Source organism: Ursus arctos, unplaced genomic scaffold, assembly GCF_023065955.2.
Source record: "Ursus arctos isolate Adak ecotype North America unplaced genomic scaffold, UrsArc2.0 scaffold_2, whole genome shotgun sequence".
NCBI lineage: Eukaryota > Metazoa > Chordata > Mammalia > Carnivora > Ursidae > Ursus > Ursus arctos.
In genome coordinates, this window is record NW_026622874.1 from 6,315,701 (window position 1) to 6,419,409 (window position 103,709).

The following is a 103,709-nucleotide window of genomic DNA, read 5'->3' on the forward strand; positions in this document are numbered from 1 at the left end:
GTTTTGCTCACTGGAACAGTATTGTTCCATAAACAAGCAAGAGATGCATTTGCTAAAAACAAAGTCAAAATTTCCATCTAAATTTTAGCTAATAGAAATATAAGGCCCGATTCAGGCTTTAGGTTTCTAAATCTCCTGAGCCTGGCAGCTGTGTTTTCACTCTTTCTACTAAACGCTGCAGTTTAGGATTTAGGGAATTACGAAAAACATCCTGGTGACCCCACAGCTCACATGGGGTAGGCTATGCTGCCCCAGACTATTGACTGACGTACCTGCCCCCCCCCCTTTTTGTTGTTGATGGTGGGGGGAAAAGGCTCTTGAAAATGATCCAGCTACAAGAGACTGAGCAAAGGGTCTCAGGCTTTCTTAGCCTCAGGACAATCCTTTTTCTTAAAATAACTGAGCATGAAGTGCAAACTATGCCAATGTCACGTTTGCTGTGCCCGTTTAGTAACAGATAAGCGTGCAAGGTCCAGGCATGTTTACACAACTAGGAATTGCCCTGCAAAACCATCAACAGCTCACAGCCCAACAATCTTCCAAAATACTATGCGATGCATTGAAGATCTGCAGCTTTGCAAGGAGGAGCCCACAAACTCCCTTCTTCTAATTTGCATATTTGGGTACTACAACACACACCACACCGTTGATATAGGATTTGAGCTAGGCTTAAATGCTAAAAAGGTCCCCACGATTTGCTTTGCTTAAATGCACACTCAAAACTTTATTAAAAACATTTTTCAAAAATAAGCAAGACATCAGCAAGGCTCAGCGGAGGGGTGGAAAATGGATCGTATATCTTTAACCCGCAGAAGTTAAAAGGCTTTTTTTTGTTGTTAGCTAACAATGGAAACTTTTTTTTTTTTAAGTGTTTCCCTCCCTCGGTCTTGCCAAGCAATAGAAAAAAAAAAAAAAAGAAGAAGAAGAAAAGAAAAACTTGTTCCGCTGAGTTCAACCCCAGACGGGCTCACAACTTCCTTCCTGCTTTCCTCCCCCAAGCCCCCGCCTTTCTCCCTCCTCCCGCCTCCCTCCTCCCACCCCCCCCAACATTTTTTTTAAATCGCACATTGAACAAACACTGAAGTAGCCGGAGCAGACACTGACAGGGGTAGTGTCTGCACAGCCCAGAAGGGCGTGCGGGGCCGGCCCGGCGGAGCCTCGGCGCGATCGCCGGCCCCAGCCCGGGAGCTCTCCCCAAGCTTGCGCGCTCCCCTTTTTGTCTTCCATAGCTCGCTGGGGAGGTCGACCCTGAGCTTTTTCACTTTTCAAGCCATCTTGTTCCTACGGGGTCTGCGTCCCTGGGCCATATAGTCTGCACGGGCCCGGGCAGCTGGGAAATTGCAGGTAAGTTTGGCGGCTTTTTCACGGCTCTCGCCTCCGAGCCCTCCCTCCCCTCCCCTGCGCCGGAGCCAACCTGGGCGTTCCGGGTTCTGGAAAGGCTCAGAGGTGGGCGGCGGGGACGCGGACGGGGTGTGAGCCGGGAGGGTGGCGGGAGCCGGGGCGCGGGGAGGGAAGGAGGGACGGGTTCGGGGCTTCCCTCCGGCTCGCCTTCCGGGCCGCCGGCCCCCGCCGCCTTCCCCGCGCGCTTCGGGCGTCCCCGGCTCGGGCGGCCGGGCCGCTGGGGTGGCGCCGGGAGAGGCTGCCCAGGATGCGGACAAGCCCGGCCCTCGGCCGCGCCGCCCGGCGTTCAGAGCGCGGAACCCGGCTGCAGCCGCGCGGGCCCCCGGGTGCCTCCGAGTGGGCGCGGGTCCCGGAGACGCAGGGGCAGCCGCGTCCTCGGGCACAGGGCGTGCAGAGGGCTGACTCCCTGTGCGCGCGCGTACACACACACACACACACACACACACACACACACACGCCTCCGCGGGGGGCGACGACAGGGGGCGGCGAGTATTGGTTCCGGTACAGGGGACGTGCTGCGCCTCGGCCCCGGGCGCGCGCAGGCGCGCCCACACTCACAAAACATACTTGTTTGGGGACAGGCGACAAGACCAGTGCTGAAAAATGCCTCGGCTGCGGCCCCGCCGCGCGCCCAGGCCTTTTTCGTAGGCCGAGGGACCCAGCCCCGAGCTGGGGTCGGGGAGGTAAACGGCCACCGCGCAGGCGTCCCGGCGCAGGTAGCGGCTGGGGAGGCAGGTCCCGCTCGTGTTCCCGCCGAGTGGGTCCCTGAGGCCAGAGAGGGTGGAGCGGCAGATGCTGCGGCCCAGGGGCGGGCTTCCCTTCCTCCGGCTTAGAGCAGGGTTTGCCCGGCCCGAGGAGACCCGCAGACGGTGGATGGGGTGTCCGCACCCTCGGAGAGATCCGAGTCAGCTGCGCCCGCACACAGCACACTTAGGAACCAAGTGGCCGTACGTGGGCCCCCTCCCGTCCGCGTGGCCTGGGGAGGAATCTTAGAATGTGGACTTTGCAGGGACCTCCAAGCGCATCACACCCTGGGGTGTGGGGTGGGAGAGCACTCGGGAAACGCACACCCACAGCCGGGCTCGTGTCCGCGCCGAGCCGCGCACTCCCGGTGGCTGAGACGTCCAATGGCACCGGACCCCCAACAGACCGGGCTTCCGGGGGCCGGCCGCCCCCACCCCCACCCCCCATTGCCCCCCGCCCCCGCCCTCCGGGGTCCTGACTCTCCTTCTTGTGTCTCCACAGAGGCGCAGTCGTTTATGGAGTTTTGGGCGGGGGCTGAGCCCTCGGTGTTGCCCCCCCGCCCGCAGCCCAGGCCATGCCACCTCCTCGGCGCGCCCAGCCGCGGCCGCCGGGCCTCCGGGGCTGAGCCGGGAGCCGAGCGAGGAGGAGGCGCCGGCGGTGGAGCCCGCTCGGGAGCCGCGGCGGCGGGCAGCGCGGCGGACCCAGTACTATGGCTGTGTACTGCTATGCACTCAACAGCCTGGTGATCATGAATAGCGCCGAGCAGGTGAAGAGCGGCGGCCCCCGGCCCAGCAGCAGCGAGACGCCCCCGCCGCCGGGGAGGGCCGTGCTGAGCCCCGGCAGCGTTTTCAGCCCTGGGAGAGGCGCCTCTTTCCTCTTCCCCCCCGCCGAGTCGTTGTCGCCCGAGGAGCCCGGGAGCCCCGGGGGCTGGCGGAGCGGCCGGCGCAGGCTGAGCAGCGGCAGCGGCAGCAGCGTGGGCAGCCCGAGTTGGGCGGGCCGCCCGCGAGGGGACGGGCAGCAGGTGGTGACCGCCGGTTGCCTCTCCCCTCCCGGGCCGGAGGAGGCCCAGAGGAAGCTGCGAATCCTGCAGCGCGAGTTGCAGAATGTGCAGGTGAACCAGAAAGTGGGCATGTTCGAGGCGCACATCCAGGCGCAGAGCTCCGCCGTCCAAGCGCCCCGCAGCCCGCGTCTGGGCAGGGCTCGCTCGCCCTCTCCCTGCCCCCTCCGCAGCAGCAGTCAGCCCCCAGGGAGGGCCCTGGCTCAGAGCGAGGAACGGAGGACAAAGTCGTGGGGGGAGCAATGTCCAGAGACTGCAGAGACCGGCTCCAACGGCTGGAGAGGAAGGGCGCCGGGCCTGTGCCTCTCAGAGGGCGACGAGGAGGTGGCACCTTTCCCCAGCCCGGCCGCCCCTTCAGGACCAGGGGCTCAGGGCGCAGTAGCTTCTGCAAGAATGGAGAAGGGGACCCCGGCCAGACCCCACTGTGGCTCACCCAGAACTTTGGAAATTGACAAGAGGGTCTCTCCGCCTTTGGGAACACGCAGCTGCCAAGCTCCCCCATTGGGGCTGGTCCCTGGGATGGCCGCAGAGGGGACAACGAGAGCCACATCCAGTGGGCCACACCATCCACACGACACTGGCCTCATTGAGCGGCCCGAGCAGGCCCGAGAGCTAGGGGGTGTGCACCCCCAGGAGTCCCTGGTGCAGAGCCAGGGGCAGCCTCTGGGCATTGAGACAAGCCCAGCCCCAGAGAGGGGCAGGCCCGGCAGCGGAGAGCCCCCAGGGAAGGTGGGGAAAGGAGATCTGCTGGATGGCAAGCGGGGCCCCTGGGCACCTGGAGCCAGAAGGCCAGAAGACAAGACTGTGAATGTGCAAAGCTCGGAATGTTCTGAGGCTCTGAGCAGGGTCAAGCCACCCCCAGACCTGGGCTCAGTAGGCCCCGAGGTGACCCAGTGTGGGGTCCCAGTGGTCGGGGAGCTTCTGCAGCGCTCCAGGGGAGTGGACGAAGGGTCTCCCAAGTCGACGCGGGGCTTGCTTGGGGGCAGCTGCTCTGCACAGCCAGGGAGCCGGGAGGTGGAAGCAGGAATTCCCTCTGGAGGAATGCTGGAGATTTTGCCCTCCTGGGAAGCCTCGAAAGATCTGAAAGAACCTCCTTGCCTCCCTGGGGACAGGCTGGAGGTGCGGCCTGAGAGCTCCAGGGCTTGGCTGGGCCCCATGGAGGCAGCCCAACTGGCCTGGACGTGTGGCACAGGGGTACAGTCGGAAGGCACTTTGGGAAGCCCCCGGCAGGACAGAGCCTCCCACCCCAGCCTGGAGCTGCTCTCCCCAGATCAGAAGGACAAGCCTTCCCCAAGAGAGGCCTGCAGCCCCAGCAGTATACCAGCGGTCATCATCACAGACATGGGTGCCCAGGAAGACGGGACCTTGGAGGAGGCACAGGGAAGCCCTCGGGGTAGCCTGCCCCTGAGGAAACTGTCTTCTTCATCTGCCTCCTCCACGGGCTTCTCCTCTTCCTATGAAGACTCAGAGGAGGACATCTCCAGTGACCCTGAGCGCTGCTTGGACCCCAACTCTGCCTTCCTGCACACCCTGGACCAGCAGAAGCCCAGAGTGGTAAGTCTCATTCTGAGATTTTCCTTCGACTCGTTTGCACACCCCTGTTCTTACTTTCTACTGAGTCACGAGGACTCCGATCAGGGCCCTGGCGCAGTCACAGCTTAAGATCCTCTCCAGGTGTTTGCTGGGGAGGTGGCTGGGCACTGGCCGTGCACTCCGTAGCTCGGACAGTGAATCCAGTCACTTCGCTTGCTACTTCCATGCACATCTTAACAAACGGTACTTAAGGTACCTTGCTGGCAGGTCACCACTCGCTTCTCAGGGAGACAGTATTCAGGAGTGTTACCAGAAACTCCCTGATGAATCCCTGAAGATAATGAACAGAGCTGCTGAGTGTAACTTTTGTCTGATCAGGAGAAACACTTAATGCTGTGATACCTTTGGGCGGAGGAAGACTGACAAGGTTGTGGAATTACCTCGACTTTACTCATAGGCCAGGAGAATGAGCCTTGTGATTCTATGACTGGGCCCCAAAACCCCCCGGGGCTGTGCTTGGGCCGGGTCCTGGGTAAAGAGCCACCTTGCCCAGGTGGTCAAGTCAGGACAGCACAATATTGGTGGGATCCGTGTAACTTAGATACAGTTTGATGTGTGAATTTAAACAAAAACCATGCTTTGAGCTACGCAGACGATTTTTAAAGATAGCAGAATGTTCTATTCGGTTATATTGGCTGAGCTAGGCACTGGGTGATACCTCTAGGGTAGAGAGCTCCTAATGCATATGCTTGTTGGCTGCTGTAGGTACATTTCAGGTATATTTCCAAGTGCATTTGCTTTGTTTTAAGATTTATTTATTTATTTATTTATTTGAGAGAGAGAGAGAGCACGAGAAGGGGGGAGGAGCAGAGGGAAAAGGAGAAGCAGACCCCCCCCCCCCGAGCAGGGAGCCCGAAACGGACTCGATCCCAGGACCCGAGATCATGACCTGAGCCAAAGGCAGACGCTTAACCACCTGAGCCACCCAGGCGCCCCTCAAGTGTGTTTGTTTTGATTCATCATACTGACATCTGGTTCTGCCCATGGCAGTAGACAGGAGTTTATTTCTGTTACACAGTTAATCTCAGTCCCAGGTTGTTTTCACTCTTAGGAGGGTCAGTGTCTTACGGAAGATGTTGAGAGTTGAAGCTAGCACTTCTGAAAAGGTCTGGACTTTCTCTTACTTTTCCAGAGTATGGGGAATTTCCTAGTTCAGCGTGCAAGGGGAGGCGTTCTGGTGCTACGCTGGGGGAAAGTCTGCATTTTATTGTAGCAGGGAGCCTTTCGACTTCTTGAGTATCAAATATCATTCATAGAACCGCAGCAACTCCAACCAAAGCCGCTCAGAACTTCATATTTCTACTTTGTATCCTTCTCGAAGGTACTTTGCACCTCAAAGCACATCCCTCTCGGACTCCCACTTAAGTAATCACAGTCTGAATTTCTGAAGACCAGGCATTCCTTTTTACGAACCTCTGCTTTCGGCCGATGATGGGGAGGCAAATGTGTATGCAAAATTTCGCCCTGATCACCCTGGCGTTTTGTGGCAGGACCGGGCTGGGGGCAAAGGCAAACCAGCTTGGGGAGGAGGAACGGTGCACCTGGGAAGGGACGGACAGACTTCTCGATGCAGGCATGGCTCATATTTCTCTGCCGTCATGCCCACAATTACAGGCCTAGTGGAGAGGATGGTCCTCGGTTCCACTCTCCCCGTTTGCTTTTAAAACCCTGACGCGTCGTTGGCACAGCCCAAGTCGCTTTGACTTGCTCTCCAGCTTTCCATTCGGCCTTTCTAGTGGCGGATTAGCAGCTCCTGTTGGCTGTCTCTCAAAACCGCTTCTGTGTCCCAACCTTTGAAAAGGGCTGTTGTCTGGAAGTCAGTTAGAGGGGAGATCAATAATGACAGGTGCTAATTTTTTTTTTTCCATTTGCCAGAGGGATGCCAACTTAGAGGCCAGATGGTTGAGTACTGTTCTGTGAGCTAACAGGTCCGCAGGTAGAAATGAGGCCTGCAGGGCGCCTGGGGGGCTAAGCCCCTGAAGCCTGCGGCTCTGGATCTCAGCTCAGGTCTTGATCTCAGGGTCTTGAGTTCAAGCCCCACGTTTAAAAATAAATAAAAATAAAAAAAGAAATGAGGCCTTCCTGTTGTCCAGCCTCCCTCCCACCTTTACACAGGTTTTCAGACACCCGCAGAGTAGAGCCAGGGAAAAATCCCCTGCCAGCTTCACTCTGAGTCACGTGAGGCCGAGGGGGGAGCGCGTGGGGGGGAAGGGTGGGTAACCAACTGGAAATTATGGGATCCTAGGGACTTTTCAGCTGTTGGTTGAGCGCTTGCATGATAAGCTAAGCTTTCTGTTTCTTGTACAGAATGTTATGGTGGAGCCTTATCTGTGACACCAAAACATCTGCTCATTGGGTCAAAAATCCCTTGATTACCTGATAGTGATATTGTCTACAGACGGCCAGACGTCTTGATTGACCGGCGGGCGGCTGCGCTCTTCAGCGCTCTGTGGACTAAACCCGCGGGGCGTCGGATGGAGGGGGGGGGGGCGCCCTGCTCTTCCCGGACCCTGTGGCTTCCGTGTGCGGGGGCTGTGCTGCGCGTGTACACACGCTCACACGTGCTCACACTCACACACGCTCATGCGTTCACGCTCACACGTGCACTCTCACGCTCACACCCACTCACTCGTTCACGCTCACACACACTCATGCGTTCACGCTCACGCGTGCTCACACTCACTCACGCGTTCACGCTCACACGTGCTCGTGCTCACACACGTTCACACTCACCTGTTCACGCTCACACATGCTCACACTCATACTCACGTTCACCCTTGCCTTCACATGTTCATGCTCACGCATATGTGCTCACAAGCCTCACGTCCTTATGCACACACATGCTCATGCACTCAAACACCCTTGAGCGTTTATGCTCACACATGATCACACTCACATTTGTTCACCCTTCTGTGTTTGCACTCACAGTGCACTCAAGGGCTCACATTCATACACACTCACCTCACACACATATATTCACCCTCACAATGCTCACAGATACCCTCACACACACTCACCCTCACACGTGCTCGCACACCCACTCACGCCCACAGGTCTGCAATTGCACGTTCAGCCTTCCACTCAGCCAACCCCTGGCCCTCAGCCCCACACTGAGAATTTTTTCGCTGTCCTGCCTTCCCCGGAGTTAAGCCTTCCATGCCTTGCGCAGCTCGTTCTTTCCTCCTGCGGAGGAGTGGCGGTGGGTGATGCTGTGCGGGCAGAGGCGACAGCCCAGGGAAGCCTGAAGCTGGCTGCGTTGCTCGCTCTCCAGTGTCGGGTCCCCCTGCTGCTCATCGCTGGCGGAAGCCCCGCGGCCCGTGTACCGGAATCCAGAAGCCCTCCCTGTGGTTAAAAACAGTGAAAAGCAAGTTGCTCGGGAGCGCACTCTGAAAATCACTTTGCCGTTTAGATGATGCAAATTAGCCGTGGCCTTTTTGCTGGAAGGGAATGTGGTCGGAAGGCTGGTCTCCTCCTTTGCGTCCATGGGCAGGAGCTGTGCAGATAGCCTCAGACGGTGCACCCTGCCCCCGGCTTTCTGCTCCAGGTGAGCCTTCAGAGGCCTAGCTCTGAACTAGAGTGCCCCAAGGCTTTGCACCTGTCTGTTTATAAAGGCCCAGACCCCGCCATTGTGTTGCATGCCATGTGTGCAGGGCTTAAACTCAGGCACATTCACACTGACTGTTGTCTGTGGTCTAAACAGAAGCGAATTGCCCTGGAGCAAGATGGTGTTCTTGCTGGTCATTCTTTAAGATAACTAAAAATCCCAGCAGCACTTTTCCCTTCCCTCTATTGTTCCATTAGAAGTATGTGGGCCATGGAAACAGGAGGCATAAAGGGTATGTTAAACTATGCGTGCATCTTACTTTAAAAAGTAGATCTTATTGATTTATTCCAAAATTGTATTATCAATTATGTGTACAGACAATAAAACAAAGCGCTGGCCTAGTTCCCCGGGGGAGCCGTAAAGAAATATCATACAAAATTCTTGCCTTCTTGGTGCTTACTGTTTTTTAGGGGCCCTTGGAATTTTGTTCCCTTTGCTTTTTTTTTTTAAAGATTTTATTTATTTATTTGACAGAGATAGAGACAGCCAGCGAGAGAGGGAACACAAGCAGGGGGAGTGGGAGAGGAAGAAGCAGGCTCATAGCGGAGGAGCCTGATATGGGGCTCAATCCCATAACGCCGGGATCACGCCCTGAGCCGAAGGCAGACGCTTAACCACTGTGCCACCCAGGCGCCCCTGTTCCCTTTGCTTTTGAAAAAATATTGACTAGTTCTGTCTTCCTTTGTTTTGGTGTGTGTGTGTGAAAAACTAACTCATACATGCAGAACAAAATTCAAATGGTTTGAAATGGTTTTATGTGGGGGTGCCTGGCTGGCTCAGTCGGTCGAGCATGTGACTCCTGACCTCAGGGTCATGAATTCGAGCCCGATGTTGAGTGTGCAGCCTACTTAAAAAGAATTAAAAAAAAAAGTTAAAATGGTTTTATGTGGTTTTGAAAAATGTAACACTTTTATTTTGGGTAAACCAAATTAAAATGTAAAAGCCTTAGAGGGGTACTTACCAAAAAATGAACGTAATGGTGAGAACCTTTACATAGAAAATTCTTTTCTGGATGAGACTATCGAAGGCTCGGGAGGCAAAGAGACCCAAGGACGACCTCTGTGGCTCAGTTTTCTCCTTTTAAAATGTGCATATTGCGTGAAGGTGATCTCCTGGAGGTCTGTCTAGTTCTGGCTCTGTGGCTGTATAATTCTAGACTTTGGAAGTAAACCCCGGCGTCTGTGAAGTCCGCGTCAGGGTGTCTGAACGTGTGGCCCCCGGACACTGAGGCCCCAACTGGGCACATTTCATTTTGTGCTTTCACTTACAACCCATTCTTCGATCTGCCTCGCTTTTTTGGAAGACTGGTTCTTTGTCCTATCACATGGCAAAAGCGGCCTAAATCCTCGCTGCCACGGCCGAGATTCTCATTAATAATTAGATTATTAGAGGCAGCTGTGCTCGGATGCCAGCCATGAACCTGCGCAGTGAAAGATGCCTCTGCTCGCTGTTGTATTTCAGTTTGCAAACTCTCCTGCGCGGACTGTTTTGCCAAAGCGGGGGGCGGTATAAAGAAAAGGAGAGATCAACGCAGAGGCATTGCAGAAACGCAGCTCAGGGTTTAACTGGCCTTCATGTTTTACAAGAAAAATGTATTAAACGAACCGGGCACTGCTTTTAGAGAGATGCATTTCAGGTATTTCATCAATCGCTTTTAGGACTTTTGTTTTTAAGCGTTGAAGTCGCCTCTCGTGATTTGTTGGCAAGTACCCATCGACTGTAGTCACAGATTAGATTAGTTCTGTGTGGTTTATTTATACTCCTGGGGGTATCGATAAGATTGCTGAGGCTTATTTTATTTTGGCAGGTGTCAACGTGGTTAGCTAAAGGCAGAATCGTCAAGTATTTAATGGAAAGAGTTTTATATCTTGGTAGAAAAGAAACTGCGTAGACTTCCGGTCATCCGCGGGAGATTGCTTCAGAACTAACTCAGGAACTCCTAGTCCGTGCTGTGGTCACACCTTCGGGGTGGAAGGGTCTCTGGTTTTGCCTGGACACTGCGGGTTGTGCACCTGAGACAGAGTGTGCCTTGCAGGGATTTTTTTTTTTCCTGACCAGGTAGAAATGGGCCTGGGGAAAGATGTATTTTTCACGAACCGGAGAGCATACTGTTTAGGAAATCAAACCCAACCCAATGTGAATTCTTTCATACAGTGAAAGCCGTGTAGAGTGCCGACTGCCACGTGAACATCTAGATGTTTGGGATTTTTTTATGTCCAGTTCTCCCCTCGGGCCACACGCGCCGCTCCTAGGACAGGGTACTATTGACTTGTGAGTCAAAGTCATGGGTGTGATCCGGGGTCTCGGCACACGGAGCGGGAGCACCCGCCGTCGTAGCTGTCCCTGCGGACGTCTGGAAGAACTCGCCATCCCAGTCCCAGGACCCTCCAGACACACAGGACTTGCTATAGTTCTGACACCAACCTTGAGTCTCACTGCGGTCCTCCCAGACTCCGGTCATGCACTTTTCCAGGAGTGAACTATTTTTTTAAAGACAATTCAGGTAGGGGCTCCTGGGTGGCTCCCTCCGTGAAGCGTCTGCCTTCGGCTCAGGTCATGATCCCAGGGTCCTGGGATTGAGCCCCGCATCGGGCTCCCAGCTCAGCGGGGAGCCTGCTTCTCCCTCTCCCTCTGCTCCTCCTCCCTGCTTGTGCTCTCTTTCTCTCTCTCTCAAATAAATAAATAAATAAATAAAATCTTTAAAAAAAAATAAAGACAATTCAGGTCTCCTTGGCTGAAAGACGCCATGCCATGTCTATGATCGCATTCGGAAGTTGAGCGTCTGTTCTTGGTGTTAAAAAATAACAAGAACTTTTCTATAGTGTGTGTCGTTAGCATAATACAAAGCTGGGTCTGGGACAGACTCTAACGTTCATTTCCTCCGATCCCCACATTTTACAGACGAGGAAGGCAAAGCCAGAGAAAGTTCAGTACAGTGACAAGACCCACGTTTACAATTCTTCTCTTCACTTAAAAAACTTGATTAGTGGATAAGCTCCTTACTCCCCCTGGGAGAGCCTCCTTGGCTTTACACACAGCGAATGCTTTCAAAAGGTTTGTTAAGGGGAGGGAGGGATGGATGAATGGAGGAGCGACCGTATCTCCGCTGCATTATCTGCCCATGAAGGAAATGTCGAACCATCTAGAAGGTGGAGAACAAAGAAAGGGGAAAAAGAATGATGAAGGCGAGCTCACTGCTTCCTCCTGTGACCTCGCTGGCGCGGGGGTGAGGGTGCCCGACCGTCCCAGTCTGTGCCCGGCCTGCAGGCCCCGCGGAAGGTGGAGAAAGCAGGCGTGCCCTCACGGACCGCTGAGCATCGAGGCCAAGTGCCCAGCACCATACCTGGCGCGCGGGAGAGGCTCAGCAGGTGTTAGTCAAGGTGGGCTTGGGAGACATTCTGAGCACTGGCAAGGCCATGTCTGCCTGGAAAACCTGCTGGGCCCTTGCAAGAAATGCTCTGTAGCAGTCCTCGGGTTTGGTTTAGTTTCCACTTGCATCCCAGTACAATCCTGGGAAACGATGCTCCCCCAGCCGAAGAGGCTGGAGTGCAGTGAATTTCTTAAAGACCCGGATTCCCAGGCCAGCTGAGAATCCATCACCAGCAGTGGGCATGGTGGGACATCGGGAACAAGGCTGGCCGCCCCTTCTGTGTCTGGTCCCTAGAGTGGCTTCCCTTCGTTCAGTCTCAGGGATGGGAGTCCGTTAGGGCTGCGGATCCGGGGAGACCTGGAATAGCTCGGCTGCAGACATGCGCACCGCAGGCCGTGAGGAGCGAGGTCCCGGGGGGCACTTGCTGCGCAGTGTGTTTACCGGGGAGACCCCGCTGGTGCTCTCACGCGAAGGCAGGCCTTCTCTGATGAGGAGTGACTCGTGATAAGTCACCACTCAGGCTTTTGACGAACTGGTCAGGCGTGTTTCTCGACAATTCCATTAAGAATTAGCTGTTAGAAATCGGATCTTTCCCCTCTGTTGAGCTTTACTTGGGCATTTCATTGACTTGGTATCACTTCGGGGAAGGCCATTCAGGAGAAGGCTCCTCCGCCAGGCCTTTATCAATACTACACATTTTTTATTTCCTGAAATGTTTACTTCTCTTTTACACCAAACCAGCTAAGTTTTACAAGGAACCAGAAAGGAGCAGCTACAGACAGAAAGCAGGCACAAAGGGCTTCTGCAACTCATCTTTATGTATAATTCAACGCGGGGGGGGGGGGGGGGACACTGTGACTCCCCGCCTCGGAATCAGTTGGAAAACTTCTCACCCTGCCTGGGCTGGTGGTGAATTTTCGACTCAAGAGCCTCCCTGGTGAAGTTCGCTGTTATCCTGCTCGTGTTGCATTTTACTTTTGTGGTAAGGTTCGGGTGGAAAGGGAAGATGAAATGATACAGCGTCTCGAACAGAGGCCTGGAGATTCTTTCCGTTGACCTGGTGACTAAGATTAGGGTGGCCCAATTTAGAGGTGATAAGGTGTATCACTGGCTTGGGGCAAGGCCCCACCCGCGGCCCGCGGAGCTCCTCCCACGGGCTCTCCCTTTGCAAAGTTGGTCTCAGTGCATCCGAGAGCAGGGACGGGGGACTTGTGCCCTTGGCTTTGGGGGCTCCAAGAGCAGTTTGCTTTCTTCACCCCTTTTAAAGGGTCCTCTGCCTGCTGTACCGCCCCCCCCCCCACACCACCACTTTCATCAGAACGAATAAACCAATGGTCCTGTTTTTCAAGAAGAAGCCGTAATACCTTCTATTCGGTGCTTCCCACTTTCCTACTCTGCAGGGAGGGGACGGAGGGGCTTGGGGACCGGCCATCCCCCAGCTCCATCTGCAGTCTCTCTGGGTAGGCCGCCAGCTGGTGGGGCCTGGGCGGTTCCAGGGGGAGGTCACTGCACCCCCCAGGCAGTTTCCAGCAAGTGGTTTTCCAAGTTCACTGACATTCTTTCCAGGCTCAGCTCAATTTGTTTTCTTCTTCTCTATGGCAGTTGATGACTGAGTGGTCAAGTGTGAGTCTGCAGGATCTCTGGTGAAGGGCTTTCTCCATAGTTCCATGGGAGCTGGCCTTTGTCTAATCCTCTGCTATGCATGGGTGTGTGCTGTTGTGTTGTGTTTTCACAAATGAGCTCCCCGAAGAGCAGATCGAATTAAGTGTACTTCTTCACCATGGGGAGACGGCCCGGTTGGGGTAGGGAGAGGAACTCGGGAGTCTCACTTCTGTAATGCTTATCTAACCTGAATCTGCCAGCAGGAAACTGAAAAGGCCCGTGTATGACAATGACATAGACAGTTTGATCTCTTAACAATGTCAAGTGGAAAATCCAACCGCAGCTGGTAGCTTAAGAAATGGCTAGGACGTTTTGTTGGGACGGCCGATCCTCACACCCAGGTTGCTTATGCTTAGCCCAGGGTGGGACATGTGCGTGCTGCATGGCGGAGCTGGGGGGGTTGAGAAGACGCCGTTGGGGTTTGAGAAACTATTGGAAAATCCTCATGGATGCAGAAATGGCTGATGCGGGGGCATTTTGAATGCCTTAGAGTTGGCATTTTACTTTAAGATTTTTATTTATTTATTTGAGAGGAGAGAGCACGCACTAGCGGGGTGGGGGGCAGAGGGAGAAGCAGACTCCCTGCTGAACAGGGAGCCCGATGCAGGACTCGATCCCAGGACCCCGGGATCACGCCCTGAGTCCAAGGCAGACGCTTCACCGACTGAGCCCCCCAGGCGCCCCTGTAGTTGTACTGTCGTCTAAGACGTCTTGAATGCCTTACAGTTGGTATTTTAGCCTCTTCCACCTTCCTGACCACCATCACCGTGGCCACGGCATTAAGCGCTCATTAGCATCGAGCATCTCGCTCATTCCAAGTCATTCGGCAGGTGGCCGGTGCGGGGCCTCCTCTGGAAACTGCTGGGCGCACTCCCGGGGTGCAGGGTGCTAGAAGGACCAGTGCCTCTCAGATCCACACCTGCCCTCTTCGGGCTGTGGGATCTGCGTCTGTCAAATGGGTATATTATAGAGCGTTCCTACTTCACGTAGTCGTTGCAAGTCTCAAGTGAGATCATTTTGAGAGACTGTGATTCTTTCCTGCCTAAACTAGTTTTAGTTATGAGCGCCAGGACACTGCTTTGAAAGTTTTCGCAAAGGAGGACGGCCAAGGGCAGGCACTGCATGCGTGCAAGATTGTCCCACGTCGGTGTCGCCGACCCAGAAATTGCCCGTGCCAGCATCTCGACCAGAGTGGACTGCGGACGAAGCTTCCTGCCCTGGCCTTTGCTGTCTCGTGCGCAGGTGGGGATGGAAACGTGATGTAAGTTCAAGAAGCCAGAGTGGGCGCGGAGGGGGCCGCGAGGCAGGGGTCAGTGTTCCCGGCACAGGGCCGTGAGCTCCTGCATAACTGCGAGGCGACCCTATTCCATCTAGAGTTTGAGGATACTGAACGGGAGCATTAAGTTTCCCAGTACCACGCGGTGGTTTTCTCTTCCATGTCCTGGAAAGCAAAAGGGAGGAATCCAGCAGAGTCTTGAATTTCTCGAGCAGACGTGACATTCAGCAGATGGAAAATGGGCATTTCCTGAGTATGGCTGGGCCCTGGGCTAGATCTGGAAACCTCCACACGCAGCCAGCCGCCCACACTGACAAGTGGACGTTTGTTGCAGCGGCTGCCCAGACATCGGGCAGCCACGTCCCTGCTCTGTCCCCAGACGCCTGTGCTGAAGAGAATGGCCCCATCGATGCTCTCCCCATCGCTGGGGACCTGCCCTTGGAGGCAAAGCTGACGCCAATGGATATACCTGAGAGTTGCGAAACTCAAGAACGAGTTATAGGGCCATGAAGACGAGCACGTTCATTAAAGAGGAGCTAATAAATCGAGTTGGTGTTGGCATGTGACACACGTGGGGGGCTCCCATGCGTGTTGTGCAGCCGTGTGAAGGGGGACTGAATTTGGGCACTGGCCCCTGGAAGGGAGTCTGGGTGACACCCTGAAGAGGCTGCTACCTCGGTTAGAAGCAGCCAAGCAAAGGGACGGTTCTGGATCCAAAGGCTCTAGGAGGTTGGAAAGGAAGAGGGAACTCACCCTCTGCGCCCCTCCCCAAGCCTTAACGCCCTGCACTGAACTCCACTCACATCGGTGCAGTGCGTGGACAGTGTGTGGAAATGTGCTCTCAAAGGCTAAAATGGGCCCTCGGGAGACCGCCCACCCCCACCCCAACTGACCAGAGGAATGTGGTCAGGAAAGCTTGGGACGGATGTGTGTTCAGTAAGCGTTGCCTGAGCCTGAGCCTAAGCAAGGGCCCTGGGGCAGCCTGGAGCACGGAGAGCCGTGGTGTGGCTTCCGTGCACAGTCCTGGGTTTGAGTGTGAGCTGTGTGACTCGTTCTGCCCATCTGTAAGATGGGACTGACAGTGCCCCCTTCAGGTTGTGGGGAGGGCTGCTCTGGTGAGCCCAGAAGCAGGGTGCAGGAGAGCCTGCAGACCCGAATTCACATGCTCCTTCTGTCCCAGAGTCTGTCCTTGGGGGCCCTTCCCTTCTCTGCTGTCCCTCTTGGCTTGTTGAGAAGATGAAGTGAGACCTGGCATAGGGCAGGCGTGGGTAAGGGTCGCCTTCGCTGGGGGGGGGGGCGTCCCCATCCCAAGTACAGCTCATGCAGGATGACAAAGCCGACATCAGGATTTGCTTCCCCAGAGAGGTTTCTCCATTGCAGGAGAGGCCTGGCTTTGTTACCAGGGGCTCAGAACAACCCAGTGTATTCAGCTGCTCCTGGGGTGTCAGGTTACTCCCCAGGGACCAGTCTCTTCTTATTCTGTTTTGGAGGTGGGAACTGGCCGGGGGTCACCCAGGCGGAGAGGGCCCAGTGTTGGGGAGTGTGGAAGGCTCCATCCCTTCTCTTCTCTCCCCTCCCCTCGCTGCTCTGCTTCGCTCTGCAGCTCCCAAGTCAGAGAAGGGAGTATACTTATGCGTATATAAGGAACACCACTGCTTTGTATAGGGGTCTCTCTTGGGGCCTGGGAGGGCTCTGAACAAGAGTGATTTCATTGGCCTTCCTGGGCCCTCTCTGCTGGTAGGGTGGGCACACACTCACTACGGCGGGCTCTTTCTTTCTCTGCAGACCCCACTCAGGCCTTGAGGACCAGGCTGGCGGGTCTCGGCAGGCCGCACTGCGCCACCCCCACCTCCTCCAACTGGGAGCAGAGGCGAGCCTGCCCAGCACCTCCCCAGTCACATGGCTGCTCTTGGCCATTGTCCCAACGGAGCTGTGTGGAGCCTACTAGACTGTTCCTCGGGGCCGGGTTGGTGGATGGACCCCGAGCGTACCAGCTCACGTCGGAGCCCCGGCAAGGCCCGGGGGATCCTGTGCAGGCTCTGGGGGGAGGGGGAAGCTAGGGCTGTGTGACAGGTCCCGCCAGAGGAGCACGGGCCGTTCCTCGGCCAGGTGTGGGCACAGTCTCGGGCACCCCATCTGCCAAGCACGGGCTTCTGCTTCAAGGCACACTGAGTACAGGGTATGGAGATCCTTCTTTCCACCACAGCTGTAGTGTGGGCGGGCCGCCTGCTGTGGTGACCCTTGGGGTCCCTGTCTTTCCTGCCTGCCGCTGGTCCCATGAGCCTCCACGTGTGCCGAGATGGCCGTGAGGCCTCTGGGCAGAGTGTCCGGGCACTGAAAGGTCAGCTCCTTTATGCGGCATTTGGGGGCCGTGCCCCCTTCCGGGTGTGTCTCTGGCCCGTCCTCTGCTTACATCTTCCCCGAGCCCCAGACTCCTGCCCTTTTCAGGGATCCAGAGCCTGGCGTCTGGGAGGAATGAAACTGCTAGAAGAGCTTGTTAGTCTGCAGCAGCCTTGACCTCAGGGGCCGTGTGAGTGGCAGTGCGCTGGACGGTAGCTCCCTTACCGCCCGGATCTGGACATGTACACAGCACCCTAATTAATTTCCATTGCAGACCGAAACCATATGGAGCGCGTCTGGGACCCTGTTTGCCTGGCAGTGTCACACTGTACATTAAAAACGACGCTGGTCCCTCGGGAGAGCCGCCTCCTGCCCCCTGCAGGCCTCGATTTCCCCTCTGCTGCTGCTGGCCTGGGTCTGGGATGGGCGGGGAGGCAGGAGAGGTTCACGCAGGAGCTGCACCAGCAGGGAGCCCTGGGGTCTATGCGGGTTAGCCCAGAGGAAAGTGCCCTGAGTGTCCCTGCCTGGCCTTTGGGGTCACAGAACTGACTTGGGGAAGAGGATTTCAAGAAGGTCAGGAAACAGTTCACTGTGACCCCATGACCAGGTGTCCTAGAAGAGAATGTGAGTCCTGAATGGAGGTTTCAAAAAGTCAGCTACATGGGGGCACCTCAGTGGCTCCGTCTGCAGAGCGTCCGACGCGATCTCGGTTCAGACCTTGATCTCAGGGTCAGGAGTCAGGCTCCTTGCTGGGTGTGGAGACTACTTAAAAAAAAAAATCAACTACAGGAAGGACAGGATGGCGGGGACCTGGCCCATCAGTACTTCTTGTGAAACTTACCGGGAGTTATGACATTATTAAAAATTGAATATCAATTAACCACGTGGTTAAAAGTGAGGAGCGGTCTTTACTATTATAATAGTAAAGTATATAATAATAAAGTAAGGGCAGCTGCGATTCCTGGTGTAGCTGTTATGTGTCTATAAATGACTTCACTGAACTTCTGCAAGGTCTGTATTTTCCTTCTCCCACGGCGAGCAGGCTGCGGGGATATCAGATGCACAAGGTTGCCGTCCTCAGCACAGCCAGTAAATGGCAGAGCTGGGTCCCCAGCCCTTCCTCCCTGCCACCTGTGGTCTGTCACCGGGAGGTCAGAGAAGGGTGGTGCTCTGTGCACAGGGAGGGCTCGGTTCCGTTCTGGGCCCCAGGCTGGAGGGGGATCGGGGACTGGCTGCATTGAGTACAGAGGGAGACAGAGGGGGTCTGGGCAGAAGCCTTAGAGATGGACGGTTGAGGGCGTTCGGAGGCTTGTGCCCTGGACATCTTTCATCGGGGGGGGGGGGGGCGGCGAAAGGGTTGGCTTCTCATCGTTGCCCTGGAGTCATGCTTCGGTCTGGTTCAAGATCACTTTTCTATTCTCAGAGGTGAAACTAAGAGAGGATTCTTTTCCTTTTCAATGAATGGGCCTTTGTACAAAAACACAGACTCAGTTGATGGAACGGCTGCAAAAGGGAGTTTCTGGAGCTGCCTGGAAGGTCCCAGGCCCGGTGGGGAGGGAAGCAGAGGAGTTACAGCTCCTTGCTGCTGCCCGCGGAGCTGGGCCGTGAGCCCCTGACGCAGGAGCAGAGGATGGCACCCAGGCATTCCAGATCCTTCTAAGTGACACAGGTAAACACCTGTCGTGAGTGTGTTTCGGACATACCAGTGGCACCGAAGCTGGAATTGAAGGCATCACGCGGTGCTACCTGCCTGCGGACTTCAGTTCAACAGGACACACGGAATGATCAAGGGGAGAAGGTTTATTCCAACGAGGCCGGTGAACAGGACAGGAGGCCCAGCCTTGCAGCAGAAAGGGAACAGCCGTCCCTGGGTTCTCACCTGCGAGAAGAGACCTGCTTTGCGTGGCTCTGGTGGGCAGAGCTGAGTCTGGGGTTGTGAACTTCGAGATATCTGGTTCCACCTTACACAGGGCACCGCAGTGTCACCACAGGAAGGTGGCCTCTGTGAGCACAGAGGCAGTGCCCAAGGGGTGGCGAGCGGACGAGTCCGTTCCCAGCGGGGTGAGCACCGTGCCCTCCAGGAGCCCTTGGTTGGAAGCGGGATTGCTCAGCCTTGCTCCACACTCATCTGAGACTCTCATGAAGCTGTCCCTTTTAGGAAGGGACATCTGTGCTGCGTGCACCGCTTGGCCATTAAGAACAAAGCTGCCACGAACACGCGCGTCCAGGGTTTTGTGCCACCATAAGCATTCATTCTCTGGGATACATGCCCAGAAGTGCACTTGCTAGGCCAGATGGTACTCACATACTTAAGTTTTTTAAGAATCTGCCAGACTGTTTCCCAGAGTGACCGCGCTGCTGTGCGTTCCCAGTGGCAGTGTGCGAGCGATCCAGGTTCCCCACATCCTTGCCAGCATGCGGGGTGGCCATGCTTTTGTATTTTAGCCGCTCTGAAGTTGCGCGGGGCTATCTCCTTGTGGTTTTAATGTGTTTCTCCCCAATGGCTGATGGCGTTGAACGTCTTCTCGCGTGTGTATCTGCCATCGGTGCATCCTCTTCGGTGAGATGATCTGGCTTTAAGAAAGATTCCCCAGAGGTGCTGCAAAACACAGGCAGGGTGTCAAAAGCCTGGTGCCTTCGTCACCACCCCCGCCCGCCCGCCCTGTCGAGGGAGCTGCGCCTCTCTGCACCCCAGGGAGGGTGCATGGTCGCCCTCTGGGGGCCTGTCCTGCCCCCACTTTCTCTGACTCCAGAATAGCGTGGTGACCCACAGCAGCCTCCCCTCTGAGGGGCCCCCACCCACACCATCACCTCCCCGCCCCTGTGGCTGCAGGATCCCCCCTCCCCAGGCGACTCACTGGGGCTGTGTTGTCTGTTGCTCCTTGGGCCTGTCTCCTTGGCACCTGCTGGGCCTCCCTCCCCGGCCTCCCTGAGGCCTGCAGCTAAGGCACAGCCTCCCCTCCGAGCTTCCCCTTGGGTCTCTTCAGCTTGGCTTGCGCTTGGGGTTTAGTTTTGCAACATGGTCATGCTGAAGGTCCCAGAAATGCTTCCCTTTTTGTGCTCATGAAACAGAAAAGAAAACGTGTACGTATCCTTTAAAATCGCTCCAAACCGTGGTGACCGAAGTACTTTTTGCTCCTTGGAAGCACGGACTGGCACCCCTTCATCGTGGGCTGATGGGCGGTGCTGCTGATTTTCTGCCTTTTGCCTCCCGTCTTGGGAGGGGCCACAGGAAGTGGCCTTGAGTGTCAACGGGGTGGCTGCCAGTTTGAGGGCCTGCGAGAGGGTTCCATCTCCACGGGGGAGCAGGGGCGGGGGATGCCATCGGCTTAAGGATGAATTTACCTTTACTTTTCTGCCTCGTGAAGGACCTGGGGCTTCACAGTGTGTGAAATGCACATCCTTCATCTTCGCTGGGGTGACTCACGGTCTAATGAAGTAGGGTATTTGCAAACTCTCCTTCGGTGAATTGGTATAAACAATCTGTCACAAAGAAGGAATTGTTTTCTATGTGGGCTTAGAGGATTTTGGGGGAACAAGCGAGCAGAGGATTTTTACAGGAGGCCCTGAGCACGGGGGGGGGGGGGGGGGGGTGGGGGGGGTGGAGATGGTCTCATGTAGGTAGAGGATCACAGGCTTTCCACCCAGTCTCTGTGGCCTGCTAGAACATTCCAGCACATTATAGCAGTCATTTGATGGGGCCCAAGATCAAAGAGGTAGCTGAGTCACGTGATGGTTTGGTTCAGAATCTTTTTCTGGTTTGGTACTTTCTGAAAGGCTAGGTTTCATTCTGGTTTGAACTTGTTCGATAATCTTAAAGGAAGAAGAAGAAGGGAAGAAAAACCCTTTTACATTCCTGGTTTGAATTACAATTTGACATTCGTGCTTGGTTTGAGGTTGAATAAATAAAATGTGGTATGGCTCTCGGGGGTCGTTCGTTTTGCTTCAAGTCACTTCTCCAGATACCATCACAGTTATGAAATTTATTTCCCGTGAACCTGCATTTTTCCAGGATGGTGTGTGTCGGTCTCGTTTCTTAAATATTCTGGTTAATTGAGAGTTACCGTTAATGGCCTTCATCCTTTGCAGTGAACTAGAAGTAATGAAATATTTGTCGCTAAAGCCAGCAGAGGTTTCGCTAAAGGCACAGACGTCGTCTTTTGGGGACTGGGAGGAAAGTTGTATCCACTACTTGCAACTGGGTAGCTTTCAGGAAAGGGTCAGCTCTTGACTTGAACAGTCCCTGGACAGGCATTGGGTGCTGGCTGTATCCAGGTTACGCTGACAGGTAGGGATCTGTGTGTGAGGGAAGCGTGGTTCCTGCCTTCCAGGAATCTTAGCTCAGGAGGAGGCAGATTGCAACAGCTCACGTCTCTTACGCATTTATCACGGGTAGGCATTGGATGAGGGGTTAAGCGTCATGCCTAAAATCACAGCAATAGGAGACTCAGGACATGAACCCAGGCCTTCTAACTATAGCACAGGGTTTCTCAAATTTGGCACTGTTGACATTTGGGGCCAGATAGTTTTTGGTTTGGGGGAACTGTTCTGTGCCCTGTGGGATGTTTAACAGTATCTCTCCCTGGTTGTGGCAACCAGAAGTGTCTCCATGCGTTGACAGACATGCCCCAAGAGGCAAATCGCCCCTGGTCAAAGGCTGGGCTTCTCGAGCTTGTCCCAGTAACCCGCATGGTACACTGCCTTCCCGGGGTCAGGTGCCGAAGTACCGTGTCCGTGCGTGCGGAGGGTAAGTCCATCCAGGGTCCCCCTCCAGGGTCCTGCTGGAAATGGGACAGCTGCCATGCTATCCAGGGCTGTCGGGAAGAGAAATTGCAGAGATGGTACTATTTGCATGGAATTTTGATGGAGTTCACCTAGGCAGAGAAAGGGGAATCTCTGGAGCGGAAGGACCCCCACACAGGCACGAAAGTGTGAGAGACAAGGCAGTTTTACGGAATGGCAGATAGTTTGCTGTGGACCCTCCACTTCCCTCCCTCTTGCTGTTTTCTCGTTCCCTCCGTTCAAGCAGCAAGCCGGTTCCCAGCAGCTAGAGAATTTTTTCAGTCACAGGTTTGCTTTGGTCAAGATGGGTGAGGTTCTGTTGCAGTAACAAACAGGCCCACAGTCAGTGGTTTCGAACACCAAAGGTTTATTTCTTGCTCATATTGCCCACCTGGTCTGGGTCAGCTGGGTCCTCACTCTGCGACCCAGACCCACAGTTCAGCCACTCTCTGGAGCGTTGCTGGCCACTACGGCAGAGAGAACGAGAAGATAGGGATTCACGTACTGGCTCAGACAGCTTCAGCTCAAAGAGGTAGCACATTTCTCTTCTTCTCACAGTTATTTATTTATTTATTTATTTATTTATTTATTAAGATTTTATTCATCTATTTGAGAAACAGGAAGAGAAAGCACAAGCTGGGGCGGGAGAGGGCAGAGGGAGAAGCAGACTCCTCACTGAGCAGGGAGCCTGACAAGGAGCTCGATCCCAGGACCCTGAGATCATGACCTGAGCTGAAGGCAGACGCTTAACCCACTGAGCCCCCCAGATGCCCCTCTTCTGCTCATATTTCATTGGTCAAGCAGGTGTTGTATGCTCACCTAACTTAAAGGGATCGGGGACCATCGAGTCCTACCATGTGACCAAGAGAAGAACTGGAATTATCTGGGGGGCAGCACTGAAGTCCAATTCCCGTGCCTGAGCCGTGCGAGCGTGGACCACTTGCCCTGGCTTTGAGGGCCTCCTAACTTGGTTTCAAAGAATGGCCTGTTGCCAAGCTCAGTGAGAAACTGCTGAGCGAAAAGAGGAAAGTAGGATTCCGAAAAAGTTTAATTCTCTGAATAAGTCAAAAAGGTCCTCGTGGGTTAGGACCAGGTCACAAGCCCTTATGTTTAGAGTTAGGATGGTGAAGGCGGGAGGAAGTGTTCAAGTAAATAGGGCCTGGATGTAGTGGGCCGTGCCCATAAGGTGGAAGTAGTGGATCAGGACACTGGTGGTTATCTGGGCCCCAGGACCCTTTCCCTGGCTGTTCCTGTAGGAAACAGAAGGGCTTTCAGCCCAAGCCACATGTCAAACAAGATGGCGTCCTTCGTGAACCATAGACTTACGGCGCTGTTTTGAGATAGAATGCACTGGGTGTGAGCAGATGTGACCCAGGCCCTTTGGGATGCTCTTAGAAGGCCTGAACAAATTCCTTATAAAACCAGGAAGCGTGTTCCTCGTTGGAGACTCATTCAGCCTGCAACTCGGTCCCAGGCCCTGGAGTGGGGAGATAGAGACAGAGCCTGGCTGTGGTGGATCTAAAATGGGATAAAACCGGAAACCTGTGGGAAGGACACAGGCCTTGTCACCCCTCGACAGGGGGCACAGAGGTCTTAGAAAAATAGAACTAAAAATAGGGCTGCTGGCCACGGCCCTCCCCAGTGACGCGCTCTCTCCAAACCTGGTTTCCACTCTATTTCTGAACCGGTTATCACCACGGTGTGTAGGGAGCCAGGGCAAGTGAGGTGGACAGAGGTGGGGGTGGGGGCCACAGGCCTTGATTCAAAGGGATGCAGAATTAGTAAGCCACCGTCTGGGAACTGGGAGGTTAGGGGCATTCCAGAGATGGGAAGAGCCCTGAGCCGCCAGCTTGGTCCAGAGTCTTCTCCCCAGCGGGGGCTTGCTGGAGCGTGCACATGTGTGCGTATGGGGGTGTGTGTGTGTATGCACATGTGTGTATGGGGTGGGCGTAGGTGTGCACGCATGTGCCCCCCAGGGGAGGGCTGCCATGGAAGGTTGTGCAGAGGACCTGGCTGTGGTTTTCTGATTGCTGCCTGAAGCGGTTCGTGTGTGTTCCTCCCTCCTCCATCAGGGTCCCCAGGGCACCCAGGAGGCATTGGCTCCCTAGCACTTTCCACACCCCCAGTCTGTACTGTTCTTCTCTCACTCCGAAGGCAGCAAAGTGATCTTGCCCTTCTAGAAGCTTCCACAGGCTGAACAGGACCAGGTAATGGAAGACTGGAAGGAGCCTGAACCCACAGGTGGGCCTGAAGGGCACAGGCGGTGGCTGAACTCAGGGCCAGGGCAGCCAGACTGAGGCCAGCCGCCCCTCCTCCCAGGGCAGTGCTCCCCACACTGTCCCTTCCACACCTTTGCTTTCTCAGCTGCAAAATGGGCATGCTACTTTCAGCTGAGCAGGAAGTGCTTGCAAATGTGCCCGCCCTGGGAATTTGTTTCCGTAAAGGAGGCCCCAGCGGTGGCACTGTGGCTCGGCTTTCTTCGCCTTCTTTCCCCACTGCCCACTTACCTTGGGGCCGCCTCGAGCACCTGCCTGCTTGCCCCGGGGCTGGGACTGTGCCCGTGGTGGCCGGGAGGGTGGGGATCCGGACTGCTGTGGACCTCACCAGGGCCCCCCAGTTCCCAGCAAGAGACTCAGGCTCTGAGAAGGGGTGGCAGGAAGGTGGTTCACCCCGCTCTTACCCCGGGCTTCGAGGTCTCCGGAAGACACAGGTACTAAATATAAAACCACGACGACTGTCTCACTCTTGCTACGTTTCCACCCTGACGGCTTACTGTACATCACCGCAGAAATTTCCTGAAGCCCTTCTCCCAGGCCCCTGGAGCCAGGCCAGGGACACTTGCTGTGAGAGACTGAACATCCCCCCCACCGCCCCCAGGAAGGCCTGTCTCAGAGCTTGCTTGGGAAGAGGGAGGGGAACTAAGGGTTTCTAGAAAAACACCACCCTCACACGAGGAAACTCCTGGTAACTGATTTGGGGGAACAGCGTGGCCCCAGACTGCAGTGAAACCCCATCCTTCCCCTTCTTATCTCTGGGTTAAGGGTAGAAAGGGGGATGTGGCAGATGCCCTGGTAGGTTCAGCTCAGCCCTCAAAGAGATGATGGACAGTAGGCCTGAGGGATTTCTGTTGGCACCTGTCACCTTCCTGACAAGCAAGAGGAGGTCCCGATGGGTAGGTCTCCGTAAGCTCCAGTGACTTGGAACTTCCCTGTGCAGTTCTTCCAAGTGGGGCCATTATTGGCCTTTTGGGCGGGAGAGCTCTTTATTTGGGACTCCCCAGCACCTGCAGGTCATAACCCCTCGGCCAGCATGCCCCCCTCCCCGCACTTCCAGACACCCTCTCGGGCCCGGACAGGGGGTTTCTGGTTAGCAGCCCCTGCAAGGAATTCTTTACTTCGGCAGAATCTCGAGAGGATTTCAGGCAGAGTTAAGGGACTTGAGGGGGTGATGTCAGACTGAAAAACGTCTTGTCACCTTGGACAAGGTGTTGGCCTGATTTTTTTAAACGATGAAGTTACATTTTTCGTTCTGTTATGAGCACTGGGCACCACAAGTTCACTGGAGAATGTTTTGTACGGGTTTACTTTTCTTTCCTTCTTCTGTCTTCACGAGCACGGTCATGTCCGGGCTGCTTCCCGGGTGTGTGACCCACGCAGGGCAGGCCCCTCGAGTCCAGGGCCAAACCTTTGGAGTTTAATGCTGTGCGGTCACCGTCTTAAAAATTTTTTTTCTAAGATTTATTTATTTGATAGAGAGAGAGCACAAGCAGGGTGGGGGGGCAGAGGGAGAGGGAGAAGCAGACTCCCCGCTGAGCAGGGAGCCTGACGTGGGACTCAATCCCAGGACCTGAGATCATGACCTGAGCTGAAGGCAGATGTTTAACCCACTGAGCCACCCAGGGGCCCCTTGAAATTCGTAATAATTCTGTCTTTGAGTGTGTGTTTTGTAAATCAAGTCCAGCGGCACAATGGAGCAAGAGGGCCCTGGGCTCGGGCCCCACCTGGCCCCCCTCTCCCCACCCCCAAGCAGCTGCTGACGCCTCACTAGGGGCCTGGCTGAGGGCTCCGGGAGGCCCTGCTGTTGGTGTCCCAGGTGGGGTGCACCGGTCTGCCCCACCCCCGGCTGGTGGAGCCACAGAATAAGCCCCCACCCCCTCCCGGTCACGTCACTCCCAATCCAGGTTGCCAGCAGGGGAAAGCCCTGCCTCGGGCCAGGGTCACGGGGTGAGGCCCCTGGATCCCCTGAGGGTCTGCATTTGCCAGAAGACACCAAATGGCAAAGAAGCAACGCTATCAGGGCGAGCGAGAGACTGCAGGAGAAAGATTTCTGTTTGATTGCCCCTCGTGGACCTTTCTCCTCCTGGTTTCCTACTTTTTTGAACCAGAAGTGACGCATTTTCTCGTCGCCCAGAACTCGTTCTCACCCCTGGTGTCTGGTTAGTTTCCCCTGCGTCTCTGGGCTGAACAAAGGCAAGCGACCACAGGGGATCACGGCCACCCTAGGAGAGTCCCTCCTATCCTTCTGAAGGCCGGGTGGCCAGCGCCCCAGCCCAAGCTGCCTACCTGGCCACACCTGTGGGCCCGGCACTTTCTCCAGAGGCCCGCGAGCCAGCGGCCAGAGAGGGGCAGGGACGGGGCTTAGCTGCATTTTGGGGCCAGGCAGTCCTGACTCTTCCATAGTCCGTGAGCTGCTTCTTCGCAAGTACTTGCTATGGACCCGCTCTGGGCTGTGGCGGGCGCTGGGCAGGACGCCGCAGGGAGCCCAGACTGGACCAGAAAGCAAGGTTCTCGGGAATGAGGCCCGGCTCGCGGGCAGGCTCCATTAAGGGATTGTTCGTGAGCAGGTGGCTAGTGCCACATCAAGATGACACGGACTTTGTCCTTGGCCTGGGGGACCATGGAGAAAGGCTGAGCCCAGGGTGACCTCAGGTAAGGTGCATCTATAGTCGGGGGACAGGCGAGCCCCCCCCCCCCCCCACTGCTGCATCCTGTGGCTCGTGCATAGTCTCTGGGGCTTCGTATTTAGACAGGGTAGGGTCAGGGAAACATCACGTCTTCTGCTTCGTGTAAGACATTCTTGGGGGGCCACTGGATGTCAGGTGCACCATTTCCAAACCTCCCAGGGCCCCAGGGATGCCCATCTCCTTTCACATTTCCAGCGTCATCGATCACTTCCTGTTTATTGCTGTAAAATGCATCCCAGCCCTTCCGACACATTGGAGACCCCGTGAGGTCACACACACGTCCAGGACAGCCCGGAAGCTGAGGGGGCAGAGAGGCCTTTGTCCCTAGGAGGATACCCGGAAGAGAGGAGTGATGGCTGGAGCAGCGGCACAGAAGCATCCCGTACGGGACACATTTGTACCAAGAAGTGCCTCTTCGTTCATGTGCAATTCAGACTCACCCGGGTCCTGTGCTCTCTCCAGCAGCCCTGCTCTGGAGGGCGGCTGTCACAGCCTTTGTGAAAGGTGTGGCCCTAGGTCTGGGAGCGCTGGGGGCCGAGAGGTGCCCGATGAAGGGGCCAGCCTTCCGGGGCCCTGCTGCCCAGTGCTGTCACCAACTTGCTGCACCATGTGGGGACGTCCTTAGGTCAATACAGCGGGGACATACGGTGCCTTCTCGTCTTCCACCTCCCCTTGGCTCTCCCCCAGGATGGGACCAGACAACGGGTCCTGGCAGAACCCATAAGGCCCAGCGACTTGAGGGGCCCACTTAGGATCCCTGCCCCGTTCGTGCAGATGCGCTCAGCTGCACAGAACAGAAAACCGCAGCTCTGCCGTCTTGAACAAAGAAAACATGTTATTCCATCTTCGTGAGTCAGTCCCAGCAGATTTACTCCAGCACCAGGTAACTCAGTGGTGCTCGGAGTCACTCAGGGGCCCATGTCCTTTGTGTCAGCTCCTCTTGGGGTCGCAAGATGGCCGCTGCGGGTCCAGGTGTCTGTCCCGTGGAGCAAGTGGAGGGGACAGCCCTTCCTCATGTCTCACCGTCTTTCTCCGAAGACCCCCCCCCGCCCCCCCCCAGCAGACATCCCTGTGTCTCGCCAACCAGAATGTGTCACATGCTTGTGCCCAAGTCAGCCTCAAGACCGTTAGCCCTGAACAGTAGCTGGGCACACACATTTTGCTGAGTTCCCTCGGGGAAGATAGAGGTGCGCAAACAGTATCAGATCCGTCCCTCCGTCCCCCTCCTCATCCTAGAAGGGGTTTGAGGCCGCATTGATTCTTTTTTTCCTCCATTCTTTTTGATTTTTTAACATAAACTCAGATGTGACTGAGAGAGAAGTTAATGATAACCGTGACCAGGGGAACGATTTAACTCCTTCCACGTGTACTTGGGTCTTTGATCAGCTGCCTGACTTTGTTGTACGTGATTGTAATCCGATTGTACTCGCTTTTTCTTTTTGATTTTATCATTTTAATGCCCACTTACATTGTCTTCTTCGTGAGTTGACATAGGTTATCTGCTTGTGATTTTCGGTTGAGTATAATATTATATAACAATAATAGCACTGAACTTTTATTTATTTTTGAATATTTTATTTACTTATTTTTTTGAGAGAGAGAGCGAGTGTGTGTGGGGTGCCAGAGGGACACGGAGAGACAGAGAGGATCTTAAGCAGGCTCCACGTTCAACGTGGAGCCCAACGTAGGGCTCGATCCCATGACCCTGAGATCATGACCTGAGCCAAAGTCAAGAGTCAGACGCTTAACCGACTGAGCCACCCAGGCGCCCCAGCATCAAACTTTTACCAAGTATTTATGTGCCAGGCACAGTTCTGAGTGTTGTATACGGATTACTTTTCCTAAATCTCATAGCCACCCATTTTCAGAGGAGGCCAACGAGTATCCAGAAACGTGATGCCGTCTGATTCCCGAGCCGGGGTTTGAACCTCTGCAGTAGTCACGCCCTCGGCCTCCTGCTCAGGCCTAGCTGTTGCTGTCTGCAGCCGTGAGCATTGCCACAAAGGCTACCTTTCTCTTCTCCCTGTGGTTACTTCCTTGGGAAGTGTTCCCCTCGGTGATATTGTCCTCAGCGCCCAGGAAGAAGGAGCAGCCGCCTCATCACGTCCCCGTCCTCTCTGGAAAGACTGGACCAATGACGGGGCCGTCCGCAAAGTCTCCGTTTCCTCTATCACCACTGGCTTTTCTTTGTATCCGCTGCTGTCTGATTGTCCCTTCCAGTTTGAATGTGTAATTCTTCAGTTTTCAAGTGGGACTCTCCATGCTTCCTTGTGAGGATGGCCTCTGATTACTCCTGTGTAAACTCCTGCGCTCCCCGTCAAGGGCCTGTCTGCCCACGGTAGTGATGGCGTGAGTTGCTTGCATTTTTATATAGCAAGCTCTCAGTTGCTGTTTACAAATATTTTTCTGTTCTGTGGTTTGCTCTTAAAATCCTACTTGATTGGTGGCAGTGTTTCATTCTGACTTAGTCTAATAGATTTTTGTTGCCCCTTGTGAAATTGGGTCTTAACGATGCTGGCCTGAAAGTAGGGACAAGCTGGTGTTTGAGGGAGATGGTTTTGACTAATGGTTCTTAGGCAGCCACCCTTTGGGATGGGTTCTTAGAGGACTGGACTGGGCCTCGCCCTCAGAAGGGGTTTTCTGAAAAACCCCTTTTTGAATTCCCAGGAAGCACTGGGCTCAGAGCAGGTGCCTGGCTGTTAACTAGCTGGCTGCCGGCCATATCCCGCCACCCCCGTCTCCTGGCCATCTGTACACCCTGGCAGCGGAGTAGCGAGCGACACACCCAGGCCCAGAAAGCCAGACAGAGTGGCGGCTGGAAACTTCTTGGAATCCTTGTAATTAGTAAGGGAAAAGGCCTGTTAGCTCATGTGGTGTCCTCCTCCTCCCACAGGCCCCAACCAGCTTTAGAAGATGACATATAATTTGCTGGGTCACCTGGAGCCTCATCTGAGCTTTCTGGGTCTCCTCTGTGAAACCCAAGAGCTAGACCAGATCAGTGGTTTTTAACCCCCTTCGGGTCTTGTGTCATTTTGGAAGGTGGTTGAGAGTGGTGTACCCTCCCCACTAGAGAAATGCATACTTCACAAACCATTCTGCGGGCTTCTGGAGGACATCCGTGGCTGAAAGCTCATCTCAACTCCAGCTACAGTCTGTAGGCTTAGAACCCAAAGACTTGTTGATCTCTGAGCTCCCTTTCAGCAAGTTCTAGAAAGTTTCCAGGCAAGGAACCTAGGGACGGAAGTCCGGGAAAGGGAGCTACTGGTATTTTCTTGGAGGAAACACCTGTCCAGCCTTCAAAGGGTTTCTCTATCAGGTATTTCTTACTTGTTTGCTCTTTATTATTTTTCAGGGTTTGAGTTCAACTTTGTGATAGCCGCGTTCTATCTCTTCACTGACTCTTCAAAAATTTTGTACCACCTCTGACTGAAACTATTGAAATCTTTCAGGTTTGTGGGGCAGGGGGTGGCTTGTGAATGCTTTCTGACCTTCGAAGCACAGGAACGGGGAAAGGGAACATCTACCCAAATGCCCCTAGCAACTCCCAGCCACTATCAGCCTTAGCCCTCAACCACTTGGAACAAGAGAGAACAGGCCGGTAGGGTGACGTTTTGTGAGTAAATGGGTGCTTGGGAGTTGGGAGAGAGGGCGGGAAATCTCTTCTGGTTGAACAGAGTGCTTTCCCAGCACCTCTGGGCTTGGTTAAGAGGCTTTGCTTCAATTCCAGGGACTTTTCAAATTCCTGAAATGACCTGTTTGAGAGGGAGCTGCAAGGAGCGGCTCCAAGATCTGTTCTCAGGGTCATACCGTGAAACCATAGTTTCACGGTAGCTGGAGGGGAGATGCCCGCAGCCTCCAGCGTTGAGGCCAGCAGCCTCCTGGAATGGGGTGGAGGCAGTCACAGAGACAGGTCTGTCTGGTCGGAGGCTGGAAGGGAGTGTGCACATAGGCGCGGAGGCACTTCTGATATTTGGATTTCACTCAGGACGTTGAGGACAGGGGAGGCAGGAGGGAGAGAATCAGAGTCGTGAACCCCAATTTTACCTTTCTGAAATCTCTACCCTCCCTCTCACTGCCAGGATGTTTTTGTAAAACGTGAGGCGAGAGATCAAGGAATTAGCTCCTAAATCTAAGGCATTTTGGGATGGTTCTGCTGTGTGGAGAGTGACCCTGCGTGCAGGAAATCTATGATCTGCCTTTACTGTAGTGACTGGCGCTGTTCTGTTTCTCTGAACATGCAACACCTTGGACCAAGCAGGAGCCATGCTGTGATTCTTTTTAAAGGCACTGCAAACAATCTTGCTAGTAGCTGTCCTTTCCAATTCTAAGTTTTACGAGGCCTTTGTTTCACAGCGCAGAAGGAGCCTACCACTTTCAGAAAGTGTATTCCAGCTCCAGGTTTCAAATGAAGTTGAAACTGTGCATGGAAGTCACAGTCTGTCCCCTGTGGCCTGCGGAGGCCAAGGCCCTCACTCCGGCCTGGGCACTGCGCTACTGACCGTCCATCCCGAATGTTTAAGTAGCGCACGGTCGCTGACAAAAAAGGCTGGCGGTAATGTTGCCAGAAGGTTGCACTGCTTTGTTTCAAGCCAGTGTAAGCTCTTCCCGGGTCCTGTTCAACTCCAGGACATTTGTCACAGTCTTTCTGTTTGTTTCTCCAGAGTGACACAATGTTGCATTCCCCAGAAAACCAACCAGGAAGACTAATTTCATTCAAATTTCATAACGACCGAGGGGAAAAAAAACTAGCTGGATTTTTTTTCTTCCAGCTTCACACATCTAAGGAAATGCGCACCACTTGGACCAGTTCTGCTGGCTGTTGGGGTGTGGCTACCCTAGATGATACAATAATCTTTCAGAGAGTTAACGTATGCGGAGTTAATAATTTGTCGTATCTTCAGGCTCGCTGAGCAGATTTTTCTGAGGTGCTTGTGCTGTTAATGTTTATTCTACTCATTCATTTCGCGGCTCCTTTTATTTACTCGGGAAAGAATGTTGACTTCAGCGTAAGCTTGGGTTCTCCGAAGATGGGGGTGGGGGGAGGTTCAGGACAGGCAGTGAGTGAGCCTTACCCCCCCACCACCAGGTCTACAGCCCGACGCCTTTGCAGGGCAGCATGATCCCAAAAGACAGGGATCGGGGTTGTGCGTGTGCGTCTTGGGCCTCAAGGGGCTCGCAGGGGGACCCGCACTTGTTGCTCCTGGGCTCAGAGGCACGGAGGGGACCGTTTGGGAATTCGGCCTCAGGCTGAACTCGGCCCACGTGGCTTGAAATACGGGGGCTGCTAGACCACCGGGCGGTGGAACGCGGGCAGAAATCCGTGTGCCAGGCCACCCGCCGGCAACTACAAATGTCGTGCGCCCTCCACAAACGAGCGCGAAGCTATTCGGCCCATTTCACCAGCGCGCGAACCAAGGCGGCGCCACGGCCTCCCGGACCCCGGAGGGGGCGGTGGCCGGGCCCGTCACGTGACTGCGCGCCCGCCCCACAGTCTGTCACGTGACCGCGCGGGCGCGCGCCCCCGCCGCCGAGCATGCCGGGAGGTGGCGCCGCGCGGGCCGGGCTTCCGCGCGTGGGCGGCGGGGCCGGGAGCGGGGCGGCGGCCGCGCCGGGGAGAAAGGCCCTGGGAGCGCTGGCTGGCCCCAGATCCCCCGACTCCGGGTCCCCTGACCCACGGCCCCTTGGAGGGCGGGAGGTCTGTCGCTCTGGGGCGGGGGCACCGGTGCGCGGCGCAGGCCGGGCCGGGAGCTCTGCGCTCGCAGCCTGTCCTCGAGCGCTGCGTGCACCTGCCCCCCGCCGCCCTGCCAGAACGTCCCCCCCTCGTCCCCGTGGCCACTCTCTGTCGCTCAGACGTGCACGCTCAGCCCTCGGCCCGTTGTCACACCTCAGTGTTGAAGCTGCTGAAACACAGGGTATGTTTGGCCGTGATATTTTACTGTCGTGGAAATAAACCACCTCCCGCAGGGACACATCAGCTCAGGTTTTTCTTCCACGGGGTCCGCGGACATGATCCACCGGAGGGGAAAGTGTGTGATTAGAAAGGAGGAAGTTCATTCCACTCCTTGAGACGCGGGGGGGGGGGGGGGGGTAAGGGACAGTCACAGAAAAATGCCGCCCCCTGAAATGCGCTCCCGGTTGGCTGCTGTGACCCAGCCTCCCTGAGACCCCCTCGTCCAGTCTCTCCGGGGGCAGGGTCCGACTCAGGGGTCTTCACCGCCGCCTGTCCAGTGCCCAGTGCCGCGCCTGGGTTTCTCGGAGCCAGCCGATGGACCTCAGTGTGTCCTCAGAGTGAGTGTAGCCCACACCGCTCACCTGTAGGCACTGCGCCAGCTCTCCCGCTTGTTTGACAGACGGATCCAGTGAGGCCCTGAGAAGAGCAAGGGCAGCCAGCAGAAGGTGGTCCTGGGGGTGCCTCACCATGGTGAAGTTGGGGGGCCATCACCTGGAACTTTCTGTCCAGAAGTAGTTTCCGGGCTTAACAAATACCTGATGCCCTGTTCTTGTCTCTTTCTGCTCCCAGGTATTTTCTCTGGTCTTAGGGAAGCATTTCCAGCCTTTTCTGATCCTCACTGTGTGTGCGGGGAGTGTTAGAGGAGGAGTGGGCAGGAAGATCTCTGATGAAGGAGCAGCTGGTGAGCGGAAATGGCTATTGGGCACTGACTGTTGAGCAGAATTAGGGAGTGTTTCGGTGCTGGTGCTGTGAGGTCAGGTAGCAGGGTTGAGTGGGTCGTGACATTGAACTTGTCATCCCAACCAGGTGAGTGAGTGAGGGCCCCTATGGGGTGCTTATTTCAGGCCAAGCCAGCAGTGGGCTTTGGCAAGGCTCCCTATCCCTCCTAATCCTTGCCACGTGGACAGTATACTGAACAAGTCTCCCCACATCTCTGGAGCTTAAGACCTGAGGTCCTTGGAGAAAATGGGGAACGTCAGCTTTTTGAAGCAGAGCTGTTAGCAAGGTGGAAGAGCCTGTAGAGCCTTGTAGGAATCCTCCTGTTGGGTTGGTCCTTTCTGTTCTACAGAAGTGGTACTTCTTCCAGAAGCAGGAGTTGGGGCTGATCTCGCAGGGAGCCTCGCCTGCGGCTCACAGACCCTGCGTGGCTGGCTTCGGCTCCGAGTGCCAAGAGCATGTGAGGTTCTGGGAGGTGTGTTCACGTGAAGAATCCGCTGGGGCTTCTCGAGAAGTCTTGTCCCCATCTACGTCCACAGACCTGCTTTCCGACTGCCTGTCGCTGTGTGTTCTCGAAGGGGCTGTGTGCAACCGTGTCATGCCCTGTGTAATCTGAAAAACCCAGAGCCAATGGGAAAGTTGCAAGTGTGGGTACACCTGGATCCAGAGAAAGACACAGGCCTGTACGAGATAGTGAATTTCTTCGGACGCCCCTCAGCTTCTCCTTTTGTATTCTGTTCCTGTCTAGCTTGACTTCTGTCTGGGCTCCCTCTCGCCCTGTGCGGAGGAGGTCGTGTTCAGAGTCAGGCAGGGTAGCCTATGGAAGGAGAGGCAGGCTCTGTAGTCTGAGGCTGTTTCAGTCTTGGCCTGGACAATTACTAATACCATTTTGGGCAGGATACTCGTCTTCTGTGAAAATCCTTCCTGCCGTGGGTTTATGTGGGCAGTGAGTGGTGAGTAGTACTGATCGTTTTGTTTTTAAATTAACGAGGCTGTGCTGTCCTGGGTGCTGTGGGGAGTTTCCCGGTGAGGGCTTCTCTCAGAGAGCCGACAGATAAGAAAGGCAAACGGTAGGGGCGCCTGGGTGGCACAGCAGTTAAGCATCTGCCTTCGGCTCAGGGCGTGATCCCGGCATTCTGGAATCGAGCCCCACATCAGGCTCCTCTGCTATGAGCCTGCTTCTTCCTCTCCCACTCCCCCTGCTTGCGTTCCCTCTCTCGCTGGCTGTCTCTGTCTCTGTCAAATAAATAAATAAAATCTTAAAAAAAAAAAAAAGGAAAGGCTGTCGACTGTTCGATACATGCCAGGCATCATGTTAAGTGCTTTCAACATTCTGGCTTCTTCAGTCTCACAATGTCCCAGTGAGGGAAGCCTTGTTCATGTAGCTCTTCTGCCGGTGAGGAGACAGAGGCACATACATAGCAGTTGAGTAGCTTCTCAAGTGTGAGAGAAAATTCTAGAATGTGAACACAGGCCAGCTGGTGCCAGAGTCTGGGCCCTGAAGTGCTGTGCCCTACCCTGCCTCCCAGGGCAGGCTGTTAGATTCGGGAATGGGCGTCGTCTGCAGCCTGCGGGGGGCCTGGCAGTGCCGAGACCCTCAGGTCCTGCCTCGGCCTCCTCCTCACTCTGTCACAGTGCAGCTCTGACCAGGACGCTGCCCGACAGTGGCCCACTGCCTGAGGACCTGCCTTTTGGCCGACACCTTCCCGCCCTCCTGGTCTGATGGGTCTTTACTATTAACGTGTTAGAAAGCCAGGGCTGGGGGCGCCTGGGTGGCTCAGTCGGTGATGCATCTGTCTTCGGCTCAGGTCATGATCCCGGGGTCCTGGGACTGAGTCCCGCATTGGGCTCCCTGCTCAGCGGAGAGTCTGCTTCTCCCTCTGCTCCTCCCCCCTGCTCATTCTCTCTCTCTCGCTTGCTCTCGCTCTCAATCTCAATCTCAAATAAAATCTTTTTTTTTTTTTTTAAAGAAAGCCAAGGCTGTTCCTTATGAGAGATGGTGGGAGGCAGAGGAGGCCGGAGGGCTGTGCAGGGGTCCCAGAGCCCGAGGAGACAGTGAGGCAGTGCTCCTTGCCCTTCCGCTCTTCCCTGGGCCCTCCCCAGCAGCTGCTGCAGCTTCCAGATGACTCCAGATTGATGCTGGCTTCCCAGGTCTTCCCTGAGCTGCCAAACGCAGACTTCTTCATTTGAAGCAAGTGAGGGCCACAAGTTGGACAGGGCAGCGGCCTGAGCCTCGAGCCGGGGAGCAGAGCTGGCACCGCCCAGGGCTCCCGCCGCGGGCCATCAGCAGATGAGTGAGAACTGAGTCAGCAGGATGGAGCAGAAGCCAGGTCCAGAGCCGAGCGGTGGGAGCTTGCCTCATCGGGGATGCTGCTTTCCAGAACCTCCTACAAACTGCTTTTCCTCTTCCTGCTCTGACCTCAGTCAGCAGCTCCTTCGCGTGGGGCTGGGCCTCCCAGAGGAAGAGTCCTGCTTTTCCGTTCTCCAGCTGCTGATGAACTGGTAATGACCCATTCACCCATGAGTGAGCAATGCCTGTCCCCTGGGCCTCTGTCTTTTCCAGGTGAGGTTTAGCTGGGCCCTACTCTGAGTCTAGGAGAGGCGGAAGGAAATGAAAAGGTCCGCACCTTCCTGGCCGGTGGTCCTGCCAGGGCGAGCCTCCTCTCAGGGGCATCCAAGTGCATTTAGGAGAGGCTTTCATCCCCTGTGCCCTGTGCCCTCAGGTCAGCTGTGTTCACTCCAGAAAGGAGCTGGAACTGCTTTAGGGGCCTTAAGGAGCCCGTGACCTTTCTCGGCTTTTGCACCAACAGAGATTTCCCAGACATCTGCCGCATGCCAGGCACCGTGCTGGGTGCTGTGCAAAAAGAGCTTCCACCAAGGTGATCCCTCTGGCTCCTTGACAGTGACACCCGTGACATTTAGGGGACAGAAAACATGATTTCAACCGGTCAGGCAGACAAACCTGAAGTCGCTTTTAGCCCACAGAGCTGGCCTGCCCCGGGGAGCGTCACACACACACACGCTGTCTAGAGAGCGTCGTATATGAAGCCCCTGCCTCCGGGTCTGCTGGCTGTGCCCCAGCTGTCCCGAGGGGGTGTTCGTGCCTCTCTGAGACCCCTTACCAGCCAGGGGTGGAGGCATATCTGTTCTGCTGGTGGTTCTTGCTCGCTCTGACAGAGAGTCCGAGAACCCTCCCCTGGTGTGATCTCTGGAGAGATGCTCAGCTTTCGTGGGCGTGGGGAAGGCACTTTTGGGGGGTAATGCATAGCAGGGGCTGGCCACATCAGCAAATTCTACCTTTCCTTTGGAACTTGGTTTTGGTGGTTACTGTCCCCCTTGATCACTCAGTGTGGGGAGGGAAGGCTGGAGAGCCCGTCACCCCTCTGTCCTAGCCCCTCAGAGCTGTGTGAGGTCACCAGTGCCCTGGCATGGGGCATGGCTGGTCCTGGGCATGTTCATGGCAGCCTTGGTTTGCTGAGTTGGGGACTCAGGTGCAGAGGGACCCCCCTGCCTGACTTTAGGCAGGGGGGTGGCAAGAGGAGGAAACCGTTCCCCTCACTGACCAGCTCTCCTTTGCAGCGCTCGCTTGCCCGAAAGGGGGACATTCTCTTTCTCACGTTTTCTGCACTGTGTACTTGGGATAGTTTCAGATTTGCTTGCTTGGGGCGGGGGGGGGGGGGGAGACACTTCACATTTGTTGACTGTTCGCCAAAGACTAAATGCATCACGCCTTGCGTCGATCTCCGTCATCTGTCAGACCAGGAAACAGATCCCAAAAGGTTAAGCAAGTTGTGACAGACACACAGCCTGAATTCAGTGGATTTGTTCCTGGACCTACCAGCTTTCAGTTGCGTTTGCCCGTGTTTTCTGGTTCGATGAGCCATATTTTGTTGCTCTCCGACAATAACACCTCTGAATGCGAGCGAGCCACTTTGTTTAGTGTATGGTTTTTTCCCAGAAGGCCTGGGTGAATGAACATCGGGATATGTCCTCTCTTTAATTAGGGACATTGTCCCCGTCCTTCCTGTAGGACACTGGCACCACCGAGTGTGACCCATGGCTGGGATATTTTCCTGGGAGTGGGCACAGGTGGCGTCCAGCCCCCCTGAAGCCGGTGGGGGGCTGCCTGCAGTACTCAGGCCTCCCCGGGAGGCCCAGACCACATTGCCTCCGCGGTGTCTCAGCTCTGAGATTCTGTGACCTTAGTCAGTTAACAAATACTTAGAAACTCCTCAGAGCCCTCACCGGATGTTAACCTTTCGTGTTGTTGATTTTTCTCATTGCTGTTGCCGGCACTGAATTCTCTGGAGGGAGTCCATCATCTTTAATGGTCACTTTGTCACCGAAGAGACTCTGAGAAACGGTAGCAGCGCACGCTCCCAACGAGAAAATGGTGTGCTCAGGCAAGAGAAGAGACAGTCTGGGCCCAGGCCTGCCTTCTCTGAGCCTTCACCTTGTCCCAGGTGGGGGCTGGCGTTTGGGGTAGTGACACACGGTCCCGGGTGGCCCAGGGTCTCCCATCATAACTGATTCTAGCTACCAGCGCGCACTTGCCCCGAGCAGATCTAGTTCGCGTTTAATCCCCTGAGCAGAACTAGGAGGGTGATATTATTATACTCCTTTCCTAGATACGGAAACTGGGGCTCTGAGAGATTAAATAATTGGCCCCAAATCACACTAACGGGTCGAGCCAGGATTTTAACCAAGTGTATCGGATTCCAGACACTCCCAGATGGGGACGTTCGTGGGCGGGTATTGGGCTCAGCACATGCTCTGGGTGAGGAGCGGAACGAGTGGGGGAAGGGCAACAGTACGGGTGGGAATGAGTATCAGGGGCTGGGAAGGAGGCCAGGGAGAGGCCAGCCTCCCCCTGGTCTGCCTCCTTCTGTCCTCCTCTTCCTGGTCTGGGCCCCCTTGCATTTCCTCCCCCCTCCCCTCTTCCTTGCTTTGTCCTTATCCTCCCCGAGGTGCCTGTGGGTCTCACCCCGTGTTGTGGGCCCTGCCCAGGCTTCTCCACTCCCCTCCCATGCTTCTCCCCAGGCCCCTCCCCCCCTGTCCCCTGTCTTCCTTCCTGCCATCTGTCTGCCAGTTTACTGCACAGCGGGCTCCTCGGAAGGGCAGGGCGAGGCTGGGGCAGAGGCAGGTTCTCCAAGGGAAGTGAGGGGTCTGCAGCTGTCTGGGGGTCGACTGCTGCAGGTGAGGAGGGGCTGGGGGGAGGGGGGGAGATGCCAGGACTGCTGCCCATGAGCTCGAGGCTGACCCTCCCTTCCCCTGCAGTCTTTCGTCCCTAAATACTGCCACACCGGCATCAGCCTGACTTTGCCTGATAGGAGATTTTTAAAATCAAATTATGGACCTCTGGCCTCTTTTGTTATTGATGTTGGCCTAGCACTTCAATCAAGATAGTTTTGATTCTTGGTTCCTACTATTCATAACATTTACTATCCCTCCTGGCTTTTTTGAGAGCGTAGGAAGAATTGAGACTTGAATTCAGAAACTGGTCCAGCACCTTTTTAACTCTGGACCTTGACCAAGCCAGTGGGTTTCAGCTGGGGCGATTTTGCTCCCCTCCCCCAGGATATTCGACCATATCTGGAGACCTTTTTTTCCATCACAGCTGTAAGGGGAGTGCTGCTGGCATTTTGTCAGGCGAGGTGAGGGATGCGGCTATGCTAACCTTTTCCAGTGTGCAGAGGAGCAAAGAATTCCTCCATCGCAAAATGTCAGCCTGGCAGAGGCCGAGAAATCCTGAGTTTCTTCGACTGCAAAGTGAACATAATGAGACGTAATGAGACGTGCCTTGGAGGCTTGAACGAGGTGAGGTGTGTGCACATCCTTGGTAGCACTGTGAAGGGCTGTGTGTGTGTCCAGCTGGTGCCCTTATCAGTTATGAGTAAAGGCACTCGGCCCCAAGCAGGACTGTGGCTGCTCATTCATACATCAGAGAAGTCATCGATAGAGAGGTTGACCAGGATTAGACTCAGGAAGGAACCTTCTAGGGTCTTCAGAGAAGCATTCCACAAGGTTCCTAACGAAAGGTCCATGATCAGCAGCCTCCAGAGTATAGCTCAGATGCCTTAGAAGTTGTTCAGCCCCACTCTGATGCAGATTTATGTCTGTTTTTTCATGCAACTCAAGGAGATTTAAACACATTCTCTGTGGCATTCTTTCTGGTTTTATAGCTTGCCCCAGGAGAAGAAATGAGGTTGGTTTGTTGAGACTTTTCCTTACTGAACCCATTTAGACTGTTAGTGATTTCTGCTCTGTCTGTAAATGTTCACAAATCACTTGTTCTGTAATCCAGCCAGGCAGAAGCTTCCAGAGTCCAATTTGGCAAAAACGGGAGACAAGTATTTACCCGTCTTCAGTCTTCTGATCCTTCTTCTCCCGTCCTCCGTGCTGCCTTAAAGGCTGCTAGCAGTGGTGCTGTGAACACACAGTTGTGGTCTTCCAGGGCCGCCCTCAAAGACAAAGCAAGCCATGTGTGCCGTGGGAACCCACTGGGGCAAGGCCCACTGGATCCTGTGAATTCTCTTTGAAGCACCAGTGTGGGGCTCCCCGGGGAAATGTGTTATCCAGAACAGGGGAATGAGCTAGAAACCAACGCCCTGATGTGTAAGTTTGGTCTGACCTGTGATGTCGGCCCACGAGGTTAGCTCAGAAAGGTAGGACCGGCTGCAGGAACCTTCACAGCAGTGTTAAAACCATAGATCGTGACCCCCCAAAGGGGGTCGGGATTCGTGGTCACAGCCAGTGAGTTTTAATGCCGTGAGTAGACTAGACCTCTAGCACAAAATAGCACAAAACGGTGCTAAGTCCTGGTTTTTGAGACTTCCGTTACCAGTTGTGTGTGTGCGTGTGTGCGTGCGTGCGTGTGCGTGCGTGTGTGCCCGCGTGTGCCCGTGTGTGTTGGGGGGTGCGTAACGGGCATGTTGTCAGTATGATTGCGTACAGTGGCTCCCGGTTAAAGGCTGGGTGAGAGCAGGCAGTGGTCTCTAGACCCACATAGGAAGTGGTGCTCAAGTCTAGAAATTGAATTCTGCCCCGTGCCTCTCGGCGTGTGTCATCTCTGCGCCCCTGGTGTGCTCAGCATCGCTGGGCAGCTGCTCAGGTGAGGCCAGCCAGGGAGGGGTGGGGCAGGGGGAAGTTTGGTGGACGGGCCCCAGGGCCCGAGCGCTAGCTCAGTGGGTCCCACCACCGCCCAGCACCCATCAGTCCCCTTCTGAGCAAGCAGGACTCCCTGCTGTCTGCCCCCAGGAGGTCCCCAGAAGCGTCTGATATGGGGTGCTGCTGTGACAGGCTCCAAGGTCCCCACACAGAAGCAGCACCCAAGCCAGGACCAGATGCTGCACGCTGCTTTGCTCCCTTAGCAGCCAGGCGCTGTGACAGTTGGGCCCCCGAGCAGCTCGCCTGGGATCTCGCCCCCCCCCCCACGCCCCCACCCCGACCCTCCCCTCCCCCAGCCGAGGACAAGGCCATAGCCCCAGACTCAAGAGTCAGCTTTTGGGATTTTGTCTGCTGGTTGTTGGTGCTCGTTGGGAAAACAGGGAAAGGAGAAATGAAAGACAGTGTTCATGTTGGTAAGAATACACAAAGCAGGGTTGGTTCGTGGAGACTGTTTCCCTCCCTCCTTCCTTCCCTCCTCCCTCCCTCCCTCCTCCCTTCCCTCCTCCCTCCCTCATTCCTTCCCTCCTTCCTCCCTCCCTCCTTCCTCCCTCCCTCCTTCCTTCCCTCCCTCCTCCCTCCCTCCTTCCTTCCCTCCTTCCTCCCTCCCTCCTCCCTCCCTCCTTCCTTCCCTCCTTCCTTCCTTCCTCTCTTCCTCCCTCTCTCCTTCTTTCCTCCCCTCTCTCCCTCCCTCCATCCCCCCCTCCGTCCTTCCTTTCTCTCTCCTTCCTTCCTCCCTCCCTCCCTCCCTCCCTCCCTCCCTCCCTCCTCCCTCCTTCCTGTTAAAGAAGTTAGCATATTCCACAGACCTGAAGATTTACGTGTATACTCTGGGCATTGATAACTCTACTCCCAAGGATAAGTCTCTGGAAGGACAGGCGTCTCCGGCTCCCTCTCCTGACAGTAAGCCAGGTGGCAGTCCGATGAGGCTTTGCCCGGAGCGCCGGGCTCTCTGGAGGAGGACGTAGGCTTTGGAGGCCGAGCTCAGCCTCAGCTGCTCCGCACAGGGTTGGGGAGGCTCGCCACTGGTTTATGTTAAGGATTCCAGGCTGGGGAGCCGGAATGCTTTCTGTCGTGGCTTACCCCTTTAAAAGTGATTTCCACTTTCTTATTTATTTAAAGAGGTTTTGGGACTTGTGTTTATGAGATCTCTTCCCGCCATTTCATGTGACTTGGGACATAGCCCTGGGATGATGTTCTTTTTACCCAGATGGAAAATTGGTCTGGGCCAGGGCCTACGGAAAACTTGGAGAACTTTGGAAGCCTGGCAAGCAGGATTCCACCCCCCCCCAAAAAAAACCCCAAAACCAACAAAATAAAACAACAAAGCAAACAGAAAAACCCCAAAAGAGCTCATTCTGAGGGGCAGCCCAGTGTCATAGAAAGTGTGTAAACTTTGGGGTCAGGTGATTCATGGGGAGATTCTAGCTCCACTGCTCGGCGACGTGTTGCTGAATTTCTTTTCTTTTTTTTTTAAGATTTCATTTATTTATTTGACAGAGAGAGAGAGAGAGACAGCCAGCGAGAGAGGGAACACAGGCAGGGGGAGTGGGAGAGGAAGAAGCCAGCTCCCAGCGGAGGATCCCGATGTGGGGCTCGATCCCAGCACTCTGGGATCACGCCCTGAGCTGAAGGCAGACGCTTAACGACTGAGCCACCCAGGCACCCCTGGATTTCTTCTTAAAAACCTGATGATCACAGGGTTGTGAAGGCTCAGTGAGAAATAAAGATAGAGCACCTTGCACACAGTAGGCCCTGGATAAATGCTAATCCCCTCGCAGGCCTTTTATCCCTGTGTCCCCAGGACTGGTATTGTTCATCACTGGCCCTCGGTTAGTCACCCGTTTGGGCTTCGACAGGTACCTGGAGCCCAGAACACAGCGCACGGGATGCCGGGTGGGCCCTGGGAGTGCTTCCGCCGACTCCGGCCTTCAGGGTGAGGGCCCCGGAAAGCTAGTGCAGCTTCCCCTGCTCTTCCATGCTTGGTTTTTGGGGTTCTTGAAACTTGAACTCATCCAGTACAATGGGGAGAGAGGGCGGCAGCGTATACCGGGTGCTTGGCATGACGGCGTTATGATGTGTTGGGTCATTCTCGAGAACAGAGTTTTCTGGAAGACACTGGTCTTCGGCCAAGCAGGTGTCTGCTCATGTTCCTCCATTAAAATTATTGGCTCTGCTCTGAATCGGGCCAAAGGCACTAGGCAAGAAGCTGCTTTGCAGGTGGTGGAGGGGGGTCTGCTATTCTAAGTCCTCCCCTTCCTGCCTTCGTTTCAAGGCCCAGGCTGAGGCGTTCGTGAACATTCGGGGGGTTTCCTGGGGCTGCTTTTAGAATGCCGCACACGCCGAGCCCTCCCCGGACCTGCTCAGCCACAGCCCGGCCTGGCCACTGTCATCAGAGGCTTTATGGCCTGAGGCTGGGAAGAGAGTAGAAGAAATCGACCTTACAAAAGTGTCTACGGTTACTTTGGGGGGAAAAAAGTGCATCCTTAACCCCAAAGAGAATGCTAGTTTTTTAAAAATTGTAAAATATGCGTAAGCTAAAATTTACTATTTTAAACCACATTTCCGTGGTGCTGAGTACGTTCACATCGTTGTGTAACCCTGGCCACCATCCACCTCTAGGACTTGGTCGTCTTCCCCCCGAAACCCTGTCCCCGTGAAGCTGCTCCCCTGCCCCTCCCCCGCCGAGAACCACCATTCCTTCCTGTCTCTGTGACTGACTTGACATGCCTCCTACGGGGGGATCGTACGGTATCTATTTTTACGATGGGTTATACTCCTTTGAGCGCAAAGTCCTCAAGGTTCCTCCGTGTTACAGCAGGTGTCGCGCCTCCTTCCTCGGCAAGGCTGAGTAATATTCCGTGGGGTGGTTCACCCATCCCTCCCTCCACAGACACTCGGGCTGTTCCTGCCTTTCAGCACCTGTAAGAAGCCAGTCTTGGCGGCTGGTCCCCTGTGTGACTAAGTGAGGGATGTGCGGATATGTTGGAGTGCCTATCGGTCAAAGTTTACGTAAATAGGGCAGAAGAGGCCTATTTCCTATCTGGAGAAGCTCTCCCTGCCACCTGGCTTGCGAAATGCTCTTGACGAAAGGATAAACAGGAGGCGCTTGGAGGCCAGACCCCGAGCCGGACAGACACATGGCGATCCCCTGCCCTGGGTCCCAACGCGGATGGAGCTTCCCTGAGCCAACGGGTGGCCCTGAGCCGAAGGACAGCCCTTCCCACACCCAGGAGGGGACCTGCTCACTGCAGGGCATCGGTAGCGGGAGGGCAGCCCCAGGGGTGGCAGCCCGGGCCAGCTCCTCCTCTGGCATTTCCAGGTTGGGCGACTCTGGCTAAGTACTTAGCCCCTCTCCATCTCAGCCTTTGCGTTGAAGAGGAGTTTCGTGCGTGCAAGTTAAAGGCAACACATCGAAAGCTGTCGGCCCGGTTGGTACGTGTTCAAAAAATCTGGTGTTTCCTTCCTCCTCCCTTCTTTACCCCGAGCATGTTGCCGGGAAAGACCGTGTTTGGTTGACCTCCATGCCCCCCGGGGCCTAAATGGAACCAGGCACACAGTAGGGCTGCCAGTTAAACGCTTAGAAACATTATGCTCAACACTCTGTGTCAACCAAAGGCTATTTCTACAGGACTTTGCTAAACTGTTTTGAGTAAGCACAGCTCCGTGGACTGGGACCCTCCGAAGGGGACCACTCTGAGGAAATTATTTATCCGGATGGGTAGACTCTGGCTTGTTTGGAAAACAGAAACCTCATATTGGCCCCATTACTTTTTTGGTCATTGTCTCTTTGGCTGTGTCTTTTAAAAGATTATTGGTTGGAACTTTAAAAATAGGCCAGTTGTCAGATGTCTTGGCAAGAAAACCTATCCCGATGGCTTTAGGAATCTTCATAGAGCTAAACCTCTCTGCTCGGAGAGGGCTGTTTTTGACCGAGTCGCAGAACCATTTCCCGAGGAGGTCGGATCGCAAACTCGGGGGGTCGAGAGCATGTCCGTGAAGTCGGGGGGACTTGGGTGTGGGGGGGATTGGATGATGGCATGCGGGAGCAAAGCGCATTCAAACCATTCCCTCTGGACCCCATCCCCAAGCCCACCCAAGAGCATGTGTCTGTGGTTGGACCTACTCCATGGGTGGTCTGTGGCTCAGGCAGAGAGGAGGACAGGGATGAGGCTTGTGGGTGGGTTGGGTTTCTGAATGTCAGGTGGAAAGGCACAGGAGACGTTCTGGCATAAAAGCTCAGGGTGGAGTCCCTTTCCTCTCTTCCCCTCGTGGCTTATTACCATCTAATGTCAAATATAGCAAAATGAGGGGGGGGACACTTCTCTTTGTCTCACAGGGGACCCTGAACAGATGGGACTGGGCTGGCGGATGCTGGGGTCTCCGGGAGTAGCTCTGTACAGCACTGCATCTCTCACAGATAGGGGGCTGTTCTTGCCTGCCCCCCCCCCCCCGCCAAGGGCTGCAGGGATCTGTTATAGTGACGTCACTGGCCCGGCCTGCCATTGCAGAGGGACTCCAGTTCACTGCTTAGCACTGTCAGAAGGGTTAAAACTCTCAGAAGCACTGAGCCCATGTTTTTCCTTCCTGGCCTTGGACTTGGGCCAGACTTGGTTTCCACTTTAGGTCTGTTTATCCTAAGGAAAGCTTGTTGCAGGCTTTCTGCTGTTTCTTGCTACGAGGGGGTAAAGGTTGTTGCAGAAACTCACCTGCTGGTCCTGGCAGATGCCTGGTTCGTGGGACCAGCTCTCCCCTCTCCCCAGATGCCTGTGGGAGTTGGTGAGTGCCCCAAGTTAGTGCCAGGACCGTGTCTTTTGACCTCAGTCTGCATTGCCTTGAGCAGAGGGCCACACACGAGGGGCCTTGAAGCTGAGGAGCGATTGTCGTGCCATCCAGGCCCCACCAGCGTCTCTGCACCAGGCCAGGCCCCTGGGTGCATGGATCTGCTGGGGCCGCAGCTTCAGGGAACGCTGAGCTCGCTCGTGTGCCAGTGGGTTCCATGCACAAAGCTGTTCCGGGCACACCAGGCAGTTTGCTCCCCAGGCTGGTGCCCGAGCTGGAGAACAGAAACCGGGCAGCTGGGAGTGACGGGCTGGCGGTGGAGGAGACCCAGGCCCTCCTGGCCCCTCTTTTCAGCCCACTTTGGGCAGGGAGTGAGATGTCTGTTTTCATCCAAGGATGGAGCCGTACGCTTGTGGCTCCGAACGAGCTCTCTTTGCAGATAGCTCATGGTTCTGTGGCCCGTGGCCGAAATATGTGGCAGCATTCTGCCCTCGTTTCTGCCTTCTCTTCTTGACCAGGGTGGTCCCCTTGCTCCGCGCTGAGCTTGCTTCAGCCCAAGTGTAAATGACGCTATGGAGAGAGTCCTTTTTTAGGTCATTCCTTTTTGCATCCAAGCCCTCCTGCTCCCCGCGGGTTCGGACTCCAGCACCCCAGCCCGAGGCTGGCTGCTCCAGGGGGCCTTCATCGAGTCACAGCAGACAGGTGTCACCATGCACCCCAGGACAAGCCTCGGGAGGGCTGGACACACACCCAGGCCCTTTGGGATGGCCTCCTCCAACACTGTGCATAGCTACCTATTACGTTTCAAAAAGGAATGCTAGTTAGAGAGGAGGTGCACGCCCTGGAGATAGCCTTTTAGTGCTGGGGAGGTTTGGAGAGTTCCCCGGCCCATAGGTTTAATGAGCTTTAATGTTGGTATAGGTCTGTGCTGGGGCAGAGGGCACGTCACACTGCAGGCTGGAGGAGGTCTGGCCCCTCAGAGGGCAAGGAGGGGCAGTGCGGGAGCTTTGTGTTTCCCCATCAAGCTGAAGGAAGCTTGGATGGGCTGAGCCTTTAGCATCTGTCCCCAGTTCCGCCCGGAATCCAGAGTGGCTCCCCAGCTCTGGCCTAGGAGATGCTCTAAGGGGGTCCGAGTCCAGTAACTGTATCTCTGTGAACCTGAAGGGATTTTCCCCTTCTGTTGATAACTAACCGTGACCCCCTTTCCAGTCAATACCAGAGGTGCCCAGAGATGAGATTAGGCCCAGTAGGCGGCTGGAGACTTGGAGACCTCCTTCAGCCGGCAGAGCCCTGCTGTTGCTCCCAGGGCAGATGCTTCTGAGAGCTGGCCCCTGGCCGCCCACCTCCGCTGCCTCCCTGACCCAGCAGACAAACCGGTCGGGACGCCTGCTGGGCTGGCTTTCCCTCGGGTTCTCCGGAAGTTCTCTGCTGTATGGTGCGCGTGGGCCTCCCGGAGCTCGCCAGCCGGGCTGTTCCTCACTCCGTAGCAGCAGCTTGCTCCTCTGGGGCTGGCGTCCTCATGCTTTCCACTCTTCACCGGCTGCCCACGCCGTCCTCAGCCCCCCCATCACCCCATGTGCCTCTGCCCCCGGGGAGAACCTCGTCCCCCGTGCTGCCCCCCATGCTCCTCGCGCTCCGAAGCCAGCCCCTCACTCCCCCAGATCTAGAGCCTCAGAACCAGAAGGGGATTTTTTGTTTGTTTGCTTCTACAGTGTGTTTGGACTTCTCATTGGTTCATTGTACAGACACTGAGCTGAATACTTCGTACATGCTAAACATTCCAGCCGGGCGAGCCCCAGGACCTGCCGTGTGTGGCGGAGCTGAAGGTGTCGCTGGTCAGGGAGCTGTGCAATCAGATTGTGGGGCCCGGGAGGGGCAGGGGCAGGGCGGTGTGGCTCAGCCAGGGAGGGGTGACTTCAGCCCCAGGCGAGCTGGGAGTCTCCCCAGCAGCTATCCCAGAACGTGTCCCAGGAGCTGGGACAGTCCAGCCAGGTGTTCGGTGTCGCATTGGACTCCTGTGGCTGGACAGGGAGGGAAACAAGGTTCCAATTGGAAAGACCCCACAGCCCAAGGCCAAGACGATGTGGTGGGACCGGGAAATGGTGAGTGGGACGTAGGGGAGTGGCGGGGAGGGGGTGAGGAGCTGGGGCCTGTGGACCCATCGAGCATCCTGAATGTGGAGCACAGCATGAGCTGGATTTTGGAAGGCTGAACTCTTGGGAAACAAAAACACCCTGTGGGCGACAAGGGGACACGTCAAGTTTTGAAAGTGGCATCAACAAATCTAGGCATGGAGAGGTAATCCCTGAGGATGGGGACTTGGGGGTGCCTCTCTCACGATGCTGTTCCCGTTGAAGGACTGAGGCTGAGTCCCGTCTTTCAGCACAAATCAGCACCCACCTCTGCATGTGGGGGGTGGAGGGCCAGAGGCGGGGTCCCCTGACGGGCAGCACAGTGGCCCCGATGCCTCTGGACTCTGATCCCACAGCTGTGCCTCCACGCAAGCCTTTAGACCCTCTCTGCCTGGGTCTTCTTATCTCTGGGTCTGTGCTCCACGAAGAGCATAAGAAATGCCCTCTGACGATGTCCTTTTAAGAGCATGAGGCTCTTAAAACACCCTCACGCATTCACTTGTCTCCCTGGGGAGGAGAGCTTCCAGCTTCCTCTGTGGTGGAAAGGACTTTCTGTCCAAAGTGGCTCGTAGAGATCCCCGTTCTGGGACAGGAATGATTTCGGGTTTGTATGGATTGAATCAGCGGGCACTCCTCTCAGGTGAAAAGAAAACAAGACAAAACAAAACCAAAAAAAACCCCAAAACACCAAACCAGCTCCCTTTTGTCATCCCCTCCCTGCTCGCCAGCTGGTGGGCTGCTTCGTGACTCCAAAGGCAGGCAGTGCATGCAGACTTTGGAGAGAGGACAGAGGATCGCCAGGCTGCTCTTGCCCCTGGCTGGGGCTCACCCCCTCCCGGGAGCCCCGTGCCAGGCAGGCCAGCTGCAGAGCGCCTAGCAGCAGACGAGCAGGACTTTCTCTCGCCATGAATTCTTTTTTGGGGGGAGGGGATGTTGTCCTTCTTCCACGTTCCCTTCCTGGGAAACACCGAATGCTGGTTCTACTTCATTCTCCTTGGTTCTGTTCCTAAGAGCCCCGACGTCAGTACTTTGTGCTAAGGGTGAGGGCTGGCTGGCTACCTTTCTCCTGGTTCATTTCTTCTTTGTGTTGGAAGTTTCCCGGAGACCCAGAAAGCCAGATGGTTTGTTGGTATGGGGCATGCCCCAGGGTATTCGCAGGATACCCGCGCCTTCTTTGGCTGGAATCGAACATTTTCCACTTTGGACCAGCGACGTAGGAACCCTCCAGCGTGAACTTGGCTAGGATGAAAGCTGCCGTCTGGGGCATAGACTCTGTAAGGTGCTTGGCGGTTGGGTTTTAGTCCTCCTTCACGCTGGCCTTGGGCGGGCGGCTCTGCCATTTCTCCGATGAGGATAAGCGAGAGCATGGAAAAGAGGGAATGATGTGTGACCTGAGTGGACAGTCTTAGAACTGCGAATCCAGGGGCGCCTGGGTGGCACAGCAGTTAAGCGTCTGCCTTCGGCTCAGGGCGTGATCCCGGCATTATGGGATCGAGCCCCACATCAGGCTCCTCCGCTATGAGCCTGCTTCTTCCTCTCCCACTCCCCCTGCTTGTGTTCCCTCTCTCACTGGCTGCCTCTATCTCTGTCAAATAAATAAAAAATCTTTACAAAAAAAAAAAAAAAGAACTGCGAATCCAGCCAGCCACCTCTCTTTCCATCCCCCCATTTCCCAGTATGGAGACCCCACAGCGAGCAGGGGGGACATGGACAGAAGGCAAGGGGCCATAGCATGGTGGAGAGCAACAGGTTCTTGGCATGCAGACACAGATTCAAGTCCCGGTTTTGCTTCTGAGGATTTCTGTGATGCCGAGCAAGTCAGGAGACCTGCTTAGCCTTTGTGTTCTCACTGGTGAGTTGGGGCATCTCAGCGCCTGCCGTCACCGGCCTCCCTGGGCTGTTCTGAGCATCATGAGAACAATGTGTGTAAAAGAGCTGCACCAAGCGTGCCGCTGTGAAAGGAGGACAGAGAGCAAGGAAAAGGAGAAATAGTCACATTGGCAGCAGGGTCTTTAGTGCTGGGCTGCTCGGAGCGCAAACGGGGAGCTATTGTTCCAGAGTTGGGATTCTCCCAACCTCTCTGCCTTGGGACACCTGTCACAGATTCCCGAGCTCTAGCTCTGCCACCAGGTTTGTCCGTGTTCGTAGGGAACAGGCGACACGCTGCCGTGCGGGGGCTGCCCCTCGGGGGCCTGGCTGCCCGCAGAGCATCTCAGGGCCAAGCGGGAGGGAGAGAGTGGGTGTCGGTACCGGGTGGACAGACCTGTCTTGGGCGGAGCTGCTTGGAGTGACACAATCCTGTCTAATTGCCACCCACCTTGGGAGGTAGGGCTGTGGCCAAATGCACTTAGACTCTCCCTCTAAATCTGCACCTCCTCCTGAGGCTGAACTTGGGACGGGGAGCGGGGTCTGGGGGTGGGGAATGACGTCTGGAGCGCTGTGCAGGCTGAGGCCCTGCCCGTCTCCCACACCACGTTTGGCTTCGTGTTGTTTGCACAGCTCCTCCCCAAGGAAGTGTGACTCTCACTCCCTCCCAGTGTCCCCTCCGAAGGGCAAGGTCAGCCCACGGCTCCCTTGGCATCATCCACCAAGGACCTAGTCTATGCCAGGCAGTGTCCTGGGACGGCTAGTTCTTAAAGCAGTCGTGTGAGGCATGTCTTATTACCCCCATTTTACAGATGAGGAAAGTAAGCCTCAGAACCTTTCAGCGGCTTGGCCTCGGTCACACACTGGGCAAAGTGCTGGAGCCGGGGTTCAAACTTCTGCTTCCTTGGCTCCCAAACCTTTGCCACCTTGCCTGTCACTGCCGATCAACAGAAGTCCCTCTGGGCTTTCTCTGTTCTCAAGAACCCCGCTTGACTTGCTGAATGTTACTCACTTTTTCCTAGTTCTTTTGGGCCGCTGTGACCAAACACCAGCCCAGTGGTTCTCCCCTAGGAAACATGTGGGAACTTGGGAAGGTTGGAAATGTGGGGGCCTTCACCAATCCTATGCCAGACTGCCGTCCACACCAGTTAAGTTAGAATCTCTGAGAACAGGAGCCAGGGAACAGTGGTCATAGAGCCCACAGGTGAAGCTTGTGTGTAGCCACGCTTACGGACCGCTGCGTGCACCTGCCAGCCTCTACCTGGTGGTGCTCCTGGTGCTTCTTTGAATAATGAAAGTCGAGATGATGGCACCTGCCTGGGAGCCCTCAGCCAGCCTTCTGGGTGGCCCACCTATCTCGGCTACAAACTGTTTCCAGATAGCTCTGCAATGACTTCTTATTTAATGGGTGTCTTTCTTCCTGTGAGCTTCCAAGCGGCATCCGAACTCCCAGCCTGGGCCTGGGAGACAGGCAAGAATCCAGACCAGACAGTTGTTTTGAAGGGGGAAGTGAGGTATGGTCAGGAGAGCTGTGTTCTGCAGGCTTGCCAAAAGATGGTCCGCTAACAAGCCCTGCACTCACTCCCTTTTTCAATGCCTGGGTTACGGCATTTAAATGTTGCAGGTGGGAAAGGACAAAGCACGGATCCACATGTGTACTATGCAAAGATATGCAAATTGATTTTTAAAATAAGAGACTGCATAATTTTAAAATCAACTCTTCCACCTTGATGGAGGCGTTCCTCCGTGTGGCGCAGGCAGCTGGGGGAGGGCTGCCTGACATCTGGCAGAGGCCTTGGTTGGATCTGTGCGATAGATTTATCAATTTCTACACTTGAACTCCGCGCTCTTGCCAGCGTGGCTGTGAAGACTCAGCACGGACACAAACGCTGGCACGATGCCAGGCACACCGTGTGCGCCCGACACACTGTGAATTCTTTCCCCTTCCTTCCCTGCCCCATTCCCAAGGTGCTCTGCAGTAGTAAACTTGCAAGCCAACCCCACGGTGAATGAAGGAACGCCCCCGAACAGCAGAAGCACCTGTCTAGGCTTCGAGCTCAGGCTGGGAAGAAAGCCATCTGGCTTCTCCCGGGGAACCAGCAACAGCCCATGGGGCTGAGACCTTCTCACTAGACCCCTGGGTCTGACACGAGAGGAGGCAGGTAGTCAGTTTTCTGACCAAGGTGTTCAGCTGAAAGGCCGCCAGGGCATGAATCATCCTGCCATCCTGGGTGAATTCTGGTGGCCAGTACAAGAACTTCAGACCTAGGCTGACCACTTTCTATTTGGGGACTTTTTCCTGGAGCTATGGAGGAACACGCCCATTTAGCCTACACGCAAGGGGTGTGTGTGCTTGTGTGTGTGTGTTGCGGGTGGGGTGAGGTCTTGTGTTCACCCAGCATGAGGTACAAAGTTTTCCCTCTCTGCTTCTCCCACGGACAGGCTAGCTCTGGTGCCCGGTGGGTTTCAAGATAAGAGGACAGCGTGAATCCTCAGGTGAGAGAAGGCATTAAAAATGCCCCTTGGACGGTAGTTCCCTCTATCTGCCTTTTCTTGGGCTTGACTGCATCTCATCCAAGCTGAGCCTGTTCCGGGAGAAGTTCCTAGCACGGTGCCGGCCTCTTTGCCAACGTCCCTGCTCAAGGGCCCGGGCCCTGTTTTTCCTCCTGCCCCAAAGTGTAAGATTTTGCTTCCTTTTTAACGCCAAAGAACCGTGGGTAACTTAGCACAGTGGTAAAGTCCAGTCTGCAGTAACGCGTTCACCTGCTGTTCCTGGACAAGGACCCTAAAACCAGCATCTGTCTCTTCGGGGGGGAGAGTTTCTGTTTCTCCTGCTGGGACTCGGCTGCCCTCAGGCGTTCCTACCTTTCACCTCTGCCAAAAAGGATTTAGAACGTCGATGCTGCCTCTCAAATCTCAAGAAATGCCACTTAGATTTCAAGAAGCAGAGCGCTCCCTCGGGTCTGGCGCTGATGTGGCCCCGCCCTCCACGCTCCGCCCCGGCCTTCGCCACGCCTCCCCGAGATTGCCACGCCCCCTACTCCGCTTCGTCCCTCCTCCCTGCGCTCTGCCACGCCCCTCGAGCTTCGCCCCGCCCCGCCCCGCCCCGGACAAAGGCAGGGCGCCGAGCTCTCCAACCTTTCTGTTGGGAATGCGGCCCCTGGGGAGGGTCGGCGCCTCCAGTCACCTACCTGCGTAGGCCAGGAGGTGGTTGGTGCCCGTCAGGAGGTCCCAGGAGCAGACGCGGAGCCCAGGTGTCTAGCTCAGTGGGAAGCACCAGGGTCTGGGAGCTTCCAGCATGTCCCCTTCTCCCGCTCCGCTGCAGCATCGCTTGGATGAACCCTCCTCTGGTTGGAGCGTGGACACCTTGACACTGGCGAAGACAGGGATTTCAGAAGTCAGCCTCTCTTCTTCAACCTCTGCCCAGCAAAATACAGTTTAACACAATAACTCGTAAGTTTGTTCAACACACGTTGTAGGTCCACTACAGATAATTGGATAAATCCAGAAAACCGTAAAGAACTGAAAATCACCTATACTCACCCTGTTAGGCAATTTTCCTAATTATTGGGAAAAAATGGTTTTCATGTTCCCAAAATGCAATTTTAAGTATACTCTTTTGTGGCATTCTGATAAGGAAGAAAATCTTCATTCTCCGATCCACTTTCTCCCTAAAAACCACTTCAAAAGGGAAGCAGAATCTGAACGCAGGTCAGTCCCCACAGTTCAGCTTTTTTTGAGACTATCCCAAACCACGGAATTTCAGGGCCAGCCATTATTTGTGAGCTTATGTGGTTAATCGTTCCGTTTTGTGGACTGTCGCTCAGAAGTGGCATGACTTGCTCTAGGGGATGTGGAATTAGCTGCAGACCTGGGACCCAGAAGAACTCAGGCTCTTCCCCAAAGCCAGGCTCTTCCCCAAACTCCAGGAGCACAGAATAGGACGGCCCTTTAGGGTTACAGATTTTATAATAAGCCAGGCAGAGAAGAGGAGAGGTTACATTACAAAGGGACAGTTTTGTTTGGAATTTTGGTACATTCTAATGTCTTTTTACAAACGGAAACAAAACGACACCTTGTAAAATTCTAAATAGATGCTGCCCCCTGCCCCCGACCGCCCCGTTGGAAGGAAACACCAGCAAGTCAATGCATGGAGAAGTAGAAAGCTCTGTTCTGGAGAGGCACCCAGCTCTTTGGGACACATGGAGGGATCCCTGAAGAAGTTGGCCCAGAGCCTCAGCTAGCCCATGGGCCTTCTCCTGCTGGCCTGTCCTCTGGGCAGCCACCTCTCCCTGTTGGTCTGTCAATAGCACCTCGCCAGGGATCTGTCCCCTGGGATGCCCCTCTCTCTGGCATCCATTCTAAGCCTGCCAAACGTCTCTTCCTGGGAGGATTGACTCCTCTGTTGTCACTTCCTGGGAGACCTCACTGGTCACATGGGAAACCTCCTTCCAGAGAGCAGCTTGGACTAAGTCTACTGTGAGCGTGGTGGTCGAGACGACGTGAAAACCTGACCAAAACCTCAGCCCAGCCTGGCTCTTTTTGGAATAGGCAATTCATCCTTTTTCTCTCTGACTGGGACAGATACTGATTTGAACAAAAGGAATACCTAGAGAGCATCTAATGCGATCTCACAGTGTCCCAAGCTCATTTTACAGATGGGGCAACAGATGGGACACCGACAAGCCCACCTGAGTTCGCCCTGCTTCTAACCAGGAGACCAGGCTAGCTGGTTTCCCACGAGGGCTTGGCCCCTTCCCTGTGGCAGGGCACTCTCCACAGGCGTCCGCCCACAGCTTGTACTTTCCTCCTTCTCGGGTGGGTGTCTGAGGTCTTGCAACACTGGGTTGGTGTCTGTGCACCGTCCTAAGTCTGCGGCAGCAAGTTTTCATTTTATGTTGTTCAGTTTTGTTTTCCAGCAGCCGTTTTTGTCATGCTTAATAGCTGTCATTGGGTATTGGTTCTTCTGCAAGATTTTTCGTATGAAGAATGTCAGCTAAATAATCTTTGTCAGCTTCCATGCCCCGTGCTGGGTTTGGACAGGCGTAGAGGTGGACCAATCTGTTTAAAAACAGACACTCCTGCCACCTGACTGGCAGCATGGCTTTTTTCTTTTTTTTTTAATTCCTTCATTTGATGTTTGTGAAAGTATTTAAGTAATGCCTGTACACACCTGGCCTAGCAGGTGCACACGTGGGATAATGCGTGAGATGTACACAGGTGACGCTGATCATCCTCTCCTCAAGCCCGTCCTCCTTAATCACCGTCAGCTGTGTTCTTCTCCTGGGCAGCTGAGCTGCCCAGGATTGTTTTCGCGTCTGTAACTCAAGGACCATACCCCCCTTTTATGAAGGAGAGAGGGCAGCGTAAGTAGCAGGTGCTCTGTAAACAGTGGTAGGAATGTGGGGGCAACGTATGCGTTAGGACTGCGGTAGGTTGGATTTTGCCATGGATGGAGGGGTTCTTCAGCGTTCCCACTCTGTTTCTCTGGGCTCCTCCATCCTGCAGACTTGGGCACAGCCCAGAGCCCAGCCGGGTGGGCAGGGGTGAGACTGCGTGATGAGCCAGGCCCAAAGGCACAGTGGGTGCACACCTCGGCCTCCTCGAGCCTCGGCTAGTGTGGGGCTGAGTTCCAGGGCTTCTGATTCTGGGGCAGGGCTTGTCTGAGGTTCAAATGAGGTTAGAGAAGGAAGGAGCGACTCCTTGAAGCCCCACCTGTCTCTCTCTCTCTCTCTCTCTCTTTCTCTCCCCCTTCCTCCCTCTCTGGAGGAAACCTCAAACAGCTCCTCCTGCTTCTCTCCTGCACACATACTTCTTCCTGCCTTCTCTACCTTGATACAAAGGTCTCTCCCCAGCCGGGTGGCATCTTGCCTGGGGTGCTAAGAATAGACAAGGGTTGATCTGCCAGCCCATGAATCAGAAGGCCGTCCCAGTTCTGCCCTTGTGCCGGGATCCTGGCAAATGCTTGTGGGACTGACTTGGTAAATATCCTTTGTGAGCAGAATAAGACTTTGTGTGTCCTGGAAACTCCTGCTCTCCCTCCCTGAGGGTAACACCCTCCTGGAAGGATGATGGGGATGCCTTGGCCTAGAGACCTTAGGAAAACAGAGCTCTGGGCTTCCAAACTAGCCCCGGGGAGCCGGGGAGGGAGGGTTTGCCGGTTTGGCCAAGGAGCTGCCGAGGTGCTCCGGGCAAAGAAGTGGGAACAGAGAGGACTTGAGAGATCTGCCTAAAAGGCAACACAGTATGCTCAGGTCCGTCCTTTTCGAGGCTCTAAAGCAGAAATGAGTGAAAGAAGAAAAGTGGAAGAATTACAGTTTCCCTCTTTAAAAAGTTCTAAAAGCCTGTTTAGCACTTCAAGGTTGTTTTTGTGACTTGCTTGGATAAACTTATTTAGAAATCGTTTAAGAATGCCTCTGGGCAGCTCGCTTAAAGTCTTTTTAAATCAAGGTCGGTCCTCCATCCGTGAATGGATTAAAATAAAACCAGGTTCCGGGGTGATTCTCAAGGCACTTTCTCGACATATACCCCGACATATACCTGGCACTCGGACCTCGTCTGTGGCTTACAAAGCATTTTCACAGCCGGGCCTTCCTCACGTGGTGGTGATAATAACCTTGGGAGCTGGGCAGGGCCCGTCTTGTCGCCATCCCCATTCTACAGATGAGGAAGCCAAGGTCTGGGAAGGGTGAGCGGCCTGCTCAAGGTCACGCGGGGCCAGGGGCCGGGGCCAGAGCACGGGGTGGCTGTGATTCTGCTGTCCCCGGCGCCTTAGACATCAGGTTGCGTCGCAGGTGAGCGTGAACGAGAGGCCTGTGTACACAAGGCATCAGGGCGGCAGGCAGATGTTCATTTTAATAAATGGAAACTATGACTCAAAACTAGAGCCAGCCTGACCCTCCGAGCAGGCAAATTAGTCATTGAGGGGGAAGGCTTGGTCTTTGGATTGGAGCGCATGTGGGAGCGGGGGGCCCGTGTCACTGGTCGCTCCCCGCTGCTAGCTGGTCGTGCTTACACTCCACTGAGCACACTCTATAGCGTATTTGCCATTCTGCAAAACTGTGGGCAGAATTATAAAGAAGTCTCTGCAGGCTGAGTTGGGGAAGTAGTCCGGCGGAGATGTACCGGAGGGATGAGCCGAGAGCCGGAGGTCAGCCCTCCAGAAAGCTTTCCGAAGGCTTGGACGTTGGGTAGCAGCAACCTGCATTTGCACGCGCGTTCGGGTTTCCAGCAAAGCCCCGACTTTAGGCCTTATTCCTCCGTACGAGTCTCACAACAACTGAGGATGTGAGCAGATCGGTTAACAATATCAGCGGCTCATAGAGAGGAAGTGGAAACCCAGAAGCAGGAAGGTTGAGTAATTTCCACAGCTAGTAAATGGCTGGGCTGGGACTACAGCCTGGGTCTTCTGACCCTTCCTTCCTCCTCCCCTGAGCTCCCAGGGGCTCCCAGCCTCTCCGTTGGCTCAGGGTAAGGGAAGCAGCACTGAGCATTTTTCCAAGGGCCGAGATGTCTCTGGAAAGAAGTGGAGCTGTGTCTCGGTCCTGCTCTGTGCTTAAGGGTTTTGGGGTAATAGCACTAGTCTTAGGCACGCGGCTCTGGGAGCGTTTGTGCAAGCGTTTCCAAGTGTGGCGGCTGCTTGCACGCTGCTAGTGGAAAATTGTCAGAGTTCCATTTTCCTGTTTCAAGCGAGCATTTCCCCCCCGGGGTTAGAATAACCACTTCCTCCTCAGCACCCAGTGGAACGTGGTAAACACCACTTACAACAGAGTATTCCCTTCTGAGCACCTCACTGGGTTCCTTTTTTTTTCTCTTGTCTTTAAGCGTGCACACACACACACACACACACACACGGGGTTCTGAAGGACCCGGCTCCTTTCCCTTCGGTGTAGAGTGTTCAGGGTACCCCGCGGTGCCCTGTTTTGCACTTTTCACCGAGGTGCTTTGTCGTCCTGCTTCATTTTGGGGGGAACTGGGTTGGGCTCAATTGAGTCGGACTACCGAGTTGTTCAGGGTAGGGGGACCACGGGCTGGGCCAGAGGCAAGTGGATGAACAGCTGAGTTGCCGACGCGGTCGGCCCCCAGGAGTGACCGCGGCGGATTTTCTGGAAGTGGCAAGGGGAGCAGAGCGGGACTTGGTGGTCAGGTAATGAGGAGAAGGAAGCAAACAGGGATTCTAAAGAAACTGAAAGCAAGGGGGAGGGCAGTAAAAAAGTTGAAAGAGAGACTGTTAATTTTGGTTATTTTTAAAAATATAAAAACCTATTTGTAAGGGCTGGTTTGGGTGACAGGAACTTCTGAATCCGCGCCCCCCCCCCCCCCGCCCTTGTTGCTTAGAGTCTTCGAAAGCATGGAAAACTTCCTGTGGCCTGGAACTGACGGCCCCTGGCTTTGGGGGGTGGCTGCTGAGCTGGGGGGGGGGCAGTGGAGCTTGAGGCATACGTGGGGATCCCACCTCCCACTCTGTGCTCCCTCGTTTCTGCCCATTTACCTAGAGACTGTGGCCCCAGGACATTAGCCCGGCATTCAGCCAGGGAGGTTGGCTGGGTTTTCCTTTCCTGAAGCCTCTCACGTTCTGTTCTCCACCTGCCGCCGTGACTGAGCCAGAAGGGGAAGTAAAGCCCCTCTTTGTGTCTGTGCCTCACCTGTACGCATCATTAAACAGAACAATAGAAGAGCAGGTCTCTGAGCCCACCTGGCAGAGCTCTGTGGGCAGACGGAGCCAGAGCTCCCTGCAACTCTGGCCGAGTCAGAAATCGAACTCGCACACAGGCTTGTCGTGCTTCCTACTTTGTGCAGGTACAGATAATGGAGCTGAAAGGACAAGAGACTCGAAATATATGCCACGTCTCACGTACACGAAGGGCCTTACGTGTCGCCCTGTGTCTGTGTCTGGCGGCTCCGGAAGGCCTCGCAGAGACTCGCCCCTGTGCAGAGGATTCGGGAAAATCCCTTGATCGGGAAGAGCTGAGGCTCTTTGAAACGCTTGCTGCCCCCAGATGGCCCATATGTCTGTCTGTCTGTCGTCTGCCTCCTTCCACAGAGGACCATCAGGGACTTCGCTGGGTCCACTGTATGTCGGTCCAGCAGTGAGGGAGGCCAGCGATCCCTTAGCGGAGGCATTTACTGAGCTCTTTCTGGGCCCCGGGTTTGCAGTGAGAGCACAAGAATGAGCCCCCCGCCCCCGCCCCGCCGGCACTGCCCTGGAGAAGCTCACAGTTTTGTCTTCTCAGTGGGAGGGTTCTGTACGTTCTGTTCACCACCACCCCCCCGCCCGGATCCTGCAGGTGCTATCTGAATGGCTGGTGGGCTGTCACTGGAAGATTCTAGCTGTTTGTTATCCAGTGGCCCTCCGCTGAGGTGCCCAGGCTCCTAGAATTCTGCGGGGTTCCATTCTAGGCAGACTGTCCAGTCCTGATCTCATGGAACCCACACAAAGAAGAAGAGAGCCCTGCTTCTCCCTCAGACGGAGGGACATTTTGGAGGGGGCGCAACTAATTCACGTTACCTGGGTTTGTTTTGTTTTGTTTTGTTTTTGGTGATCTGTACATTTTGTAAATTGTATAAAACAAACTAACCATATTATAAACGTTTTGGACACGAAGACAATGTACAGTGTATATCATCGTAACCCTAACATCGTACCTAAACATAACGATTCTGTCGATTCTCAACTATATTCCGTCTTAATTCGCAAAGGATTTGAGGGTGCTTACCAACTTACGTGCAGTATGGTGCCATATAATGAAGTAAAAAATCAGAGCAAGAGGCCAACTAGTTTTGTCAAATTCAGTAGAAACATGGTATGCAGAAATGCATACTAACGTAGCTGTTCTTATAAATTGGTGTGTTTCCTCCCAGCCCTTTAAAGTATGTACGTGTCAGGGTGCCTGGCCAGCTCAGTCAGTGGAGCGTGCGACTCTTGGTCTCAGGGTTGCGAGTTCGAGCCCCATGTTGGGTGTTGAGAGGACTTAAAAATAAAATCTTTAAAAAAATTAACCATGTACGCGTTTTATAGCCTCTCCTGCTTTCTCCCCCCCACCCACCCACCCCCCGAACATTATACAAAATTTCCCATGTGTCTTTCTAACACTTAGGATTTAATGATCAGTCCCAAGGATGTGCCCCTGATTTACTTGATCGTTCCTCTATTGTTGGGTGTCAGGCTATTTTCAATGCTATTGTGAAATGAACAATGGCATCATTAACATCTTGGTGCTTGTAACTTTTTCCACAGTTCCTTAAGTAGATTTCCAGGGGGGAAATAGCTAATGAAACGTTCAGACATTTTGATGGCCTTTGACACATATCCCTGGGCTTCTTCCCCCGAGGGTCTCAGGTGCGATCCTGTGTGTCCTCCTCCCCTGGGTGCTTGTGTTGCTATTTTTCTGGTTTCTTGCTAATTTCACAGGGAAAGAGCACATTGTTTTTACTATGTGTATGTTGCCAAGTTTATCTCTTGGCATCTGAGGGGTTTTTTTCATTCATTTGCTTGAGTTCCGTATGTACAAAATATGTCAACCCTTCTACAGTGATATATTTTGTAAAATACTTTCTCCGGTTTACTTGACTTTTACTTTGGTTTGGGGATTTCTTTGCCTTTGATCCTTAGAAGTTTTACATTTTAGTTAGTCCAAGAAAGCTCTGGTACTGTCCTCCCTCGGTTCTGCCCATTTACCTACAGACTGTGGCCCCAGGACATTGGCCCAGCATTCGGCTCGGGACATTAGCTGGGTTTTCCTTTCCTGAAGCCTCACTTTCTCTTCTCCACCTGACTCCTTGTCACGACGCTGAACCAGTGGTATTATCCAGCATATCTGGCACTTGGCATGGATGATTTTTCTAACACTCATCTCTCCTGGATGACAAAATTATTTTCAGCAATAATCAAGAAATAAAACAAATAATGAAAATGGCCAGAAAAGAAGCAGACAGTGAAATTGTCTACTGTTGAATTTTGTGTATATGATTGCGCTGGTTAAAAAAAAACAAAAACAAAAACAAAAACCAACTGTGTGTGGGGGGGAGGGTAGTAATGGATATAATGCTTGTTATTTTCTTAAATTGAATTTTACTGTAATTCCAGTATAGTTAACATACAGTGTTATATTATTTTCAGCCGTATGATATAGTGAATCTACACTTCCTACGTCACCCGGTGTAATACTTGTTAAATATATTAATGCACATTTAGGAGAAAGGGAAGAATCACGCTTCTATAGGGGTCTGTGGCTGTAGTAAATAACAACGTTATAGTTTCTATTTTGAGTCCAGGGTTGGGGCTGGCGGTTCTGGCGCATCTCCTCTTCTGCCTTTCCAACCAGGCTGAGCCTTGGGGTAGGGGGACTCCCAGCTATTTAGTTACCAGGCATTGGTTGGTTGATTCCTGAGCCTGAGAAAGGAGCGCACCAGGGCCGAGGGATTCAGGGTGGACGAGCTGTTTGCTGCCCTGAAGGCAGGTTCACTTCACTGGAGGGGACACTGAGGTACTGCCCAGTCATGTGAATACACTCTGAGCCGGGCAGCACACGGATGTACGCGGTCTGGGGCACAGGTGCCATGGAGGGGACATGGTCCCTTTGCTCCTGCACTGGGCTAAGGGACATGAGGTCTGAGGAAAGTACAAGGAAGAGGTGGTGCCTGAGTGGGGTTTTGAAGGATGAAGACGAGTTCTCTGGGCAGCTTAGGTGAGGCGTCTCTGGCAGAGCAAACAGCACAGAAGGCTCAGAAGCGTCAAGCAGCGTGATGTGTCTCAGCAAACAGGCTGGTTTCTCTTCAGCATGGGGGGTGCCTGGGCGGGGGCGGGCGAGAGCCCTCGGAGATCATCTGAAGGAGTCAGACTCCTTTATCCTGAAGGCTTTCAGGAAGCCAGCAAAGGGTTGGGTTTTTTTTGTTTTGTTTATAAGATTTTTTTTTAATTGATTTATTCATGAGAGACAGAGAGCAAGAGATGGAGCCAGGGAGCCCAGTATGGGACTCAGTCACACGACCCTGGGATCATGACCTGAGCTGTAGGCAGATGCTTCACCGGATTGTGCCACCCAGGCACCCCGCCAGCAAAGGTTTAAAGCAGGGAGGGGCCTGGAGTTGGCATGCTGAGATTTACATTCTAGAAAGCTCTCGAGGCTGAAGTGTAGAGGGGCTTCCCGGAAGCACAGGTCACCAGCCACCGTGGCTCTGTCTGCCGGGCTGTGCGTACTCCAAGGCCTGGGACCCTCCGGGTTACCCCCGGCACTGAGGGGAGTTTTACAGCCCAGATGTAATGTTGGGCTTCCTCCCGGCCCACCTCGATGCCATCGTGTCTCCTCTCCCAGGCCAGGCGGCGGCTGACAGTCCCAAGTGGCAGGTGCCGCGGTTCTAAATTCTGCTGTAACCAGTGAGGGGCAGAGGCCAGTCAGGGCCCGCGCTGCTCAGCTGTGACTCAGTGTTGTTCCACTTCTCTGGCGAGCAGACAATGGGGTCCCGGCCGTGACGGCATGCTTGGGTGGCTCAGAAGTCCCAGGTTCTATTTCAGCTCCCTTCTGTGCCCACCGAGCCGTGTTGTGGGCTTCCGCTGCCCCGCTCGCCTCTCCCCAGCTACTCGTCTAACCACAGAGACCAGCTTTCCTTGAGCATTTCCTTTCTCCTTTAGCCCTGAATGGCCAGTGTCCTACCTTGCATACGGTACGGTCAGGTGTTCAGCGTATCCCCTTGTTTTCCTGCATCGTCCTCCCTGTGGTCTGAGATGTGGGCAGTGTTGCCCATTTTCCTTTTCATGTGCAGACGGAGAAACAGAAGCTCAGCGAAATAGGTGACAAGTCTGTCCACACTCACTTGGACCAGCAAATAGACTCTTAGACCAGTAGAGGTCCTGAGGCCATCCTTGGCTCCTCTCCTTCCTCTTCGTCTTTAAATCCAGGGGGTCGACTCACAGGCTGTCAGGCGCTGGGCAGGTGATAATGTGAGACCAGGGCCTGGTGACGGGGGACAGGAAGACCCATCTCAAGGTGTCCTCTGAGCTCTAGCCCGTGAATGGACGCCACCCAGGAGGGTGGGCCACGTACCTCAAAGACACTTGGAGATCTGGGCTTTTGTGTGAAATGTCCTCATTTGTATGTGTCGGCAACTGATTTAGAAAAAAAAAAAATTGTAGCCAAAAAAAATAAGTCGACTGACTGCTGGCTGGAATCTCTGGCCCACATCACTGGTCACTTGTCGCTAAGTGGCTCTACTCTGGGTCTGACGGAGGGTTGAGGGGGAACTTGACCAGACTTCCCCGTGTGGGGGAAGGAGAGGACCCAGCTTGGGGGGGGAAGGAGAAAGAGTCTGCGAAGCTGCCGTCCATTCACATCCATTCACGTCCTGCTGAGAGCTATATACATAGCCCAGCTGCCCGCATTCCCAGAGCACATACTTTCCATCCTCCTCCTGGGTCACCCTGAATTCTAGGGTTCTCTGGTGCTTTCATTGCCTTGCTTCCTTTTCCCAAAATTGAAATGACGACTGCTTGAAAATATTTTCTTCAGTTGGGTTTTTCCTTAGTGACTTCACTCAGAGACAGATGTGCCCTAATAATAGCCTTGAAAGTTAAGGGGAATAAGTCAGCCAGCTGGTTCTGTTCCCTAGAAGCGATGTCACGGTTCCTAAATGTGGGCCATCCCCAGAGGCCTCGGAGGGGCCGAGCCTGCCAGAGGGCTGTGGCTGCGGTGAGACTCCATAGTCCCTCTCTATGGGACAGAGTCCTTCCTGGCGGCTCGCGATCACCCAGGAGGACAGATGTCCCGCCTCATGGCGGCCACTCTGACTTCCTGCAGGACGCGCGTGATGCCCGGCAGGTGGCAGGTGCGGGTCACGCGGGGGCTGCTCTCTGCACTGGCTCAGCTCCCGCCTCTTGCCTGTGGCCAGAGTGTAGGGAGACCCTACCCCATCTGCCTGGAGCAGCCCCATCCTCCGAGTGCCTCTCTAACTCCTGGGGTTCGGGGTCAAAGTCGTCGGCGGGAGGGACTTCCCGCGGAGGCTGGTCCTCAGCCTCTGGCGTTCGGGAATGCATGTTTCAGATAATCCACTCACGTCTCTGAAACCGTGTTTTATTGCCTATGAGTCAGTAGGAAGGAGGTGAGAGGAGTCTGAGAGAACCGGGAGCTTGCTGTAGGCCACGCAGGCGACCGACGGGGGACAGTGGTGTGGCTCAGGCTGCGAGGCACGCCGGGTGGCCTTGTGCTCTGTTTGTTGGCCCGCTGCTCTGTGAGGCTGTGGGAGAAGGCAGGAGCCCCCACAGCCTTGGGAAAACCCATCCTGTCTGCTGTCGGGTATCTCCGTGTAAACTAAATGCGAACTCACGTAGCTTAAAGCAACAAGTGAAGCCGACAGTTGGGGGTGTCCCTGCCTGGGGAGGGTGGGAGCCCCCCCCCACTGCTGTTGGCGGTGCAGGCTGCCAGGGGAGGGAGTGGATACAGGACCCCCCAAGTCTGTCCTCCGATTGGGCCTCAAGCCTCTCTGGCACCGGGAGGCCCGTGGACGGCCCGCCTCTCCGCAGGCTCGGGCGGCCGGGGAAAGTGCTAAGTAAGCACTCGGGGCCCCATTGACGGAGACGCACGGGGAAGGGCGATGAGTCAGTCTGTTTATGAAAATCACACGTACCGGCACAGACGTCAAGATGACCCGGGGGACAGCCGCGTTCTGAGAGCTGACGAGTCTGGCTCATACTTGGGGGTTCACTGCTGTGTCTTTCTGGCAGCCCGTTTCCTGTGCCTGCAGCGGCCTACGCGTGAACAGATGCATGGCTGCTCCACCGAGACTGACTCTGTCCTGACGGGCTGCGGCGGGAGAGGGAGGCTGGGTGACTCAGGGCAGAATCCGGGCCACCGTGCACCATCCTCTGCGGGGCACGGCTGCGGGCGCTGCTTTGGAAACGAGTTCGGGGTTTCTGACCATCTCTGCCAGCCTGCATTTCCATTTGCTCCCCACCGCTTAGCACAGGCAAGTCAGTGGGGTCTGTCAGAAATACGAATTGCACCAACGCATCTTGCTTGGAAATACTTGCTAAATATAACTCAGTATTTGATACTGCATGTAAGTTCTCGTGTAGCATTCACGCTCTTCCTGAAAAGTTTCCGTGTTAGAAATTCCTTACATGGGAGTTCCCAAAACTCTGGCTTCCGCGTTAGCCCGGACTAAGCCCCTTAGCAAATCTCTTATACAAGCACTTTCTGGGTTCTCAGAAGCTATTTAGAAGGCAGTATTGTGTCCGTGAACATTCTTGGCCCAGAGAGGTCACTTTTAAAGATTTTATGTATTTATTTGAGAGAGAGAGAGAGAGAACACAAGCAGGGGTAGCAGCAGAGGGAGAGGGAGAAGCAGACTCCCCGCTGAGCAGGGAGCCTGACTCGGGACTCGATCCCAGGACCCTGAGATCATGACCTGAGCCGAAGGCAGACGCTTAACTGTCTGAGCCTCAACACTTTGCAGAAAACCCCCCTGCATTTTCCTGACGGTCTAAATGTCATGCTCCCGTGTGGGACAAAGACGTGTGGTCCAGCCCTGCTGTCTGGTAGAGCCTCCGGGAAGGAGTGGAGTGACTTCTTTCAGAACCTAGGTTCCCTGGGAGAGGGCCGGGGGCGGGGTTGGGGGGGGGATCCGCTGGGGGCACAGGCTGGTGGCTCACGGGCCAGGCCGTCTCTCACCTGCTGTCTCCAGCACCAGGCTTCATAAAAAGCAGCTCCCAGGCCTTCTGGACTTTCTGGAGGTAAGGCAAACCCCAGGCTCCTCCAGGGTTCATTGCGAGGCAGGGAATGGGACCGTTGTGGGGACCCACTTCCTGCCGGCTGTGGCCTTCACCCTCTGCACATCCCTCGGGGTGGCGGGGGAGAGGGATCCAAAGGCCAGCGCTGGGGGACAGAGGAGGAGGTGACCAGGCTGTGCGGCTCACATCTGCTGAGCCAACCAGAGCCCCTGCCATTGTTTCATCCCCCAAAGAGATACCCCCTCTGGGACTCAGAGACCAGACATGACCCATGGGAGGTATGCCGTCCTGTCCTCACATTACTGGATGCTTGTGTCCGCTAGCCAGGGCTGCACGTGGAGAATTTCATCCTGAAAACAGTCCTGCAGGACAGGTGCTGTACCCATTCTACAGATGCGTGGGGAGCGGGAGCTCAGAGAGGATGCTGACTCGCCTAAGCCCGCCAGCCAGGAATAACAGCATTTCAACCTGGGTTCATCTAGCTGGAAGGTCACAGGCCACCAATAACGGGGCAGCCCAGCAGACTGATTGAGGGCTTGGACCCTGGAGCCAAACTGCTTGGGTTCAGATCCTGCCTTTGGCACTTAGAGCTGTGGGACCTGGGACAAACGGTGTAACCTTCCATGCCTCTGTGTCCCCACCTGTAACCCAGGAGTAGGTTGAGGCACTGGTGTCCTCCATACGTAATGCTTACAGAGCCCCGTGTCTGGCCCTCGTACTCAATATGCATTAGCTGCTTATTATGTTATTGGCACAGTGCACCTGCCGTCAGCCCCACCACACTGCCTGCCTGGCCTTACACTTCGTCTCAGGAAGCTGGGAAGGAGGGGTTGAGGGCCTCCAGCCCCCCCAGGCCAGGGAAGAACTGGGAGCAGGTGCATGGGGTGGGGCTGCCCCCCCAGGAATTGCCCCCCCAGGGGGCACTGGGGGAGGGTGCTGTGTAGCCCCGCCCTTCCTTGCTGACCAATGAGGACCTTCAGTAAATTTCCACCCTCTGTAACTGGGCTTTGTTTCTTTGCATTTTGCCAAAGTGAAAATAAGGTCTCTGGGGAAGGGTGGGTGAGGCGAAGGGAGGGAAGGGCCCTGGTGTGTGTTGCAGGGGTGCCCCTCCCAGCTGGGCAGAGCCCCGGGTGCCATTTCCCAGAGGAAAAGCTGAGCTCTTCTGTCCTGTGAGCTTTGTCCACAGGGAGGTCAGCTTCTGGACACCGCCCTCCCCCACCCCAGGGCCCTTCCCGGCCCGGCCTCTCCCAGTTTCCTCCTATTGTTGATTCCCAGCCCCGTGGTCCTGCAGCCTGGAGGCCCCCTGGCTCCCGGTGTGAGGGGTACACTAGGCCTCTGTGCGTGCGGAGCATTTCCCTCCGTCCCTCCCTCCCTCCCTCCCTCCCTCTCTTTCTGTCTCCCTCTGTGTGTCCTTCTCCCTCCCTCCCCCACTTTCCCCCACCCCTCTGTGTTTCCTCTAGCCCTCCATTATTTTTAGTTCTTAAGAGGATGAAGCCCAGGAGGGAGGAGGAAGGAGGAGCCAAGTTAGTGACCTTCCAGACCAGAGATGGAGCATTTGTGGGCCCCGCCTGGTAGGGAGTGTTAGGAACATTTCCATTTTGAGTGAAGGGCACCTCCATCCCTGGCTCACCAAGCAAAGGCCGAGTTGGCAAGACTGCTGGTCCCTTGGGTGCCAGCTGCTGTGAAGCTAGGAACTGGGGAGGAGGCTGGGTCTGGATATGCCCTCCTAGAAGAGCTTTCTTGTCTGGGTTGACTGACCTGAGTGAAGGGGGGGGGTCCTCCAAACCCTCACGTATGCGTGTGCAAAGACCCCTGGGGCCCGGGCCAGCCAGGCTGCCAACTGCCCAGGAGCCACAGCTGATGTAGAGAACCCCAGACAGATGAAGTAGGAAGTTCCCGCAAGGATGCCCCTCCTGCTCCCTCGAGATGTTTCTGGAAAAATCCAGGCCCCAGCAGGGGAGTCTAAGGAAGCATGAGGCGGCTCAGGTGTATTTCGTCTCGTAGGAGGTGGGATGTGGCAGGGCCCGAGCCCTTGCTATGTGCTGGGCCTGCGAAGTGTCCCCCATTAGTCAGACGGCTGGGGGTCTGTAACCCACTGTGTGTGCAGCTTGGGGGGCATACGGCAGCGCTAGGACCAGCGCCTAGTCCCAAGCTCACCCTCTGCTGGCAGACACAGCATGCTACACAGAATCAGGGGGCACTCGCACCCTCTCCTGGGGTTCCAGAACGGGCGTGGGGCTGGAGTGCTCTAAGCAGCTCCGTGGAGAAGTAGGGCCCGCTCACAGATTCCTGTGGGATCGGCTGCAGGGATAGGTGGGACGAAGGGCAGAGCGTCTGGCCCTGCGTGTGCAGAGACCTGGAATGGGGCAGGTGTGGGGCAAGGAGGGGGCCGGCTGCCGGATGGGAGAGGATGGGACAGGCCCTGAGAGCAGGAGTGTGGGCAACCCCCTGGCAGAGATCTGGGTGATGGCAGAGGGAATCACCCTGACGAAGGACCCCTGTGTGCCAGTCTGGGTCTAGAAAGTGGGCCTCTCGTTGCTGTGGGGAGGAGGCAGCTCACCAGGGGAGCAGAGCTCTGCAGCCATTCAGGGTTCTCCTGGCTTTGGCCAGAATGTGCTGGAAGGCATTGACTGGCCGGGGTGGCCCCCCTCCCACAGGGTCAGCGGGGCTGCGCTCGCATCAGGAGCGCCCACTGTAAAGCAGGAGCTGTCAGTCCTGACCAGGTCCTCCACCCCAGAGCTGGAGCTCAGCAGCCCTCAGCCCGAGAACCCCAGGCTGCAGTGGCCGAGGCGGCGGGCCTCGGGGGCTGGAGAGGGCTGCCCATCCTTGCTCTCCGGCCCCGGCACTGCCGCCGATCCAGAGTGGGGTACTTCAGCCACCCCACCCCGCATTGGTGGCTTCTCCAAAGGACAGGTGGGAAAAGTTCTGCCCAGCCATAACCTCCGTGGAAGGTTCCCCCCGCACCCCCCCCCCCCAGCCTGGGGAACATCACATGAGGAGAAGGGAATAAAAGAAAACATTCCTCAGGTCTTTCTGCAAAAGTGTTTCTGCATTTGGTCTTTAGGGGAATTTTCTTGTTTGTTAAAGGGGGAGAGACGGTTGGTCTTAAAGCCCAGACTCTTATTTTTAGCCGGAGCTACCTGCCCTGCCAAGTCCTTGGGTTTAGTTTTTCCGATCCTTGGGGTCTTGGCTTTGAAAGGCCTTCCCTCACCACCACCCCCTCCACCCCCAGGCGCACAGCTCACCGCTGGTGGGGGCAGCTTTCACTTGGGGCCCCAGCCAGGTTTCGAACGAGCCAGGGGCCCCTACCTGCCCGGGCATGCCCAGCTGCCGGCTCGGGAGGCTCTGCCAGGGCGGATACAATAAACAAAGTTGGCCGGCCTCGGCCCCGGAGAAGCGCCGGCTTTTCCCCAGCTAAGGAGGGAAGGATCACCAGGGAAACCCTAACTGCTGTTTCAGAGAAACCAAAAGAAGAAGGAAGAAAAAAAGCATTCTTCCAAACATGGACACCTCAGTGACTTTCGCTCAGACTTTGGCAAGAGCAGAGCAAAGGCACTGAGGCAGAGTGGGCCCTCCCTGGGCAGGGGTCTCTTGCCCCCCTCTCAGGGCATTGTGAAGCGTGCCTTCCCTGTGTGTGTCAGGGAGACGGGGCTGGGAATGCACGCAGAACGAGGCAGAGCAGGCCTTCACGGAGGCCTCCCCCATCCAAAAGGTCGCTCTTGGGACAAAGCCCTTGCTTTCGATCTGAGGCTGTGTTTTAACTGGGGGAGAAGCTGAGAGCCCCAGAACAGGCAGAGAGGACGCGGGCCTGGTTAGCCTGTTGGCTGAAACAAAACAAAAATCCAACGAATTAAAAGGCGGGAACCAGGAAGCTGTGTGACCTTGGGCAAGTGACTTAACCTCTCTGAACACAGGTCCTCATGTGCAGACAGACATAGCTGTGTCGGTGTGATGAGGGAGGACGACATGAGAGATTAGTAATATGCCTGGCACTACCTCAGACGTGTAACATGCCTCTTTCCCCCACTGCCCCCACAAGCCGGGTTAGGACCACTCACTTCCCACGCAGGCACGCACACGTGTGCTGCAAAGCCACGTCTCCGGGCGGTGTTGTTTTGGAGAGTCACGGGGTCCAGAGAAGAGTCCCCTTTTCTGACGTCTTAGAGATTTCTCCTCATCTCTTTAAACAAAAACAAATGGCGACTTTATAATTATCTAAAAAGAAAAGTTAGCCAACTGGTCAGAGCATTACAGTAAAAAGGGAAGTGCTGGAGGAAAAAGCAGAAAACTGGGGGAACCAGTTGGGTGGGAAAAGGTTAAAAAAAGTCTGTAAAACCCCTTTTTATTATAAAATGAAATGTGCTCACCAATCCCACTCTTTACCCCCCAAGTGCTGTTCTTCAGGGCGCCTGGCAGGCCTCCGCATGTGTGAAATGGGCTGATTCGGGAGACTCTTCTCCTCCGGGCAACTTCCCTGATTCTCTGCCCCAGAACCTGGCGTCAGCACCTGGGCCTGGCCGGCTCTGGCTGTCCCGGAGCTCAGGGGCCTCAGGAGCTGCCCCGCGGGCCCCCAGCTGCCGGGAGCACCCAAAGGGCAGCTTCACGAGCGATGAATCACACACTTAGCTCCTCTTCTTGCCCCCTGGCGATGATTTGACCCTCTGGAAGCGCCTGGCTGGATTCCTGCCCATCTGCTGTGCCTTGGAGGGGAAAACTATTTCAATTACCAAAAAAAAAATACAATAACAACAACAACAACAAAAACAAAAACAAAACCAGAAGTAAAAGCAAAATGAACACCCGAGGTTCTCTTGTCCCGTAACGTCGTACAGCGCACCTGCACGTCTCTGTTCTTACCTCCTCGGTTCTCCCCGCGGCCCCGTGGGGCGGGTAGGGCACCTGTCACGTTCTCGAGCCCACTTTACAGATGAGAACACTGACAGGGGCAGAGGGCAGAGGTTCAGAGGGTTGCCCGGAAACCTCAGCTGGCCTCGGGGGGCTCTGACCACGTCCCGAGGGGCACACCCAGCCTCTTGAGTGCCTGTTGAATTTGGTCTCCCTCCTCCTGAACCGTGTGAGGCTTGGCTCAGCCTGCAGTCCGGGCTGACCAGGGCGGCCTCTCAGGGACCCCCTTGCAAGGGAACGCCTGGTGGGGCCAGGGGCCTGGCTCTCAGGAGGTTCACACTCGGCCAGATAAGAGCTGGCGTGCAGGCGTGCCAGGGAGAGCCCTCTGGAAACATCCAGGGCAAGGGGGGTCTGAGCTGCGTTGGGTTAGCTGAGTCCTCTGCAGCCGTTCTTGGAAGAATCCCGAGGGCAGAGACGGACACATCTGCAGGTGTCTGAGGTGGGTGGGGAGAGGTGTGTGGTTTTGTTGGCTGCAAAGGGGAGGCGGTGGCTGGAAAGAAGGCAGGAGGCAGGCCCCAGAGGGCCCCGGCCTGGGCAGCTCCTGTGGGGGAGGCTGGGCACTGGGCTCAGAACCCCCTGCAGGGTCCAGTACCCTCTCATTGCACGAGAATGAGGCCACCAGGGAGGGCAGAGCAAGGCCAGACCAAAGAACAGGCAGGAGGGGAACGAGCGGAGTGCTGACCGGTGACCGTCCGTGCCCCTCCTGCCAGGCCTTTCCGGGGGGCTGCTGTGAGCCCCCCAAGAAGAGTCTAGGCACCTGCGGTGGAGTCCTCCCCTCCCCGCCAGCACTGAAGAGCAGCCTGTGGTCATGGGCAGAGGACCAGCAGGTCGGGACCCAGAGGTCACCCTGCTCCCGCTGACCGGCCAGGCAGTTGTCCCCTGCAGGAGGTGGGGCCAGCCCCCCCGGTGGGATAGCTGTGCGGCCACAGAGCACCCTCGAAGGGGCCCCATGCTTGCTTCACACTCTGCCATCCCTGTGTTGACAGTCTTATGAAGTCTGGGACAAGGAATCCCATATGTCCATATGTCATATCGCTGGTCCTGTGTGGGTGGGCTAGCTCCTCCCCACCCCAGCCCGGCTCTGGGTCCCTGCCTCCTCCCCCTCCTCCTCCTCTTCTCCCCGCTCCATCCTTCCTGCCTGTTTTATGGAAGACGAAGGCCAGACTCCGAGGTGATCCCGGTCAGCCCTCCCATCTGCCAGAGGCACTGTTTCCTTGCAGTGTGAGTGGGACATCTGGGGGAGCAGCCAGAGGATGGCATTGTCCCAGGAGCCACGAGCCTCATGGGGAGGCTCGGAAACTGGTTTAGAAAAACACGCAGCATCTGATGCTAGCCAGGCTGCCGCCCCTGGGCTCGGCCTGGGCCCTGCGGCCCTGCTGGCCAGGGGACCGTTTCTGCCCTGGGTGCTCGGGGGCTTTGGGCAGCTCCGAGACCAGGGCCGGGAGGGGTGGGCACGGAGAGCCACGGGCCCTTCTGGGACTGCGGCAGCCTGTGCGCTCGGAGGCAGAATGAAGGCGTCCGTGGGCGCCTGTCTCTAGGGAGCAGGTCTGCATCTCCTGCGAGGCCAGACCTCTCGGTTCCTGCTGGCAGGTGATGGAGGGCGTGCAAAGTCTGAGCTGCTGGGACGGGCTGGCGGGCTGGCCGTAGCGGGGAACGCTGGTCTGGGCCTTGCCAGGTTCAGGCACAAAGAGGGTAGGGGTCTGTTTTCAGGTTTTTCTCCTCCCCCTACACATCTCGCCGTGTTTCCGCTCCCTGTCCTGTCAGGTGCCAGGAGATGGAACTGCCTGGAACAATTTCCAAGCATCAGGCATCTCCAAGCCACTCACCTCCCACGTACCTGCTAGTTTCTGGCCCTTTCCTTCTGAACCTCCCCGTGCAGCCGGAGTATGCAGTGAGATCCCACCTCTCACGGAGCGAGGTCAGGCATGCAGCCGGTCCCCTGCACTCACGTAGGAAACAGAGCAAACCCCGGATAGTGCTTATTTAACCCCGGGGGGGGGTGGTCAGTGAGGGATTTGTGTTGCGGGGGTCTCATCCCACTCTGTAAACCTGCACTGTTACCTGGAAAACCTCGCTTCGGTCGGCTCTACCCGGCAGCACAGAGTCGAAGTGAAAGCCTGCCCTTGGACTGCACCTGCTCGGCAGGCAGGCCGTTCCCTGGTTCTTTCCTTTCCCTTGCAGTGCTCGCAAGAACATCCCAAGGGCAGCACTCCAGCCACGGTCAGATCCGAGTGGGGGAGAGCCTGGCGTTATCTGCTAGCGAAGCTGCAAGTGGCCCCCACATGGGACGGATTTAGGGTTTGGGTGGCCAGCCATGGTGCATCTCCCAAAGGTTCTAGACTCTTCTGTTAAAGGAGCCTGACTCCGCCTGAGCCGAGCGGCTGCCAGCCTTGCGCCCTGACTGCCCCGGGGACCCTCCTTGCAGAAACCTCCCCGGGGCGGGGGGCGGGGGGTTATTCTCTTCCATCTCCTGGCGCTCCCACTGCTGTGGCCCTGTGCCTTCCTTTCCCGGGCCTGGCCATGACCTGGACGTGCTTTCTCTGGTTAGCGTTGGTGGCCACATTCGGCACGGCTTGGGTGCCCCCAGCATGCAGACCCACAGACAAGAATGTTCCACCGCCCTCGACCGCCTGGGGCACGCTTGGTGTGGGAGGACTCTCATGGCCTTGGCCCTTTTCATGTGAAAGGCACGTTTCCTCATGTTGGGAAGGGAAGCTGAGCAGAAAGCTCAGAGTGAACTGTCGAGGACCCCCCGCCCCGAGCGCCCTTCTCCTTTCTGGCTCGGACTCTCCCACATGTACCCCATCCTCATGGAGTGGCTTTCACTCCTGTGATCAGGGGAACCCATGGGCTGCTCCCATCTTACAGGTAAGGGGGACCATGAGGAAGTTCACGAGCTCGTCCAAGGGCAGTCAGTGAGGAGGGGACCGAGGCAGGACTCGGGTCCGGGTCCACCTGCCTCCCCCAACGGTCATGCTGCCCTGCTCCAGGCTTCCCAGCCCAGCCTCCAGAGCTCAGCCCCCACTGGACCCAGCTGTTCCAGACCCAGGCTCCATCGCACAGGCCTGTGACAGTCTTCTCCCCCAGGTCTGTCCCCACCCTGCCCCTGTTGGCACAGCCTCCATGAAGGCCTTCCTTTCCAGCACCCACCCATCTTGGCACACCCCTCCCTGGCCGTGGGACCCATCCTCTCTGGGTCACCTACAGATACAATGTGAGGTGACACACAACTGGGTGACGCTGGCCCTTGAGGGTCCAGCCGTCCAAGGAGCCTGGTAGACCAGCTGTCCCTCCCACACCAGGCAGAGGAGGAAATGGGGGGGGGGGCAGGGTGGGTTTAGTTGTTCCCTGGCGGGGAGTGGCACGGGGTGGGGTCAGCGCTGGACTGGGGACACATGCCCTCCTGCTCCCACGCAGCAGCTGTCACCCTAGTACCCTGTGAGCCCCGCTGCATGGGGGACGGCTGCGCACTTTGCCGCCGCACCGACCTTAACTCTTTCCCGCGGGTCCGTCAGGCCACCGCCCGGCTCCCGTCCTGTAATGAGGTTTTCCGTTGTTGCCCCCCCCACCCCGCGCTGTTTGTGCGGCCTTCTGGGTGCTGAGATAAGTCACGCCTCGGCCTTCCTTAGCCTTCTTTGGTGATCTCCATCAGAAGGATCTAGAAAAACAACCTTGCCAGTAGAGGCCCGGCCCTTTTGTCACATGGCCTGGCGTAAGAATAGACTAGGTCTTGGTGGCGGGCTGAGGGTTTCCGGCACGGGGAGAAAGACTGCCAGGTTCAGCGGGGAGGGATTCTCCTTAAACAGATTTCCCCTTGAAAGCCTGATGACAGAAGCAGTGGGGCTCAGCAAAGAGACAAACCCGGGGCGGCTGATTTACCCTTGAATCCACCTTGGGCGCCAGCAGCCTCTGCAAGGATGCGGCCTGTGTGCTTGGGGCGGCTGCTGGCAACTGTGGGGCAGGGAACCAGGAGCCGCATCTTCAGGGCCCCCCCAGTCAAGGCGGGACCCCTCCTCCTCGCCCCCCTGCCCCCTGCGCAGAGCTCCTAGCTTCTCCTTCCCCCAGCTCGGAGCCCGGTGGGTTCGCTGTGTGGTTTTGCTGGCCGGGGACCCGCTTTCTCAGGAACTCGTGGCACTGCTCGGCCAGGCTCCCACCCCCTCCAGGGACGCCTGTGTTTGGGGCACGTGGTCTTCCCCACTCCGTCTCTGATTCTGTCCTAAAGTTAACGTGGGGATGTGTGTTTCTGGAGAACCGTGTATTTCTGGGGGAGAAGGCGGTTTTTGTGAGGCAGTTGTGTGGGATGGAGGTTTGCGCACGAGCCGCATTCATCACCGACTTCCGACGGTCAGGTCCTGCCCGCGGACGGGACGGTGACGGCCCTGAATGCTTCTTGCGGAGCTAAAGTAAGGTGTTAAGTCAACATCAGTTCTCCTTTCTTCACAAGGAGCCCCTCCCGCGCACACGCGCGTGCACACACACACACACACACACACATGCACATATGCGTGCGCGTGCGTGCACAGGTCCTACTTGAGAAACCCCCTGAGAAGGAGAAGTCCTTTGAAGAGGAGGGAACTGCAGGCCCGCTCACCCCCGTGCACACCCCGGCCGTGGGGTGGAGGGTGCTGTCCCCGGGGAACTCCCTGCAAAGTCTCTCTTCGAGCCCGTTGCCGGCAAGGAGGGCCTCTGCCGCCGTGTGCACGGGTACAGTGTGAGGTGACACTGGCCCGCTCTCGCCTGCCTCTGAGGGGCCAGTGCTGTTGGGACGCCGAGGTCATTTCCCGGAGCCCTTGAGGGTCCAGCCGCGCAAGGAGCTGGTGGACCAGCTGTCCCTCCCTCACGGGGCAGAGGAGGAAACCGAGGTCCCAGAGGGGCATGAAGGGGGGGTACAGGGTGGGTTTAGTAGTTCCCTGGTGGGGAAGTGTCACCAGGTGGGGTCAGCACTGGACGGGGGACATGTACCCTCCTGCACCCACGCTGCACCTGTCACACCCTCAGCCCTCAAGGTCCCCTTGCGTCTGGGCGTTCTGCTCGGCAGCAGGCTTTGCCGAGCTCCCTCTGACAGTACCTACTCCGCATAGATGACAGAGCTGAGGTCCTCGGAGCCGCCAAGGGCACCTGCCCCGTGGTTGTGGTGCTTCCCATCTTGGGGCCACAGGCGCCGAGTTACCTTGCTTTGAATGCATCCTAACCGGAAAGTACTCGTTCCCTTTCTAATGGAGTGTTTTTCGTTTGCTTCTTTCTAGAGCAAATCATGGAGGAAAATAAAAAACATGGTTCACTGGTCTCCCTTTGTCATGTCCTTCAAGAAGAAGTACCCTTGGATCCAGCTGGCAGGACACGCAGGTAGCTGCAGCCCCCCCCTTCCCGCCGGACCACCGGCTCCCTTGGGAAGCACCCAGCGCATGAGGGCGGGGCGGGGCGCGCCCGGGATGCTCCCAGGGATGGAAGCATCTGGAACAGCTTCTCTGAGACCCTGTGGTCTGCAGTCTCAGCCAGATTGCCGAATGTGGCCTTGGCGCTGCCCTGAGGACAGCTGTCCTCTCCAGAGCCCGTGCCGCCCCTTCCCCAAACACACGCACGTCCCCCCTTCCTCTGTCTCTGTCGCATTCGGTCTTTCTCTCCCCCTCTGCCTCTCTTCCGCCTGAACTCAATAAAACCTGTGACATCATCAGTCCTGCAGCTCACTCACCATGTGTCAGCATGGGCAAAGAGGCCACGCCGAGCGCTTCATTGAGTGCCCACTGTATCCCCGCATCACCACGGTCTTGGGGGTCACACATTCTTGGAAACGTGGTCTCTGTCCCAAAGGAGCCTGTAGGTGGGGCATGACGCAGGCAGGTCACCCCACAAGCAAAGGAGGGTCCTAGGTGCAGGTGGCCAGGGCGCCCGCCAGCCACAGGGGAGGAGGGACGTGTCGCCAGAGCCCGAGAGCCGGCTAGTCCACATGTGGGGGCCCTTGGTGAGCACCGTGCTCCGGGGAGGTTTCGGTGGCTGCCCTAGACTTGACCTTCATGACCACAGACCAGCACGGGGTCTGACATTTCCTCTATATCCCCAACACCTGCGCCCAGCCCGAGGCGTTGGGACGGACACCCTTCCTGAATAACTCCCTCCTTGATGCTGTGACAGAGAGAGCACTGCACGGGTGGGCTGTGCCTGGGACCCCCGCTTCTCAGCCAGTATCCTGACACGGAGGCACCTTCGTCGCCTGAGAAGCAGGACCGATGAGGGGCTTGGTGGGGGGGGGGGTAACGGTAATACAAACAGGACCGCAGAGGCCGTCCAGCATTGAGCACCGGGGTCCTTCCCTCTTCAGAAGACGAGCCTGCTGTCAGGGAAGCCGAGGCACCAGCCCCGCTTTGCAGTCCGTGTGGCTGGGCGCCAGGATTTGCATCCACTCCCCACAAAGTGCTTGGTCCATGAGCGGGGACCTGGGAGACCTCCCGAGGGGGCTGTGGGGTGGGGGGTGGTCAGCGCGGGGAGGGCCTCGGAGGGGGACCAAGAGCCTCCTGCCATCTTGCCCCGCAGGCAGTTTCAAGGCGGCGGCCAACGGCAGGATCCTGAAGAAACACTGTGAGTCTGAGCAGCGCTGCCTAGACCGGCTGATGGCCGACGTGCTGAAGCCGTTCGTGCCCGCCTACCACGGGGACGTGGTGAAGGACGGGGAGCGCTACAACCAGATGGACGACCTGCTGGCCGCCTTTGACTCGCCGTGCGTGATGGACTGCAAGATGGGCGTCAGGTGAGCCCGGCCCTGCGGAGCGCACTCGGCCACCCTGCACCGGCCTGGGCCCGAGAAGGGACTGGAAGGGCCTCCGGGGCGGCCGGGAGGCTGGGCATTCCCAGGCTGCCCCGAAGTCTGGGGTGTGCGGGGCAGGCTTTTGGGGCTCTGAGCGGACCACTGAACCCCATCCCCACCCCGGTCCTATCACATTACGTGCAGAGGGAACGGAACCCTGGCTTTGCCCCTGAAAGCCTCCTTTCCTCTCTGGAACCGATAGCTGTGGGGCCAGAAACGGGGCCGGGCTCCGTGCTGAGCCTCCCTGGGGAGGGCAGAGAGAACTGGCTGCCTTTCTGGGTGGGCGGGGGGGTGTTGCTTGGGGTAGCAAGGGGGTGGCCGCATAGGGAGGCGGGCGTAGAGGCCCTTCTCAGTGCCCCTGTGCCCCCACCTGGGGGAGGGGAGAGCCCGTTAGTGGACCGTGCTGGTTTGCCAACAGAGACTTGCACCTGCCCTTTGAGGGGAGGGGGAGCCTAGGAGCTGCTCCCTTGGTGGACATGGGGTGCTCTAGGGGCCCCGAGTGAGGCAGAGAGGCCGCAAGGGGGTGCGTGGGCCTGTGCGTGGAATCGGGTCCAAGCCGTGGCGTCTGCCCAGGGAGATAAACCAGGAGAGGACTCAGGAGGGAAGAAGACAGGAAGGGCAGCCAGGAGGAGACAGCATGGTGCGCGGGGCCGAGAGGAGCCGAAACCCCGCCACCGGCACCCTGGGCCCTGTTTTGGCTGCGTGGTGTTCTCATCCCTCTCAAACTTCGACCATTCAGTGCCAGGAGTCCTTGAGGGGCTCCTTCTCTCCTTCGGCCAGGGCTGTGACCACAGGGTGTCCGGGAGCCGAGCTCACCTCGGGGAGCCACCGGCTACAGGTGCCCAGACTGGAAAGCCAGACGCCGGGCTCCTCCATCCGGCCCGTGGCTCGCCGGGGAGACCGGGCCCTGGGAAGCTGCTCCGAGCTGGGGCCTGTGTTTGCTTTGGGTGGTGCAAGCAGTTTTATTTCTTACAAAAGAAGAATGAGAAAGAAGGGTGTGTCTGGGTGTCTGTACGTGGGTGATAGAGACAGGGGCCAGGGGAGAAGGCCCATTTCCCTTTCCTCCTCACTCCTCCTGGGACTGTCATCAAGTCAGACCCTGCAGGCTGCGTCCCCTCCGTGTTGTCCCCAGGCAGGGACCAAGGGATGGGGAGGTACAGGTCCCCCTCTGCGCTTGCATGTCCCTGACCTCCCTCTCTCTCTCTCCCTCCATCCAAGGCCTTCACCTCTCCGGCCCACAGGGAGGAAACAGAATGTCCCTGCAGCCACCACTTGGCCACTGCTCTTCCCAAGAGTCTTATTTCTGTCCCCGGAAGGCCGTCCCAGGGTACACCGGGATGGGCCCTCTCAAGGGAAGACACGTAAATATTCCAATGAGTGTTCACTCCGACCATGGCCAAAAAAAGTACAGCCTGAGGGAAGAATGTGTGGCTAGTGGGTCCCGAAAGGCTGCCCCGTGTACCTGTCTGTTACCCAGGAAGTTGCTGGGGACAGGCGCCCCCGCCCACCCAAGGCTGCCTCCTGTCCCCTGCGTCCTGCAGCTGTGTCCCCCCAGTGCTCTCGGGAGAGACCCCGAGTGACCCGCGAGGCTGGAACAGCTGTAGCCCAGAGGCAGAGGCCGCAGGGTGAGGGAGGAGTCTGCGTGGAGGGGAGGGGCGGGTCTCCCCAGAAGGCGTCCTGCCCCAGCTTTTCCTCCCTGCTTCACGATGCTAGGGACAGGCCCCGTGGGCTCCTGCCATCCAAAGGCAGGGGTCACGGTCCAGTCTGAGCAGGGGTCACTGATGCCACAGGGGAACGGACCCGGCTCCGTGGGGCCCTGTGTCCCTGTGGGGAATGCGCTGTCCATTCAGAGCGCGGCCTGTGCTTGCCAGAGGGAGGAGGCCCGAGTCCCTGGCTTGAGGGGTGGAGACTTGTCACAGGGAAGTAGTGGGCGGGCTGATCAGCAAACGCAGCCTCGGCCACGGTGGGGGCCTTAGGAACAGGTGACATGCGTGCCTGTCATGTCCTAAACCAGGGGCATCGTGGGACCAGGGTTCCACTCGGACATAGGCTCACGTGGCTCTGGGGAGTTTTCTTAGATGTGACCCTGTGGTCCTGTGTGTTGTGTGGCCTGCCAGGCAGAATCGATGGCGTCTTCCTGACATCCGAATCAGGGGCTGGCGGGTGGAGACCAGGACTGTCCTCAGCTTTCAAAGCCGTGGGTGGACTTGGCGTGTATGCTGTGCGTACCCCAGGGGCTCGCTGCGGTCCGGAGAGGCGCCCCGGCCTTCGTGTTGTTGCCGCCCCCCCTGCAGTCAGGCCTCTGCTCCCCCATGTGAGACGGAGGTGTCGCCTTCCTCCAGGGCGGCGTCGGGGAGCTCGGGCCCCACTGTCCGGCTGCTGACCGTTTCCCCTGCCAGAGCGTGAGCAGCTCCCCCCGGATGGGCTGCGGGGGCCGCTTTGGAGAAAGCCCCAGCGAGAAGGGACTAGAGGCTGAGGCCCGCTTCCTGTTGAAGGAGCTGGTAAAGGCTCTTTGCAGAAGCAGGGCCACCCACCCACCCCGCAGGCCCCCACAGCGCACTCCGGGGCCCCGGGGATGGCCAGTCCGCCCCGCCCCGCGCGCGCACGCGCACACACACACACACACACACACACACACACACACACACAGGCCAGCGGATGCATCTCCATGCATCACTGCCCTCTCCCATCGCTGGCCCGGCTCTGCAGGCCCAGCGGGGTGGGTGTGTGCGTGCGCACGTGGGGTGTGTGCGTGTGCGCGTGCGTGCATGGGGGTGTGCGCATGCGTGGGAGTGTGCGCTCGTGCAGGGGGGTGTGCGCGTGAGTGGGGTGTGCGCACGAGTACAACAGAAGGCTCTAAATGACCCGGCCTGTGTTCACACCCAAGGACTTGGTCTTTTCTGACATTTGATACAATGATTTCCGAAAACGTGTCCTTCAATGACGTCATGAGTTGACGTGCAGTCAGTTTTGGGTCCCAGCGCGGCAGCTTGGAGCAGGTGTGATGGGCAGTGGCGGCGGAGGCGCGGGGTGGCCCAGGAGGGCGGGGCTGGGGGCCGTGGTCACAGCCGCCCACCGTCTGGGCAGCCGCCGCCCACGAGGGACCCGAGCAGGAAACTTCTCCACTGCAGCTCGGCGCTGTGATTTCTGTTTCAGAAAGGCTCGCAGGCGGCCGTGGAGCCCCGGGGCAGGGGAGAGGGGGTTTGATTTGGGAGCAGGGGCGCGTTTGCGTTTGCCGGGCTGTGCCGCAGGGGTGGCTCCCCACCTCAGTCTGGGATGGGGGCGAGGGATTCCGCCGTCCTGCCCCTGCTCCCGTTACCCCGCCAGTTTCCAGGGGACCCCTGCCAGTTGAGCCAGCAGGCCCCGCCCGCACGTGCAGAGGGCAGGGGAGTGCGTAAGCGTTGGCCATGTTTTCTCGGGCCCTTTGGGCTGGGGGCTCCAGTGTGAGGAGGCACGCGCTGGGCGAGGCAGGCTGGGCTGGCACGTCGGCGATACAGCAGTGACCCTGGGGCCCCCAGACTCCCCCTCCCCTCCTGGCCATGGGCTCCCCCTCCCCCGCAGTGCCCCTTCAGAGGCCACCTTCTGGCCTGGCCTTGGTACTCAAGATGTCCCCTCTTGAGAGAGCCAGTGGTATCTAAACCCTTCCTAGAAGGAAGAGCCCCTGGGCTCTGCCAGGCCTCCTCGGTGATGCTGGCGTGGGGTACCCCCTGTGCAAGGCGGCCTGTCCACCGCCGCCTGAGCGGACTGTGTGCCCATCCCAGGTGAGCATGACTTGGCTAAGCTGCGTGCGGCCCCCGGGGCAAGGCAGGGGCTGCGGCCCGGCCAGTGGCCCTCATCACCCCCCTTCCCATGCAGGACCTACCTGGAGGAGGAGCTCACCAAGGCACGGAAGAAGCCCAGCCTCCGCAAGGACATGTACCAGAAGATGATCGAGGTGGACCCTGATGCCCCGACCGAGGAGGAGAAGGCCCAGCGGGCCGTGACCAAGCCTCGCTACATGCAGTGGAGGGAGACCATCAGCTCCACCGCCACGCTCGGGTTCAGGATCGAGGGCATCAAGGTGAGGCCCACCATGCGCCCGGGCCGCCGGCTCCCGGCAGAGGAAGAGATGGAGGCTCCGACATCCACCCGCTGGGTCGTGGAAGCTCAGACTGTGGTCCCTGTAGCCTTGCTGGGTTTCCATCCTTGGCCCACTCGGGGCCCTGCTGTGCAGCCCTACCTCCGGGGCTGGACGGCTGGGAGACCCAGCTCGCCGGCAGGCGGGAGGCAGGGCACTCTGCAGAGGGAACCCTGGGGACCGCTGCTTTGTGAGCTCTGGGCTGAGAAAGCCATTCGCCCTTCTCCTGTCCTCTGAAATCATCATTTTCTTTCTTTTTTTGCATCCAGACGGGCTGCAAATGCGATGCTCGTCCCTCTCCCCATAAGGCTCATTTTCCTCTCCTTACCTGTGTGAAACGATCCGCATTCCCTCACCTCTCCCTCTCCAGCTGGATGCTCTGGCCTCTGTCACTGTCCAGCCAGCGTCCACACCAACACTTGACCTGCCTCTCCCCTCCCCTGCTCCAGGAAAGGGTCCCCCTGAGATGTGCCATCCACCTGGCTGTCCCTCCACCCCGGCGTCCTGCTTAACCTTTCAGAGGCAACCGCGCTGCATTACTGGCCTCCGGCCTGATGGTGCACAGACCCGAGTTCGGGGGCTCCTGATGGAGCCAGCCTTACCCTTTGTCCCCAAGAACAGAGCTCCTCCTGGGGGAGCTAAGCTCCATGCGCTTCTCTGGAACAGCCTGGAACAGACACAGCGCCAGGCTAAGAAGATGGAGCAGTTTCTTGCACTGGGTGGGCCAGGGAGCGGAGACAGGCAGAGAGTCTTGTATCTTGGCCTCCGGGGAACCTATGATAAAAGATCTTACGTTACAAAGAGAATGTTGCTGACCTTGGGGTGGGGGCCCCCTCTCTTCTGTCTGGACAGCAGGGACTCGTGGGCACTTGGGTTCCCAAGGCCGGGCCCCAGGTGAAGCTGAGACCCATCCATCTCCTTCAGCCCCACTCCTCCGTCCCTGGCCTCTGCACCCCCCGGGGCTCCCCTGACCCTCTGCGCTGCCGCCCGACTAGCTACCCTGTGACGGTGCAGGTGCCTGGCTTCCTCGAGCTGCCAGGTGGGTGAGCGCCCCGACGGCCCCACGGGCTCTCGGCTGACCCCTTCTGGGCGGGTGTCCTTCTCCTTCTCAGAAAGAAGATGGCTCCGTGAACCGGGACTTCAAGAAGACCAAAACGAGGGAGCAGGTCACCGAGGCCTTCAGAGAGTTCACTAAGGGGAACCGCAACATCCTGGTGAGTCACCCCCCCCCCAAGGGGCCGGCCACACGGGGACCACCGGGGCCCTCCCAGGTTGTTGCCCAGCCCTAGACCAGGCCGGGCCGCTGTGCCCACACGCAACACGCTGGCACTGGGCAGGTGCAGAGGAAGGTAACTCAGTTGCCAGTCCCATCGAGGGTAGCTGGGGGCGCTCAGTGAGCTCACTCTGCCTTGCTGTCCCTTCACGGCGCCAAGGATGGTTCCCTCCCATGAAAGGGCTGCTGTCACTGTAGCCTCACTGCCTGCCAGGCATCGAGCATCGTGTGGGCACCAAATCCGCGGAGCAGTCCCTGGGACAGGCAGACATTCCTGTCCCCACTTCACAGGTGAGGAGCTGGAGGTCCGGGACACAGCTAGGAAAGCCCAGAGCTGGACCTCACACGCAGGCCTCTGCCATAGTAGGCAGGCCAGACAGATGGCTCTGACCTCTGGGGTCAGGCCCTTGACCCTCCAGGCAGAGGTGGGGTGAGCGGAACATCTGCACCCCGAGGGAGAGGCATCCTTGGACAGACCCAGGCGCACTGGGGACATGGGCCCTGGAGCCGCCGGGGACAGGCTCCTTCCGAGCAGGGGTGGACCCGGACAGCCTTTTCTCTGAGCAGACTCCCTGCTGGCTGGACCCGAGATCTCCCTCCCTCCTTTGCAGGCCGGGTAGGCTTCCCTGGGTCCCTGGCAAGGAGGCTTCAGGCATGGGGTATGCCCCCGAGCTCTTCCATGGCAGGAGCCCCCTGTTTCCGGGTCACCTGCTCCTTCGCAGTGCCCGCCGCAGAGCGCGTGCCCCGCTGTCATCAATGCCAAGCCCTGGGCCGCGGAGTTCTGCAGAAGGGCGTCGAGGGACCGTGGGAGCCTGCATGCAGCGGGTTTCCCCGTGGTCCCTGGGGACAGCAGGCACCCCGGGAGCCAGCACAGCTCCATCCCCGTGCAAGGGCTTGCCGAGAGGCCACTGGCAAGGATACTTGTGGCCTTTCCACTTCCTCTGTCCTTTGGAAGGTCAGGGGCACGGAGGTTTGTATTCTGGAAGATACCATGGCAACCGGGCTGTTGAGAGGCTGCTTCCACACTGCTGGCATTCCAGAGTAAACTTTACCCTCGTGGGAGAGCCCTAGGGGCTGCACGGCTGCGCGGGGGCCGGCCCTCGAGGGAGTGTGGGCAAAGCGTGGCCCCTGGAGTCCAGCTGCCCGCCTCGCCGGGGTCTGGAGGTTGGAGTAGAAACCCAGGCCATAAGGGCCGGGCGATGCCAGTGGGCCACATGGGGTTTCAAAGCCACCTCACCCCCAAGAGTTTAAAACCCTGGCTTGTTTTCTGTTCCCAGATCGCCTACCGGGACCGGCTGAAGGACATTCGGGCCACCCTCGAAGTCTCTCCCTTCTTCAAATGCCACGAGGTAGATACCGGGCTTTCGTCCCCTGGGACAGAGAGCCTTGCTCTGTGGGGTCAGCCACGAGGGCTGCCAGAGGCCCATGGTCCTCCTCCTCCCACGGCTCCCTCCTGCTCCCAGCTCCTGAGACTTCTGTCCCACACACTCCAGGGTCTTAGGGCAGAGCCCTTGGAGCCTCTAGTACAGCCACCCGTCACCACCCAAGACCTTCTGAAGGGCTGGCCCGTCTTCAGGCACTGCCCTTGGAGCAGGGCTGGAACTTTCCACCTGTTCCTGCTTTTGCATCTGTTCGTCTGCAGGGACAGCAGACAGAGGGTTGTGGATTGTCAGCACATTCGCTGGAGGGTCTGTAGGACCCTGGTGTCAGTGAGTCCGGGGCCCCCAGCCCCCGGAGCAAGCCGGTACAGGCGTGTACGTGCACACGCCATGCACGCCGCTCCCCCAGAAACAGTTACTGCCGTGGCCAGGTGTGCGTGAAGCAGGGATGTCACGCTCCCTGCAGGCTTGCAGCTCCTTCCAGAAAGCAGCCCCTCTCGGGGTCCTGTGTGGAGGGAGCCGCAGCCTGAGCCCGACCCACAGAGAGAGCTGTGGGGCAGCAGGAGGAACAGGAAATGGGTGGTCCCAGGACCCCCGGTAGAGGGAGCTTCCCCAGAGGGGGTGGGCGAGGCCCTGCTAGGCCTCACGCATCTTTGTGCACGGCCCTGCCTCCAGACACACAGCCTGGCCTGCCCTGGGATTTTATCCCTGACTCACTGGCCCCTTGGTCAGGGTGCACCTGTCCCACGTGGTGGCTCTGGCAGGCGCCCGGATAGGACTGCCCGTAAGGAGGGACTGGGGTGCTCAGAGGGCAGACGGGGCGGGCTCGGCCCTGAGCAGCTATCCCAGCCTAGCCATTCGCAGGACGCCCTTTCCTCCCCTCCTCCACACTGAGGCCCAGGGTGCGTAAGCCTTCCGCCCTGCCCAGGGCCTCTGGATTCCCAGCTTGATAAAAGGTCCTTGTGCATGGGGCACCTGGGTGGCGCAGTTGTTAAGCGTCTGCCTTCGGCTCAGGGCATGATCCCAGCGTTCTGGGATCGAGCCCCACATCAGGCTCCTCCGCTAGGGGCCTGCTTCTTCCTCTCCCACTCCCCCTGCTTGTGTTCCCTCTCTCGCTGGCTGTCTCTGTCAGATAAATAAATAAAATCTTTAAAAAAAAAAAAAAAAGCTCCTTGTGCAGCATGCCAGGGCCTCCCTTCCCTCCAGCCTGCCTGCGTGCCCCAGAGGGCAGGGGCCGTGGGCCTCGGAGCCCCAGGACCTGCCCCACTGGGCTGAAGGACCACACCACCCCTGGTCCGTAGCCCAGGCTTTGTCTTGCACATCTGTCTTCTCTCCTGCACCTTTACTGTTCTTTCTGGAAGATTGTTTTTGCTTTACTCTTTCTGGAGTCTCATTTGGAAGTGCCAGGTCTAGAAAGAGCTGAGAATGGAAGCTCCTCTCTGGGCTCAGCATTTTCCTTCTGGGAATGGAAGCTCCTCTCTGGGCTCAGCATTTCCAGGAGCTCTTCCCTGTCCTGCCCCGGGCCCTGGGAGCTATAAGGGCCCTGCACCCTCTCCTCTCACCCCCTTATCTTCTCCAGCCCCACCCAATGACCTGGGGGAGGGTTTGGGGGATGTGTTCATATTTGGGAGAGCGCCTTACTCCATGCAATTGCTCTGACCTGGCCCGGAGTGGGGGGCGGAGGGGGGGCTGTTGGCGTTTGTGGTCATTAGTAGTGGAAAGTGCACAGGCCGGAGCTTGGGGGCGGGGGTCTGCCATCCCAGACACCCTGCCTCTCCCGCCAGCCACACGGAAGGCGGTGGCTGTCCTGGTGGCCAGCCTCCTCTCACCCCTGCACGGCCACCCTGGGCTGGCTCTGCCGGGTGGGGTGGAGCCTCCAGCTCCGGGTGCACTCAGGCTGTGGTGGGGCGGGCCGTGGGGGTTCCGGCGCTGCCGTCCTCTGCTCCCCACTCACTCCTCTCTCCCCCCAGGTCATCGGCAGCTCGCTCCTCTTCATCCACGACCAGAAGGAGCAGGCCAAGGTGTGGATGATCGACTTTGGGAAAACCACGCCCCTGCCCGAGGGCCAGACCCTGCAGCACAACGTGCCTTGGCAGGAGGGGAACCGGGAGGACGGCTACCTCTCGGGCCTGAACAACCTCATCGACATCCTGACGGAAATGTGCCAGGGCGCCCCTCTCGCCTGAGGCGTCCCCCGCGCCCGCCTCGCCACACCCTCCCTTCCTCGCCGTCCGCTTCCTTTCTCCTCCTCCCTTTTCCTTTCGCGTCTTCCTGGGTGCGAGCCCCAGAACTGACCCTCCTGACCTGCACTACGAGACACTTTGTAGAGACGAGATGGAGATTTCCGAGAGCAGATGAGAGATTTTCTGGTGTCTTTCCTCATGAAGGGCTTGGAGCTGGGGTTTCCACTTCTCTCTATGCGTAGGATCTCCGAGCAGAAGAGGAATGCCCAGACCCAGGCTCCGCGGCCTGTAGGACAGCTCTGTCGGCTTTAGGTCTGGAGGCAGGCTCAGGTGGTGGTGGTGTGGGTCCCTCCCTAACCCAGGAGCCAGACTCTGCTGGGGCTTCCTGTGGGGGCCTGCTGCCCCCTGGTGGCCAGTGCGGTCAGTGCCACTGCCGGGCTCAGCCTGTGTGTGTCCCATCCTCCCACGCTGGGGACCGCGGTGAGGGCCATTGGAAGAACTCAGGCTTCAGCAGGTGCCTGGCTGCAAGCTTCTGGAAGTTGGGGCACCAAGCCACTGGGAACTGCATGTCGGCCATTAGCAGCCCAGGGGCACCCACAGACGGGTGATGGCCTGCTAATGCAGGGACCCCACCCTTCTGGTATTGAAACCCTCCAGCTTGGGGCCAGACCCGGCACTGGGGAGAATGCTGGAGTCCATTGGCTGTGCTCTCTGACCTAGGCCTTCCCAGGAGGGGGCAGGCAGGAGCTGTGTTCTTCCATCTGATTCTCACCGTCTGAATTCAGAGGGCAGACACTCTGCACACCTGAGCTTCCAGGGATGTCCCCCAACCCGCCAGAGCCACTTGTGCCTCCAGCTCCCTGCCTTGCACTGGCAAGGTCAGGGGCACCGGATGGGGCGGGCCAGGGCGCAGCCAGCCCCAGAGGAGGAAGGATAGAACCTACGTAGCACACTCCCCATACATCCCTTCACACCCCCCAACCCCCACCCCCACCGCCAGGTCAGGGCCCCTGAAGGTTCGGGGCAGGCTTCAGGGCAGTACTGGGCAGGAAAGAAGCAGGTTTTTGGCCTACTGGCTTCATCTCCACCCCGCCCCCCAGTAACTCTTAGTGCCTGAAGGGCTCAGACCCACATTTCCCAAATGTGATGTGGGCAGCTCCCAGGATAGGTGGTGGGTGCCAGGGGCAGGGAGGAGGTGCCCCGGGCATCTCTCTCGGGTCTCCTGGTTGCTTGAAGATGACTGGGGAACCCATTAAGCTGTATTTTAATTTTCAAGCAAGTTACATCTCTATCATGGAGAAGAATGTAAAATTGGCCTGACTTTTTAAGAACAAAACTCTCGGCTCTCTGGCCATGCGGAGTTGCTCCCCCGCCAGGACCCATGGTGCCCTCCTTTGCCCGTGGAGGTACAGGGGGGCCCAGAATTGAGCTCTGACCGGGCGGGAGGTGCTAGGGTCAGTTCCTCTGCTGGGAGCTGTTTCAGGGACATGGTGGAGAAGTGCGCACCTGGAGGGACCAGTCCAGAGGTTTCCTGGGCTGTCCCCCTGTCGCCCCAGGGTCTCTGGGGGACCTCCGACCTCCCCACACAACGCCAGCATTTCCCCTTTCGTGCTGGGTGAGTGACAGTTGGTGGGGGTGGAGGGTGGGACACATGAGAATGTTTAAGTACAGATTTTTTTTAAAAAGGAAATCTTCCTGGCTCTTGTACAAAACAGTGGTGAGCTCCCGCATGGGGCTTGTTAAAGGTCACACCCCCGCCCAGCTGAGCGCGAGAGGCCTCATGACAGCATGTGACCCTCATAAGGCAGGAGCACCAAAGCCAGCTTTGGGTCTCCCTCCAGAGCTGGAGTCACTCGTGGCTGAGAAGGGGGCTGGGGGTCTGCACCCCAGCAGTCTGCCGGGGAAGGGACATCGTTAATTCGGGCATCGAGATTCAAGATTCCAGCTCCGTGGCCTGGCCAGAAGTCGCCCTCCCTCTATCTATGAAGAAAGTTCGCTAAAGCAAATGAATGCTCTGAACAAAAAGTGCAGGGGACCAGCTTGATCTACTCACGAGAACAAATTTTCCAAGCACTTTAAACAAGCACCGATTGTTTGCAAACAGTGGGCGGCAATGCAAGTGATGTATTCATCAGAGGAGGTCCATGCTGCCTCTTATTGGCGATACGTCGCTTTGGGTCACGTTCTATCTGTGAAAATGGTATGAAGCCGCATCTTTGTAGGGTTACGCTCTTCCTTAAGGGTTGGGGTTCTGCATTTGCTCGCTAGCTCTCCTCTCCTGCACCTCTTCTCTCCAGCTGCTCGCCCCCCGTTCCCTGCCTCCTCCTTGTCCTAGAGGGGTAGATGGATCCTGAGTGGAATTTCCCAGAACCCTTTCCCGCCCAGCCCCGGTCCCCGCAGGGACGCCTTGGGTCCTGGCCGTGCAGGTGCCAGCAGGGCGGGCCAAGCCGCGTGCGCCTGCGTGGTCCTCGCCGGGCCCCGGGGGGGGGGGTTCTCCGTGAGCTGCATGCTTAGCGTAATCAAGGAAGGTTTCTCTTGCCTTTAGTGTCGTGTAAGAAGTTTTTAAGTTATATTTATTTTTTCCGGTTTTTTAATTGCACAAAACACTAAGACTGGGAGGCTGGATTCTGTTTGTCCTTTAAAGCTGTGCCTTCTTTCTGAACTTCTTTTCCCACACGGTGGAAAGAGCCCGGACACAGCACTGCCCCCCCCCCCAGATGGACTCTTTCCCCTGTTCGCTGTATCTAGCTTGAGTTTGCCCACATCCAGTCCCCCCCACCCCCCGTGTGTATATAACCCGGGCTGCGGGCTTGGGAAGAGGCCAGGGGTTCACACCCCGCCCCCGCCAGTGCCTTTCTTCTGGAGGAGACGACTCCCCAGAGGGTTCTCCTTCCCTCTGCACCCCTTTCTCCCCCACACCTTGGAGAAAACAACTGTTACAAACCACCCCCCGCACAGTGCCTGTCAAACAGACCGCGTCGCTCTGTACCTTCCCGAATAAAGGCCCGAGAGACCACAGTGCCGGCTGCCGTGCGGTCCTTGCCACCCCAAGCCCTGGAGAAGCGCCTTGCGGGGGGGGGGGGGCACTTTTTGGAAACGAGGATCACGCTGGGGCACCGAGCATCCCCGGGAATGGGGGCTCAGATTGGTAACATTTCTATCTGCCAAAGATTTTAAACAGTCTTCAAATCCAGTCTTTTCAACCTTGTCCCCAAAACCTTTACGTAGGTGTTAGGGCGCAGAATGGCCACGAAAAAGTGCTTGTCCCCCACCCTGCGGGTTGGGGGGGGCACTAGGAGGGAGGCCATGGCATGTGGAGCCTAGCTCTGTGCAAAGTGAGGGGCTGGCTGCTCGCCTCTATGGCCCCCTTTGAACCCCGATCGCCTCCACGAATAGGGCTCTGGGTCTGCGCTTTACAGAGGGGGAAACTGAGGCCAGTAATGGCACCTGGGCAATAAATGCGGAGCAGAAATTGGGATCCAGACTTTACCTGGTTGCAGACCCAGTTCTGTCTTCTTCCTCCCCAGGGAGCATCTGTGGGCAGAGAACCTGTCCTGTCTTTGCCCCGGGTCCCAGGCTCTCAGCACGGGGCTTGGCGCTCCCTGGCCTTGTCTGACACTTCTGATGGCGGGGCCATGCACTCTCATGAAGCAGTAGGAAATAAGCCTTCCCTCGAGGTTGCTTCCTGGGGAAACTGAACAGAAAGTACAGTCTTGGCTCCAATGTTGGTCCCTTGGAGGGGGTGAGGACCTTGGGCAAAAGCCAGACGCTGCAGCCACCATCTCCCACAGGGACGGTCCCACCCACACCTTCTCAGTGTTCGCAGCCACCCGCGGGACTCTGTCCGCACCAGTGGGATGGCACCCCGAAGGCAGGACTTGCCCCCGTGAACTGGTTGGTGTTTCTTCAGCATCTCACAGCTCCAGGCCCAGGACAGGTGCTCAGCCAAGTCTGCTGATGGGGGCCCCAAGCACTGTCGGTGACGATGGCAGTTGGGTGCGTGGATGCCCTTTCTTCGACAGTTGGCACAGGCTCCCTGGCCCTTGGGTCCTGTGCCCCCTGAGGCTGTCCCTCCTCTAGGTCATTGCCCGTGACCAGCAGAGCACCCAGCAAACACTTGCTGGGAGGCCCGAGCCCAAGTCCCCCTTCTACTCACAACTCTCTCTTCTGTGGCCCCCCAGGGCTTAGTGATCGCCCCCCACCCCCACCCCTCTATCATGAAATCCCGCCCACCGGTGTCCTGGGCCCACATCTCCTCCTGAGCCAAGACTTTGCAGCCGGGGTTCCTCCGGTGTGGTCATCAGTGGGCCCAGGTCATCAGTTGCACCCCTCCTCCTGCCAACCTGGAGCGGACCCCACACATCCCCCGGAGGTCCGGCCCTGGAGAAAGGACCCCAGGCCATGGCGGAGAGGCTTAGGTTTGGGGAGCCTGGGCACCACTAGGGCACATGGGTGTCCGCTGAGGGGTAAGAGTTGTCCTTAATGGGGTCTTGGGTCTTTCTACCTGCTTCGGACAAACTCCCACGGCCAGGGCTGCCCGCTGGCCCTGCCCTGAAGAGGGAATCAGCACGTGAACCAGGGAGAGCTCAGGGTCTGCTGCCTACGGGTCCTGCCTTGGGGTCCTGCCGCAGCCGGGGTGGGGCCGGGGCACTCCAGAGGGGCGGAGCAGGGCTCCTCGCCCTCTGCGGTGGCAGTTCTCACGGGGGTCTGGCCTAGCTGGGGATCCCTGGAAAGTAGGAGTCTGTTCTCCTTGGATGAGGATCGAAGGCGAGCGCCCCGTCAGCTGGGGGTAACCCATCCCAGCGATGCTCCTGGCAACCAGGGCACCAACCGCAGCCAGCTCTGTGGGCCCACTGGGGGCCAAAACACTTACTTCGTGGACTCCATGAGCAGAGAGCTGTGGTGACATTTCGGGTGGTCAGTCACCCTGTTGCTTTTCCAGGTCACTTCTGGCACCAACCAGCTTGGCCTGGGTTCCCTAGAAACCAGGTAAAAGCTGGCATTTATGGGAGAGAATGATCCCGGGGGCCCAGCACGGGCTGGGGGGGCGGTGGATGTGGAGCGAGGCTGGGACAAGGGGGGGGCAGGGTCAGCAAGAGTGAGCTGCTCTCCCCTCTCAGGGGATGTCTTCAGAGATGCCCAGAAGCCTGTCTTGGGTCGGTCCTAGGAGAGCCCGGGCTAGGAGAGCACGTGCCGGCACCAGCTCTGCCTCCCACTGGCCACCCTGTCCACAGGGCATCATCTTGGGCGGGAGGCACTGCCAGCCTTCTTCGGGTGCCCGTGTGGGTCAGCGTGGTGACGGTGACAGCAGCAGCCTGGGCCCTGACCATGGCGACAAAACGGGCCGCTGCTGGGCTGCTCTGGTCTGGCGTGCAACCAGGTTGACCAGACTTTTCCAGGAAACACCAGAGGGCAGTGCTCACCCTGGCCCCACCCTCTGCACAGTCCTCCATTCTGTCCCTTGCATTTCCCTGATGGAGGGTCTCACCCCCTTACCCAGTTGGGCAGGAAGCTGGGGTCCCATCAACCTGCCAAGTCTGGGGAAATAAGGAATCTCCCTGCGGGTCTGCAGAAGGTTGGCGGGGGAGTGCTCAGGCTGTCTCCAGACCAGGGACCCACAGGAAAGTCTCCTAGAACCAGCTTGAGAACCAGCGGATGGTGGGACGCCTGCCTTGGCCCGGGGCGGGGGGGGGGGGGCACTAGGAAACCCAAGCCTGCGTCTGAGCAGTGGCAGGCCTGGCCAACCCTGGTGCCTCTTCTTCCCCCATCGGCTAGGGCCCCAAGGTCACTGAGCGTCTTCACTGAAGTCTGGGGAGTCTCTTAGCTAACACAGTGGTTTCTCATCTTTTGGGGATCACAGATGCCTTAGATAATTTAAGGAAGCGATGAAACCTTTTCCCAGAGAAATGCCCATAAGCACATACACAATTTTATATACGAATTCAGGGACTCCTGGACACCCCCCTACCCCCACCAAAGCCCCTGGATAAATCCCCAGGTGGTGGATGGGCCTGGCTTAAGAATCCTGGGTCTGTCATAGCCCTTCCTGGTAGGGGAACGCCCCAACCCCCTCACTGCAAGGGCATCTCTGTCATCCGAGGCCGGCCTGGCTGCTGTCCCCCCTTTCCCCCTCCCTTAACCATCCAGCCTTCTGAAAGGCATCACCTTAAAATTACGGCCCACCTATTTTTGTAAATAAGTCTTTATTGGAAACAACCGTGCCCATTTATCTATGTATTGTCTACAGCTGCTTTCGCACCACAGCACCAGCGCTGAGTAGGTGCCCCAGACATCCCATGGCCTCAAGGCCTGAAATACTCACTACCTGTCCCTTTACGGAAAAGTCCTCCAATCCCTACCTCACGTCGACCGCGGCCACGGGAAGAATGACTCCCTGGCTGGCACCATGCTAGGTGACTCACGACTGTTGGTACCATCTTTAGAAAACCTCTGAGAGAGGAGCTTCGCTAACCCCATTTTGTACATGAGAAAGCAGAGGCACAGAGAGAGTGAGTAACTTATTTAAGATCACACAGCTGGTAAGCAACGGACTCAAGCTCTTTCCATGAGCTTGAGAACTGAGTCTACCAACCAAGTGGCAGGGTTGGTCGAGGCACACGGCTGCATCACAGGATTTGGGGGATGGCCTGTGGTCAAGCCATGAGTCCTGGTTTTGGTGACTATAAACCTGACGAGGGCCCTGAGCATGGCCCTCTCCAGGGGGATGAGGGCTGAGCTGCAGAGCCCAGGCGTTGGCTCCGGCCCCCAAGACCAACAGGCAGGACCAGGAATCCCGCCAACCCAGGGGGAGTTCAACTGGGGGCTGGAGGTGGGGGCGGCCTGGCTCAGGAGCTCTCTGGGAGGTGCTGTTTGTCCTAGGCTCCAGGGGACCCTACAAGCAAGCACTAGGCCCCAGAGCCTTCCTCCCCCCCGGAGACCCTTGACACACAGACAGGCAGAGTCATTATTGCCCCCGACGCACCCCCTAGACTGCCAGTTCACGGGCCGGCTCACATGCCCTTCCACAGAAAGAGAAAATGCTTCCTGTTCTTGCAAACACCAAGACACGTGCGATGTCATTTCTCTCTGCTGCGACAGCTGTGGCCTGCCCCTGGCCTTTGTGCACCGAGCACAGACAGGCCTGAGCAGGGAGGCGGGGGCAGAAAATTCAGTGAGAAGAGGGATTTCACACCTCACCTGGGTGTGAGGGCTTGCAGTTTGGGGTTTTTTTTTAAACAACAACAAAAAAACTAGTCTGATATAACACTAACAATAAAAATATGAGAACAAGAAGCACTTCCCCCAGCAGAAATGTATTTTCTCACAGTTCCGGAGGCTGGACGTCAGAGATCAAGGTCTGGCAGGTTGGTTTCGGGGAGAGCCCCTCCCGGGCTTCCCGGTGACCTGGAGTGGCCGACAGCGAGCTCTGCTGGCTGATGCACGGAGGGGCCCCCAGCAGTCTGGCTTTGCCAGCTCTGCTCCCCCCAGGGGGCTTGGCTTCCGCATGTGAACTTGGGGGGACACACAAGGCAGCCCCCACCCCTGTTGCTCACTCACATCACAGACTGTTTCCAGCTCCTTCCATCCGGTACCTTCCAAACTTGTGAATGAGTAAAGCGGTTAGGGGTGTGGGGGTGGGGGGAGTGCATCGCTAAGCTCTGCGGTTTTCAATGTGGCGACATGTATTTGGGTTATTTTAAAAATAGTTTCTGCAAATCATGGGCAAACAGCGTCTCACTGGGACAATCTGCTGTCGGCAGCAGCCCTGTTTTACTTCAATGGAAAACAAGTGCCCAATTTTAGTCATGCTTTCGGAGCGCACGTGCGGGAGCCGAGTCCGGACCGCCGCCCGTAGAGGCCGCAGTGGACAGTGCCCTCTTGTGGACGGCCGTGAGCAGGACAGCCTTCCGGAAGGAAAGGAAGAGGGGCGGGAGCTAGTTCGCTTAGGGGTTGCTGGGAGGCTTCTGTCCAGGCCCCCAGAAATGACCCGGGCCAGGCAGGCAAAGTTCCCTTGCTTTCCTGGCTTCCCCCAGCCTGGCTGCGTCTGTGTCCTGCCAAGACACAGTGGCCGTGGGAACGAGGTCAACCCTAGCGGTTGGCTGTCTCGCAGTGCACGTACCACACCTCCTCCCCCGCGCCGCGACCAGCAGAGTGTGTACCCTCGGTGCCCTTACCTTCGTGCTGTCATTTGGGAAATGTGAGCGGGGCCACACTGCTGGTGGGACCAGAGCCAGGATCGGAGCCCAGGTGGAAGGCACAGTGTGGAGGCGGACAGGTGAGCGGGCTTGTGCAGTGCGTTGGGAAGAGGGTCGGTTGGGGGTTCGTGGGGGCACAGGGCAGGGCGCCTGACCCCGGAGAGGGACAAAGCCATGTCTGAGAGGCTTTGCAGAGGAGGTGCCCCCCGAGGTCAGTGTATCCAGAATTATCCAGAAGGGCTGGGGGGTGGAGGGAATCACATGTGAAACCACTGAAGCACTGGGAGGATGGGGGTCTGCAGTTGCTGCAGGGGGCCGGAAGTGGCTCCGTGTGCGGCCCTGGGGGGAGTGGGGCTGGCAGGGTGGGCAGGGTCCCCCCCAACAGGCCAGGGCACCAGGGTGGGGCATGCAGCTGTCCTCAGAGGCCCTCGGTCCAGGGCACGAGGAGGTGGCATGTGGGGGGATCCCACTGGTGGCCGGTGGCTTGGGGGAGGGTGAGACCAAGTGAGGAGGCTCGGCCAGGGGAACACTGAGGTCAGGTCGTGGGCTGCAGAGGTGTGAAAGGGGTTTGTGGGCATCCCTCTGCGGTGGCTGTGGCTTTGTGGGGGCAGGGGGACACCTGGGGACACCTGGGCTGAGCAGCTGCGGGCTGGGGGCTGGAGGGGGTGGCAGGAGGTGCTTAGTTCCCACCTGCCAGCCGGTTAGAGGGGACACCCCCATGGGGGAGTCGGGGACAGCCAGACACGCAGCCTGGTGTCCCAGAGCGAGTCCCCGGGAGCCTGAGTGGGGACAGTGCTCCCAGCATCCCATTCAGTGATAGAAGGCGACTGCGGAGTCCAGCGGGCCGTTTCCTTTTTCCCTTTGTTCATGTTCTCGGTGTATTCAAACCATCCTCCACGGGCACACTTCCAGAACCAGGACTCCGTGCGTGTGTAAGGAGGGAGTGGGATCCGGGCCACTCGAGCGTTCTCCCCGTTTCCTCCCACACTCCTGCTCAGCCAGCTCAGCTCGAGGGCCCCTTCTTCACCACGAGTATGTGGGGCGGGGCGCTGGCCCTCCGCGCTGCACCCCTACACACACACACACACTCTCTCTCTCTCTCCTCGACAACCAAAACGTGTGCGCTGGGATTCCTTGAGCAGAGCACGTCTGGAAGCCAGGTCACCTGAGTGGTGGCCACAGGTGTTTTCTGTGCAGAAGGGAAAGGGGTGGACGGCAGACAGGCCTGTTGGCCTGCGGAGGCCGGAGAGCTCTTCCCACATCCCCGTCTTACCCTCTGTCCTGGGTTCTGGAGAGATCCGCGGGGACTGACAGGTAGAAGTTGCAGGAAAGGAAGGGATGGCTCAGCCAACATGTCTCTGAGGGTTCTTCGCATCCCGCGGAGGAATAAGGTGGTGAGTCCCGGTCTTGGGGAAGTTACATGGAAATTTGTGACCTGGGAGACGGTGGAAATGGTAGCAAGGTTGGGTGCCATGCCCCTGAGACTTCATGGTTCTTCAGAAGAGCTGCTGTCCATTTAGAAAGTAATTTTCATTTTTTTAAAGATTCTATTTATGAGAGAGAGAGAGAAAGAGCACAAGCTGGGGGGAGGGAGAAGCAGACTCCCCACTGAGTAAGAAGCCTGATGCGGCTCGATCCCAGGACCCCGGGATCATGACCTGAGCCAAAGGCAGATGCCTAACCGACTGAGCCACCCAGCACCCCTAGGAAGTAATTTTCGGTCAACAAATACGCTTTTATTTCAACTACTTTTTTCTATCTTCCAAAATGTTTTAATGAATATATATGGCTACCGTGGTAGAAAAGAGACATTTACCAGCTCTAGCTCACCTCATGGAATTCTGCAAAACCCAGGCGGGCCGCCTGGGTCTAGAGGAGAGAGAGGCCGCATAATTGGCAGGAAGTGAATCTGAAAGCAATCTGGGGAGGCGAGTCTTGGGCCGGAGGGTGTCCCCTTCTCCACCGGCGTCACACCAGACTCCTGTCGGCTGGAGGGAGAATCTGAGACAGACTCGGACCGCACTCTCGGGGCTGACCCCCTCCACAGCGCAGGCCACCCCAATTGCCATGGCTCCAGGCCCTGGGACATCTTTGCAGGCTGGTGACGTCGAGGCCAAGGCAGCCGTGAGGCCTGGCCCACAGCACTCTCCGTCCCCGTAAGGTGCGGCTCGGGGACAGCTGCCAGCCCTGCCCCCAAATGACCTGGGGCCCCACGGGGCCACATTGAACAACGCCTCTTGGGTCTCACAAGGAAGCGAGAGCAAAGCTAGTACATGAAATGCTTTCCCTGAAATTGCAAGACACTTTGGAAACCCTGTCAAGCCTCCAACGTTCCACCAGCCCTTCCTGAGGCTTGGCTGTTCATCTTCTTCCAAATGTTTGCTCTCTTTCTGGCTGGCTGGCTTCTCTGAGAGCTAAAATTCTTTGAGCCCATAGGCCTGTTGGCTCATGCTTATTTGCATGGCTAAGTAACCAACACTTCGGCTGGGCAGGAAGCCAGTAGAAACAAATCTTGTTTCTATAGTAGGTACAGAGAGGACTCCCCGCAGAAAATAGTTTCCATTTTAGGTAGACGGGGGCAGGTGTGTTCGTTAGCAATTGACCGCTCCTAATTCCACCTTTCCTGTGCAATGAAGTGTGCCTGGAGCGGGGCCAGGTGGCACGGGGGAAATAAAGCTATTCTAGGACCTGGCACCATCTGGGGGAGCGTTCCATGTGTGAGAACCCTGGTTCCCTCTGCGGAGAGACTTGGGCCATCGCCCTTGCTTGGTGGGGAACCCAGCAGGGCTGGGCTACAGGACACTCCCGAGGGTCCAGGATGGTGGAAAATCCCCAAGGTTTGCAAAGCCAACCTCTGGGCTGGGTTTTCACATGGGCTCAGAGAAGAGATGCTTGGTCTCGGTCCTAGGACTTCCATCCCTGCTTTCTCATGTTCTAACCAGATAGCAACTCCCAGCGTGCTCGAGGTGTCCTGCCTGGCCCTGCACCCGCCTGGGGCATCCACACTAGCCATCAGGTTGATGGGAAAAGAAAGGATTTGTACATGTATGTTAACCTTTTCTGGAACTTTCTGTATGGGGAAAAAAGTTTTAATTGGCATTGTTGTGCATGTATACGATTTTTTAAAAATTTTTTAAAGTTTTGCTTATTTTTAAATCATCTTTACACCCAATGTGGGGCTTGAACTCACAACCCTGAGATCAAGAGCCGTGTGCTACACTGACTGGGGCACCCCCACAATTTTATCTTTAAATACTGTGCCCCATGACAGGGGGCGGGTGGAGTGGGAAGGTGGCAGGCTGGGGCTAGAGATGAAAGCTTACAATGTCTAAGTGCCAGATCCATCGCTGGTCACCTATGGAGAGCAAGTGCGTGTGTGCCCAGGCCTGGTGCGTGCCTGTGCGGGTGTGTTTGTCGTGTGCAAAGACCGAGTCTGTTAGTGAAGACAGAGAGTCAGAGCAGACTGTCTGGAGCAAAAATTGCTTTACGGCTTTTTGTTGTTATTAGCGAGAGAAGCTTACTTCGAACCAGTTTGCAGCCAGGAAGGAAGGAGCACAGATGGCTCCTCTTGGGAGGGGTGAGGCTAGGACTGGCCTCGGGGAGGCGGGGCTGAGACCTTCTCCTTGCGTGCTGGTGTCTGGTCTGCCTTCTGTCTCCACGCGGCAGGAACCTGGGCCAGAGGTGGCCGCAGGCTTATTTATAAACCACAGCCTCGGGACCAAAAAGGAAATATCCCAAAGATCTCAGGAAAGACCTCAATCTTGGCAGGTTAGCTCAGGGAGAGGGACGAGCTGTTGGCTGGGCTGGGATGGGGTGAGTCGAGGGCCTGGCAGCCTCCCCCTAGCATAGCATGGGTTTTGCAAGGGGAACAGCGGGCCCCTGGAACAGAGGGGTGGAAGGCAGAGCAAGCAAGATCAGTCTGTCTCACCCCAGTGGAGGCCGTCCTTGAGCCGGGCCTGGGGAGCCAGGGAGGATTTGAATGGGGGAAGTGAGAGCAGGCGCGGACTCAGGGGACCCCCGATGCTCAAAGCAACACCACCGGTTTCTCGGTGATAAAATCCATTCATCCCCACCTCAGCTTCTCCAAAAGATCCTGAGCGTGTTTCGAGGTTCCTCAGAAGCCAACGGCAGAGACGAGTCCTGATCTCTGGGCTCCCCTCCCGGCCTGGCCCCTCAGGAGATGTGGTTCTAAGTGTTCTCGAAGTGCTTATTTCCTCCACCAAAGACATTCCCAGTTTTAAAAGTTTCTTTGCTTTCTAGACTTGTTGGTTTTGGGGTTTTTTGTGTGTGTGTGTGTGTGTTTTTTTTTAAACATAGCTATTTTGGGTGGACGTGAAAATACCCTCGGCTCTGGCTGGAAAGGCAGACGCAGGCTTCCGCTCGGAGCACAGGCCCCTCCTCGTCCGCTAACTCCCCGCAGAGCCAAAGCCCTTCTGGGGGCCTGAACCCCGGGGGGTGGGAGGAGGAGGCCCTCCCCCAGGGGCCGTCCAGGCCTGCAGGCCCGTCACAGGCCCTGTCTCGAGGTCCCCTGGGCCCAGGTTATCCTGCTGCCCCTGAGCCGTGACCGTGGACCCCATTCACACGATCAGCCCTCGCTCTGTCTCTCCTTTTTCTGTGGGGTTCCCCTCTCCTCCTCAGTAATTCCTGGCTCATGTCACTGTGTGAGAAGGCCTCAGCTACCCGGCCAGCCGGTCATCTCCGAAGGCCATGGCCAGCCCACAGACCCAACCGCGGCCCTCCCAGCGCCTCCCCCACAGGAGACAGGCAGGCACGAGCCTGTCCCAGAGCCTGGGGTCTGGGGTGCGGGGGTTCTGAGGAGTAGATGCCTTCATGCAGCCCGACTTCCTCCTCGACCCCCGGAAGGGGCCCCTCTGAGGCCACACAGCCTGCGGAAAGCACCCTCTGGCGTGATGTGAGCACAGTAAGTCTTTGGATCAAGAATGGCTCCCGGGCTGTGCCTCGGATCATCAAGTGCTGACCGCAGCTCCGCAGACAGAGGCTTCTAGAACACAGCACCTGACTCATGGGCGAGAGCTTGGGGCCCTGACTGCCCAGGTGTTCGATTCAGCTCAGATTTCATCTGGTTGGATCACCTCTGCCTGTCAGGGGCTCTCTGAACTCCCACGTGTTCATCTCATGTATCCACTGCCTTCGTCCACAGATTCCAGAAGCTCTGCGGGTCCTCACCCTGTTAGCAAATGCCAGATGGGCTGTGGACCGAGCCCCACACTTCCCTCCCGGCTCCCGTCAGCTCAACCGTGGCTGATCTGCTCGTTACGAGACCGCCTAGCCGCGTCCTAGCGCTTTCACACGTTTCCCTCATCAGCCGGGCCGCGGTCGAGCGGGAGCTGAGTCTCCTCTGCGCCGCGTTCCTGGTCAAGCCCAGCGAGGACCCGAAGCCTGACTCGGTGGGCAGACTCCTGCTTGCAGAGGGATCCGATCACCGAACATGGGGGTCCCCAGGAGAAGGGGGGCTGCAAGCGAAGGTCTGAAGGGGGGCCAGACCTGATCTGGGGAAGGGCAGCCTTCGTGCTGAGGCCACCGCACGAGCAAAGGTCACGGAGAGAAGGCGCGAGTAGGGGTCCGACCAGCTGGAAACACGAGAGACACAAGGGCTTTGAGAAGCTGCCAGAAAGGTCACATGAATGTTTATTACATAGAAAAGAGGGAAAGGAAGAAAAAGTTTCTAAAGCCGTTTTTTCAGGATTTAAAAAAACACAAAATTGGAATGCCAAAGAGATGCTACACTTTGTATATTTATAATCGGAATATATAAATATGTACACGGAGGTTTGTACACGGGTTTCGACGGTCATGCGTGCTGCTTCTCATTACGAGGACGGCAACAGTGCTTGAGCTGGGACTTCCGAAGCTGGCGGGGTGCTGGGGAGGGTGCTGGGGAGGTCGGGACCCTGCCCAGCGCCTCGAGGGGCCGTGGGGACCTGGGCAGCGGTGGGGGTGGGCAGGCCTGCCAGGGGGTTCCGTCCTGAGGGCACCGGAAAGGCTAAGCCACAGGCAGGTCTGGGCCCCAGGTGGCAAGTCTGAAAGCTTCCCTAGGTCCCCAGCCGGAGAGTTTCTTCCTCTCGTGGAACCGAGGAAGGCTCCAGTCACTGGGATGGGCTGGAGAGCCCCTCGGCCAGCTAGGATCCCAGGGGAAGTGGCTCGGGTGGGGAGCGGCCCCCGCGGGTCTGGGCAGAAGTAAAACGAGGAAGCCCTGGGAAGTCGGGGAGAGGGTTTTGGCAGAGAACAGCAGAAATGAACAGCTATTCCTTTAATAGGAGGGAGAGAGACCCAAACGAAGTCGATCACATATCAAAAAGTACAAATCACAGCACAACACGCAGCCACATATGAGTCCAGCTGATATGCACAGAGCCGGTGTTGTTCTCGTGTACTGCGTTTTCAAAACTTTGGCACCATTTACGACAGCATGTGTACCTTAGCCCGTGCAGAGGGCCAGCCAAGTGTTCCCGCGGGGCGCCCGGCCACTTGTGGCCACCGCCACCCTCTCCCTGGTTGGGACACCCGGCCAGACGCTCACCCAGAAAGCAGGGTGGGCATGACCTCTGCCCCCTTCTCTCCTCACTGCTTCTCATCCTGGGGGTGGGGGGTGGGGAGGACTGTCTGCAGCCCCAGAAGAGCCTAGAAAGGGATCACGGTCCCCTCCTCTCTGGGCAGACCCATGTCGTCCCTCCCACAGAAGGCCAGGCGGGTTTGGAGGCCGGGGTATGGAGCCATGGACCCTGGGAGGAAGGGCTCCAGGCCAGGGGGCCTTTGGATCAAGGGAACTGTGTGCATCTGGGCCCTGGGTGGGGTGACAAGGGCAAATGTCACCCGCCAGGGCCCATGCCTGGAGGGATGGCTCCCAGGCAGTGTGAGAGACCCCTCCGTGGATGTTGAGGTCCCAGTCCTGAGTCCTGCCCTCACCCAGCAGCCGGAGCGGATGTGAGCATGCATGTGTGTGTGCGTGCGTGCACGGGGATGTGTGCACACGGATGTGTAAGAGAGTGCACGTGTCTGTGCTTCTGCCCGCCTAGGGTGCCAGTGGCCTGGCCTGGGGGTGGCTGGCATGTTGGCAAATCCAGGCAGGAAGGGACAGGGACTGGGGGCTAAATTCAGAGACAACTAACTTGTCCTGGAAACTCAGGACACCTTCAAGGACGGCCCTGTCATCGGCCTCCCGTGTGACAGGATCGGGAGGGGCGAGAGGAACGAGCGCCCATGTCTGTGTCACCAGGAAGAATCCCTAATTCCAAATCCGTGAGGCCCGCATCCTCTGCCCCTGCGGGGCCCTGGGCCCGTCCTCCCAGGCCTCTGGCCTGACAGAAATGGGACCGGCATTGGCTGCCCAGCCCCTCCTTGCTCCGCCCAATGGATGGTCCAACTGAGGCACGCGCCAGAAGGAGACACAAACAGCACTGAGGCTGGAACCCGCCCCAGTGTTTGGGGCGTGGGGCTCTCCACACATCGGCACGGGGATTAGGGCAGATTCGCGAGTCCAGCATGCCTCGCACGCCTCCGTGATCCCACGGACGTTCTGAAGCTCTCAGCACCCAACAACTGAAAAACGCGGGACCCCGACCAGCGCCCACCCACTCAGGCGGCCCCCAGCCTCCCTTCCCACAGCCTGGCCTCCTGGCCTCCGGGCCACGTGCAGCAGCCTCCTCCGCAGGGAGCAGCGCCCCTCCTGCCTCCGCTCACCTGTGCATGCGGGAAGGGCAGGTGCGGCGGCCAGGGCGCTGCTCCCGGGAGCCCCCCTCGGGCCACATCAGCGCCCGCTGAGTGCTTGCGGGGTGCAGCAATGTGGAACGGGGAGCCCTGCTTGTGAGAACTGCCTGACGCCAGCACACGGGGCCCTGCTGAGAAGAAGGAACCCTGGCTCCATTCAGCCTTGGGCAGGTTCGTGGGGAGCAGCTCACATGGCTCCCCCTGTCCCCCGCGAGGTCACGGTCTCCAGGGAGGGTCAGTACAGCTGGGGTGCTCTAAGCGTGCTCATCCGCCTCCAATCCCTCTGCTGAAAGCCCTCCAAATACACCGGCAAGGGGGGGGGCCTGAGCCACCGGCCGGGGGCTTACAGTTACATCCATCCCTAAGCTGTCGCCAGCATGCCGCGGCGGCCACCATCACCAACGGGAAAAACACATCCAGGGTCATGAGTGCCTCAGGCCCCAGGAGCAGGATGGGGCCCCACGCTGGCTCAGGCCCACACCCGAGCGACCCCTGCAGCGCAGGCATGGGGTTCACTAAAGAAAACATTGTAGATTGGGGGGGGGGGTTTAAAGAGCTGGGCTGGCACAGAAGGACCCCCGCAGTGGACCTGTGGCTTCCTCCTCGAGAGCCTCAGGCCTTCGAAAGGCGTTCTCTTGGGCCTGGGGGTCACCCCACCTTGCGCTGGCCTCGGGGCTCAGTGTTCCGTTTTCCTTGCTGAGGTCTGGGTCCCTGTACTTCCCGGGGAAATTCTGACCGAGTGGCGGCCTCGACCTCCTAGAGCTCGCGTGCTCCCCACTGCTCCTCAGCCCTCGTGGTGTCTGCGTGAGGCTGAAGTCCCAGCCGTGCCTCTGGGACGCGGGGGGTCAGAGGGCCTGGAGCAGTTCCGGCCGCTGCTCGGGGCGTGGGGTGGAGGGCCGCCCTGGACGGCGCGTGGTGGAGCCTTTCAGTCCTCGCCGAGGGGGTTTTCCTGTCACCTGCTACTTCCGCATGGGCAAGGCCGTCCAGAGGATCCTTGCAGCCCCTGAGACCCCTTCCCTTCTGCAGCAAGGCTGCGATGCAGGCCATGAGTCCACTAGGCCGCTGTGAGCGCGTGTCCAGGGCCTTGCTTTCCCGGCGCCTGAGTCCTGACATCTGGAAACTCCGCATACTGACGTCCCCCCGCCAGGATTGTTGGTAAGGGTCATCGGGGGTCCAATGCGCCACGCCGAGCCTGGCAAGGGCCCAACATCTGGAGGCTGTCCTTGTCGGGGCTGATGCGTGGTCCTGGGGCAGCAGAGCGAAGGTCCTTCCTCACCTCCCCTGTCCCTCATCTGAGCCGGTGACACTAAGGCCACAGTCTCATGTAGACAGTGGCTGTCTTGAGCTGCTCCCCTGCGTGGCAATCCTCACAGACTGGGGGTTCAGAGGACGGGGGTGCCCCCATTCCTCGCACACATCAGCTACGCGGAAAGGGCTTCTTCCGGAGGCCGACGTCCCCGCAAGTGTGGAAGCAGCTGGCGGCTGAGGGGAGCCTCAGGGGCAGAGGTGGGTGCCTAGGGGAACCATCCTTCGGAGCCCACAAACCCCTGTATTAGCCATCACATAACGGGGTTCACTCAAGAAACCCCCCGTGCCTGGATCGCCACTAAACATGCCACATAACCTGCTCTCTCTCCTCTCCCGCTCAGCAGCCGCCCCAGCCCCAGCCAGGAAAGCAAGATCCTCCACTCCCAGCGGTGGGGGATGCGCCCAAGGCCCGTCGTCCCTCCACGTGTGGGGGCAAAGGGCCTCGGGGGGTGGCTGGGCCCCTACCGTCCCTCAGCCAGAGCTCCTCTGACCTGGCTGCAGGGGGGCTCCCCTCTCTGACGCAGCTTCCCAGGGCACAGCCAGCAGCCACCTGCTGTCTTCTGGGCCCAGAGCTGCCGTATGCAGACGCCAAAAGCTGCTTGCTTTCTGGATAAAACCAAAGCTGGTCCCACGCCTTGAACACGCACAAGATTCCAAACACGAAAGCAGCCGCAGAGGCCTGGCTGGGGTCAGGA

General features: G+C 57.1%; 1 protein-coding gene and 1 long non-coding RNA gene across 3 annotated transcripts; both read left to right on the forward strand.

Annotated features, from left to right (window-relative positions):
* The first annotated feature begins 1,072 nt into the window (after window positions 1–1,072).
* On the forward strand, window positions 1,073–88,801 carry ITPKB (inositol-trisphosphate 3-kinase B). Of its 2 annotated transcripts, XM_026509520.4 has the most exons (8): window positions 1,073–1,344; window positions 2,647–4,756; window positions 75,276–75,375; window positions 76,561–76,774; window positions 80,687–80,891; window positions 82,061–82,162; window positions 83,499–83,570; window positions 85,571–88,801. In XM_026509520.4, exons 2-8 carry the CDS (start codon window positions 2,855–2,857, stop codon window positions 85,784–85,786), a joined length of 2,811 nt encoding a protein of 936 aa, XP_026365305.3. In that variant the 5' UTR covers window positions 1,073–1,344; window positions 2,647–2,854; the 3' UTR covers window positions 85,787–88,801. The 2 variants fall into 2 exon arrangements, with proteins under 2 accessions (XP_026365305.3, XP_044243908.3); XM_044387973.3 differs by lacking the exons at window positions 80,687–80,891; window positions 82,061–82,162; window positions 83,499–83,570; window positions 85,571–88,801 and adding an exon at window positions 78,050–80,674.
* On the forward strand, window positions 49,166–69,899 carry LOC130544218 (uncharacterized). The gene is made up of 2 exons (XR_008960335.1): window positions 49,166–51,899; window positions 52,729–69,899. It is a non-coding gene; the product is annotated as an uncharacterized LOC130544218 (long non-coding RNA).
* Window positions 88,802–103,709: the final 14,908 nt, after the last annotated feature.

Excerpts from the sequence above, each read along its gene's own strand:
- ITPKB (XM_026509520.4), top strand. The coding sequence starts at position 2,855 with ATGGCTGTGTACTGCTATGCACTCAACAGCCTGGTGATCATGAATAGC. Across the intron at positions 4,757-75,275 it reads ACCAGCAGAAGCCCAGAGTG|AGCAAATCATGGAGGAAAAT; the intron begins GTAAGTCTCATT and ends GCTTCTTTCTAG. Across the intron at positions 82,163-83,498 it reads AGGGGAACCGCAACATCCTG|ATCGCCTACCGGGACCGGCT; the intron begins GTGAGTCACCCC and ends TTCTGTTCCCAG.